Source organism: Tachysurus vachellii, chromosome 21, assembly GCF_030014155.1.
Source record: "Tachysurus vachellii isolate PV-2020 chromosome 21, HZAU_Pvac_v1, whole genome shotgun sequence".
Classification (NCBI taxonomy): Eukaryota; Metazoa; Chordata; class Actinopteri; order Siluriformes; family Bagridae; genus Tachysurus; species Tachysurus vachellii.
In genome coordinates, this window is record NC_083480.1 from 6,413,572 (window position 1) to 6,557,354 (window position 143,783).

Genomic DNA, 143,783 nt, shown 5'->3' on the forward strand with positions numbered 1-143,783 from the left:
TTCTCAGACATTTTGCAGACAAGGAACCTTCTCCTAAACCTTCTTATGATCATAACACAAACGTAAAGAATAAACATATTACAATTAGAGCTTTGTTATTGATATATACACACTACACAAACCCAACTTTCAGAACAAACGGTCTACATTAATATCATTATACTAAACCTAAACCTAGGAAAGATGAAGTGTTTAGACGTTTGAAAATATAACCAATATACGATGTACTTACAGTATTATATACTGAAGCTAAAAGCATGAGAAATATCTTGACACTGAGCAGACAATAAGTTAATCATTTGTTCTTCCCCTAATCTGTTAATCCCATGCTCTAGTACTGACTAGTCCTGAATAATCACAGATTGGACGGTTATGAATTCATTACAACAGTAATCAATAAGGATAACCAGAAAGTGGGTCATGGAAAGAAAATACTTTTTTTTTATGTTGTGTAACATATAAGTAAGATATTACCATTGGTCATCATTAAAATATTTGTTAAAGTTAACACCGTTTTTCACCGCTAAAAATTAATAAGAAACAAAATCACATATAGGCAGTTTAACTCTCATTGGTTATTAACTTTTTGGACACTAAAAAAAAAGTGTAGGTGTTTCTAATACAGCGTAGACACATAAACCGGCCAGAGACACACATCTTAAGGGTTTGATCTGGCGCTTGGGTTGCTAATTATGTAGGTGGGTATACTCCACGTTCTCCGGCTTACGCCCATCTCTCAAAAACGTGCTGGAAGATGGACTGATGTGTCTAAATGTGCCTCAGGTGTGAACAGTACAATGTACAGTACAAGTACCAAGTACCAGTACCATGTACCATCCCAGGCGTGTTCCTGCTTCACCGGGATAGTTTTCTTAATTCACTGCAACCCTAACCAGGATTCTTACTAAAAAGGAATGAGTGAGTGGATGGATGGATAGATGGATGGATGGATAGAGACTATAAACATTCTGAGCAATCCTGTCCAATCAGCAAGTTACTATATGAGCTTCTAAACCAATCACAGCACAGAAGGAGGGTTTAATTGGTCTTGATGTGAGTGAGTGAGTGAGTATGATTACCATGTGATATACCAAGTATATGGTTAGGAGACAAATGACTAGTGGTTCAGTGTTAGTTACACCTTTAGGTGAAGAGATAAACTGTTCTAGGTAAACAAGTAGGATCAAACATTATAATTTGCACCGTCAACCTGGGATTATTTACAAACTATCTTCCAGGTTAAAGAAAACATTACCAGCTGGTTATTGTCCTATTGACTAAACAGGTTAGCTAACACACCTGGTTTAGAACAAACCAACAAAGAGGAAAAATTACAACATGTCAACGCAAAGCAACACACAGAACTCCCGTGCAAAAGAAACTTGTTTACGTTTGTACTGTTACCTGTAACGCTACTTCTGTGTGGACTGTTGACAAGATGTCATTCCTCTTTGGCTTGTACGAGATCTCTACTGTTTTTCGGTCAGTTATCGCGAGATATTATGGGGCTCTACCGTAAAGTACCTAAAGAACGCTCATAATATTCATTTACCACAGCAAGACCAAATGAAGTGATTTTAACACCCATCGAAATGTGGCGCTTCTTTCTTTTGCAGAAATTGAGTTTAGAATATGATGAAGAATCCGTTTCACTTCAAGAGATCTTGTTGCAGTTTTGGAAATGAATCCAATGTCGATTTTTACTAGCTGTTACTATTAAGTACAGAAATTTTTACACTTCTTACACAAGGAAAATCATGGTTACGTTATCAGATGTAAGATCTTTCCATAGACACAAAATCATCTGTATAACCCAGTCTTTCACTTAACACTCATTCAGGAAGTTTGAGTTTTTGTTTTTGTGTTTTATTGTTTCCACTTTTGGGTTCAGGTTTTGGTTCCTTTGGGTTGTTTTTTCTTTTGGGTTCAGTACAATGAAGACCATTAAGCTTCAGAGTGTCTCTCATTCCATTGAGGCCTTGTTTTATTTTGACGCTCAATCTGATTGCTTTTAGTGTTATTCATGAAGCTTTGTAGGGTCTCTTGGTCTGCTCCTGCTTCATCATCATTGTCACCATCATCATTATCGTCATCTTCCTCTTCTTCTTCTTCTTCTTCTCATTATTATTACAATTAGTAGTAGTAATAGTAGTATTAGTGGCTGTTGTATTGTTAGTAAAGGTATTAGTGGGGTAGTTTTAGTAGTAGTAGCAGTATTAACAATAGTAATCGTAGTGGTTATAATGAAATTGTTACTGTAGTAATAGCAGTACTAACAGTACTAGAAGTAGTAGTAAGAGTAGTTGTTGTACTTATAGCAGTAGTGGCATTTGTGGTAGTCATATTAGTAATAATAATCATTGTTGATGATTATATAGTAGCAGTAGTTGTAGTAGTAGTAATATTTGTATTAATGTAATTGAAATAGTGGACGTTGCGTGAGTGAATCAGAGTGTGTGTGTGCCCTGCGATGGGTTGGCACTCCGTCCAGGGTGTATCCTGCCTTGATGCTCGATGACGCCTGAGGCTCCTCGTGACCCGAGGTAGTTCGGATAAGCGGTAGAAATGAATGAAATAGTGGACGTATTACTAGTAGTGTTACTAGTAGTGTTACTTGTAGTTATTATAGTAGCAGATGTTGCAGTAATAGCAGTAATGGTAGTTGTAGAAGTAGTAGTAGTTATAGCAGTAGTATTAGAGTACTTGTTGATTATTTAGTAGTGGAGTGGTGGTGGTATTAATCTTTGTATTATTAGAATGGTTGTTGCAGCAGTAGCAGTAGAGGTGTAGTAGTAATAGTAGTAATAGCAGCAGTAGTAGTTGTTATGTAACTTTTTTAAATCTTAATAAATAAATAAAAAGGTTTTCAGAATATAAGTCAGTGTTACAGAGCTATAAACACAAGAGCTAGTCATAAAGAAGTGCTCAAATACGAGCTACATTTTTAATTGACACTGTGAATAATCAACATAACATAACATAGAAGCATTTTGTGACAAGATCATTGCAGATAAATCATTTCACATGATCAAAAATCATCTGTACTTCCTCTGAGTAAAATTTCTTTTATAAATATATCGATTTTTAAGAGATTTTTAAGTCTTATATTGATTTTATAGTGATATCCCAATATACTCATAAACAAATGAAAACTCATTATAACACCATTGTCAGTTGAATTATCTCATTGAGTATAAGTACACATTTAGAAAGATTCAGAGCCACATCTTCCCAGAACTAAAACAACCAAACAACAGATAAGTCCAAGATTGTAGTTCATTACAGTATTACAATAAGACTTTAAACTTAGGTCCTTGAAAATCACACTGTTGTCTTGTTCTGCTTGTTAGGGTAATGGGGATGTTGTGTGGATGTGGAGTGGTAGCACATCAAAGCAGCAGGACACCAACATAACAAGATACCAAGTCAGTGTTTGGGGTCCTGACAGAGGTTGCAGTCTGGTCTCTGGTCTGATTGTTGCTCCAGCTGGATGGTGACAGAGTGGAAGCTGTATGTGGTGAAGCAGGACTGGGTCATCTCTCTGAGCACCAGCTGTGGCTCTGCAGCATCATCTGAGAAAACAATCATCATTACTTTAACTAATCCTTAATAATGTCAAATCATTATTAAATGTAAATGTAATGTAATGTAAATGTAACGTAATGTAAATGTACATAAATGTATTAATGTACATATATAGATGTTTGTGGACAGTTACAGTTTACTTAGATTCATACAAACCTCTTACATTTTAATTTGATTTGAAATCTGTTTTTCTCTATCATAAGCTGATAGAGAAATTGAATTAAATTCAAATTCTATGGTTTTTTTTTTTTTTTTGCAAAACATTGTTTTACATGTGGAAAATTATTCCCTTGTCTGATGAGGACACAAGAAAAATGTTATGTTAAACCTTAGACAGAAAACAGTGCTCCAGATAATAACACTACAAAATGCAAGGCAATTTATGAATACTGATAGTTCAGTAATGTCTTTGTCCAACAAATATTTAAAAGGAAATACCAAGGACATCACATGCTGAATATATTGTTTGGTTCTAATAAAGTAGAAACCCTAGTTTGAGTTTTCTCTATGTGTGTTTGACCTTGTGTTTATTGATAAAAAATTTAATGCTTCTGTGTAAATGTTCTACACACAATAAAAAAAAGTTATTACTCACCTATTGCCACATGGGCAGAGAGCACAGCCTGGTTCATGGTCAGAGCCCAGATGTGGAGGTTGTGCACAGCTTTTACACCCTTAATGGAGAGCAGCTTCTCTTTCACCTCCCTGTAGTCCACACCTGATGGTGTGCCTGTACAGTGAGTGATAAACACCAATAATCTAAATATCTGATGTCTCTTGGCATTGCTATTTGAGTAGTACAATACACTGAAAACTACATATTTCCTGTACAAAATCTTATACAGAACATGTGTCACAACCGGGAGGATATCTTCAAATAAATAGGTGTTAATAACATAAATACATTAAACAGGAATAAAAACAAAAACTAAACAGGACGATTAAATAGACGGTTAAATAGACATGATGATTAACAATAGGGAACAGTCACAGTACATAAACAGAAGCATATGGCACAAAGTCCAGGCTGAACCGTAACAACATGAAATTAAATTCCATTTGTGAGTTTATAATAAAGCTCTGATAGCCTCAGGTCATTAACATACCTTCCATTAAGACCACCAGAATGTCCTTCATGATGGTGATAGTGGTGCCCAGGACAAACAGAGAGAACAGGAAGGTGCAGATGGGATCTGCAATCTTGTACTCTGGCTGCAAGATAGAAGGTTATCAATCCATCACAAACACATTTCCTGTTATTAGGCCTTTTTAATAATGTGCTTTTTTAAAATTCAAGGCTGCATGGTGCAGGCTTAGAATATTTGTGAATACGCTTAGTATCACCTCTTACCCTGAAGAAGATGATGAGAGCACTAACAAGGACACTGACACTCTGCAGAAGGTCTCCGATCACATGCACAAAGGCAGCTCTCACACTGGCATTTCCCTGCATCTTCTTGCTGTTCCCTTGATCTTCTAGATTGTGGTAGTTAGCACTAGTATTGCTGTGATTTTTCTTTTTTCCATGGCTGTGGCCATGACCATGAGAGCTAAGTCCACCATGACTGTGACCATGCCCAGACTGGTACAAGGTGAGTGCCATTCTACATGGGATATAAGAAAGAGGATGGTTTATGGCCCAGTCATTCAACACAAATGAAAAAACAGTGTTGGGGTTAGTAGAGCGGGAGTGTACGTACATGATGTTGGCTGCCACCGCACAGCCAGAGGTAATGAGCATTACAGTACCCTCAATCTCATAGTCATTACTGATGAGACGTTCCACTGCCAGGTACACCAACACACCAGTCACCAACCAGATTGTGAAGACAGACACAAGAGCACCAAGGATCTCTGAGAATACACAAAATCTTCCATGATAAACACATTCAATCATGATGATGATGATGATGATGATGATGATGATGGTTGACTGACTGAGTGCTGGGTGTCCCAGGGCACAATCATGTCTGTGTTTCTGGCTCTCCGTTTTAGTAATGCTTTAGTGTTAATTTTGTCAGACGAGACGAGACGAAATATGTTCATCAACAACCTTTTTTTTTTCATGACTAAGACGAGACAATGACAAGACTGCACCACTGTCCAAAAACGCTGACTAAGACTAAATTAAAATGCATTATTGTTGACGAAAAAAGAAGAGACGGAAATGTTTTGTATAAAATAAAAACTAAGATAAAATCTCTCTTCATTTTCGTCTACAATTGTCTCTGCTTTTTCATCAGCTGTTACGCCTTTAAAATATTCACAACGAGTTTGCGGATTCGCGCTGTTTAGTGTGTGCGTAGAAACAATTCGTAGTAATAATCTCAGTAATATTGTGTTATTTTAAAAAAAGACTACAATTTTTTGACTAAAACTAGACTAAAATCAAAAGACTTTTAGTCGACTAAAACTTGAGTAACAAAAAAAGATATGTGAATGACTAAATATGACTAAAACTAACAAGGACATTTGGCACAAGACTAAGACTAAGACTAAATTAAAAATAGGTGACGAAATTAACACGATAATGCTCTCATAGCTGTCTTGCTGCAGTCCCTACTTGCACGTACACTGATCTCTCTCTCATTCTCTCTCAGGTTATACATTTTACTTCTCAGATACCAGTGTTCCTGAATCCTTCTGCTCTCCAGACCTGCCTCACTCAATCCTGATGCTTTTCTTCTGTTTAAAGTTCTCACTGCTACTGAGGGATGACCCAAATGGACAACTTAAGGATACATGAGATTGCTGTGGATGATACAATTGAAGATGATGATATTTCACTACAATTGCCTTTATAGCTTAAAGACTGCAATTGCCACAAACTGTTTTGCACTCAACTCTCCATCAGTGAACAGGTGATAACTTCCACAAAACAGACTTCATGATATAACTAAAATGAATTCTCTGGTTACACAGTTGAACTTTTTGACCATATAGTACATAGTTATAGATGGGAAGTGATTTATAATCGCATTGGTGTCACCCAGACTGATCTCTCTTGAATCTTGTTCCTCTCGTATCATTCTTCCTTATATTGTCTCATCGAGTTTTTCCGTGCTAACATCACTTCTGGTTTGCTAATAAATATTTATATATATTTACAATGTATATCCCTGAATTGATATTTCTGTAAATTGTCCATTGTTAAAAGTGTCATACAAATAAAATTGAAGTGATGATGACTTACCTGCACGATGCCAGCCGTAGTTGAGTGTTTGTGTAGCAGGCCTGGATGACAACCACAGAGAGCACAGGCTAATAATAAAACTAGTAAAATCCACCAGTAGGTGGGCAGCATCCGTCATCACTGCCAGACTGCCAGCGAAATATCCACCTGGGAACATAAAATGACAAGACTAAGGCAAAGGATACAGTGCATAGTGATGGGATACAGTACATAGGATACAGCAGGTTATCACGATTTTCTTCGTATCAAAAAACCCTAGACGTCTAACAGCCATACCTAAGATTTCTCCCACCATGAAGACCAGACAAACAGCTGAGACAATGTAGAGACGTTTCCTGGCCAGTTTTTTCTCCTGTTCCCGTTCCTCAATCGCACGGCTGCTGTCATGACAGTGCTTACTATCCTTTTCCCCACTGGACATACTAAAAATCACAGAGGAACAAACAATAGTTGTATACTATTAATGTCACACCGGGGAGGAGGAAGACAGACCCATACGCAGGATAGCTTCAAATAAATAGGTTTAATAACTAAAATACATAAAACAGGAGCAAAGATGAAAACTACACAGGACAAAGGACGAGGAAGAACAACATACACTGACAATGATTCCACGCTGCCAGAGGCATGGTTAAATAGACACGCCAATGAACACATAGGGAACAGGTGTGCAGAAACGGGGGGGGAGTAAACAAAGGCGGGGCAGACACGTGGCACAGAACATAAACAGAAGCACATGGCCAAAAGAGGTCCGAGGGACGTCCACAGCCGAGGAGAAGGGCCTAGCAACATCCACCGCAGAACAGAAGGGCCGAGCAACATCCACCGCCAAGCAGAAGGGCCAAGCGATGTCCACCGCCGAGCAGAAGGGTCGATTACTACCTCCAACACATCGCGGCCAGACCACCTCTTAAAAACCAGAATGGGAGGGAGGGAGGGCGGGCGGGCGGGCGGGAAATATCCTCCACCACGGGCCTGCAACACCCCCCGCGGAACAGAAGTGAGGCGACGTCCTCCATGAAAAACCAGGAAGTGAAGCGACATCCCCCACCGGAACAGGTGCGGGGCGATGCCGCAGGACACCAAAAAAAAAAAACGGGCTGGTGACATCCTCTGCGAAACAGAAGTGAGGCGACGTCCTCCTCGGGGAACTGGAAGTGGAGCGGCGTCCCTCACCGGATAAAATGCGGAGCGATGTCACCGAAAAAAGGAAAAAGTCCAGGGGAAAACAGGCAGACTGGAAGAACAATCCAGGAGGAGGAACAAAAAATATACTACCAATAAGCCGGTCCAGGCTGGAAGCTATCCTGGGTGGAATCATTCTGTCACACTGGGAGGAGGAAGACAGACCCAGATGCAGGATAGCTTCAAATAAATAGGTTTAATAACTTAACTACATAGAACAGGAACATAGACAAAAAGATGAGGGTACACTGACGATGATTCAGCCCTGAATTTAATGTGTCATAACTTTGGTTTTCTTCCACATATTTGCCTGAAATTACCAGGATTGTTCCAAATTATGAACTTTGCAAGCAAAATTAATTTTGTCTATTTTCGTTGAACTATGTGTTCAGAACAGTATATACTATGCGTTCGTGATCCTCTTGGGTTATTTTGACTCGGCCACATTTAGTGGGGCAATAGGTCACACACTTTTTCAGCGCAATGAACATACATACAGACACAAAAATGCACACGTAAAATGTCCACTAACACACGCACCCAAAACACACACTCACACCCCACACACACACACATGCACACATACAAACACACACACAAATTGGGCATTGCATTTCATTAGGCCTCCAGAAAGAAAAAAAAGGCAAATATTTGTAAATATTTCACACTTTTGATATGCCTTCGCCTAGCAGAGGGCAAAATATGATCTACCGAAATGATGCTACAAACACACGCATGCACACACACACACACACACACACAAGCATTGGGCATTGCAATTCATTAGGCCTCCAGAAAAAACAAAAGCTACTCATTTGTAAATATTTCACACTTGTCAGATGCATTTGTAGCTGGGGGCAAAATCTGATCTACCAAGAAGCTTCACACACACACACACACACACATTCAAACACTGTTCAAAGCATTGGACATTGCATTTCAGTTGGCCACTAGACAAAACAAAGGCTACGTATTTTTAAACATTTCACACACACGCACGCACACACGCACACGCACATACACACACATTCATATTTCTATAAAGAAGTTCAAAAATAAAATACTTTTTTTTTAAATCATATTTGTTTCCTCTCTCTTATTTATACATTTAGTTGCATCAGTAAGCTTTGGCCAAGAGATATGCTGAGTAATGTTTGACATTCATCAGTCAGTGGTTATCCAAAATAATTTTTAATAATTTCTGCTTATTTTACTCAAAACATGGCATAATTTTATAAGGTTTATCGTTCATAAATTAAGTGTAATAAAAAAACATAAGGAGTGTAAAAGAAGTTTTATTCACATGAAATTATGCCATGTTTTTGAGTGTGTGTGTGTGTGTGTGTGTGTGTGTGTGTATGTGTGTATCCTGTTGTTGGTTGATCAGATGACATCAGGTGGGTGAAATGCATATTACAAGTGTAAAATAGATATTACACACAGAATTGTGATAATTGTAGAATTTTTGATTTATAAGCATTCAAGTCAATTTGGCCTGGAAAAAAACAGGTTTTATTATTTGCTGACATTAAAAATGGTAAAAATGGTTTCAAAACAATCTCCTGCCATTGAAATATACCAGCCTGTAGTTGTGCATCAACTTTTGTGCCTCTATAGTGAAAATAATTAAAGATTTCTGTTTTTCTTTTACTAAAAAATTAGGCATTTTTGCATATTAATGAGGTTTATTATACCAAATATGACAATTTTTTTTTTTTTACAAAATATATGTTAATATGTTGCAAACAAGTTAGACTAAAAAGGTAAAAAAAAAAAAAAAAAAAAAAGGCTATCATATATAGTTCATTTTTTATAAGCAGTCAAAACAGACAAGGTCAAGTTGGCTCAGCGCTCCTAATTTGTATAGGAGGACAACACAAGGGTTAAATAGACGTGACAATGAACATATAGGGAACAGGTGTGCGTAAACACGGAACATAAACAGAAGCACCTGACCAAAAGTCCCGGCTGAACTGTAACAATTAAAATATCCTGTATAAATAGTCCAGGAATATTTGCTGAATTCAAAGTAAAGTTTGAAGAAAAATCACCAGAGGAGCCAAAGGTGCTCGAGTCAATAGAAAATAATCATGTTCCTTATTGAGTGTTATTGAAAGGATTAAGTTTTATTGAACAGAGAGTCAGATCCTACCTGTAAATAACAAATCTTTTTCTGAAATATTACATTGATTTGTGCATAAAGTATCGGAAAGTGTATCTTATGTTATCTTTATGCCATTAATTAAACCAGATCTACTTATTGACTTTGTTCATTTGGTTTAGTTTAGACTTGGCATTTGTATATTACTTACTTGATAAAAATTGTTTAGCCCAATTTACTTTGCAACTTCATCTGATCTCAGAAAGAATTAGTGAATTAGTCAAAGGATATTATATACATGGAAGTAAAAAAAAAAAGCAGCCAGTAATCTTATAAATCTTGAATAATAAGCTTAGGTCAATCTTTTGCCTGAATTTTATTGTATTTTAACCTAAAAATGTATTAGTGCTTATTTGTGTTTGTAGTAGCGATTGGGATGTTATTGAGCAATAGATGGTAGGATGGATCGAGGGAATGTGGGTGTGGAGCTTTACAGGGTTTGACTCACTTCCCTATTTCACCTAGCTGAAAAACAAGAATAAATTATCAGACATTTTGCCCTATTTTCAGATTAATCAGCACCACCATAACTATCCACATGAACTGCCCGACTTTCTGCCTGGAGAGGTGTGAAAATCTCTGAAAGAATAGGCCTTTGTGACACACAGCAGTTTTTAGTCACAAATTCGGATAATCTGTCTGCCTCAGTTGTGAAAGCTAAAAAGTTTGCTTGAGTCAAGGCTGGAAAACAGAGGCTACTGTCTCAGTAATGGAATGTGTAAATGTGCCACAAAGATCTTGCAAGGTTCTTTAACTTTAAGTTCTACAAGAACCAAACAAGGCCAAACTGTGCTGAATTTTCTAATCAAATAGAAATAAATTAACATCCTTTTCTCAAGTCACAAGTCAAGTACATGGATTTTAATTCATGGATTCAACTAAGGATATTCTTAGGAATCTGGCTCAAACATCCTCGCCAAAAAAAAACCAATATCAAAAGTCTGCACACCAGTTATATTAAAAGCCAAGATAAAATGGCGGAAAGGTTACACTAACCTGGTTGCAAAAGTGTGCACACCCTTTTATAATCAGGACTGTGACTGTGTTCAGATTAAACTAATCCCATTCAATCTCATGTTGAAGAATATTTATCATACAGCTATCATCAAAAAAAAAAATGATTCTGATTCTAAATAAAGGTCAGCTGTTTCTGTTGGATTTTCTTCACATCTTCTAGGATTTATCCAAATGTTGTGAAGCCACATTTCTTCAGCCAGATCTGAGGCTTTTATCAAGGTGGAAGGACTCATGAGTATCTGCAAGTTCCAGCTGATATTAGTTCAGCTAAAAGGTCTGCTACTATGCTGAAGATGAAAAGGAATTTCACTTTTTAGCATGACAATGCCCCAAAGCATACATCCAGATCAACAAAGAAATGGCTTAACCAAAAGATCAACATTTGTGAATGACCTAACCAGAGCTCAGACTCAGGATGACCTGAAGTGAACCTCACAAGGTTTTAGCAGGAAAGAGCGACAAGACAAAATGTGCAATGATCATAGACTCTGACTGTATTTTATTATTATTATTATTATTATTATTATTATTATTATTATTATTATTACTGTCAAATCAAATGGTGCTTCAACTAAGTATGAGTTCAGGGGCATTTATTTTCTTTCTTTCCCTGAAAGGTTTCTGATCATTTCCACATTGTGAGTGGAAAAATTTTGTCATGATTTATCTTTCTTTTTTTTAACCTCTCAAAAACCTGACATTTTAAAAGTTGTATAGATTTTATATTCGTTGTTATTGTGTCTTGTGTGTATAGACCTATTCTAGCACATGACTAGCTGCTTTCATTCATGCGCTTATGGGGCTTTTGGAATTTGCGCACAGCCAAAAAAAAGACTCGTGTGAAAAGCCCTGAAGCCACAAACCCTCCTCCCTAATTACTTTAAGCAATGCAATACTACTCTGAGATCATTCACAAGATAAACAAAAGAATCAGGGAACAAACTTAAACACACACGCACACACACACACACACACTAAAAACATTTTAATCATGCAATTCTTACCTTTCCCGAGTTACAGTGTACATCCTGGTAGAGCTGTCTGTGATTAACAGCTCGTTTTCTGGATCGTTCTTCTTGAACATGATTAAAAGTGATCTGATTATTACCACTTACTTAGATGTTAGAACCTTTCAGGAAAAGAAAACAAATCAAATTTATTTGATCAATCAGGAAAAAAGTTTCTGTCCGTTTGTTGTTGAGAAGAGCAACTGGAGTGTGTGTTCTGACTGCAGCATCCTCATATACAGGGAGTGTGTAGATGTTGTGTGAAGTCGTGTGACTCTGAACCGTGTGCAAATAATGAGGGTGCTCTCGGCACCACTGCAGTTACTGTGCGGGGTGAAAAACAGCCCGCAAACTACCCCATATGATCGGATCACAAGTGCGTGCGTGTGCACTGACACACACACACACAACCACCCCCACCCCCACACACACTCTCTCTCACACACACACACACACACGAAATCTTCGGCAAAAACCTAATCAAATTGTTAGTAATCTAAATAAGATTATTTGAAGGCAAGGCAGGGCAGGACAGGGCAGGGCAGGGCAGGGCACATTTTTAGGAGGCTTGGAATGACAGTAAACTTTCCAGTAGTGGTTCTTTGAGACCTGTTGGAATGAAGTGACTCTCAGAAATGGGTTTTAAGCCTTCAGTTTAATCACAAATACCCCAGACAATGATGATATAATGAAAGTGGGCCACATGGGAGCAGTGTTCTCACCATCATGAGGATGTATCTGGTTAGGAGGTTAAAAAGGAATAAACAATTAAATAACAAAAGATTTGGACTTTAATGTCTATGGGTTGCAACTATATCATGGCCAAGATTTTTTTTTTCTTCACATCATCCCAACCTTTCTTTATTTGGGTCAGGTATCCTTATTGGATTATTAACTTGTGATGATAAACAATTTTTTGATCCAGATGATAGTAACACATCTGTCCCACCCTTAGCAGAATACATTTTTGCTGCAAATACATCAGGCTTAAGGGTGATCGTAAATCTGCTCAGTGCTGTGTAACTGGAGTCATGTTGTTCACAGGATGAAATGAGCTCCAGTGTCTCCTCTCTTCTTCTCTGTACTGCTGTTGTACTCGTTCCTTGTTCTGTGGTAAACCATTAAACAATGTAAAAGCTCTTGTTCCCATTCAACATTGAACAATACAAGCAGAGTGACGGTGGGATGCTATAACAGTGTATATGAGAGGATTTGGATCCTCATGTCAATCCATATTCCTATTTTTATGCCCTGATGAACTTCAACACATCACTAGAAATTAAGTCTTATCTTTTAATATATTAATGCAACAGAGGAACCTGTTCTCAGGATCAGACCAGACAGAATATAAGCATGGATCAGAGTAGGATCTTGATACATGGTTCATGGATTTTGCTATTGTGTGTTATTAAGCTGACACTTTTAATATAACCTACACTGTCTGAGTGCTTCTCCCGGAGTGGTTTGTTGCTTTTTGTAAATACTACTACACTGTAAAATCAAATAGTATACTTCACTAGAAAAATGCTATTATATTTACTTAAATCTGACTAAAATTTTGAGTTTACTAAAAATAGTTAATTATTGGTAAAATGTTAAAATAAATATTTGAGATTACTAATAAAAATTAAGTAATATTACACGAAATGTTTGAGACATTTCATTGGGCATGCGCAATGAAGCACAACTCCCCTCCCCCACACTTTGCTGAAGCTCATGGACTGAAGACGGTTTGAGCATCCACCGTGTGATGTAAAATTAATTAAGGCATATTTTTGTTTATCTTGTTTGTTAGTTATAATCATTCAACACTTCAATTAATATTACTTTGCAGAACATGTTAGGAACGTTTAAACTTGTCTTTACATAAACATCTTTTGGACCGTTTGTAGCTTTGAACACCTCGTGTTGGAAACCAACATCTAAAATGTTATTTTGCACTTTAGATCTGTAAAATCGGATTGCCGGTAAATTATTTAAAAATGCTTTATTTTTGTTAATTTGATTACTTGGTCGTGACAATGCGGGACCTGGCAGTGTAACTTAACTCGTCTATAATTGCCATGCGTTATAAAATCTAGCCATTTTCATCGTGGTGTGGTGTGGAGCGGGGGGAGAGGAAAAAAACGGGATATGGGAGGCAAAAAAATCGAGAAGAAAAAAAACGGGACATGGGAGACAAAAAACTGTCTTAAACCGAGGGCGCAAGTTTTGACTGAATACACCGTCAAACTGTAACCACCGCGCGAAAATACAAAAGTAACGTTAATTACACAGCCGGTCTGAATATCGCCAACGCGTGCATCTTTTAAAAGACAGCGTTGTAGAAAGCGTTGAAGTGTAGGTTACTGAATAGTACAGATTAAAGCTGTGTGTTTTAAAGAAATAGTTCACCAAACATTATTCATTTGACTTGCATGATAATTTGATTTTTTCAATAGTATTGTTCATTGATAAAGTTGTGGATTAATTCATTTTATTGGTAAAAATTTAATGCTAAATGAGCATGTGAACTTCATTGCAAGTTACTCTGCCTTTACCTTGTCTTTAACTTAAGTAATTCATTTATTTTTTTTCTTTTTAGGTTTCCTGTTGATTGCCTTCTGCCATGCAGTGGAATTGTAAGTTTTGCTTCTTTACATCTGAGAAAAGGGCACAACTTCTTAAGCACTATCATAAACCATACTCAAATTGTTCCAATACCATGCCTCCACTAAGATTGCCCATGTACTTTTAAGTCATTTAATGCACTGAAAGTACATCTTTCAAAAATCCATCCCCCACAAAGAAGTGTGTTATCAGGGAGGTCTAGTAATGGTGTAGTATGTTACAAATGCCATGTTTGTGATTTAGTGGAGCTATGCAGTGAATCTAATTATTTTGCCCATTTGCGTACTCATTTGAGGAATAATGAAAAAGTGCAGTGTCCTTATAAAGACTGTTCATTTGAGACAAATGTTTATTCCACATTTAACGCCCATAAAAGTAAGGCACATCACCAACACCAATGTCCTGAACATTTGAATGTCTGAACCTTTTAAACTAAGCTGCTGTTTTTGCTTTTGACATATTACATGTTACAAAGACATGTTAAAATTCTTTCAGCATCAGAGGGATCAGTTTTTTTTTTTTTTTTAAAGAATTGTTATAACTAAACCTTTCAGCTAAATGTCTGTTTTAGACTTTTTGTCATTTTTATTTAAAGTTGAGAATTGGAATCTAAAGGGCTAGTTCAACCAAAAATGGAACTTCTGTAATCATTTACTGACCCTATTATTTTAAACGTGTGATTTTTTTTCTTTTGCAGAACATAAAAGATGAAAAAATAGAAGTAGCAAAAAAACTGCTGGCACTCTTTCACTTGTCATTTGGCAATAGAAGTCAGCGGGTGCCAGTGGTTCTTTGGTATACCAACATTCTTCAGAATATCTTTTGTGTTCTGCAGAAAAAAGTCTGGGTTTGAAATGACAAGAGAACGAGTATATTATGACAGAATTTTCATTTTGGGGTGACCTATCACTTGACTGTTTTTTTGGGGTGACCTATCACTTGACTGTTTTTTTGGGGTGACCTATCACTTGACTGTTTTTTTGGGGTGACCTATCACTTGACTGTTTTTTTGGGGTGACCTATCACTTGACTGTTTTTTTGGGGTGACCTATCACTTGACTGTTTTTTTGGGGTGACCTATCACTTGACTGTTTTTTTGGGGTGACCTATCACTTGACTGTTTTTTTGGGGTGACCTATCACTTGACTGTTTTTTTGGGGTGACCTATCACTTGACTGTTTTTTTGGGGTGACCTATCACTTGACTGTTTTTTTGGGGTGACCTATCACTTGACTGTTTTTTTGGGGTGACCTATCACTTGACTGTTTTTTTGGGGTGACCTATCACTTGACTGTTTTTTTGGGGTGACCTATCACTTGACTGTTTTTTTGGGGTGACCTATCACTTGACTGTTTTTTTGGGGTGACCTATCACTTGACTGTTTTTTTGGGGTGACCTATCACTTGACTGTTTTTTTGGGGTGACCTATCACTTGACTGCATGTTGCCTTTTTTGAAAGTGTTTTTGCAGTTATTTGATGTCAAGTGGCAGTTATTGATTAGGTCCCCATGCTATTTAAGTAGAAGTATATATTTATATTTTTTGTATTTCTTCTGTATTGTTCTTAAAACTCTGTTTATTAAAAAAATTCAGAGTTTTAGATTTGTGATGAGTGTCTTTTGTCTTTTCTGTTAGCAGTACTTAAAAAAAAAACGTTCACTTTACCTTAAAAAACTTTGGAAACTGATTGCACATAGTTTTTTATGTTGTCATTACTTAAACTGGAATATTAACTTAATATAGCAGGCTTACTTAATTTTTTTCTGTAATATTAATAAGTATTATATATTAAATATTAATAAACATTTAGAAGTATATTAACTTAAATTTACTTATTATACTTACTTGATATTAAATTTACTCAGAAATTTTAAATTCAGCTTACCTGTAGCTAATTATTAACCTAACTTAGATTTTTGCCTTAAGTTTGCTTTGAAAAAATAAGGCAATCGGTTTCCAAAGTTTTTTTAAGTAAACTGAACTAATTTGAATTTACAGTGTACTTGTAAATACTACTAATATTTGATTAATATTAGGTTAATATTTTAGTTCAAATAAAGGCATAGTCAGACTGGAACTGTAATATGTGCTCTCTGTGAATCCTTGTAGTGTGCATGAAAATAAAATGCATTAGCAATCACATTGAAATCGGATTGAAAAGCCTTCATATAAACACCTCAGTCGAGACAAATGAAATTTCAATCAGATTAAAAGTTGGGAATCTAAAACAGTTTAGTAAATAGGAAAAATTGGCATGTAGCCGAATATTTGAATCGGATCGCAATACAGAGTGTACATATAAAACTACTTCCCAGAATCTTCAATTGGACTGAATTCATTCATTTACATTTAGCAGACTTATTTATTCAATTTATACAATTGAGGGTTAAGGGTCAGGAGCCCAGCAGTGGCAGCTTGGTGGATCTGGGATTCAAACCCATGACCTTCTGATCAGTAGTCCAATACCGTAACCACTAGGCTACCACATCCCTATTCAGATTGATAAAAATGGGCGCATGTAAAAATGCCCACACATCTCTAAGACTCTGTTCGTTTCCCATTCTTTAACTTCTTCACAATTCTTTGCCCTGCTCTTTTACAGATCAGCTGTAACAGAAGCTTCCCCTTTGCTCCTAGATACCTAGATTTAATTATTGTGTGTACAAACATGATGATGGTCATGGTTATCATGGCTGTAGTATGAAGTTTTTAGGTTAGAGCTATACTCGTTTTTGTTCGCACATTTAAACCCTTTCATGCATTAGAAACTGAGATTTATTTTAAGGTTTAATTAGTCACCCTCACTCCATAATTAAGGTTTAATTAATCACCCTCACTCCATAATCTCTGTAGTCTCACCTGCATTAGCATGAGTGTTGGTCCAGTTTGTTGGTCTGGTTTCCACCAATGCACTTTTCTCTTTCACAGTGCTTCCTGTCTCAGTCATTTATTTCAGAGAACTGTTATAGTAAGAAGTACGGAGTTTGTAATTCCCAATTCCAGAGTGAACAAAATGCAATTCAGACATAGTCCATTTTAGTAAACAAAAAGAGACACATATGCCTGGGATGTATTATTTCTTCCCCTAAAGTTACATTAAAGTGACATTATCAATTCAGTAACATAATCACTAAAGGTGATACACTGGACATAGACATGAGAATCCTGCCCCATGGTTATACCCCTGCCCTATGTTTATGGTGGCTCTCGAACACAAAGCAACTCCCTCGCGTTATTTAAATGAGCTCTCCCACTTGCATTGTCATGGGTTGCCAGTAACAGAGAAAACATGAAGGGATTTGACTTTGGGATCAGACTGACCCAGGCAACAATGCATTAAGAAGCTGGCAGGAAATGCTGAGTCAGAAAGGCTTGTGTTTTATCTAAGGGGCAGGCAGCGGACGCACCGTAGAGAAAAGTTGGTGGGGCTTGTAGCTCTGATGGGTCTCTTGTGTGTAGAGTCGTGACCCACAAATGTACTGTGCAAACAGGCCCACTGAAAGATAGACAGGCAGAGACAGACAGACAGACAGGCAGACAGACAGTGTGGGGTTTGTTCTCAGAGCTATAGAGACAGGTTTGACTGTGTGCAGCATGTCCATGTTGTGCAAATGACTAGCATAGCTACACATCAAGGAGCAATTATACAGTAAACACACACACCAGATGAATGCTTGAGTCAACAAGCTCTTGGGAGAGAAACAAACTAAAAAATTAGAGCCATTTCCATTCAATCAAGAATCTTTGGGGAGTAAGAGAAAGCTGATAGCCCTATGTTTAACGATACTGAATGGAGATGAACAGTTAAGTTGTTCTTCATTTAATGAGCACTAATAAATGTAATCTAAGCAAAACAAAAGGAAAGAGGGACCTTCTGTAGACACATAAAAATGATTCCATGAGCTTTTCAGATGGCGATCACAGTACATCTTGATCACAGTAAAATGACTCGAACGGTTAAATAAGAAACCTAGTGCATGGTTGTCATGCATCATTAATGTAATAATGCTAAACTGAGCACTGAACCTAAAAATGCAAAGCTCCCCTTGCAGTATTTTAGGAGATCAACTACAGCACTTGGAAATATCTTAACTCGTTTAGACCTGGACACACAATATTTCAAAATGTCTATAATAAAATACTGCAGTCGATTAGAAGATACTGCAATGAAGATTTGTTTTTCAACATGCCATATCTACTCTCCAGTGAATTCACTAAAATTCACTACATATATACAAAAATAGTATCACAGCAAATCTCAAGCGCTAGTAGGCAGTTCTAGCAGTTGACGATTTAGAAAGCATTAGAGAAATCTACAGATCGTTTCAGAAGTAGCTTAAAACACGACTGAAAGTTGGATTAAATTAGTTTAAGCTAGTGGGGAATAGTGAACCAAACATGACTGACTGAAGGCTTTTTGTTTTGTTTTTAAACAACAGTGTTAACAACATATCCACCACAATGGAGAATTTCATATATATATGAAATAAAAATGACGTCAATACCAAACCGATGACATGATATTGAATCAAGTGGTTTTCTGTGCAAAGCCTCTACTCAAGGCTGAGAGATAGTGACGTACCAGTGAGCTTTTAAAACATGGCTTAACAAAATCCATGTTGAGTCAAGGCTTCAAAGAGGTTAAGCCACTCATTAAAACCTTATTTCTACTTCAGGACACTTAAATAAAGATTGACATGATGGGTAATAAACAACAAATTCAAGTGTCAGGAACAAGCTCATGATTAAGGTACAAGAAACAAACAAAAAAATAAAATAACAGGGCTCAGTGACAGTCCAGTTCAGTCAGAAGGGCTGTAGAGATCACCAGACGAGGGAAGGCGTACGTGGCCACCCGTTACGTTAGGAAGCCGAGAAAGATCTGGGAGGCTGTTGAGGCGAGAACGCAGTTCCTTTCGTACCTGGGTAACTTGTGCCAGCTTACGCTTGTATTCCTAAAATACAGACAACAAACACGATCGTTAGAAGCTATAGATGTAGCAGATATATATTGTGATTTATAGCAGACGAGATAGCAAGTGAAAATGTAAAATTGGAGAAAATTTATAAATGTTCCTCTTAGAATCAGTATATTTGTATATTAGTTTCAGATTTCTTCTGCATTACATCGAGCTTTGCAGACTCACATTTGTTTATTTCTAGAGCTTCACTTTCTCTAAACAACAAAACAAAAACCTTTCCAATGTGTTTACTGAAGCTGTTTTTGATTTAATGTTAAGGTATTCTGGTTATTTATTATTACTTATTATATAGTTTTTTTTTTTATGACAGCATGCATTCAGGCCACATGCACCTGCCTGTCAGTTTGGCAAATCTTTATCTATTTTATTTTTATTATTATTATTATTATTGAGTTTATTAATAACTTTTCTTTGTTTTTAAGTTCATTTATTTTTTAATTTAAGTATCAAAACACTTTACAAATATTAGCAGATTAATATCTGAATTTCTACCCTGGATTTTTGCCCATGAATGAACAAACAAACAAAAAAAAACTTACAAAATAATTTGATAAAATATACTTTATGTTGCCTATGAAAAGTTTTTACTGAAGTGAAAAATCTGATATTTTTTTAGTGAAGTCAAAAGATGCAAAAGCAAGCATCTGTCTTTGAGTTTAACTTATTAGGCAATATTTTACTATTAACTTCATCAGCATGTATATGTTAAAGGCAGCTGCAAAATGAAATGCATAAATAAACAGCACACTCCAAAACTGTGTATTAATTTTCATCTTTATTGGATCTGTAAGGATGAAGACAGAATATGCAGAGACCTGCTGAGACCTGCGGGCAAAGTGTGGAGAGTTAATATTAATACATCTCATTAATCTTTATTTAAACTTCTACTTACCACCTGAGTATAAAGTGGAATGTGCTAGATGGAGGGGTAAGAGGCTGCAGTGTCAATCAAATCTCACGGCATACAGAAAAAGGACTGAATTGTTATAAAATGTAAATTCTCACCCCAGCACACCGGCCCTGTGTCTGTGACTCCGGGGAGTGTTGACATGGGACATATCGACTGGGACAATGGACATCGAATTAACCTTAGAAACAGATTGCTATTTGTATCCATTTGGTAGATTTTAATTAATTCCCTTAGCTAGTGGTCATACACAAAGCACAAGCTACTGATCTCCCAACAAGTTTTTAAATTTTTCTATGTGTTTATACATGAGTCAGTGCTGCCCTCTAGTGGACATGAAAAATCCAAAGTTGTGGAAAAACAATTCGTAAAAACAAGGATGTGAATGTCTAACATTATAGAAAAGCAGAGTAGGAAAAATGGGGAGTTTTACGCACTTCTAGTTTCTGCTCATTCTTGGCCAGGCCATCTCGCTGGCTCTGCAGAAAAAGTGCAAGCAGCCGCGTGAGCTGGCGTCGGTCATCGATCTCGGCTGCCAGGCGTCCACTGTAATCTGCTAGAAGCATGCAGGCCTCCTCTACCAGTCTGGATAAACGTTCTCCTGACTCCTTATCTGAGGAGAACACAGACCGGGCTGAGCCAACTTATTAGGTGCAATCAGACAAAATGTACTTCACTTTTCTAGGGTGTGCAAAGAAGCAAGCACATGTCACAAAGTAGGGGTCAACATCTACAAAACTCAGAGGTGACAACAAAAAGAGCAAAAACAGAATTTAATACAAAACACCCTGTAGTATGTGTGAAAATGAATGGATCGTGTCCATGCTAATAATAGAAATGATGACATTTGCTTGAATTGATATTTAATCCGCAATAACGTTTGCATTCATAAGCAACCAGTTGATTGTGCATGCCATGAAAGGAAACCATTAAACAAATAACGAAAAAAATACTTAGCAAAAAGGGCATTTTTGACAGAATATTGTAGTATGTATGCTAAAAATCTTAAATTATACTAAGCAATTAACATTTTTTTTAATATTGAAAAGATGTTATCTGAAGGACATTACTGGACCCTCTGCAGTTTGCCTACAGGGCAAACAGGTCTGTGAATGATGCAGTCAATATGGGACTGCATTATGTTCTGCAGCATCTGGACAGACCAGGGACTTGTGAGGATCCTGTTTGTGACTTCAGCTCTCCATCACCATCATCCCATCACTCCTTCAGCCCAAATTAACCCAGCTCTCTGTGCCCTCCTCTGTCTGTCAGTAGATCACCAGCTTTCTCACAGACAGGCAGCAGCTAGTGCGACTGGAAAAACTCAAATCTAGCACCCGCACCATCAGCACTGGCGCCCCCCAGGGCTGTGTTCTCTCCCCACTGCTCTTCTCTCTGTACACGAATGACTGCACCTCTCATGACCCCTCTGTCAAGCTCCTGAAGTTTGCAGATGACACCACACTGATCAGCCTCATCCAGGACGGTGACGAGTCTGCTTACAGACTGGAGGTTGAACGGCTGGCTGTCTGGTGACTTCAGGAGAAATCCCCCTGCTCTCCCCCCACTCACCATCATGGACAGCATTGTCACAGCAGTGGAGTCATTCAGATTCCTGGGAACCACAATCTCCCAGGACCTGAAGTGGGACATTCACATTGACTCCATTGTGAAAAAGGCTCAGCAGAGGTTGTACTTCCTTCGCCAGCTGAGGAAGTTCAACCTGCCACAGGATCTGCTGAAACAGTTCTACACTGCTATCATCGAATCCATCCTCTGCAATTCAGTGACTGTTTGGTTCAGCTCAGCCACCCAATCCGACCTCAGGAGACTACAGAGGGTAGTCCGGACTGCTGATCGAATCATTGGCACAACTCTCCCCACTCTCCAAGACCTGTACTTCAAAAGGGTAAAGAAAATCACTCTGGACCCCTCACATCCAGCACACTTACTCTTTGAACTGTTGCCATCTGGCCGACGCTACAGAGCCCTGAGCACCAAAACGACCAGATATAGGAACAGTTTTTTCCCCTCAGGCAATCCATCTGATGAACATTTAACATACATCTGATGAACACCTAACATACACAGAACAAACCCTATTCTTACATTGTCTACAAGTACGCATTTATATTTTATTTTCCACACCTATATTTGAATTTGCACATCTTTACTTCAATTTGCACATACAACTGTCTATTATTTATGTGTTCATTTCTTACCATTGCTATATGTTTACACTGTGGAGCTCCTGTACTAGAAAAAAATTCCTCGTATGTGAAAACATACTTGGCAGTAAAGACCTTTCTGATTCTGATTCTGATGTGCCCCAAGTAAAAGTACTAATACTGTGAGGAAAAAGTTCATTTTTGTTCATTCTACTTCAGGAGCAGCTCTTCCATTTTTTTAACCAACAAGAGAGGCCACAGTCCAGCCCAAGTCAAAGCTAACCTAAATAAAATGTGAAAGTAACCACCATCAGAAGAAAATGCACGTTTCCTGCCGTGTGCCCTTTCCCCTTCAGTAAATTAAAAAAGATTTTGTGTTTGGTCTGAATGCAGCTCCCACTGTTATGGAGGGTCAGAAACCTTTAAAAAGTGTGTCAGGTGAGGTAACTCTGAAATGTATTAGCTTCAGCTCTCACACACACCTGTGATTCTGTGCAGCAGAGACGAGTCCTGCACCTCTGAGGGTAAAGCGGTGATCCTCTGTCGTAGGGCGGAGTCACTCGAGGCTGCGTTCTCCAGTTCCTGCAGCGCCCGGATCAAATCCGCTGTCTGAAACAGACAAGATGGGTACGAGCCATAATAAATAAGGTCAGCTGTTGTGCAATGTTAGGCTACAGTTGCACCACAATGTTAGGCTACAGTTGCACCACAATGTTAGGCTACAGTTGCACCACAATGTTAGGCTACAGTTGCACCACAATGTGGATAGTTTTCCATATAGTACCTGTGGTGGGTTTGCTGGAGAGCTCTGGGAGGCAAAGTCATCACCTGTCACTTTAATCTCCTCATAAGGTCGCTTCTTGGCCTTCTTCTCTCCATCTAGAATTTGTGTTTTCAAGAATTATATTATTTCAATAACAGAACACAGTCTAAATCTCCAAAAGACTGCCCTATTGTGCAGACATCGTTGCCCTATGACAGGTGTGTCAGCGTAATAAAATGCAGGTCCAGCAGTTATAGTTTGCCCAGTTGTCATTGTTATTGTAACTGACTGTTGCTAATATGAAGTGAAGGGAGATACTTCAGTATCTTTATCAGAATACACTAAACGGTAGCTAAATATACATTACGTTACGTTTACGGCATTTAACACACACCGTTATCCAGAGTTATTGGATATTCTGGCTGAGCAAGCACTTTCTTGTAAAATTGCATCATACAAATAAATAAGCTGTAACAGAAGTTTTGGCAGCATTTGTAGCCAAGAGGATCAAATCTCACAATCCATAAAATAACGACATTTTCTCTCATTTGATATCATCCCAAAATCTACACTGCAGTCTAAATAGATGGTTATTTCTGGATGAACCTTAGTACATTTACGGCATTTTAGCAGACACCCTTATCCAGAGTGACTTACAACTGAGCAACTGAGGGTTAAGGGCCTTGCTCAGGGGCCCAGCAGTGGCAGCCTGGTGGACCTGGGGTTCGAACCCATGACCTTCCGATCAGTAGCCCAACACCTTAACCACTGAGCTACCACATCCCGTAAGGACAAATGCAGCCTGCTACAGGGAAATGCCTCAAAAGGAAAGCATTTTTGAGGCATTTCCCTGTAGCAGGCTGCATTTGTCCTTACGGGATGCATAAAAGCGCAACTAAGACATTAAAACATTTTCAGACATACTTGCCACTTGTCCTTCAGTATTACATGCTTTAATATGTATTTAAATATTTCACTACTGGTGACTTAAAAGAGGCAGAACCTGTTGTTTTTTTTAACCTTTTTTAACCTTAAGAAAATTACAGTATGGTGAAATTATATAGAATAGAAACTGGATCAACTTTAACACCATATCTGTGATGTGTATTTTATATTAAGCCCTTAAATATTCAGCATCGATCAGCACCTCAACTACAACAGTACCTTTTCTGTTAGTGACTGAATAATCCGTAGCAACTATATATAATTTAATATGTTATAATTAAAGCATACTGGTTTTTAAGCCTAACATGTATAATAGGAAGGATTTGAGATGTACTTACGTAGCACTACAGTGAGTTTGTCCAGGAGGTCGTTCTCATACACGGCTCTCTCCTGCCAGATAGACAAAACCCGCTCCAGGTGCTTCTTACAGCCCTCCTCTCCTTCACTGTACACAGGGGAGAAGTAGGCAGGATCAGTGACTTGTTTGGTAGACACTTAATTCGAAAGTATTAGTAACAAAAAAAAAAAAAACAACTGGAACAGGAACCAAAAACTACATCTTCTTGCAAGAGGGCGGTAAACAGGGTGGTAAAACACGAGTGCTCACCTGGAAACATGTTTAAAGGCGTCGACAATAACTGGGGCAAAGTCCTGTGTGAACTCTGGTCCTTTTCTTTTGCTATTCTGGATGACATCGTTTGCAAGATAAAGGAAGGTCAGTTTTCGGGATACTTGGGCTGAAAAAATAGAGAGGGGGAAAAAAAGCAAAAAAAAAAAAAAAAAACATGTTTCTCGTCATTGATTTTCTCAAGATTCTCATCACTGTAAAAAAAAAAATATATATATATATATATTTGATAATCGCCTCTCATTTATAGTCATCTTAGTAACACCCAACATGTTCACGTTAACCTTCAGGCCTCGTGGTTGGAAACTTTAAAAGAACAGGCTGCTTGTGCTAAATATAGAGTAGAGGATTAGCAGAGAGTCTTCAGGTATTCTTTCAAAGGGAGTCTCATATTAAAGAGCCTCCTTGTTACAGAGGAGCTAGCATCCTTTGGGATTTAATTAACAAACAAAACACACATACACACACACACACACACACACACTAGAGTAACGATGTGTCTTGGAGACGGAGGTTCCATCAAACCAAACAGCATTCCACAATACAGTACAGATCCTACCTGACAAAAGGAATAGGCTACATTACTAATTTACATCTAAACTCATGTTAGTCCTGATTAATGAGGAATGAATATGAATTAGTTATAAAAATTCATATCAGTTTCTCGTGTGCTCATGTTTTTCTCACATCGCTAGCCTGAAGTCTTCTGAGAAACCTTCTAGCCAAATCATTAACCAAATCTTTTCTGTACCATTTTGTAGTATAAATAGAGTGAGTAGTACGTTCACACTGAAAATTGCACCACTTCAAGTACCTGGATGATGCGCTTATTCAAATGAAGAGGAAAAAAAACATGTGGAACTTTAGACACTTGATGCACTCGTTCACAGCTTAGCTTACATAGAGGAAGAGGGAAATCAGGCTACCAGGCGCTGGTGCTGGGTGTGAATGGATGGTGATTATGAGAAAAGGTTTCACGCCGTGTATTGTGTTCCACTGTGAAGAATTGTGCATAGAAATGTACATCCAAGATGACTCATGCTTCTAGATTAATAAACGCAAGACAGTTTTAACATTAGAACATCACATGATTACTTTAGCTACCATATTCTAGCTCATCAGTAATGGAAAAAGTTTTCTGAAATGTTGCAACCAAACCCTTCAAGTGTTCCCAAACTTTTGTTATTACCAGACTCAAAGCAGTATTTTCACAGAGCCTCACCTCAAGAAGCTTCATATCTGTTTCCCAGATTTTTGTGTTATGCTTCATAACAAAGATCATTTTGCCCTCCAATTTTCTGTCCTTATCCCACATCCCTGCCACCATCTGCCCTTACGCGGTGTGTAAAAAACGTGTCAAAGGAAAATAATAATCATAATAATAGTCATAACAGCATAGTGAGTGGTTTATGGATAACTCAAACACGCCTGGAATCCTACACAACGGATTTAACATTTGTCCACCTTTGCTTTTGTTTAACTAGCTCAACAGATTTAGAGATGGTGTCACTGATTCAGTTTGAGATGGTGTGTAAAAATGTTACTGAAACGCTTTCATTTTAATTAATGCTTCACTCCAAATGCTGAAATGTATCATGCAGGGTAGCAACCTACAAAATGTATGGAAAATTAGTTGTGACTAATTAGTCTAATTAGACTAATTAGTCATCTGCTTCGTGTCATTAATTTCAATTGCCACACACATACTGTCTCACACACGTGTAACACTTTCCCACCTGCAATTTTCATATCATGTAAAGTGCTGTCATGATCTAGTCAGTGTGATATACATCCATACTGTGTGAGGGGCCTGACAAAGAAAAATAACACTAGTTTATATTTAACACACTACAAGCACATGAACACTGAAGAGTAGAGAATACTGAACTGCTGATCATAATAGGAAATAAACTGGCTCACATCCTTGAGGTAACCGTGGACAATCAGCTGTCCTTTTCCCCACGTTACCAACGTGACACACTCATGTAGGTTTCTTCTCTACAACATTAGAAGGATTCTGTCATTTTTATCCAGCTTCAGGTGCTTGCTAATCTCTTGTCATCTTGAAAATGGACTTTTACATCTCACTGCTGGCAGGTCTACCTATGAACGCAATTCTCATTACCCACATCTCCCAACCAACGTGAAGACAATTTCTTTTTTTTTCCCCCTCACACAAAACAATGACAGAGTCATGTTTGACGGATACAACTTTTTTTTTTTTTTTTTACTAAACCAAGGAAAGGAACTCATGCACAGAAAGATACAAAACCAAACTGCTTGCTGCAATCAAGCAAGCTGCTACTGTAGAGCAAGACAGGGGCAGGACATATACCTTTATCTCTAAAGCATGTAACTGGATGAACACCAGACTAAAATGGGATAAATGAGTGGCAAGCTATAAAAAGTAATTAAAATGAGAATATCACCAAACCTAAAGGACAAATCCAAAAAGCTCTAAATCCAAAAAGCGTTTTGATTTCAGGAGCACTTTAACAGCAATAACTGAATCGAATGGAATTAGATAATAAAATGACCCGTTTAATACTAATTCCTCTATCGATTCCCAAATGAATCGGCTCCAAAGCATGAATCAAATACAAAGGCAAGTTACTTAAGTTAGACAGACGTATTATATGACGCTCAGTCTGTTTATTAACAGTTTAAACTACACTCTACACGGACTAGCAGGCTGACAATAACACAAAGACAAACCAGTATACGTTTAGTATATATATATCTCTAGTCTGAACTAGACGACTCTTGACTTTGCAAGAATCGGTTCATTTGACACTGAACACATTGTTTACTTCCAGAAACATTGAGCACGTCTAGCTGGTTAAGCTTGTAAACAACTTAAAATTAGGTATAGTTTTTTTTAAAAATGTGTGAAAAACGAGTTAGTGCTTTATTTATTTCATAATTTATTTATTATTATTTACAACCCAAAGAGTAATGAATGGCTGATGTTGTGTGCTAAGCTGCTAGCCAGCTGTGTTGTTATGGTGTGTAAAGTGCACAAAACACAAACTAACAGCTTCTCGTGTGAAATATTCGTGTGGTGTGTAAACACTGTGGTGTTCTTACCTTTTTTCAGCTCACTATACCACACTTTGACGATGGTTTTCGAGTGTTTTCTGTGATGGATTAACCATAGAGACAGAGTCTGTACACTCTGCTGCGAGTTGCTAAGTTCTGCCAATTTTTTCTCCAAAGCCGATTCGGAGAAAACTGACATTTTCTTCTTTAGGTTACCTTTTGTAGAATTACCGATTGGTAATAAAGAAATGCAGCTTTTTTTTTTTTAAATCCAAGCAATCAAAAAAAAACTGGGAAAACATGAGAATCTAACGTTTAACGTTGGAGGACCGACTACGCATGCGCATTACGCAGCGTAATCTTAAAGGCGCATGGTACTCTTGTTATAAATAACGATAGCTAGACGTTCTAACGGAAATGACGTAAGCACACGCGCTATATGGACAGAATATGGCAAGCCGTTTTAACATTTAATGGCTAGTCTGGATATGTATTATAGATATCCGTAATTCAGTTCTGCCTAGTCAAAATGAAAATTTCAGATATCCACAATAGCATTCCTCCTATCCACAATTGTCTTTTCAGATATCCACAACTTCATTCTTCCTAGGACGAATGATGTCACTTTTCCCATTCATGTCTATGGAGTTTCCCTTTACAGATATCTTTAATTCAGTTGTAGATATCCGCAATGTGAAATGTGGATATCTACAACTAAATTATGACTATCCATAATTCCGGTTAGAGATATCTACAATTTAATTCTGACTAGTCACAATTCCAGTTTCAGATATCCTCAACTCCAATCAATTAAAGATATCTATAATGTCTTTTAGAGATATCTTAAATTAAATTTTAACTAGTCAAAACTAGATTATAGATATCTTGAACTGGAATTGTGACTAGTCAGAATTAAATTGTAGATATCTCAAACCTGAATTATGGATAGTCATAATTTAGTTGTAGATATCTGTTATCAAGTTATAGATATCTTCAAATGAATTTTGATTAGAGATATCTCAAATCAGAGATATCTTTAACTTTCATTCTTCCTAGTCAAAATGTAATTACAGATATCTTGAAATAGAGTTTTGACTAGACAAAATTACGTTGCAGATATCTGTAATGATGTCACTGCAAGTAGGAGGAGGGTCTTGTTATCGGTGAGAGGAGCTTGTTATAGCGGTGATTGCTGTTAGCCCACAGGATAAACTCATTATAGACTGAATAGTAATCAAATAGTAATCAAAATAGCGTTCTATTTCATGGCATTTTCTAATTATTTTATCTACAACAGCAACCGCCATTTCTTCTGGTACTTGTAAATCGGCTCAAATGATTTGTTTGCTGGCTGAATATCCAATGGGAAGCCTTGCATTAGCAACGTCATGCACAACTATACCGACGAGTCAAAATGACGTTTGCGATATCTATAACTTTAATTCTGCCTCGGCAAAACTCAATTATAGATATCTGCAATTGTCATTAAGGATGTGTGACGAGTTGAATATCGTTTTCAGTGACGTCATTGCAGATATCCGTAACTCACTTCTGACTATTCGAATCTGAATTCCAGATATCTCTAACTTTCATTGTGACTATCTAAAATGGAATTAAAGATATCTCTAACTGTCATTTTGACTAGTCAGAATGCAGTTACAACTAGTTGAAAATATGTTGTTGATATCTGTAATGTTAATTCCGGATAGTCAATCTTAGCCATTAAATGTTAAAACGGCTTGCCATAGACAGATACGTATATGAGGGCGCATGGTTATGGTTCCCACGTGTTGGCCTTCTAATGACTAGAGCACAGAATGGAGCTAAAGGGCATGACAGTGCGCATCTGTACACCAAACGTGGTTCGTGAAGACGTATCTTTCAAGGATGAAGTAAAAGATCTCACAAGAACTCAATCCCAGTGAACACATTTACATCATTTACATTTCCAGCATTTGGCAGACACGCTTATACAGAGCGACTTACACAACCGAGGGTTGAGGGCCTTGCTCAGGGGCCCAACTGTGACAGTTTTGGTGGACCTGGGATTGAACCCACAACCTTCTGATTGGTGGCCCAACACCTTGACCACTCAAGTCAAGTCAGGTCAAGAAGCTTTTATTGTTGTTTCAACCATATATTGCGGTTGAGGTACACAGTGAGAACATTTTTCCAGGACCATGAAGCTACATAAAAGCAAAGACAGAGCTATAAGGACTTAGTAAGTTAGTCCTAGATACATAAAGTGCATCAGTGCAACCTGGTGCAAACAGTGCAGGACAAGACAGTGCAGGACAAAAGACAAGACAGTGCAGGACAAAAGACAAAAAGACAGTGCAGGACAAAAGACAAAAAGACAGTGCAGGACAAAAGACAAGACAGTGCAGGACAAAAGACAGTGCACACAAAAAAATCCAAGACAATACAAAAAAGACAATACACAATAGACAATAAACTAGAAACAGCACAGAGGTCTCTAAGATAACATAAAGGATTGTGCAAAACAGCAAACAAATGAAATGTGAGACAGCATGTGCAAAGTGCAAAAAGTGTGCAAAAACAGCATGTAAACAGGTTGTATATTGGAATGTGTATTGGTGTAGGTCTGTTCAACCTTTGGGATGAACATGGACTAACCAAGGAACCAACTAATCACATCAGTACCTAATCTCACTAACACTCTTGTTGCTGAATAAACACAAATCCTTACAGCCGTGCTCCAAAAACTAGTGGAGGTGTGTCATTTCACAATGTTAAATTTGCAAAACAACAACTGCAAATCACTAATTTACATCAGGTAATTGTTCTATTTTTCAATAAACAAAAAAAAGTATTATTATTATTTTTTTTTACAAAACTGCATAAATTTCCTGTTTATTTTAGCCTCATGAAATACTAAAATGTACATATATCTCATGTATCTTAAATCATATATATCTTAAATCTTTTTATGACGTTTGTAGTGGATAGACGGCATATTAAAAGAGCACATGGTTTAAAAGGTCTTATATAGAATTGTTTTTTAAGAAACAAATTTGACATATTTACATACATATATATCTTTTTTTACTAGAATTACTAGGTTTCTCCTGCAAAATGGAGGCAACTGTTCATGGAATTGTTTATGATTACAAACTGAAAGAGAAATACGTTTTTCTGCATGCAACATAACGACTCATACAGGCTGCATCAGTAAACCTATTAACATTTATTAAAGCATTTGTAATTCAGTATTTGGTAAACAATGTTCTAATGATCTTTTTTGAGGCATGATTCATTTGTACCATTTATTTTTCATCTGTTCTGAACCAGTTTGACTCGTACACAAATCTATGACTATGAATCAGTCTCATGAAAGACTGACTGATGAACTAAATGAATCTATTCATTAATTATAATTATTCTATCAGCAGTTTTATTATTTTAAGAAAGCTGATAACTGAGAAGGAAAAGCTTGAAAGGCTGTGGCTTTATATTTAATGGAAACAAAAATGCTTAATAAGCTTAATAAGTCTTGTTACTGTATATATGATAAAATTGATAACAATCCCAAAGATACTTTTGTAAATTCTTGCAAAAGAATTTTTTCTCTCTCATTTTGTACCATGATATACATGTGTTATTATGGAGAATGTATTATGCAGCAGCATTGTGGCGGTTTTTATACACATCAGCATCGTATCAATTACAGTATAAGGCTGAGCCAAGAGTTCTGCTGCTCACTTGGGATCAAAACGATAAGAGCTAAAAGGAAAAGAGATTAATATATGATCTGCTTATTGACACAAAACAATCCACAAAGAGAAAAAAAAAGAGGAAATAAAGAAGATTGAGGAAAAATGTGACGGTGCAGTCGTCGTAATTCTGGTCATTAGCACTTTAGGGTGAAAACAAAACAGTCCGTAGTTTGTGAAATATCTTATTCTTAATTAACTAAAATATTGTGCACTCTTTTGGAAAATTGATGATTCTACAAGTCTTAGTTTGTCAAAAGTAAAAATGATTTTTGTTTTTTGTAGTGTTCTCTCTAGTGTTTGCTATTAAGCACAGAAAACACACAATCAAGTGCAATTAATCTCCCTGCTAATGCATAACTTAAAAAAGCAAACAAGACATAATTTCCATCTCTTTAAGATCGAAATTTAATGAAAGGCAAACAGTCATGTAAAGGGATACAGTCCAACTTCAGTTTAATGCAAATATACAGTGCAAAGAGATCTAAAAAGCCAAACAACAGTTAAACACACAAACACAAAAATGAGAAAACAGGGCTGCGGCACATTAAAATTGAACATTATCTTCAAACTTCTTTAACTAGTCCAGTGTGCCAGCTCTCTTCATGCAAACTAAGGAAGGCGCGTGCAATTATAACATGTAATATTACATATTACATCCGAGACAAGATAGAGGATATGTTGTTAAATCACATCCAAGCCATGAATTAGCCATATAGTGAGCAGCATATTATGAAATTACTCATTTGTTTACTTTACAGAAGATTTTTATCACATCTTGGTCTTTAGTGTTAGTTGTATTACACACAATATAGTTTTCCACTCTGAAAAGATTGTACTTATTTATATTCAGTGGACAACACAAATGAGAGACTCTAATGTTAATAGAGACTGAGCAACAATTCTAGAATTCTATTTTTTTTATTCTATTTCTAGATTTTCTAGAAAGTGCTGATCTGGGAACACAGTTTGCCCTTGGTTATCCATGACAGGAGAGATAAGCTGGAAATGATCGTAAATATCTCACGTTACACCGACCTGTTGTAAAGAGGTTTGCATAACAAAGCCCTATAAGAAAAGCAAGCACACCATCCACAGTCCTGCAGACTACAGTAACCTGTAATAAATAGCTTATAAATAACAACACAGAAGCAACACTGTGGATTTACCCTCACTCTTCACAAGGAAATAAAACAATAATTCCAGTATACAAGCGTTTCATGCGAGTTAAAAAAAAAAGAACAAAGAAACACAAATGTGCCACATGAATAGAAAAGTAATTTCATATCCCAACAAAATAATGAAAATAAAATGAAAGTCATTGTATCAAATAATGCTAACGGAACTTTCGATTCTTACAGACGCCACAACTAAACCTTCCTTTATTTTGGAAAAAAAGAAAAAGAAACCAGTTTCATTTATCATTATGTATACATGTACATACACAGTTTATGTGGTAGTATGTGGTTAGTAACAATGAACTGTCTTGTGGAGTGCTCAATATGTGTTTGCATCTTAAAATGTGGTGTCACGTGTTTCTCCACGCTGCATCATTGCCATTCGTATGGACATGCTCTGATCCGAGTGGAGAAACTTCATAGAAATATTTACAGGTGTATAATAAGCAGGTATTAAAGGACAAATTTGAGTTCTTTTGTCTTTCTCGACCCTTTTAATTTACCATGCAGACTTTACCAGCACACGGACTGGTCAGAGTGAATAGAAAAAGAGACACAATGACGGATTGATCATTTGTTTCTAGACAATATATCAGTGCCCTCTCTGCCAACTTCCTGCGTTTCCTTCTCCCACTTAATGCAGTGCTAGCGTTATCAGGCAGAGTGCCAAGCTTGCCGGGTGTCAGGGTAAGAAAAATGTCTGCTCATGCTGTTTTAGATACGATTGGTGGGTCATACTACCTACACTGTACCTTTTCCAAATGCATATGAGCCATTTCAGGGACATAGCAAGCAGACATGATGGATTTTTTAATTAGATACATTTCATAAATATGCCCTTCCTTTGCTGTGATCCACGCCTGCTGGATGCATAGAGCTATTGGTCTGACCACCCTGTGTATCAGCTAAACTCGAGGGAATTATGGAACACACAATGGGAAACAAGAGGAGAGAATGAGTGCAATGTAATCACTGTGTGTTTGTGTGTGTGTGTACATGTGTTTTTTTGCTTATTCCCGGGAGCGGCCCACGATGGCAAGGAGATAAATGAAGATGTTAATGATGTCTGTGTATAGGTTCAGTGCAGCAAAGATGTACTCCTCTGGGCTCAGTGCCAGCTTCTTGTTGCCTAGAAGTAGCTGAGTGTCTACAGCCAGGAACTGAGGAAAAAACAAAGAAATGTTTGTTGCTGTGTTTACTCAAAAACATAAAGGATGCTAAAGATCACCATGAGATTACTGTGGATGGTCCCACAGAGATGCTATAAACATTTCTGTTGATGTTCTTCCTTGACTTAGGACCAGCATTGCTAAGAACAGTTTTGCATTCAAGTCACATTTAATAACAATGTCCGTTAGCAAAGTGACACTATAGCTGTTTATAGTTACATTCACTGTTGTGAAAAATCAGTGAGAAGTTCAGTAATGATGTAGCAGCTATAATAAACATAGCTTACATCTGCTAACAGAAATCTTTTCCACATCAATGATTATTTGGTTTTATTTATTAAAAAAAACATTATTATATTCATTTCATTATTAGCCTTGTGGCAACAATACATGTGAGTGGTATAAATAGTTGTTTTCTGCCTCTATATCTCTATATCTCTCTGCCTCTATATGAATCCTTCTGAATGTAGGACCTTTAAACGCCACGCCACCGTTTACTGTTATTGTTTCTATTTTCTCCTTTTTTATTTTTTATTATCCTACATTCCAGCATCCCTAAGTACACAATCCAAATCATGCCACATAAATTCTCCAATTAACATAACAAAGGCTATTTAATTATACACAATGTGTGTACTAAATAAATTGACCAAATTTATTTAGTTTAAGGGAAATGAAATTGCACAAGTAAATAGAAACGTGTACATCATTTATTTTAACAAATAACTCTTTTTAACCGCAATTAAAAAGGCCAAAAACCAACAACATTTAATCATATAGGATTCATGTAGTTTGTAGGATAAGACATACAACAGATAGTGCTACTTACACAGGTGAAAAGCAGAGCCCCTAGGGAGGCGTAGACAATGTGCAGGATCTTGTGACGGATAAAAATGCAGAGGATGGAGAAAAGAAGGAGAATGATGAGGCACACGAATAGCACACCCCGGCAGGAAGTGAAGTCATACTTGCTCTAGAAGAAAGGGGTGATCAGAGATGTGTCAGACATGTGTCTATAAAAATATCTATAAAATCAAACCAGGATTTAAATAAATGCAAGCTTTAAATAAAAGTACAGATACAGACAGACCCACACAAGAAAAGGAAAAGCTAAAAGGCAGCAGGCTGACCTGAAGGGAGAAGAGCACCACGGTGAAGCAGACCACTGCTGTGATCCCCACTGCCATAATAACCGTGTCTGTGTTATAGAAGCTGGCGATCATCCCCACCATGTAGGACAGGCTGAGAGTTAGAATAGACTGACAAAGAGAGACAGAGATTTTTATTTACAAATTTTAACCTAGCTCAGACAATTCAGATACAATTTTGATATAGTATGTACTGTAATCCAGTGAGTTTACACTCACTGAGCATATTTTTTCTCATTTTGATGTCTGATGTGATGTTTTTTTTAACTGACTGAGATTTGTCACTGTTTTCACACCTGTATATATCCTCGGTCTAGTGTGATCTAGTTTAAACTACGTAGAAGCATATCATTCCTACCAGTGCCACCAGATTCCAGGGGTGTTTGCGTCGGAATTCTCCACAGCAGCTGAGCACGATGAGAGAAACGAAAAAGACAGCATAGGACACGTAGTACGTCCATCGATTTTGTTGTACAAATCGCTTGACGTCTTCTGAAAAGGTGAAGATGGCGACGAAGGAGAACGTCACCATCAGCTGTACAGTTAAGACCAAGAACACCTAGGAATGATAATAAAGCACAAAAATATCAAGAATATCAAGAAACACTACAAAGCTTTTATGATTATCTGACTGCTAGGATTGCTGACTGCAGTTAGGATACACCTCTGAACAATCCCCCCTTTGGAATCTTACCTTCCTGATAAAGGCCTGCCGGATAGTCTTGTCCTCCCAGCCTGAGTTGGCAAACTCCTCATTGTCATAATATGAAGGAGGCCTATCTCCACTATGATAGCCCGGACTGCCCATGGCAGCTGCCACAGTAAAGAGTGAATAAAGATTACAAATTGTATGCCAACATTCCAAGAAAACACTGCAGTTGAATCTATGAGATGATTGTCTCAAAAAATGTAATAGTTTGTAATCGTATAAATGTAATGCAATATTAAAAGTCTTTTATTTCTGATTGTTTATCTAATTACCTGACTATATATATATATATATATATATATATATATATATATATATATATAAATATATATATATATATATATACACGTATATATATATATATACATATATACATATATATATATATATATATATATATATATATATATATATATATATATATACATATATATATATATATATATATATATATATATATATATATATATATATATATATATAGTGGTATAATATTGTACAGCTGATCTGGATGTAAACGTCTGTAAAATGTTTAATGCGGAAAGTCTGCATTTTGAGCTCAAATTCATACATTAATCGGCCTGACTGTAAATTGCTTGCACAAAAATGTTGATCAAAGAAACATATGTGAAAATTATTTATATGCTGTATAAACTTTAGATTTATGAAGAAAAAGTTTCTAGAACCTACTAATAAACAATGTGAAGCAACAAACCCAATGCAGTAAAAAGGAAAATAGTTATGAACACAATTTGTCATTCATCCACCATTGATCATCAGTGACAGATAGAACAGGCCTTTACTTTAGTGTCAAGTTATCATTTATTGTAGTCAGTTACTTGGCCAATCATTTAAGCAAAATGAGTATAATTGCCTTTGGTCAGATTGAGTTTTACTCTATTCTTATGATACAGCAAAATAACCAAACAGTAGTCCAACAGCTTAACCACTGCTTAACTACTGTCTTATAAAAAACTGGAAACTGTTTGTGCCAAGATGTTGGCTTGTCATGGTAATATTTATATCTATGATTACCTTTTCAGTGTTGCTTATTCTAGTAAACATGTATGCTGACAAATGTCATAGTGAAACTGTAGCAGTCTTACTAGTATGTAGGTAACACCTGTTGTTAGCAAACAATCAAAACAATCACTGTACACCCCTGTAAAACATTAATGACCATCAATCCTTAAGAAAATTCAAACTACTTCTATAGAACATTTTTGCAGAATAAAAGGAAAACCCAAAGCATGAACTGCATCTGAAATTTCCTACTAGACCATTTATGTACAACATACTCACCATTGGGATCTCCATCAAAAGCAGGCTGTCCTGGCCCAGGGTAGGGACCTTGAGGATATGGCCCCTGTGGACATGGCCCCTGTGGATATGGGCCTTGAGGGTATGGCATTTGTGGGAAGGGCATCTGAGGGTAGGGTCCAGGAGCGAACCCTGGTGCCCCCTGGGTAAAACCTGGTTGGCCACACGGTCCTGGTGCTGGGTAAGAGAATCCTCCTGGAGCCTGGCTGTAGTTAGGTGGAGGCATCCCAAATGCATCAGGCTGGGGTGGCCCGTAGACATTACTGTGAAGGGGTTTGTTCTCCCCCATTATAGGGTAGCCAGTTTTCTCCTGTGACATGTCTCGTTTCCTCACCCTGAAATTGCTGCATGAAAGGAACAACAAAAATATACAGAAAAGCCATTTTAATTAGCTAAACGAGTATAGCTAAGTCATAGCATTTTAAGCTCTGTCAGATAAACCGACTCAAGTAAAGAATCAGCAATGACTCAATTCTATAATTTCTGCTGACTTAAGAGCTCAGCATTCAATGATGGCATACATCCCAAGGTCCGTCAAAAATTACATGCTATTAGCTGTGCTTCTAGAGAATCCATAGTTAAGGCAAACAAGTAAATGACCTATGAGCTGCAATAACTACTGCTACTATTTATAAACAGAAATGAGGATTACATTGGCAGAGAAGCTACTTGAGGGTATTAGGTTAAGTTATATTAAGGAACATGTGCAATCTCCTTAAATGAGTATTCAACCCTGACTTAAGATGTACATAAAGCTCTATCTATCTATCTATCTATCTATCTATCTATCTATCTATCTATCTATCTATCTATCGTTCTATCTATCTATCTATCTATCTATCTATCTATCTATCTATCTATCTATCTATCTATCTATCTATCTATCTATCGTTCTATCTATCTATCTATCGTTCTTTCTGTCTTTCTTTCTGGCCAACAGTTTGTGGACACCAGAACTCGCATTTTGGCGCAAAGCACATATGTCAAACTCAGGTAATTATATTTGGCCCGTGAGATCATATCATAATGTGCATTACAGCTGGCTAGCTGCATGCTCCGCTAATACTACAAATCTCAGAATGCCTTGCCACTGTATTGACGTGTAGTCACGAACAGCAAGCGCCCCTCATTCTCTGTTGACAGTCGTTAACAACCATGCTACAGTCACATCGGGCAAGTTAACTCCACCCTCCACAAAAATGGCCAAACGAAAGATGGACAATAGGAGCTTTCAAGACAGGTGGAAGGCAGATTAAATGTTCACGAATATAAAGGACAGACCTGTTTGTCTTGTGTGCGGAGCTAACACGTCTGGAACGAAAGAATATAACATAAGAAGACACTATGAAACGAAACATTATGAGAAGTATAAGGGCTTGGACGGTTTTGAAAAAGATCCACTTCAAAAAGGAACTTAAAATGATACAGTGAGAGGCATAATTTATTTTATTTATTTAAATAAGAAATGAACAATACTGATGTGTCTTTTATTTCAAATTTAATTTCTTATGTGTTTGTCAGGGGGCACGGTGGCTTGTGTGTGTGGAGTTTGCATGTTCTCCCCGTGCCTCGGGGGTTTCCTCCGGGTACTCCGGTTTCCTCCCCCGGTCCAAAGACATGCATGGTAGGTTGATTGGCATCTCTGGAAAATTGTCCCTAGTGTGTGATTGCGTGAGTGAAGGAGAGTGTGTGTGTGTGTGCCCTGTGATGGGTTGGCACTCCGTCCAGGGTGTATCCTGCCTCAATGCCCGATGACGAGAATAGTTCGGATAAGCGGTAGAAAATGATTGAATGAATGTGTTTGTCATATCAAGCTCTGGTTGTTCCAAATCCTGTGTTCAAGCAAAACTAAAGTTTGTTTCCATATGAAAAAGGTTGAACATTACATTTCAGTTGCAGTTAATTTTTCAATAAATATTCAGTTTGGCCCGTGACTTTATCTCAGTTTTATATTTTGGCCCACTGTGCATTTAAGTGTGAAGCACTCAAAATGTCTTTCTATCTTGTAGCATGTAAACCACTCCACTGTAACTAAAAGGTCCAACCTGTTGCTTTTCCAAATCATAAAAAGCACTCACAAGCTAGTCCAGAAAAGGTTCAACATATTTAAAAAGCATTCAAAACTTCTCTGAAGCACTGCAAAGTGGTGAAGTTTCATTAAACCAATGGTGCTATAGTCAGACCGCAAGTCCGTTCACTCAATATTAATCATTTTAATGCAATCCTACCAGTGCTCGAATGAGGGTATAGTGATATTATGCAGGAATACCTATACCTCTAATCTATAACAAGAATTGCATGCAAGATTTTTGTTTGCATAAAATTCATGAACAAAATGAGACTCCTAAGTAAGGATTGGATCGCTAAGTTGGACAAAAATTGGACATGGAAAACTGCACACTGAAACTCTCTTGGTAGTTTCATAAACAAGTACCAGGCTATATTAATATATAACATTTAATAAACAAAATACAGAGATATAAATGCTATCGCAAGTAAATCTAGTGCAAAGATAAAACTTTCAGGATGGAGAAGTACACAAGAGATAAATAAAATCTAAAAAAAGGAACATCTAGTGTATATAAACATATTTGGGTAGTGTACATTCAAAATGTACATAATAAATTTAATGGGCAAAATTGGGTGTATAAACGATGTAAGTCACTATATATTGTTATATTGTTAAGTGTCTGATACCTTGGGTTAAGTATTTTTTAGTCTGTTTGTTCATCTCTGAACAAATAGCCTGCCGAATGGAAGCAGTCGTAAAATTAAGTGTCCAAAATGACTGCCTATGATCTTTTTGGCATCCTCAGGCACAGTTTCAAGTAATTGAGCTGTCGATAAGGTGGTTTCCTTCTGATGGTGAGATCAGCTAATTTCTTCATTCTTTGGTTGTCTCTGTGGTCACCAGAGAAACTGTGATGCAGCCACTGAGAATAGGAGAATGCTCTTAATGGTGCAATGATTTGAGAATGTCCAAGGGACATTCCAAACTGTCTCAGTTTCTGCAGGAAGGACAGACACGTGCAGGCTGTTCTCACCACAGTGTGAATGTGGGTGGACTGTTTTAAGTCATGGGAAATGTGAATGCCAAGGAATTTAAAGCTGTCTTCCACCTCCTAAAATGTTCCACCTCTATTCTACTGATGTGCAAAGGGCAGGTGCATGCTCAACAAAGTGACTCTTCCTTTCGTAAACAAATCATCTCCTTTGTTCTACTGATGTGCAGAGAGAGGTTGTTGTCTGAAGTAAATGCAGCCCGGGCTCTGACTGCTGTTTCATCTCCATCTGAGATCAGGCCTGCAATCGTGGTGTCTCCCCAAATTTAAAGAAGATACTTAAAGGATGCTGAGCTATACAGTCACATATAAACAGTTTGCACCGAAGAGGGCTGAGCATGTATCCTTGAGGAGCTCCTAAGCTTAAGTTGAGTGAAGAGCCGTCAGAAAGTTTGGGATCCTAGTGCACAGATGACTGTCCAGACCCAGGTCTTTTAGCTTTCTGACAAGCCCGGTGGGAATTTTGGTATTGAATGCTGAGCTTTAGTCAACAAACAACATTCTATTACACTATGTTCTTCCACTCCAGGCAGGAAAGGGCTCTGTGTAGTGACGGGATGGTGGTGTCATTGGTGGACCTGTTGGCATGGTATACAAACTTCAGGAGGTCTAATGAAGCAGGCAGGTAGGTAGGTAGGCACAAATGAAGATTTGGTCTATTAAATCGAACAGAACAAATGACATGCTGTATAAGTCTGTGAAAACCTTTGCTATCTGGTCAGTACATGATTTGAAGATGCTGTCATAAATGCTATAAAGGTGAGGCAAATCTGAATAGAAAAAAATCCTGTGAAACCTCAGTGGTGCTGATACCTTTTAAATCCATGGTGCCATGCTGTGACCTATCGAATCTAAACATAGCCAGAGTACAGCAACTAATCTATGACCTGCTGATTTCTTCAAGTGCAATATTAGACTGCTGATCAGCATCAACAACGAGCCTGTATACTAGCCTCAGAGACCACCAGAAAATTGCCACTAGCAGGGCAGTAGATCAAAATACTTATGTACGAGTATAGCTTTCTTAGAACCAAGGTTTCTGAGGATATTGGAGAGGGGAAAGAAGGTAGCCATGGACACTGTGAACTCAGAGACTGAATGCAGTGTGACACTTTGGCCCTCTGTACAAAATGGGAAAATTGCATGGATTAATTTTATGTTGGGTTTAGACAAAATCCAAACTGTCTTTGTTTTATTCAAAGGACAAATCACAGCTGTGTTTGGAGAAAATCAATTTATCATACATTCGGTGTCTCTAACTACATCACATTCTGTAAATGAAGAAAAGCAGTATTACGCGTCACTGCCCCAATTCCACTGAATGCCAAATCCCATGTGGATTACTTCACTTTCATCCAGAACTATGTGCATTGACTGGCTACATTCAGACTCCTGCTTTCTAATCTCTCTATTTAAATTCACATGACACACTGAAATTCCACTGAGATTCTCACATCCAAATACAATTTCACTTAGAGCTTTTGTGTGTTAACTGTATTTTGTTGGGTTAGGGGGTCCAATTCATGTTAAGAGAATCCGCAAACAGTAAAAATCTGATTTTGTTGATTAGTTTTCTTAAGTACCAGGCATCAAATTAATGAATTCCTGGTGTAGTCCTTACACCGTTGATAATGTGTTATATAATTTAGGCATAACGAGAAGCTGACTGGCCACCTTCATGCTCACTTACTTTTTCACATTCATGTCAAGAAAAGGAAAATTTCAGCTAGAATTTTGGTCCAGAAATATAGTTATTTTCAGAAATCTCAAGAAATCCTACTGTAATTAAAAGAATAATTAAGGTTATCCAAGCTTTCTACACCATTACCTTTCACCATCTTTCACCTGTCACACACTAACATACACACATACCTCAGCTAAGACTAGACATAAAATCTGATCTCAGATCTGATAATTATCTAATTATCCAAACATTCGCTAATATGCTACAGGATTGATATTTTGCCACACCGCAGCCAAGTCATCCTACAAATGCTCTCGCTGACTGACTGACTAACTTACTGACTGCTTATCCTGAAACACACATGTACAAGAGTATCTCATGACATCTGTATACAGATTGATGTATAGATGTGTACATCAGAATACACATCTATGCATTGCCATATTGTTTTAGAGACTTTTGTTGTGGTAGTTAACTGGAAGCTACATTACAAAAGTTATGTACACCTGACTGTTACACTTATAAGTGAGTTTTTCCTTTAATTGACACCGCCAAGTTGGAAGAACACAATTGTCTAGAATGTTTTCACATCACTGGAACTTAAAGGACCAAAACTGGTCCAGCATGACAATGCCCCTGTTCACAAAGTGAAGACATGATTTACCAAAGTAGGTGTGAAAGACCTAAACCCCGCTGTACACCTTTGTGATGAACTGGCACTCCGACTGCACCCCAGGCTTCGTCATACATCATCAGTGTCTGATTTTACTAATGTTCTTGCTGCTGAATGATCACAAATTACCACAGCCACACACCAGCACCTAATGCAAATCCTTCTCAGAAGGGTGGAGCTTCTTAAAACAGCAAAGGGAGGAATACATGTGGAAAGGTACGTTCAATAAATACATAAATGTATTTACGGTCAGGTGTCCACAAACATTTGTCTGTATAGTGTTCACCAAAAGAACGATGGGAAAAAACAAAGACAAAAGACAGTTACAAAAATCTGTCAAATCTGTAAAAGCTGAACAGATGATAAATGACATCTATTGAGATGATATCTAGATGTCAGGGGCTGAATAAAAGTAGTGAAATCCTCTTAGGAGTCACGTGGTGGACAAAGCTACAGCTAATGAAGCACCAAAAACAGAACTAAGAAGAAGGAAGTTTGTTGGTATGTTGGTCCATAGAAACAGCTTCTACATTAGGTACCAGTGGGCATTAATGGCAGCCATTAGTTCTGCACCATGATTACTGGTCGTGTTACTGTTTCTCTGTGGAAATGAGTAGTTCATAATAACTGGAAGTGAAGCCAGAAGTGAGCCAATCGTCTTCCAACTGTACAGAGACAGTAACTGGCTTGTATCTGAGATCAAATGGGCCTGCCTACTCCGGAAAGAGCACCACCTATCATTGATGTGTTTCTGAACAAAACAAAAGGCTGAGCACCACCATGAAGGGTGAAACCTTTGCCATATTATGTTCATCTAGTTACATCCATTCCAAACAGGCATGCATGGAAACATACAGCTGATGGAAACATGCAAAGCAATTGGCTGTGCCATGTGACCAAATTTTTTAAAATAATACTTGCATGATTTAGAAACACGCCACAGTGCATGCACTTCAGGCAATAATTTGTGTGCCATTAACAGCTGTTATAAACCTTTTTTAAAAAAAAAACTAAAGCATCTCTTTGTAAGATATGTTACGGGGCTTATGAATGATCAGTCCTCACACAACTTCCATTCATAAAATTTGTATAATAGCCAGGCTGTGTAATAACCAGCACACAGAAGTTCTCATCTTCAGCCGGTTACTGCAATTTACACCACAGAGCTGCTGAATTCTTTGTGCTGATTAGTCAGAAAGTATTCTTGCCCTTAAACGCAAACAATCTAATAACAATCTAGATGAAATGACTAACAGCATAGGCGCTATCTTACTAAATTAGAGGTTTTTAGAATTTTGTATGACAGACCACACACTCAGCAAACACAGTCTCTGCATCTGTACTAGTTTGCAATGTTGAGCACATCTGCTTCCAGTAACCACAGACTAGAATAGACTAGTCTGTAACACTGAGTATTTTCTGATACTGGTTTTCTAATATGACTATGATATTCTATACAAGGCTTATTAACAGTAATAATACAGGATTGTTTTTTTTTTATCTCTAAATTCACTGCATCTTTTGCATATGTGTGATTAATATGTGCTAGAATTGACACTGACATTGCTACCTGTACTGAGAAAAAAAAACAGTAGAAAACTCCAGGAAATCATCAGATGTTGAACACTGGAGATACAATAAAAAACAATTCCTAGGGTTCTATGGTAATCAAGCACAACAAAATGGAAACCGAAGCACTCCCATCTATTTGTCACTTTAAGTGATTCATTTTATCATGAATAAGATTTAGTCCTCATTTCAGAAGAAGCAGTCCAATCTTTTAAGGGATGAATTACACTAGACTCAGAGACAATAATTTAGATGTGGTAGATAAACACTAGTTTGACAAAATGCTGGTGTAATTCTTTAAATAATCCAGCAATAATGTGCCACTTCATACAAGAAGATGAAATGTTGAAAACAGTCTCTTAGTATTGAAATCTTCATGCACGCTATATGCACACATACACACAGCGACAACACCGCTAACACACCCACTCACACACCCCCACACCCATATAAATACATTAAGATAAATGACTTTCACTCTGAAGAAGAGAATCTAGGAGGATCACACTGATACCTCAAGCACTATTCCCATGTTCTTAGCTCACATTAAGAAAATGAACCAAGACAAACACAGATCTTGTTATAGTTCCTGGCAGAGCAAATGAACTTGAAGTATGATGCAGCAGAATGTAGCAGGATGTAGGGGACGATCCAACGTGCTGGCCAAAACGATGAGCAATGTATGTGATGGCGGTGTTGGTGGAAATCCTGACACGTATTTATTCACACAATTTCTGAACTATTTTAATACTTATTCAGCAGGACTGGCTGCAACCAAAGCCATATATGACCGTATATGCTGTTCTATTCTATTCCATTATATTATATTATATTATATTATATTATATTATATTATATTATATCATAATATATATATATATATATAAATTAACCAATGCCTGGGAGATTAATCCTTACTGGATGTCAACAGTATAGTTATTGTTATGTAGCTGTGTATTTGGACCTTTATATAAAGACACAATGTAGGTTTGAGCTGAAGTTACTGTATAATAAACACTGGGAGTCTGACCACTGCGTTTCTTTTCATTTCTAAGCTATGGGAAAATGGTCAAATGTCAATATGGCGGTTGTGGTGATGACCAAAGTAAATAATCTTCTAAAGCTGGCCTGCCTTAGCTCGAAACCCCAAATAGCCTCCACCTTCCTATACAGGCGCACTATGTATGCGCGTAAAACACGGCTTTTACGCATTTTTTTAGTGCACTACATATCCAGCATGGGGTCATTTACGATCATCATCTTCACCATCATCATCATCCCGCATCAGCTGATGCGGGATGATGATGATGATGATGGAGTAGATGAAGATCGTGGTGCGCGCGTTACGCAGGGGCTCGACATAACTGCGTGCCAACGCACCGTAACACGACGTTCATCCTCCCAAGTCTTCTGTAAGGTCTCTGTAAATATAGCGCACTCACAGCACTCGATAATAGAAATACTAACGTTGTTTCCCTTGTGACGCGTAACCCCTTCAGCCTTAAGCTCAAATGCACACTGATAAAGACTTACCTGATAAATGTTGGTGATGTTTTATTTGTAAAAAAAAAAAAAAAGAAGAAGCAAGTGCGTTGTTACTGTAGATATGAACCCTGGGCTCTGTATCTGATGTCGCTCTCTCTCTCTCTCTCTCTCTCTCTCTCACACACACACACACACCGCCCCCCCCCCCCCCGCTACTCCTCTTCCTCCCTCCCACAACTGTGATGACGCCAAAGCCTGTGACGTGATACCGATGGTCACGTGTCCATGGTCGTGCACACTTCTAGAACACATCCATAACACGTGTCAGAGCGTCACTGTTACCTTCATGAGCATGTGGTGAATAGCACAAATGTGTTACACTGTATGAGCTAAAATAACAGCTAAAAAAAAAAAGATGTGTCCTTCACCATTTCCAGTTGGTGGCTATTGTCCTGTTGTATGTTGGCCCGTACCAAATGGTGGAAATTGAGGGAAATTTGGGGGAAATCAAACAAACAAACATACAAACAAATCTAGATACATTTTGATTTTGTAGCCACAGGCAATAAAAGCATTTGAACTGAAATGTATCCTTAAAAGTACAACAATGAATTTTTTTGGCCCAGTTATATGTGTTATATCATATCGTATCATATCACATCATACATTTTTAAAGCTATACTACACCCGAGGTTGAAGGCGACAAGCCTTGTGATAATTAAAAGCCTTTGAACTGAACTTTAGTACCTTAAAGCATCCAGAGACTCAAACTGTTTACAAATTCCATTTATTGCAGCAGTTCACTTTTCTGTACAAGGTTCAATCTGACTAGTATTTCTACTCCTAGAGCAACATTTTAGTTTTCTAAAAGTCATATCCTTATCATCCATATGAAAATGTAACGACACTTTACATTATCCTACATGCATCAGTCACTTCAGATAGAGGTGTAAGTTTGTTTTCATATAAATGTATTTACATATTCAGTCTAATAGTCTATAGCTGTGGTTGACCCCTAAGCAGGTTGTTCAGCTCTGTTCTTTTGATGATTCCATAGGTCTAAGAGTAGCTGCCCAGTTTGGCTTGATGATCTCCTGCAGTAGAAACATTTGGGTTGTTTTGGAAGACCTTTTTGCTAAACCTGAGTGGAGATTTTGTAGTCCGAGTCTGAGTGGGGTAGCGCTCGTTCTGCACAGCCAGACAAGGAAAAAATATGAAGAGCATGTTTGACGACCAGATATTCACTCAGTACTAATTGCATAAACATAAATTGCATTTCTTGATAATTATTCAGTCTCCTATATTAAGGTTGTAGAATTTTAAGTATCCTGTTTGTCAATTTAAGTCCAACAAGGAATCAAAGAGACACCTTTTACATTATAGGGATAAATAATGAACAGGATAATGAGAACTAGTTGTAACCAATAACTGCACTAATAAAAGAGTATGAAAGCTTGAAACATTACAAATCACCCATTTTTATAAGGTCATAATGATTCTGTGTCAAACCCAGTAATAAACCCATAATTCCCCTTATATATTTAATCTAACTTACAAATTACCTGCTTAAAGAATATTCAATATTTATATGTTTCTACATTTGTAGTTTCTATAATTCAAGTATGTATATTTAAACTTTTGTATTACAAACATTACTGAATCTTGAGATAATTTTGTTATTCAAGAAGGTGAAGACTAGATAATACTAAAAAAATGAAACAAAACTGTATTGTACTGTATACTAACTTCATAAATCAGGAAATATAAAACTATCTACACAACTGAAAATACCCGTATCTACTGTTAAGGCATGACATTTAAAAGAAACCTGTGTGGAAGAGAATGCAATTATATTTTGGCCGCACATGGACGGCAAAGACCCAGACATTTGTTTACAACAAAGTGCTACAGTGATATGCTTTGGATTTGAGTTGTATGGACATAAGATAAAAAACAGAGCTTTTTGGTTGGATGGTTATACAAATAAACATAATCCTGTGATGAATCTGTGATGTTCTGATGATCTGTGAGAGTGATTTTAAATGTAAATCTGTCAATCTCTGCCAAGAAGATTACTTTCTCAAGGGTATTGTTTCTCTCAACTTAACCTGAAAAACCAAGGGTGCCAATAATTCCAGAGACATATGTGAAACACAACACCACAGCACCCATCACCCTCTCCAAGGACTGGGAGTATATGTACCAACAGCATCTAATACAATCAACAGTGAGACATAAACCAGTTACAGGCAGCTTCACCTAATCCAATACTGAACACTGTTATGCATCACATGTGTGAAAGCTTAGAGGCTTAAAGCCTGCACTGGTCTGAGGGATACAACATTAGAGGCAGGGAAGCCTTCTTCTGTCATGTCACGCATTTGTTAGGAGTCTCTGTGTTTCAGTGCTTTATTCATCTCTCTCAGAATTGGTTCCTTGGATGTAATGTACCAGACCTCTCTAATAACAGGGCCAGAAAGCCATCAGGCATGCTTAGCATTAATTCCTCACACCTGCTTTCTGCTATATTCTAGCATCTGTCTTCACGGGCGAAATATTGGACTATCAAAACATAATTTTAAGTCACAAAGAGAGTTTCTTGCCTAATAAAACCCACTCAGTAAAAGACAAATCCTTTTATCACTAATAACAATAATGCTGGAATACAAATTCACCACAAATTATTAGACGTTCAATATGCTAATGTTTATACATATTGTATAATAAGCTCATAAAGTATGCATTGTATAGTATAATGCATTAAATTTATGATATTGCATCTGTATCTGACATAAACATGATGCATTAAATTTATGAAATTGCATCTGTTTCTGACATAAACAGAAATACAACATAAGACACTGATTTGTAAAAGCTTGAAACAGGAGGCCACGTACCAGCCGTGCAGAGGTGACACACAGGCCTGATGTCAGGCCGGGTTCTTCCTTAAGAAACAGAGAGTTATTCTGTGGCTGTAACAGAGTGAGGGAGAAGGGGCGGGTGCCTCCCATAGGGGCTGAATGACCACGCTGCTGACTCTGCTCTACACCCTGTACAGAACAAAACAGTCCATAACCAAAGACCCAGCATCCACTCCTGAGTCAGAGATCAGGCATCAGCTCTCACCTTGTTAGATGCCTGTACAGGCAAGATGCTACTGCTGTCATTTTTCTGAGTCTGCTGCACCACCTTTCTGCCAAATCGGTTATGTTGTTGCTGAGCAGTCACTGAAGGATTACTGGATGGCCTGATCACATCATCTGATAAATCAAACATGCACCAATGTTATTATATTCACTAATAATACAGCGTTTAATATTTATAGGAAACTGAACTACCCCTGAGTCTGTGTAATTTGTGTATAAGCTGTACTGTAAAGCAGGACTTACAGGACACATGTGTGATCGGGTTGTAAGATGTCTTGTTCATGCACACGTTTGCAGCTGGACTGCTTTTCCCGACAGCAGGACGTGTTTGATCTTGAATGGAGACAGGTTTGGCAGTGACTGATCTTGCTTCAGTTTGGTCTTTGTTGTGTTGCAACAATTTCTTTTCTCTATCCCCTTGACCCAACATTCTCTCAGCCTTCTTACACTCTTTATCTCTTGCATTTGCGCCTTCCTGTTCATTTTCCCCAACCTCTTCCCCAGGCTTTTCCTCAGCTTTCTGCTTCAGAGGAGCTTTTCTTGCCATTTGGCGAGAGGCCCGTTTCTCCAGAATCATCTGTTCACATAAGATTAACAGATCAGAGCACTCTCTAAAATGGTCCTTTTTTCTTTTCCAGTGATGACACAGCACTTGCTATTATACCACATTTCACATCACTGCTTTCAGGTGAAAATGCATAACATAACAATATACCTCATAGACTTTGTTTCTGTATTGAGTCACAGACAGCTGTACATCATCATCTACAGGGAGAATAACTTCATAGTCCAGACTTGGTTCCCTGGATGGGTTATGAAACCTTTGGTAGAAGACATTTATATGAAGTAGAAAGGAGAAAAAAATCGAATTGCAAGCTTTTTAAGAACCCTAATGGAAATACTATGCATATTACTGTTATGTTATTATCAAATATTCAGAAATAAGCCAAATCCACACATCTTCACAGACTTCACATACTTGGCCACATAAGAGTGCTGGAGAGCATCCTCTGCAGTTAATCGTTTATCAGGATTAAAGACAAGCAGGCGCTGTAGCAGATCAAGAGCATCAGGTGGCACTGAAGGCTGCATTAAATCTCCTAATGGCATCTGTGGCCTAACAGTCACAAAAATCATGTGTTCATTGCTCTTAGATGACATGTGATGGGGCAGAGTCATAATAAAGACAAATGTTAGTGGCAATAGAAGAAAAAAGAACTACATTCAGCAATGTGTAACATCCACACACACACACACACGCATGCACAATATTACCTAAAGTTTGTGGTTACTGAACATTCAGATGTGCATGCTGAACATTCCTGAGATTGTGAAGTGTGGCTGTGGGAATTTGTGTTTATCCAATCACAAGCCAATTAGTAGGTTAAGATAATGATTAGTTGGGCAAGAAGGCCTGGTGCACAGCTGGATTCCAGTTCAGTGGTGTGGAGGTCACATCTCTGTTTTCCTACTCTGGCTAGGGCAAACCATATCTTCACGAAGCTTGCTTAGTGCATAGTAGCATTGTCGTGTTGGAAAAGGTTTGGGCATCATAGTTGCAGTGAAGGGAAATTGTAATTGTGCAGCATCCTATACAACTGTGTTCCAACTTTGAGGCAATAGTTTGCAGAAGAACAAAGTATGTTTGTGAGGCTCGGGTTTCAACAAACTATGTAATAAACATATAACGGTGTCCTCTTCAAATTCTTCAAAATAAAACAAATGCCTAGTAGCAAACATACATTTCACATCCAGCCTTTGTGTTCGGACACGTACCTAAGCAGCATTTTCTGAATTACAGATGCTCCATACTCTGACCTGATGGCCACAATGTCTACAATTGAAAAAAAAGATACAAAAATGAGTAACATCAAATCCTGTCTGAGTAATTATCCTTAAGTCTCAGGCGTATCTATCAATTGCTCTACTCATTCATGCTTAAATGTTTTGGAACTGAACTGAATCAATTCCTCAGTGCTCTCCCAGATTTGACTATGATTTATAACAGGACCAATTGGGTCATAAAGTAAACTCACCTTCCGGCATGGGATGTGGAATAATACTCATTATTCTCTCTATCTGATTCAATGTCGAGGTTCCAGGAAAAAGAGCTTTGCCCAGCAACATCTCGCCCAGAATGCAGCCCACGCTCCACATGTCCACCCCTTTTGTGTACCTATACAACAAAAAGCAGAGTGTAAACCTAAAAAGAAAAAGAGATCTGTAGAAAGATTAATATTACAGGTATATTCAAAAAGTGTCTGTATGGTACCTAGTGGAGCCAAGAAGAATTTCAGGAGCACGGTACCACCGTGTTGCCACATATTCTGTTAAGGCAGGATTCACAGCATCCTCTTGGATCTGGGAGAGGGAGCGCGCCAAGCCAAAATCACACAGCTTGACAAAGCAGTCAGCATCTAGTAGTATATTTGAGGGCTATAAGACACAGAGGAAAATGGTAGACAATAAACTACTACTACAACTTATCAAAGATTAGGTAGCCCTGCATTAGGACCTACATGCATGAGAACCTACCTTTTGATCCCTGTGGATAACGTTCCCTGAGTGTAAGTATTTGGTGGCTTTGAGAAGCTGGTACATGATATAGCGTTTATGAATGTCCTTCAAAAGGCTGCCTTTCTTAATAACAGCATGCAGGTCAGTATCTGAAGAGAAAAAGATCTGCTTCAATAGTCATAAAACAACATTTATAATGTCAATTTATTACTTCTTGTAAATGCAACAGTAACTGTAAGTCAGCTTGGGGTTCATAGGAAGCTTTCAATTCGCAGAAGCTATCAAAATGGGTTTTATAGTTTACCCCTTTCAGTTGTATGCTAATATTGCTGATATTAATGCAATACTAATGTAATATTAGTATTACATTAGATTACATTACAGTTCAGTACTCTTTATCATGTAAATATATTTTTGCATAATGGTACAAGACCTTTGGCTTTATTTAAAGACCGTCAAGTGTTATCCTGGTTTATAACAATTTCTGCACAATCATACATTTAGGCATCAACTCATATCACTGTTCTAGAGGCCAATTCCAGATTAGGAATTAGGCTCAAGTAACAATCTTAACAGTGCATGTATTATTTGCATATATATGATCTGTGATATGCAGAAATCGGTTTAATATTAGTAAACCAAATTTAATTTAACATGCTTGAGTTATAGCTAATTTGATCCTTCAGAGAAACTGATTGCAGTATCAAGAATAACTATTCGCAGTAACCAATCGTTTTCAAATGCAAATCTATTACATTTGAAAACTATCCTTTTGTAATTATACTTATAAGTGATACCTACCTGATTTGGTTATCTAAAGTGACCAATATTAGCTTAAAGTCCAAACTGGTCATAAAATAAAGCTAGGAGCCAAAAAAGCTTTTGAAGGCATCAGCAGCAAATCAAACAAGAGAGAACTGTCTGGCAAACATTTATATTATTAGCATAGTTTCCATTTATTTTACAGCCTGCTATCCTTACCCATGTACTCAAACACCAAGTAAATATCTTTATCGTTCTGGGCTCGAATGACGTTGAGCAACCGGATGATGTTGGGATGATCACCAAACTCCTGTAGGACAGAAAGAAAAGAGAGGAGCACCTAATTAGACATGTTAGCTCTAGCGATAGTGGTGACAGTGGAAATAATTTAGGTAATGCTAGTCTAGAAACACACAGCCAAGCATTAATGCAAGATGGCCTAATTTCTAAGTGCTTTATAACATTATTCAATGAAATACAATTATTTAAAACAAAAGTGTGACTATGTCTGTGATAGCAGCCAAAGATGACAAGCACATAGTTGTGAACACATAAATATTCAGTATGTCCAGGAGAAGAACAACCATTTGCTGTTGGTAATATATAATACAGACATATTACAACTATTGGATTATAGGATTTGGGTGCAAACTTGGGTGCAAAGTTCTTACCTGAAGAAACATGATTTCTCGGAATGTTCTCTACATGAAAAAAAAAAAAGCAGAATATCAGGTTGAAAATCTGGGGAATAAAACTACAGTAATATTGTGGTGGAAATTTCTAATCTTAAGATGTTCATAAGGCTTTGTCCTTCTATGCTTGTACCCTGTGTGCTTCATGACCAGAGACTGATATTGCCATCAGTAGGTTTTGTTAAGATTATGACAAGGGCAGTAGGGACTGGGGACGAGTTGTCCATAAACAATGACCAATAGGTCCTCTAGAACAGTGGTCCCCAACCTTTTTATCGCCGCAGACCGGTCAGTGTTTGATCCCGGTTAACCTCTCGTCCATGGAAAGTCGCAAAAAACCCGTTCCATGGACGAGAGGTTAACCGGGAGCTGAGAGACGTCTCCTAAAGCCGCACCAATACCGTGCATGTGTAAAATATCGGGGCGGTTTTAGGTGACGTCTGGAGCTGAGCGGCTGCAAGCGGCAGTGGCGTTGTAGCTTTGGTGGAGAGAAGGTGTGTATCGCTCTTCTCTCTGTTCACCGGTACTTTCTCATGTTTAACAGTGCTTGGTGTACGTGTATATTGTGTTTGCTCAAGTTTAACCCACAAATTAGCAAAAAGGAGTTCGAAATAGACGTCGTTAGAAAGTTAGAAACTCTGCCGGTGTTCTGGATTAAAGTCATGGCGGAATATTCTGAGATTGTTACCACAGCACTTAAATCCCTATTGCCATTTCCGACATCCTATCTGTGTGAAGCGGGGTTTTCTGCAGTGACAGCAACCAAAACAAAACAACGGAATAAACTGGACATAAGCAACACACTTCGGGTGTCATTGTCTCCTATTACCCCCAGATGGAACCGTCTCGTTGCAAAGAAACAAGCTCAGGGTTCTCATTGATTTAGCGTTCTATTGAGTTAAAATGTTGAATCACTTTATATTCATTTTTTTGTGTAACTGTATTTTATTTTGAAGGCATGTTTAAATACAATTAAATTTTAATTATTAAAACAATCTAAAATATAAACAATCAAAAAAAAAAAAGATCAAACGTTGACCGGTCCGTGGCGATAAAAAGGTTGGGGACCACTGCTCTAGAAGACCTTGGCCTGGTCAGATTAGCTTGGTCAGGAGATGCATGAGGTAATTTTGAGCCAATGATTGATGATGTTTTGCTTTTACATATCTTCTGTTTTCTTGAGTTCTGTCTAAAACCTTGATGTAATCAATGATCGTGGCCCTTCATCCCTCATGCTACATGTGGAGTGTTGGGTCCTGCTGCGCAGCTGAGCACAATAAATTGTGTAACCTTTTTACTCTTGTTCGTGTCTACCAGTGTTATACAGTGTGTCTCTCATAACTAATAATAACGTTATTATTAATAAAATACAACATGATGGGTCATGCTGGAATAAGAAAATAATCAATGACAGTGTGGTGTGATGCCGCTGAGTCGATTATATATCCAGAACTGTATATTTTTCCTCTTATAGAACAGACCAACATTAACTTTTTTTTTAATTAAAGCATGATGTTTGTTCTATTCATATATAGTTACATTTCATGTTGTCAAACATGCAGTGATGCCACTGGAGACTTATTTAATCATAAATAAACCACACCTTACAGAAAACCTCACCATAATCACCAATATATATCAAATGTGTAAGTTACTATAATTCTATTCTATAGTATACAAAAAAGTGTATACTTTATTATACTATATACGATACAATACTATAGTATATACAGTATTCTATTCTATACTATAGAAAATATATACCCTTATACCTATATTAACCAGAATTACTGTCAGAGATGCTACTATAGAAAACCAACACCTAGTGGCCAACCAGAATTTGGCAGTCCTGTGGTATAAGACGTAAAAATATTGTGCATTACTAAAATGATTGCTAATGATAACAACATAAAGTGTACCTGAGCATCAGTTCTATTTCTAAAAGCATCAAATATTTTTTTCACAGCCACTGTCTCTCCAGTCTTCCTGTCCACTGCTTTCCATACGATTCCATACGCCTGTCATAGAAGATGGAAATAACGCAGATATTAAATCAGCATAGTTAAATAATCAGCATGAAGAGCCTTGTTGCCATGCTATGCAATCTAAAGATACATTAAAAAAAAAATCCAATTACTGGGATGTCAAGTGGCAAGCTGAAGTAAATAAGCCTCAGCTTAGTGATGATGATGATAACAAGCAAAGGTCACTTCTCATTTTTATATTACTAATAATTATGACGTCTTTTAAGCTGGGTATAAAATAAGCAGTGCCCTAATGACCTTTCCACAGAATGGAGAGGATTCGAGTTAGAATTGAGGAGAAAGGATTTAAAGTCATCTCAGTTTTTTTAATGCTGAGATAATCTTTTTATTTATTCTATTTATCTTAATCTCAATCCACTGCATTTGTAGAGGAGACAACTAGCACAGACAATAATGGAATGAGAAAATAACAAAATATTTTTGGTTAAAATTCACTTAAAATAAAAGGCATTCAAATGCAAAAATCATCTTAATTGTTCTTATAAAGTACCCAGAGTTTAAATACAATAGAGTAAAATGTTATTACACAACTTCATATTGAGGCACTGAAATACATTTTATAAATAAGTGAATACAACATTTCAGCTAGAATTAATTCAATTCAATTCAATTCAATTCAATTGATTTATATAGCGCTTTTAACAATTTCCCATTGTCTCAAAGCAGCTTTAAGAAATATGGAAACAGAGAAAAAAGAGAGAGAAAAAAGAAATAAATATATAATAATAATAAGAAGAAAAAAATAAGGACAAAAATAAATAAATGAATATATACAATTAAAGTTTAAAATTAATTTAAAAAAGATTAGCTAAAATTTAATCTAAAATACCATATATCTATATATTTATTATATAAATTAATATATATATTAATTATATATCCCTATAATTAAAAAAACAGTTCAGTAATATCATGCACATAGTATGGCATAACAGAAGAATGTATTTTTAAGGGTTTATGTATATCTCTTTCACAAAATTGATGGTGTCTACTGTAAAGCAGTAAAGCAGAGGCTGTTATCTCTAGATCTGTGTGTAAAATGTAGGCAGGAGTTAACCTGTGTGTTACTACTTAACAATGGATGTACTGTTCATGTATATTATTGACTTCAGGCAGCTGATATAGAAAATAATACACTACAGTATAACGGCAAAAGTTTGTGGACACTGACGCAAACAACTGTATATGAAAATACAGTCTATAAAATAACTTACATTGGACTCAACCAACCGGTCTGCTCAGCTATTTACATTTACAGCATGTAGCATTTAGAGTGATTTATATTTCTTTTATTTAAATTTATACAGCTGAGCAATTAAGAGTCTTGATCAGGGGCCCAGCAGGGGCAGCTTGGTGGACCTGGGATTCAAACACATGGCCTTCCGATCAGTAATCCAACACCTTAACCACTAGGCTACCACTTCCCCAACAAGGTATTTCAGCCTGCAGTCTCTTGGATTTCACCCCATTCTGTGTAAACTCTAGAGACTCATCTGGTACCAAAAATACTCCGCAGTTAAAGTCACGGACGTCTCAGATGTTTGACGTGAACTGAAACTCTTGAGCTGTATCTGCATGGGTTTATGCATTCTGTCCTGCAACACGATTGGCAGATTAGATTACTGCGTATGTCGGGATGTCAACAGTAAAGCAAGTGTCTTCTCCACAGAGAAATGCTACAGACTGAAGGAGAAAGAAACACTTACATTTAGCAGACACCCTTATCCAGATTAACTTACAATTTATACACCTGAGCAATTAAGGGTTAAGGGCCTTGATCAGGGGCCCAGCAGTGGCAGCTTGGTGGACCTGGGATTCAAACCCATAACCTTCTGATCAGTAATCCAACACCTTAACCACTAGGCTACAACATCCCTATTTAATGCATTTAGTGCATGTTAATCACATGTCTTAAAGCAGTATTTCTCATCATGTCCTAAACATCTTCCATTTTATTTGTAGAAGTGAGAGATAATAAAATCGAGCATTACACCTTTAAATGACTTTCCTTACTTACCCCTTTCCCGAGTCTCCTCTTGATATCATACTTCACTGTGATGTGCTCTTCTACTTCAGTCAGGTTCATCCTGTCGCTTCTTTTTTGGGGTATGCTATTAAAATAAGTGTGCTTGTAGCATACACCCGTATCTAATGAACTACTGATGTCTCCTTTACCCTGTTCTTCCTGGATAAACAGAGAACTTTAGCTTTAGCTAGCTTTAGCTTTAGCTACCTTAAAAACGACTTTACAAACCTATTCCTGAGATATTATAGCTGTAGACTTCTGTCGACGTTCCAGGTATTAAAATCCCATTTAATTAATTCTTCCTACTGATGTTGTACATTTGGTTGATGTTGAAAATTAAATAAATCTCCAGCAGTTTGATTCTCCTTCACTTGTAGCTCAAGGAGTTGTTTTAGCCGTTACTAGGAGACGCGGGCAGCTGGAAAGGGACCGTTTCTTAAAGGAGCCGCAACACTATATAGTTCAAGATTAATATTCATTCATTAATATTAGATCTATTTAAATGAGTTTGTATTTATCCCCAAGTCTGAGGTGACTTTGGGGAGGAAAAACTCCCTTGAATGGTAAAGGAAGAAACCTTGAGAGTAACCAGACTCAAAGGGAACCTCATCTGTATCAGAATTAGAATCAGGTTTATTGGTTAAGCGTGTTGACACAGAAGAAATTTGGTTCCAGCTATTTGTGACTTTCAAAGTACAGACATCAATAACACTATACTATACATTTAGCTTGGACTAGACAAAACAAGACATTCATTCATCTTCTACCGCTTATCCGAACTACCTCGGGTCACGGGGAGCCTGTGCCTATCTCAGGCGTCATCGGGCATCAAGGCAGGATACACCCTGGACGGAGTGCCAACCCATCGCAGGGCACACACACACACTCTCATTTACTCACGCACTCACACACTAGGGACAATTTTTTCCAGAGATGCCAATCAACCTACCATGCATGTCTTTGGACCGGGGGAGGAAACCGGAGTACCCGGAGGAAACCCCCGAGGCACGGGGAGAACATGCAAACTCCACACACACAAGGTGGAGGCGGGAATCGAACCCCGACCCTGGAGGTGTGAGGCGAACGTGCTAACCACTAAGCCACCGTGCCCCCCAAAACAAGACAATACAGACATAACACTATACTACACATTTAGCTTGGACAAGACAAAACAAGACAATACAGACTACAAGACAATACAGACATAAATAACACTATACTATACATTTAGCTTGGACTAGACAAAACAAGATAATACAGACAAAACACGACAATACAGACAAAACAAGACAATACAGACTATACGAGACAATACAGACATAAATAACACTATACTATACATTTAGCTTGGACTAGACAAAACAAGACAATACAGACTACAAGACAATACAGACATAAATAACACTATACTATACATTTAGCTTGGACTAGACAAAACAAGATAATACAGACAAAACAAGACAATACAGACATAAATAACACTATACTATACATTTAGCGTGGACTAGACAAAACAAGACAATACGGACTATATGAGACAATACAGAAATAAATAACACTATACTATACATTTAGCTTGGATTAGACAAAACAAGACAATACGGACTATACGAGACAATGTAGTGGGGGAATATATTTATGGTGAGTTGTTAATCAGGGTGATTGCCTGGGGAAAGAAACTGTTCCTGTGACTGGCAGTTTTAGTAAGCAAAGTAAGCAAATCCTTATATAGGGGACACTGGAGGGTGTGATTATAAATATACAGTCTGATAAATGTTGTATTGATGAGGAGATTGTTGACCTCAAAGACCACATGGAGTTGGCATCTCCTCTTTAGTATAGCAGAGTCTAACTGGAGCTGGACCATCTCTAGATGTCTCAGGATCATTACAGAGTCGTATCCCTGTGAGCTCCATGAAGACATGGTTTGAGGTTGAAGTGGAAGATCTCTAGTGTCCTGCACTGAGCCCTGACTCTGAATCAATGCCACTGATCACGTTTGAGATGAACTGGAACACTCAATGACTCTTTAAAAGTCATTGATATTAAACTAAAGCGCTTCTGGCTAAATGAACATAAATCCCCACATTCACACTCTAATACCTAGTAAAAAGTCTTACCAGAAGTGTGGAGGCTTTTATAACAGCAATTGAACTAAATCTGGAATGTGCTGTTCAACAAGCATATACAGTATGGGTGTGATGATCAGATAAACAAACTGTGGACCTAGACTGCATTAAGAGTATCTTTGCCCAATATGGAATAACATCTCAGAACATGTTGTCCTCGCCCAAGAATGATACTTTATTAAATATGACAAAATAAGAATACAGCGAAACCAATTTTTCCAAAAGGAACATCATGAACCCATCATAAATTCAGAGAGGGATTAACAAATATTAGCAATAATAATAATAATAATAATAATAATAATAATAATAATGTGTTATGACAAACACTACACACAATACATTAAAGTTAAAACAATATATTTTTTATGAATTTTAACACTCTTTTTTCTATCAAGAGGTCGGTTACACAAATGATTACTGTTTTACTGCAAAATGTCAAATTATGATGACAGAAGGCAAGTACATTAAAAATCAAATTCCAATTTTTTAGTGATTGATAAAAATGTCCAACGTATGCTTATCCCATGAACTAACTAACCCATGAACTAACGTGTTGTGTTCTCAAAAACATGAATATACGAGGCTTCTGTCAAGAGGGTGCATGAAGCTCAAAGATAAGAAACAGGGCTATAAAGAAATAGTTGTTTGTTAAATTCAAGTTAGAAGTGAGAAGTAGGGAAAAGAGGTGAATTAAAATTAATAGACATATTCACTCTTCAGTATAAAGATATTCAACACCATATCTCAGTATGATCACAGGGAGTCACTATAGTTCCAAACACCGGCGTTCTGAATCACAAGAGAGAATTCTGGTTAAGAGCAATAAGGGAACTATTTTACAAAAAAGTGAGTTCTGGTAGAAGAACCGGTGTTTAGGATGAGTGTAAGAAGCGATTGAAGGCATTGTAGGCAGACTCCAGGTCAAAAAGCATCTGACGAACTTGTGAGTCGTCCAGCTCGTCAGAGGCAGACATGCTGCTCAGTGTAGTCAACCTGAAGAGAAAAAGGTCAGAGGAAAGACTCAACTAGAGACACATCTATATTGAAATTTCAGGATGTAGGACACTCCAGTTGTTAAAGGTGGTCTTCAGCTTCATAGCAAGGTTCTGTTTATCGTTACAGATTAAAGTGAGGCATACTATTTGTGATAATCAGCAAATCAGAGTGATTGTTTAAGGCACATGTTTAAAAAGAAAGATTTAACCGCTTAGCTCTAAGTGCTAAAGTAAAATCCAAGTCTTGTTTGAGCAAATAAACAAAATTGATTTATCTGTACTTCTCATAATAATTGAAATAAAAAAAATTTATGTTTACCAAAGATTGACTTTGTCTTTGGCCTCTGAATCTGGTGGCATGTTGCTCATTCTGTTCATCGTCTCCATCAGTTCCCGAAGGTCAGGCTGAATCTGAAATACACACCAGTAAGCAAAGATGTTCCTGAAAGTTTAACTGGAACTGCCTGTGTTTTTAAATTCTCTTGTATAAGCCACAAAGTGTAAAATACCTCATCCATGGCTCGAATCTCCAGCCTCAGTTTGTCCATGACGGTGATGAAAAGCTAGTAAATAATAATAATAAAAAAAATCATCAGAGTTGAAGCACTTATCCACACAATCATTATAAATAAAGTAAAAGGTCATCTGTCAGTAGACATGAATACATTACATCAAGAATAATAATGTGACTAATGATCGATTCCGAAGCTTCTGTTCAAGCAGGATGGACATAACTTAAAAAAATATCCAATAAATGGTTGAACAATTAACATCTGGAAAAATATTTTGAAGCAGAAGCCACAGAATATAAGTGGGCATCGAGAGTGGGATCATGTAATTTAATGAATTGTGGCTTGGCACAAAACAGTGTACAAAACGGAACTGCTGGAACTACTGAAAATCTCTAGGTCTACGGCATTTATCCAAGCAGAGGTACTGATATATAATAAATACAAAGCTGTAATAGGATTAAGGAAAAAAAAAAACACCCACAGATACAATGTCCGCAATGCAGCGATTCAGATTGCCCTTGTCGTCCTTGATAGTAATTGGTCTGTCTTCTTTTATTCTCTCCATTGCTAGTGGACAGTCGAGCTTTAACAGTAAGGAAGGATATTAGTTAGTTAGTTCACACCATATATATTTTATATCAATGTGAATTTTTTTGTGGATATTTCATATCAAATAAAAGAGTGGCACTACTTTTAAATCTGTTTATATCATGAATATAAATGCAGAAATGAGGATACAGTAATAAAGGAAACAACTGTTATCTTACAAAAACTGTGGTCATGAAAGAGCAAAGAATTACCCTGTATTTCCTACAAAAGTCATCGATTGAACCAACATCTGATGCTTGGACCTGTTTGAAGGCAGCTTTGTACTGCACAAGCAACCTGGAGCAGGCACCTGTGTATCTGAAAGAGGGAGACATTTATAAATGTAAATTAATAAAGTCTGAACAGTGTGACGTCAATCATTAAAAAAAAAAAAAAAGGAAGTACATAACATACTCATTAGGAGTCACGCAGTCCTTAATGTACGCTTTCTCTAAGGCTTGGAGTGTTTTTACCACAGCAAACAGCTCAGCCATGTTGTCATACCTTTAAACACAGTCCAAGACATTCATCATCAGACTCATTTAACACACTACACTCAAGCAGTCCATATTTAATTTTACAAACTTACAAAGCTTTATAACATACAAAAAAGCGTTAGTACTTACTTTTCCCGTTCCCTGGCATTTTTGTATAGCTTCACTTCCTACAAAACAGCAGTTAAATCAGGTTACAGGGTTAATCATGTAAAGTATTTTAATGGTTCCTTTTATAAATTTACGCTTACCTCGTATAATTCGGGCTTATTGGCTGGAGCTTGTCGAAATAAAATAAGAAAGTAAAATTAAATATTGGTAAGCATAAAAAAATGATCGACAACCACATTTTTGGTGGATGTTAGGTATTCTACAGAGAGCAGAAATCTTCTGTATGTTATTCTATTCCTTCTGCCTCTAGGTTTCATCTTCTGGTTAGGTGTGTAATAATGTGATGTGGTGCAATAGACTACTGTTTCACTTCTCTGTTCGCATATCTTTCTTTTTTCCTCATGTATTTTCTTTGATGGTTTTAGGCGTGGAAAACAACAACAACAACAACAACAATCCACGAAAGCCAGACATTCTGAAACGTCAAATGTTTCTTGTAGTTGAAATACAGTGATGATTGTAGTCTTAGTTAATACAAATGATCATTAAACTTACTTCCTCCCGACCCTCCTGAAGCAGGTATCCCATGAAACATGATGACAATCCCAAGTTTGTCCGCACCTTTAGTTAATTAACACCAAAATATTATTAACAGTTGTTCTGAAGAAAACTCCAGTGATTGTACACTTCTTATACTCATGATCTCTAAACACACAGGGCTTATAGTTTGTTTAACGAAGGACGTAAGTAATCATGTGAAACAAATGTGCTGTTAGATCTGAGATCTTTTCTGTCCATAAGCGATTAACACACATCTGGATTGCGGAAATACACAGTGACACAATCCGTTTACTCCGAACACGATAAAAGAAGACATTTAGACACTTTAGTATAGAATTATATGTCTCAAAATATATTCTTAAATTATATATTGTAGGTTATGAACGCAGTTTATCCCAATAATGTGTTCAACTGTATCAGATAGCATAGTATTAGCATAGCATAAAACAAGATAATATAGCAAATAGCTAACATGATTAGCTTCACGGTGCTTCACTTACCTGGATTTTAGACTTTATTAAAATATAAATTCAGCTACTTGATTAAACAGAATAACGTATTCTATTAAAGTCGAACTATTAGTGAAAAAATACAACTCGATTCAATCTTTGTTTACGTCCAAAGCCTACGGTTTCGTCGCTGAATTAGTACGTCACATCCTTTCTCGTGAACGGAGGGAAGTGTTTCTGGTTGCCAGTATTTCAATATTTCAGTAATTCAGTGTTTCGTTTTCCATCATTACAAAGTTCAGCTTTTCCCAAAGGCCACAGACTTTAGTCCTTGTGAACAACTTATTCACCTAAAACGTTTAAAGAGCTCATGTGCTCTCCATAAAGCAAACTCTCCATAGACTTCCTTACTGAGTTTTCTTTCCCTGTAATTTTTGTAATAAGTCTTCTATAATTCGACCAAATAATACACTGAACTTTTATTAAGTATTATATTAACTACTGGAATCTATGCTAGTTTAACCTGCAATCTTTAACAACTTTAAAAAGAAATTTTACCCCGAAAAGGAAATTAAGTTAGATTATTAGGAGTATTCGTGCGGTTTAATTATGAAACACCTGGCAACCCGTTTACTTCCATACAAATACTGGGCGCGAAAATAAACTGGCTGTTTGTAGAAACTCAGCACAAGGAGGTTGTTTACATGGCAAGACTAGTACTAGTATTACTACTGTTACTAGTACTACTACTCTTACTCTGTATTTAGGCAGATTAAGAGCCATTTTTGAGAAGGAGTAACACGGTTAAGAGAGAATATTCTTCTGTTAAAGTGCACAGTGTAGAATTGCTCACAGTGTAGAACTGCTGGGGTAGAATTGCTCACAGTGTAGAATTGCTGGGGTAGAATTGCTCACAGTGTAGAATTGCTGGGGTAGAATTGCTCACAGTGTAGAACTGCTGGGGTAGAATTGCTCACAGTGTAGAACTGCTGGGGTAGAATTGCTCACAGTGTAGAACTGCTGGGGTAGAATTGCTCACAGTGTAGAACTGCTGGGGTAGAATTGCTCACAGTGTAGAACTGCTGGGGTAGAATTGCTCACAGTGTAGAACTGCTGGGGTAGAATTGCTCACAGTGTAGAACTGCTGGGGTAGAATTGCTCACAGTGTAGAACTGCTGGGGTAGAATTGCTCACAGTGTAGAACTGCTGGGGTAGAATTGCTCACAGTGTAGAACTGGAATAGAATTGAAGATGAAAAGCTGTAAAAATAAGACCTCTAGATCCCCAGAGGAGGAGTGTGGAGTTTGGCTGGATGCTGCTGAATTAAGAGCAAAGAAACAGAGAGTAAGTTTTAATTTCACACTGATTTTAAACTCTATTTCTAACTCTATTTGATGCAAACACAAGTTGCTTGTTTTGTATCTTTAGTATGTATCTCATACCTGGGAAGGTGCATGCGGTTTAACTTTTCGATGACTTTTTAATCCAAAGATTTTTCTTTTACGTTAATTTATGGACCTTACATTTACCTTATAGTCAAACAGGCTGATAACTCTATTCTTATGTTTATTATGTATATTCTTTATTATATCAAATATTACAAAAATAAGTGCAATATATGTAAACGTGTTGGAAACAAGTTGACTAAAAAGGTGAAACTAAAACAATGGCTTTCAGATATACATCTTTTTTTTTTTATAAGCAGTCTAAACAGTCTGGGTCAATTCGAATGGGAGCTCATAAATTGCACAGTAAAACAGGAAAGACGATAGGTGGGGTAAAGAAAGTGTGCCAGTAGATCCTGAGCCAAGTTAAATTGTAGCACCTTTCATGTGAAACTTTTTTTAAAAGCTTTCTTTATGACAGAATCTGACACGACCGATATCCAAACTCCTGAATCCGCTGGCTCGGTCTGGAGGTTACAGCGTGGCAGTGGCTCTGAATTTTACCCAAACCAAGATGGAAATGCCTGTGACAAAACAGAGCAGAATCTCCTCATTCTTTCCACCACAGAGTAAAAAGGGAAGAGGTAAGTCAGATGAATATGGTGGCTTTATTTCACCTGTACCACCTTCATAAGAATGCTTATTGACAATAAAAGTAATGTCTTGCCCTTAGATGCAAAGGACTACAGCTCTCCATGGCCTTCAGGAATGTCTTCTACTCTCCTTCCTGAAGAACAAATGGGGACTAAACGAAAGCGTGAGATATTTGAATCGCCTTCCAAACTAGACGACTTATGCAGGCGTTCCTCTCTTAGACATACACAGGAACATGGGGAAGATATTAAGAGTTTGTCAGGCGAAGTCTGTAACTATGGTGATGATAAAGAGCAGCAGTTTTTACATTTGATTTGGGGATATAAGTCAGAAGAGAGTGAGCCAGAAGGAAAGAGGAGACCTTGTGAGAATATTAAAATTGATAATATAACAAATGCATCAGCAGGCAGCATCAAAGCCATGACGTGTGGTAACGGGAGTGACAACATCCCTGAACGTCTGCTTCACAGGGATCAGACACACCAATGTTCTCATGAGAGTATTGGCATTTGTGGAGAGATCAGCAATGATACTTTTCTCTCTACAGAAGATATGAATACTCAGGAACCGGTAAAAGGCCAAAGTGAGACAGAGACGAGAGATTCGTTTTTAACTCCAAGGTCAAGCACCAAGATCCAAAACACGATAAAACATCTCGTAAAGACTTACAAAGAGCCAGAACTATTCCAGCAGAAGAATCAGGGGTCACCTGTGAAAAGGGAGGATAAAGAAAATAGCAGACCGACATCATCGAGACACAGCACTGCACTTTCACCTTTTAAGTATCGCGTGTGCTCCAGCCCAACAAAACCTTCTTCAGATTTTAATAGAAAACTTTGTTTGACCCCTAAAAAGTCAATCAGAGAGGATCAAGAAAATGATGAAGACTCACTGGGCAGGTTGTTTACTCAGGACTCTGAAGGCTTTCGGGTGATCGCACATCGCAGCAAACTGTCTAGACTTCCACTGAAAGACCAAACTAATTCCCTTGAGGGCAGAGAGCATCCGAGCATCCCATCTGTTATACCACTGGAAATGGAAGAGAACTCCGATCCAGGGCCAGAGATGCTTTTCACACAGGACTCTCAGGGAAATATAGTCATTAAACATTAAACACCAAATGTGGTGTAGGACAACTTTAATTTTCATCCTTGCTGAAAGATGTTGAAAGAATTTTCATTAAACCAGTTCAATGCCCTCTATGTAGATATACTGTATATGTGGAGATATGTGGTGGTGATTGGGCCCCTGAACAACAGCCTTATATAACACCACTGTAAATGTGACTTTTGTTTACAGCTAATGTACAGCAATTTTCTTTGTTGTTTCTTTGTCAAATTATATAATTTGTATATTCTTATTTTCTGCATTAATGTGTATTGTTTTATTGTCCATGCTCTGCTTTTAATGTTAATCTTTTTTGTCCACCAGATGGCACAAGTGGTTTCTAAAAATCATGGATGAATTGTGTTTTATCCAGAGCGACTGCATCTTACTTTATCTGTATATTAAAAATAGAATAAGAGTGTAAAGCTTTTAATGATTTACTAATAAGGATAAGGAAACACAAATATGCTCTTTTATTACTGCATATTCTTTTAGAAATGACAGTGAACAACCTTGGATCTAAATAAAATGGAGATTATTAAAAGGGGAATGATTTCAATTAAACCTTCAACATGAAATGTCAGCATTTATGCAATTACAAGCTGCACACGTTGTTTTATCCTTAAACAAACTCATATTTTTAAAGCAGTATCCAAACAATAAACAGACCATTTGCTGTGTCATGATATTTGATGTATGCAGAATGTCTGTAAGTTTGCACAAATTTATTAAAAAAATTTTTTGTGGACCCAAAATAAGTTGTGAGGAAACACTCAGAGATTCATAATGTTTTATTTGTAGGACTAGTGTGGAAACATGCTGTCTTCTTTCTCTTAAAACAGTGTTGATTAGAGTGGTGTGCAGAACATTGAACATTTTTCAGATTAGTTCTTATTCCTAATAATAGTTACCTTGGTTTTAACAAACGGTTATATACATTTAGCTTTTTTAATGCAGAGCAGCTAAAGTTCTACAAGTTCTCCAGGCCTAAAAGAACGCTTCATTCATACTGGTGAAGTCGGTCTACAAAATGCTTTCCTGTACTTTTCCTGTGTGTGTGTGTGTGTGTGTATATATATATATATATATATATATATATATATATATATATATATTATATATGTATATATTGGGTGAATTTATGTGATCTGTTATACACCATATCATCTTGTGCAAAGAACACGGTGAAAACAGTCCCTTTAAATATACTGACCGTAGAGGATTTCACAAACAGTACAACACAAAGGTAGAATGGCCCCTATTCACAACGAGGAACAATATAACAAAAATTCTGTGGCTTCAGATGATGCATTTAAGATTTTACTTAATAGCCATATTAAGGACATAAGAGATTCTGAACCTCTCCTGTGTGAAATTAAGAGGTAAAATGATTAAAGTGACTCTTGACTCTGACCCTCACTATGAGTTCAAATCCCAGATGGTAAGAGATCCTCTGTTGTGTCTTTATATGTCAGCTCTGTGTGTGGATTGTATACGTCAGCTTGGATTGAAGTGTCACCAAAGAAATAAACTCTAGAGAAATCTTAAATACTGTTGATATACTTGAAACAGCAAGATAGAGTGGTTACAATATGCAGATGATATCATCAAGAGATAAATATCTGTGATGAGCTGAGGTGTGTGTGTGTGTGTGTGTGTGTTAATGTTATTTCAGTGTATGTCCATGATGGCACAGGTTGACTGTACATTATTGCGTAAACCATTTTATGAAACACACTGTGGCTGATACCAAAAAAAATAAGCAAATTACCTGGTAGACTAGACATAATTGCTAAATTAAAAAAAAAAAAAAAAAAAAAGATAAAAAAGTTATCCTTGAGGCACACATTTGTACACATCTACAAGTTTATATTAAATTTCTTTCGCTAGTTTGTATCTAGTCCTGTTCTTAATCTGAGTCTAAAAACAAAAGTCTAATGTCTTGCTAAAACATGATTTAAAATCTCAAGCTTCTTATTACTTAAAACCAAAAACAAGTTTTGAAATACATGTAACAAAAAAACACATAACGGATAGAACTGATTCATGAGATTTAAAAGTGCCTTAAAAAAAGTAGTTTTCGTCATTATCACCAGTGATCTTAGTGCTTGACTAATTTGAATAGATTTTGGCTTTTAGTCGGGGGTTAACATCCTGAACTAGGGCAGATTTAATGCAACTAATAAATACATATTCCTGAAATTGGTAAAAGGAAAAAAACAATAAAAAAAATTTTATTATTGTGGTTAAATCTGAACCTTCATCATAAATTTCTAGCATGGAGACTAGCTCTATTACACTAAATTGTCAATAGCTATAATTCAGGCATATAAAAGGTTGTGTGCTGAGAGTACAGTGATAGATACAGGTAATGGAGGCTACCAGCAGAGATATAGAAGTGAAAATGAATGTCAATCAGCCTGCAATCTCAGTCGGCTCTGTCACCAGCTTGGACCCGTCCCAAACGGTCTTAAACTGCTCCGGCACAGGAAACTCTCTCTGTTAATACAGAAAGTAGAACCGGTATTTCATTCCAAAGCTGTTTAGCTGATCCATTCCAAACATGCCAATGAAGCGAAAAAGTGAAACTGAATAGTAAATAGTTCACTCACATAATCATCATCTTCCTGAGGAACCAGAATGTTCATTTCTGAGCTCTTGGCACTGATAATCTCACAGTTTAGAGACTCCTTATTCAGGTAGACGTGGCATCCCTCTGTCTTATTGATGGAAATGGTGGGCACTTTGCCCAATACCTAAGTGAAATACATTCACATTTTGCATTCCGATAAGTCAAAATATTCAGGAAGTATTCAGGCATTTTCCCCTTTCTCATTTTGTTATGTTACAATCTGACATTGTTCTTTTTTATAATCCATCTGCAAAAAATAATCCATAATACAAGGCCTAATCATATTTAAATATACATAGATATACACACACACAGGTGCATCTCAATAAATTATGTTGTGAAAAAGTTCATTTATTTCAGTAATTTGACTCAAATTATGAAACTCGTATTATATACATTCAGTACACACAGACTGAAGTAGTTTAAGTCTTTGGTTCTTTTAATTGTGATGATTTTGGCTCACATTTAACAAAAACCCACCAATTCACAAAAAATCATAAAAATTGGAATACTTCATAAGACCATTAAAATTTTTTTTTTAATAGTTCTTCTGGAAAGTGTGTTCATTTACTGTACATGTACTCAATACTTGGTTGGGGGTCCTTTTGCTTTAATTACTGCCTCGATTCGGCATGGCACGGAGGTGATCAGTCTGTGGCACTGCTGAGGTGGTATGGTAACCCAAGTTTGTTTCTTTGACAGTGGCCTTCAGCTCGTCTGCATTTTTTGGTCTCTTGATTCTCATTTTCCATTTGACAATACCCTATAGATTCTCTATGGGGTTCAGGTCTGGTGAGTTTGCTGCCCAGTCAATCACACCAACACCATTGGTCATTGAACCAACTTTTGGTGCTTTTGGCAGTGTGGGCAGGTGCCAAATTCTGCTTCGAAAATGAAATCAGCATCTTTAAAAAGCTGTTCAGCAGAAGGAAGCATAAATTGCTCTAAAATTTCTTTGTAAACGGGTGCAGTGACTTGGTTTTCAAAATACACAGTGACAAACACCAGCAGATGACATTGCACCCCAAATCATCACAGACTGTGGAGACTTAACACTGGACTTCAAGTAACTTGGGCTATAAGCTTCTCCACCCTTCCTCCAGACTCTAGGACCTTGGTTTCCAAATGAAATACAAAACTTGCTCTCATCTGAAAAGAGGACTTTGAGCCACTGGGCAACAGTCCAGTTCTTCTTCTCCTTAGCCCAGCTAAGACGCCTCTGACGTTGTCTGTGGTTCAGGAGTGGCTTAACAAGAGGAGCACAACAGCTGTAGCCAAATTCCTTGACACGTCTGTGTGTGGTGGGTCTTGATGCATTGACTCCAGCCTTAGTCCATTCCTTGTGAAGGTCACCCAAATTCTTGAATAGATTTTGCTTGACAAGCCTCTCAAGGCTGTGGTTCTCTCGGATGGTTGTGCACCTTTTTCTTCCACACTTTTTCATCCACTCAACTTTCTGTTAACATGCTTGGATACAGCACATGGTGAAAAGCCAGCTTCCTTGGCAATGAATGTTTGTGGCTTAACCTCCTTGTGAAGGGTGTCAATGATTGTCTTCTGCACAGCTGTCAGCTCAGCAGTCTTCCCCATGACCGTGTAGCTTAGTGAACCAAATTGAGAGACCATTTTTATGGCTCAGGAAACCTTTGCAGGTGTTTTGAGTTGATTAGCTGATTGACATGTCACCATATTCAAATTTTTTGAAATCACAATTACAAGTACCAAAGAGTCTGTGTGTACTGAATTTATATAATACACAAGTTTCACTATTTCAACGCATCTCAAAAACAATGAGATACACCTTACTGAGCAAACTGAGGAAACAGGGTGAAGGGCTTTATTCAGGAAGGTGACCAAGAACCTGACAATCACTCTGACAGGAATGTAGAGTTCTTTATTGGGGATGAAGAACCTGCTAGATCACTGCCTCATTTAACTAGTCAGGCCTTTATGGAAGAGTAGCTAAATTGAAGCCACTCTGCACAAAGCAAATAATGGACTATATGACTAAATGCTAGACTTCTTAGTATTTAGTCATTAAATGAGGAAGAAAAGAGGCTGGAAAGAGTTCTACAATTAGTGGTACAGAAATCTTCCCCATCAGCCTGACAGAGCTTGAACTGTTCTGAATGTAAGAAGACTGTAATTGCTTTTAAAGTTGCTGCAACAAAGAACTGAGGTTTGAATATGAACAAAATATTAAGAAAATCTGTTTTTAATTATGGAGTACTTTTTATGCAGATGTTTTTTTTTTCTTTTTTTTTTAAAGAGTTCAGATTTTACAAAATGAGAAAAATGAAGGGATCTAAATATTTTCTGAATACAGAGTAGTATACATAGAGCTGTAAAGACTATCTGAAGTGTTAAGCATCATACTTAAAGTCTTATTCTGCTTATTCTGACCTGGAGCCGGATGTCTCTGGAGTTGATGATTTCAAAAATGCCAACCACATTCTCAAACACAAGGCCAAGCTTCTTGCAGTTGTCTACACAACCAGAAATAAATAAATCATCAAAAATCATCACAAAAATATACACATCATCACTCAGGGAAACGCGAGTTACTCAACGGGAGTAACTAGAAGGGAGTAATGTAAATATAATGTATGTTTGACTCACCCACTATGATGGAGTTGACTTTGCCTTTAATCTGAAGCGTGGAGTTGTTGCAGCTGAAGACATAAACCACCTGTTTCAGCTCTGTTTCATCTATTACCAGATCATGCACCTGTTCCTGATGCTCCTGAAGGCCAATCACATTCAAAAACATCCAAACCTCTGTATAAGAACATTAATGACTGAATAAAATATTCATTTACAATCACAGATACCATCTATTTGCTCGCCCTGTTCTGCAGCCTCCACTCAAACAGTACACCTTACAAATATTTCTGCCATTTATAAAATGTCTAAAAAAATGAAATGCAAACCGTACTCACCACTCTCCACTTCTTTCCCTCCAGTTCCAGGACTGGAGATGTTTTCTTAGCTGGTGTAGGAGTAGAGGAGCTGGGAGCTGTGCCTTTTGAAGAAGAATCCTTGCTTGTCCCACCATGAGAGCGAAGAGCAGGGTTCTTATGGGTCTTCTGCTCATCACACACATGCTTCAATCCTAAAAGACAACACAACTCCATCAAAAGACATTTTGATCAGTATATATCCTTACAGTCCACTTCATTAGGAATATATGCACATTCATAAAGTTATCTAATCAGCCAACATGTTGTAGCAGAATGCAAAAAAAAAAAGATATAGAGCTAGATATAGTAACTTATACAATCACTGTTTACTGATGCTCCTGCACTGCCACATGATTAGCAGTATGTTTTCTAAATTCCAGGCCTGTTACTGTGCTGTAAATGTGAGCTGTCAATATGGTCCAGCTTCATCTTAGCTGACACGACAATATAAATATCATATATATATATATATATATATATATATATATATATACACACACACAAGATTTTGCTCTTGAATTTGAACTCATTTTCACATATTAAAATATTAGCTTTATACCAAGCAATATTAAGATTAAAGGGATAAGGGATCATGTAGGATAAATGGAAGCACACACAGTATTTGGAATGAAAGACTTCCATTACTGATAAATTAGTATGTATACTAAAACATAACACTTAACAACACAACAAAAAGGTCTTCTCCTGCACACCTTTAGTAATGTTCTCTCCCTGGTTAAGCTGGGCGAACAGAGCTGAACGCTGAGCCGCACCGTGGTCAGCCTTTGGACCATCGTCTGTGATCGCAGGTGGAGGCGGAGGTGGAGGTGGAGGGCAGGGAGTAGCAGGTTCAGCCATGAGCATGGACGATGGAGCTACAGGACCCTGTCAAAACAATGCAATTTACTACTTTTCTTTATATTGTAACTTGTATTCCAATCAATAAGATGCCTCAGTCAAGGATTCTAAACTGTTTGTGGTTGCTGAAACAGTGAAGCACATGGTGAAACCTCATGGTTGTAGAAATCACTCTGACACAAAAGATGAACCTGCTACATGTTGGACGTCCTGTAGGTGGCGTATAGGCCAGCACTTTCGATTGTACCTCTGACCTACATGTGAAACTCAGGCAAAGCCTGTTGTAATAATTCATAAGTAATACTACTACCAGTGATATACTGGTAGTTTTTTCTTCTAAATTTACTTTTAAATTTTATAAAACTAGATATTTACACTTCAATTTGCATCATATGTAGACTTTTATTGGAATCTATCCATCCATCCATCCATCCATCCATCCATCTATCTATCATATATATATATATATAGATAGATAGATAGATAGATAGATAGATAGATAGATAGATAGATAGATAGATAGATAGATATAGATAAATATATAAAATACGTAAGTAGCAACAACAATCCTGTTTGCTCTATTCTAAGCAAATTTTGAATAACCAGAGACTCAATAATCGTGTTTCGATTATTCCTACACTATACAAGGCAGATTTGTAAAGTCTTGAACATTTAAAGACATTTATTTATGCCTTGTTATATAGACTCTAGTAACCAAGGTTTTAAATCTGTTGTCTTTACATATTTCCTTGTTTTCTGCATTAATCTCTAATCATAATGATAGAAAATAATCTTTGAAAACTGAACACACAAAAAAAACCTACAGTAATTCAGAAGTGCACATTGCACATCAACTTCACACACTCACCCCAGATCAGGATCAAATCCAGAGCATTGGTGCTGTGAGACAGCAATGTTACCTTCTGTCCAATTACACCTGAACACTTTAATCACCTTAATTAACACTATAGTAACTCCTGACTATTAGAGATTATCTTATATCACAGATTACTTAAATTACATTAATCATGCTCGCTCTACATACTAGCAATAGCAATTGATCAAAAATGAAACATCTGGAACCAAGAAAATATAAATCTGGCACATTATGTATTTTACCTTTAACCTACAGACAGAAGCTTTAACAGCATGTCTGTAGAAACAGACAAACGTGAAGCAGTTGGTTACCATGTTCAATGAGGCACACTTAAGCCTCTTTCCTGTGTCAGCACAGCTGCCATTGACAGTTACACACAATCCTCTCTTCAATGCTCACACCACAACAACTGCTACGTTTTTTCTTTTCCAACATAAACAAGCTCACACGCTGCTGTCACTCCAGATAGTTGTGCTGATGTGCAGGTTCAGCACGGGTTCATCACTTGAACCTTAACCTATGATGCCAAAAGGTCAATACTTAACATTATGAACGTTAAAAAAAAAGAAGTAAATCCATGAGTACAGAAAGAATGAAAAGTTGATGTTAATGCACTGTAGCCTGCCAACATACAGTACGCTGGCAGCTGATATTGATCTAGAGGTATAGTGTTGATTATATGAGAGGAGAGTTTAAATTACCCAAGGCGTATGTATGCGAACAGGTGGGTGATCTAAACACACACTGGGCTTTTGTTGGAGGTATTTCTTTGGTAAAACCCTTTCAAAGGGACCCTGAGAGCCACCTGTCCGCAGCACACACTCCATCACACTCTAACCCTTCACAGCAAGAGGGACAGCTGACATACACAGCTACTGTGAGATCTCAGGTTTCCAACACACATACACACATACACACACACACACACACATAAACTTATTCACCCCCCCAAGACACATGCACACTTTCTTCAAATCTCATCACAGATGACAACCAGAAATAAAAACTAAAAAGGCCCTGTTCAGACTTGGTATTAACACTCGGCCCGGGTGATCTAATCACGCACGGTCAGCTGAGACGGGTAGCTGTTCATTTGTGGTAGTTTCATGTGCCTCGGGTACACATGTCTTCATTGACCACTTGTGATCTTATTTTGTCAGTAGCATGGTTGCCAAATCTTCCAAAAGCAACATGATGTCACTTCAACAGCAGATCCAACAACACTCTCAATTCCAAAACCCTATATATTTAGTCAGATGACATTTTCTAAACCTGAACCAGCGTATTTTGTGCAGCTTTTGCTCAGCTAAACACTCTAAATATGTACACAACTATCCTGCTGCTAAAAGGAACAAAAAAATCTGAAATAAATGTGAAATGTATTAAGTCAGTGTATAGCAGGACAGCAGCTGCACATTGTCAGTGTTTGGGGATTTTTGGAAAAATCTCTCTCTCTCTCTCTCTCTCTCTCTCTCTCTCTCTCTCACACACACACACACACACACACACACACACATACACACACACTATAAGGCTTTAAAATCAAGTATAACAGTGTCTCATTATTGTACATTCACATTTTGAGATTCTGGAATTCTATGTCCAGCATATATCAGTTGTAAGCTCATGTCTGAAGATTTATTAGCTCTGTGCTTTCTGACCATTTAAGACAGTATTTAAAATAAACACACATGCAAACATAAAATGAGCCATAGTCTGCTCAAATGTTTTCTGCAGCCTTTTTAGGGCAAACTCTGAATTAGCAGAGTAGCTAATAAAACCGGATCCACCTTAATAGTCTTTCATTTAAAAACACTGAAGTTCAGAGAACACACAAAAACTGGAAGACAGAAAAGGAAAGGGAGGTGAAATAAAACCCCCTGGAAAGAAGCATTACCAGATGTGGGCATCCCTTTGGAAGAGATCCCTATGCCCGGATAGTTATCAGAGCTTAGATAAGTGCTTTGTTCATTGAAGCAGTCTCTTCTTGACTAAAAATGGAAAAATGTCCTTTCCTGTATTTCAAGGTTTTGATTAATCCTCATATAAAGCACCCTGATACATGATTAAAAATAAAGATCAACACAACGATCATCTGGCAAAGACTTGTATTGAATCATTTTTATGCAGCTGCCTTGTCGACTGTATGTGATGAATGTGAGCCACTCCATTCCTCATTTAAACAGTAATGAAAATGCCTGAGTGATGTGCTTTAAAGAAATTGTGTCAGTTTGAAAGTAAACGTCCTACTCACGGTCTTGCTCCAGACGAGTCCAGTGGTGTGGTGCTGCTTAATAAAAGCCTGCAGTTCAGTCCAGATACTCAGGTAGGAGCGAACCCAATCCACATGGCAAGGGTCACTACCACCAAACCAAGAGACATGCAGATTATTTTTACAAATCAGTTCTTCTTTGTTTCTTTACTGCATTAATACTTTTAGTTTATTGCATGTATTTAAGACAGTAAGCAATACAGGTGACATAAGTGCTGACATCATTATATGATTATTCTTTATGGCACATTTACAGCATTTGGCAGACGTTCTTATGCAGGACGACTTACATCGTCTCATTTTTTTTATACAACTGAGCGTTAATGTCCTTGCTCAGGGGACCAGTGGCAGCCTGGTGGACCTGGGATCGAATTCTCAACCTTCCGATTGGTATCGCAACACCTTAACCACTAGACTACCACACACCATGTGGAAGCTCTGCAGCCAGCAGTGTCCTTATGAAGAAGACTTACATGTCTTTGTAGTCTTTCAGGACTCTGTTGGTGTAGAATATAGCGGCATCGTTCATCTCCTTCACGTAGGGCCCCGGTTTCTGATTCTAACAAATAAGAAGTGGAGCAATGATAGCATTGTTATTTGCTTCAAAGTTGTTAAAATAAATGTACTGAAAACTAAATAAATATCAGTAATATATATCCCAGCTCACACACAGAAGACTGTTTACAATGAGGTGAAAGTTTAAAAGGTTTACATCACTGGCACAGCTACGGATTAGTGTAAACTATATCATGAAGACATAAGAAGTTTTGATTAGGTAATATACACATATACGGGAAAGGGGTATAGCAACAGATGGACTTGACAGAATCCAGATCATACACAGCACAATGAGTCAGTGACAAGGTTAATGTGAAATAAAATAGAATAGTCAGAAGAGAAACCAAGCACAATTATTTCAGTCTTCTGTAAATATTGATCAATAGCCTTGTCACTTCAGCAGGGACACTGAACACTGAGGTGGACGTGGAAAAATACCCTTTTTTGTAATTCAGAAATGTAGGCCTTATAAGGAAAGAATAAATCATATGAGCAAAGATTAGATGACTAGACCATGACTAGTTTTAAAGCTACAGCAATTATAAAGCTATTATTTTCATTCCAGCAAAAAAAATCTGCTATAATCTTCCATAAGAATCTATAAAAAATGCGAAACAAGCTGCCACTGTTCAAATGATCATCTACTAACCATTATAACAGCATCCAGTTTAGACAAAACAATTAAATAAATCTTATCTAATCAGCGGGGGGCACGGTGGCTTAGTGGTTAGCACGTTCGCCTCACACCTCCAGGGTCGGGGTTCGATTCCCGCCTCCACCTTGTGTGTGTGGAGTGTGGAAACCCCGTGTGGAGTTTGCATGTTCTCCCCGTGCCTCGGGGGTTTCCTCCAGGTACTCCGGTTTCCTCCCCCGGTCCAAAGACATGCATGGTAGGTTGATTGGCATCTCTGGAAAATTGTCCCTAGTGTGTGATTGTGTGAGTGAATGAGAGTGTGTGTGTGTGCCCGGCGATGGGTTGGCACTCCGTCCAGGGTGTATCCTGCCTTGATGCCCGATGACGCCTGAGATAGGCACAGGCTCCCCGTGACCCGAGGTTGTTCGGATAAGCGGTAGAAGATGAATGAATGAATGAATGAATTATCTAATCACCAAGACTCTAACTCCAGGCTGAGGAAAAACAAATTATTCTAATTATCAGTCTAATTATAATGTATATGTGACAAATAAAAGCTTCTTCTTCTTCCATAAAATCTAAATAAAAGTTTGAGGTCTCATGTTAAAAAAAGGAATACTAGTGATTTTGGTCTTTGGATATGTACTGTAGGTGAATTCCAGTAATATTGGAACGATTTTTTTTGCTCCTTGTGCCCACCCACATTCTCATCCATGGAGGCAAAGCTCAATTACAGTTAACATTAGCAAGGCCTATATCCCGGGATATCATGATATCCCGTTCAAGTAACGTAGAAGGCTGTTTATTTATTAAGGACATTGCCTTACTTCGTTATTTATATGTGGGCTATATTGAGTATTTGGGCCTCCTGAAGACAATATCAGACCGCTTTTGTTATAGGCTGATACGCAAGATTGAAGTATCCACATATAAAATAAACATAAGATTATTAAGCTTAGTGCTTGATAATATTATTGGATAACGGTGAAAATGAAAATGATCTACCAGTAGAAGACAAAATCTAATCTAGATGTTGAGAAAATGTATATTTGATATATAATATTCTCATATTGAGAAATGGGGGGCACAGTGGCTTAGTGGTTAGCACGTTTGCCTCACACCTCCAGGGTCAGGGTTCGATTCCCGCCTCCGCCTTGTGTGTGTGGAGTTTGCATGTTCTCCCCGTGCCTCGGGGTTTCCTCCGGGTACTCCGGTTTCCTCCCCCGGTCCAAAGACATGCATGGTAGGTTGATTGGCATCTCTGGAAAATTGTCCGTAGTGTGTGATTGTGTGAGTGAATGGGTGTGTGTGTGTGCCCTGCAATGGGTTGGCACTCCGTCCAGGGTGTATCCTGCCTTGATGCCCGATGACGCCTGAGATAGGCACAGGCTCCCCGTGACCCGAGATAGTTTGGATAAACGGTAGAAAATGAATGAATGAATATTGAGAAATATTGCCTGAACTTTCAGTTATTCAAGATTTCATTCAATTCTTGCTAAGTCTGCTAAGTGTGTGTAAAGGGTGGTATTTATGCCTGGACTAGTTGCACAATGTACTTTATAATATACAGTATGCACACTGGTCATCACTATTTAGTGTACTTTGTGTTTTTGTCTTGTAGTGTTTTGTATTGTCTGTTTGCACCGTCCTTGTCTCACACTGTTGCACACGATGCGCTTTATGTGGCTAGGACTTACGTCCTTAGCTCTGTGTTGTTTTATGTAGCTTTATATCAGTTACGTAGCTCAGTGGTCCCAGAGAAACGTTGTTTCATTCACTATGTACTGTGTCAGCTATATATGGTTAAAATGACAATAAAAAGCTTCTTGACACTTCACTTGACTTGACTATGCAACAAGTTCAAGGGCTCCAATAACTGTCCAGGTTCAGGGTGGGAGTGTTCAACTGTCAGCATATGTTAGCATTTTCCTTGCCAGATTAGCCTTGGCCATGTAATGTTCAACTAATGACTAGGAAGTGAAAATGACTAATTAAGAAGGATAACAGGGAAAAAATACAAACTAAGGTCAAAGGTTGATTCCTTTCACACTGATGCAACAAAGAATCTAATATTCTGCCTGAAATGGGTCTAATTTAACATACTCGTGTATAGTAATCACACTGAACATATGAGATTCCCAATAAATATTACTCTTACAGCATTAAGACTTTCAGATATAATATAAAGAACATGTTTCCATTGATACCCACCACTGCCACCCATCCCAGGGCAGGAATGCTCTCGCTGACAGCAGACAAGTGGTTAAACAGACGACTGCCGCGGTTCTTCTCTCTGAAGTTCTGGATCTGCTCAATCTGCTCTGAGATGGGCCTGAGGAGATCTGCCAGCTCTGTCTGATTATAGAACACACACACAACCAGCTGCTAAAACTTGCATGTGAAGAAATGAAGAAAACTATGCACCATAACAAGCCACAATTTGGTACACTCTTAAACATTTTACAGCATTACGCTTCCTTTGCCAAAACAAATACAGAATAATGAAACATAACTAATAGATCCTGAATGAGCTTCAGAAATCTAGGGATTACTTTTCCAGTGTATCGTAAAGGCAGCAGCAGTTCCCTCATAGCCGGCATTCCAGCTGTGCATAGGGAGATCCCACTAGCCATGTAAGGCATTGTACAGCCCCAATGTTTAGAGTCTACCACAGGAGCAGAGAGAATGACAACACACAGTGTTTTCTATTATATCCCTGTGCTGTACTGTGTATTTCTGGGTGTGTTTGGGTTGTTGCTATGTGTACCATTTTTTTTTTTCAGTTACATTTTCACTTGATTCCATAATGCTGTCTTTTTAGGGGAAAAAATGAGCTGATCTTCTTTTAACTAAAAGTATTGCACTCATTTTTAGTCCCACTGGCTGCAAAGTGTTATTTATATTAATTCTTCTTTAAAATGATAAAATCAGTTTATTTGTTCTTGATGCATCCTGTATGTGTGAGTAAACATATTGCAACATCAATAAGCATGAATAAATATGACACTGGTGCTCCCAAGGGCAAATACTATACTAATACGTATCCTATATTATAACTATATTACTATATTACTACTGTACTATATTTATATTTATACTATACTATACTATAATATACTATATTTATATTTATACTATACTTATTTTTTCAATTCAATTCAATTCAAATTTATTTGTATAGTGCTTCTAACAATGGACACTGTCTCCAAGCAGCTTTACATAAAAATATTGCAAAAAGTACAAAAAGGTTAACATTATACAAAGATTTACTGTATACAAAGATTCAAGATTAATATTAAATTATATTTAAATGTGTTTGTATTAATCCAACAATGAGCAAGCTTGAGGTCACTCCCTTAGATGGAAGAGGAAGAAACCTTGAGATGAACCAGACTCAAAGGGAACCTCATCGTCATTTGGATGACACAAGCGTACTATAGGATAATAGAGACTGTACTGTACTATCCTATACTGTACTATACTATACTAGCTTTTGTAGTAATCATTCAAAATAAACAAGACATATTTTCCAATGTGAAGAACTTTTCAGAATATCAAAGAGTTGTAACTTCGAGAGACCAAAGGGAAAGCTCCAGTAGGGCGTAATCGATAATTTGAGCAAGACTGAGTCATTAGTCATTATCTCGTGTTGCATCAGTGTGGACTTTCCCTATCATACCAGTTTCAGAGGAAAGGAAACAGGACAGAAACACTCTGCTTATTTCTAGACAGTAACTTTTTGTTCCACATTATACACAGCACATTTGTTAGACTTTTGTGGTAACTTTAGTGAGGCAATGTTTATTTAGCTTTTTTTGGAAGGAGTCTCCAATGTCAGTGCTTTGTAAAAGTCAGTGTTAAAGCTGTAGTGAAGCTTTCTAACAGAAAGCTTTCTAACAGGCTGCTATTTGTTGCATTATTACCTTAAAAAAGAGAACAAATAATTTACAGTGATATAATTTAATAGAACCAACTTGTTTTATGGATGTTCCAAATTATTTGAAAGTTTATTTAGAGGTTTATTTCCAGAAAAAACAATATCAAAAAAGAATAAGTATAAAATGAGGAAACTAGGCAGATTATTGAATGTCAGCAGAACCAGGAGATTTTCTAATGACAACATTAAGAATTCCAGTTTTTCTAAGATTCGCTTTTACAGATTTCAAACTGTATATGAAACAACAGAAATGACCTTGATGTTGACTTAAATCTGAACTCCTTGCTTGGGGTTTGAGATCATATCAGTCCCATTAGGAAGTCTGTGAGGGAATTATACAGAGTAACAGCTGTGCTCACTAAAATGTAGTCCATACAAACACTCTTCAGCATCCACTGACAGACCCGTCACTTGACCAAGGCCATAGACACAGAGGCTCAAATATAGAACATGACCATAAAAAGCCACAGAATGCAACCTCAGACCCACACACAAACACACACACACACTCTCTCTCACACACACACTCTCTCTCTCTCACACACACAAACACATACACACACACACTGAGAGAGAGATAGAGACTGTGTGTGTGTGTGTGTGTGTGTGTGTGTGTGTGTGTGTGTGTGTGTGTGTGTGTGTGTGAGAGAGAGATAGAGAGAGAGAGAGAGAGAGAGAGAGAGAGAGAGAGAGCGAGAGAGAAGCCAGAAGCTTAGTGCTTTCCAGCAGACTGACAGTTTCCATGATTTGAAGTGTGTGGGTGTGGGTGAATAGATACTATTTGAATTTATGCACCAGGGCAGTAAAAAAACAAAACAAAACAGCAGAACAGAAATGTGTGTTTGTGTGTGTGTGTATGTGGGTGTGTACAGGGCTTTGTGTATTCTAGGGAGCACAGGTCATTCCAGAGAGTCTTTTCTAAGCATATCAAATTCAAAGTCATTTTTTCCCCATTCTTGTTTGTGGGAATCAGTATTTAAAATGATCTTTGTTGCCCCCAGTCACTGGTTATGTGCTTTCTAATTTTAGTAGCAAGTCACTAGCCAAAACATCACTACCCCAAATATATTATTTCTAGAAGGACACTGTGTGTGTCTGTGAGTGCACCATTCAGTCTTGCTTAACAAACTGGATGCTATTTAACCACAAGTAAGCTACATTCAAATCTACAGAAATAGCCTTGAAACATTTGCCACCTTTTTTGCTTATGCCTTTTCATTTCCTTCTTCTAACTCAATTTGTGTGTACCTATTGCTCACTTTTTTGACCTCATCCTGTCAGGATTGCATATAGTATATAGTACAGCATATATTTTAGTCTCTATGATACACATTTTTGTTAAACTATCGGTTTACCTGCTGAAGTGGTAAAAACCACCTGAAAGAGTTAGACCTAGACTAAAAGTCCTAGATAACGTTACAGATCAACCATGCATTCTTCAGTAACAGCCTTATCTTGGTCAGGATTGCAGTGGAGTCCATCCAGAGATTGCACAGCACCATGCTCACACTCACACACTAATTCACACTTTGGAGCAATACAGCAGTGATAGTAATCCACCTTCCAGCATGTTTTTGGAGGAAACCCACACAGCCACAGGGAGAGAACATGCAACGAGACAGCAATGATACCCACTCTGGGACAGTTATCCCTTGCATTCCCATAATGGAAGTATAAGTCTGGGAACAGTGAGTGAACGGCTGTTGTATGTAACTATCAATACAAATGCTAATCTTGAGTATACATTGGATTATAATTCTGCTGTACAGTCAAAGGTGACTTCCATTTTTTCTTTTGCAATCCTTTGTATATAGTTTTAAGACTCCTACTCGGTGTAACATTGCCTCACTATTTATATGGGATGCAAAGTTTGACGATGAGCACTTGGGACAAATGATCCGCCTCAATTATTGGTAAAGTCAAGTACCTTTCAGATGGAAGTCTTTTAAAAGAGCCAACATCTCATCTTTCTCCAGTGAGCCATGATTCTAATGCTTGAACACTTCTCAACAGCCCATTTATTTATTAGATTAGTGAATTCCTGCTCCTCCTTTTCGTCCACTGGCCTACACGCTCTGAGCTAATCACTTCCTGTTGGGCCCACGGACAACACAAACCAAAGTCCGATAGAATGACATCAGACCGGCCACCAGACTTCCCCTAGAGTCTGCCGTCTGAAGCATTGGGAATGTGATGCATTGGCGTTCTTTTAAACAGAGGACGTAATCCCTATGTGCACAGAGAGACCAGTGTCGCATGGATGACCACATAAGCTCCAAACCATATGGAGAAGAAGAGGAAGAGATCTATGTAACAGGATAAACCAGGACTAAACCTCACTCACAGGGATCTTAACCATCAATGTCCAGATCGGTATCTTTATAGGATTGAAGAATGTGTGTAATGTATGTGCACAACTGATTACGTAACTTTTGAGTGGCATTACTGATAAGTGTGCCTGATAATTGCAATCACAGTGAAAGGGTCCAGGTAAAATAAATACTCATGATCAATCAACAGTGAGATTAAAAGAAGTCAATACAATTTTCATCTATTTCTTACTAATGTATCTTACAGTTTTGGTCTTACAGACAAATGAATATTATTATTTATCTTGCTTTTCAGTGTGTCTTTATCAGTTCCTTAGTTTTTATTTATGTATTTATCTGTATTTCTTACAGCCATCTCCCAGTTCAATCCTCAGCCTGGGTTACTGCCTTTGTGAAATGATCTTTTAATGTACTTGTAGGTTTCCTCTGGGTTCTCTGGTTTCCTCATATATCCTAATAACATACCAGTAGGTGCACTTGTTGCTCTACACTGTCATTAGTTATGAACGAGTGTGTGAGAATGTATATATGTCTCCTATTCCATGTATAAATTTCTCCCATTCAAGTTTTATTCTTGCCTCATGTCCAGGGTTGAGTTCTTGTGTAAATGCCGGATCAAACACAACTCTGTCCGGGATAAATCATTTACTGATGCATTTACTTTGCATTTCATACAGATAAATTAATTTAGTTTCTATACACTTATGTACTCTAAGGCACACTTAGCTTAGGACAACCACCTAGTGTGGTCAACCGTCTCCCAAATACTATTTGTGTATCTGTCTATCTTACCTAAATATAAACAGGGCCAATGAAATCAAATATTTTATAGTCATAAATTATATAGTCTAAATTGAAGTATAAGTTGTTGTTTTTTATTTTTTTATTTTATTAGTGGATAGCTGCTGTGAGAGTGTACATTAAAGCTATTATTAAAAAAACAGGCACATTTTCATCTTTCACTACTCAATCACTTTCTTCCTTTCTTCCTGATAGCCACTATTAAACTACAAATAATTTTTTTTAAGAGTATTTTTTTTTTGTTGTTGGAATTTTACTTCTTTCGTTTCATGTTCATGTCTAGTTTCACATGTAATTCTCTCAATAAGTCTTACTGAGTTCATACAACAACATTTATCTTTAAGCTTACCTGTGAAGGCTCCTGGTGTGTGGTGACCAGTTTGAGGAAAGTCTTCTGTGCCAGTAGGGCACCGTGTACCATCTCAGCCTGTTGAATAAAAACACAAAACTCACATTGAAATACAACAAAGCTACAGACTACAAAGTGATGTACCATATAATCTGTAAGTGTAGCAGAAGTGTGACCTGTAAATCTAATGTTGATTCACACAGTCTTGGAAAACATGTCTTACAGAAATATGCAATGTTAATTTAAATAAAACATCAGCCACGTTTCTGTATACATTCAAAGCTGCACTACCTAGGAAGATCTCAACTGCTACACACGCACACACACACACACACACACACACACACACATACACACTGGGAGCTGGGAGAAATCCAAAGATGCATGTTTGAGAAAATGGAGTGGTGAAACCCAGACGCCTGTTTCACCGTAAAAGGAGATGACTATACAGGATAAAAACAAACTCCCACCCGAATGATTTAGCACTGATCTGAGGGCAGAATTAGCAAATGTCACCTTTGTGGAAAAGGAATAGGGTCAAAGCATCAGAGACAAAAAACAGTCTATTGTAATTTCATGTTCAAAAGTTCCTGAATAATTCCAGGTGTTTTAAGGTTTTATTGCTGGAATTCAGCAACTGCCTTCCATTATAGAAGTTTACAATCCACAGATTGTACTTTCTGTTCTCCAAACAGAAAACCATGGCTACATTCTGATTCATTCCATATACATAATACATATGTAATGGATAAAAAAAGTGCAAAAATATAAGCACTAATGCAGACATACAACATACATATAGATACATATATTGTTGTATAGGGTGGTTTTTTTTTGTTATTTTTGTAAATTTTTGTTCGTGTCCTGTCCTGGTTGCTATATGAAGCTCTTTTAATCTATTTTATAATAATTGTAAATGAATATGTAAATTGAATACAAATTGATGTATATATATACACAGTGGTGTGAAAAAGTGTTGGCCCCCTACCTGATTTTTTATTTTTTTGCACGTTTGTCACACTTTAATGTTTTAGATCAAAATATTTGTCAAAGATAACACAAGTAAACACAACATGCAGTTTTTGAATGTAGGTTTATATTATTAAGGGAAAACAAAATCCAAACCTACATGGCCCTGTGTGACAAAGTGCTTGCCCACTAAACCTAATAACTGGTTGGTCCACCCTTAGCAGCAAGAACTGCAATCAAGCATTTGTGATAACTTGCAGCGTTTGTTACAGAGTCTGTTACAGCGCTGTGGAGGAATTTTGGTTCACATTAGAGGGTTTTTTGCGCATGAACCACCCTTTTAAGGTCATGCCACAGCATCTCAATAGGATTCAGGTAAGGACTTTGACTAGGCCACTACAAAGTCTTCATTTTGTTTTTCTTCAGCCATTCAGAGGTGGACTTGCTGCTGTTTTTTGAATCATTGTCCTGCTGCAGAACCCAAGTTCGCTTCAGCTTGAGTCCACGAACAGAAGGCCGCACATTGTCCTTCAGGATTTTTTGGTAGACAGCAGAATTCATGGTTCCGTTTATCACAGCAAGTCTTCCAGGTCCTGAAGCAGCAAAACAGCCCCGGACCATAACATGACGACCACCATATTTTTCTGTTGCTGTGATGTTCTTTTTCTGAAATGTGGTGTTACTTTTACACCAGATGTAATGGGACACACACCTTCCAAAAAGTTCAACTTTTGTCTCATCAGTCCACAGAGTATTTTCCCAAAAGTCTTGGGGATCATCAAGATGTTTTCTGGCAAATCTGAGACGAAGCTTTATGTTCTTTTTTTTATGGTCTCTTTCTTATGGTGGAGTCATGAACACTGACCTTAACTGACCTTATGTGGGTTTGGATTTTGTTTTCCTTTAATAATAAAAACCTTCATTTAAAAACTGCATGTTGTGTTTACTTGTGTTATCTTTGACGAATATTAAATTTGTTTGATGATCTGAAACATTAAAGTGTGACAAACATGCATGACTTTTTCTTTGTCGTTTTAAAAATTAGATGTTTTTAAAAAACATCTAATTAAAAATCAGGATTAGATGTTAATATAACAACAAAGATTGGCTAAATGTGGAATAAAACCCACAAGCACATATGGGTGTGATGCCCTGGTGTCAACAAACTGTTGGCCAAATGTAATCTTTCTATCACAGACAAAACTCCTGTACATACATGTTTTGCCACATCTCCTCCAATAGTCCGGCTATTCTTCAAGTATTCCGACAGAGGCCCTCTCAGTAAATTGTCAAATACATCCGTGCACTGGGATTCACCTTAAAGAGAGACAACTATTACTACAGCAGACAAATTAATATAAACTGCCACAGCTAATCTAGTAAATACATCAGAATATATTATTTTAAAAAAGCACAGTGTTTTCTCACTGTGGTTTTGCTTGTCTGAGAAAGCGTTTCCCATGAAAGTACAAATTTCTGAATAACAAACAATGCCTGACAACCATAATTTAAACAATTAACTTCCAGTGAATTCAGCAGAGTCTTTACTATTTATTGTCCACGGCTCACAGAGTTTAAATGACATCATTTATATTCTAGTGACTTGATAACCTGAACACAATTTGTAGGAAGCGAAAGCACACTTTTTTTGTGACTTTCCTGAAAAAAAAAAACACTTTTGTATAAGGCTACCAACTAGCATTATATTGTGCAATTAAATATAGTAAACATAATGTAGGCTCATTATTTTACCATGATATCCGTTCACCTCGCCATTGGACAAGCTCCCAGAGCAACCCTGAAGTTTGTCTGAAACCACCTCGAGCCGATTCACAGCCTTTTCCAGACGATCGACTAGTACTTCCATAGCAAGCGAAGAGCCTGTAAAAAGACCAAACCGAAAATGTTAGCTCGATTCAATCATTCTGTGATCACTCTCCATGTATGAGTGTAACTGTAACTGTAATAGCATCAAATGATAATTGTTAAAGTTACACCAAATAAGCACAGCAAATACTACTACATACTGTAGCAACAAGAAGTTTAGGTGTTTGAGTGTTTATGTGATATGTGTGTCACAGGGAACATTGGAAAAAACATATTCACGATAAATATAAAACTATTACTAAACTTTGCTATCTTTAAAGCAATATACAAAGAAAGAGAGCAAAGTGAAATAGTTTACTGGCTATCTTCCACACAGCCACACTGTCACTGGCCAGAAAGAATGTAACAGGCAAATCAATAAATGGTTAAAAAAAAAAAAAGGAGGCCAATACAAACAGAGAGCAGAACAACAATGTCTGTGCTATGTAAATCTTTGACTCTGTATGACACTGTGATCTGATTTACAGCATTTTTAACAAAAAAATGACAAGGTTTTCAAAGCGAGCTTCAGTGATGCAAAAACAACAAAATGGAGTCAGTGGACCATGTTAAGTGCCAAAAAAGCGTCCAGATTTTCTAATATTTCTATCTTGTATAACTCCACAGATGTCCTCTAACTACCAGTTACTGTACGTACTGTATATACTGTACATGCTTCAAGATGTATAAAAGTGCAGCAGGACATTCCAGACTTTCTAGAATTATTGCTAAGTCATCCCAAAATGTTGCAAGAGCTCATTGGCCTTCTAATGAATCATCAATACAAATATGTGAACCTTTGTTCTCTCCATTCAAAACTCTCGAGTGCTATCAGAAAACTGCCCATCTTTAACCCATAACTCTTATTTAACCCTTAACTCACTGTTAACCCTTAACCCAACTTTTAATAAGGTCTGGAAATTGTTTGAACAAAGTTTCACTGAAGACGAATGTTGACTGTCTGTACTGTATGTGCTCTTTTGATTTGCCTGGTTATTTATATATATAGTATAAAAGTGAATTTGCCTTTTTTATGTTTAACAAACTATTTAATTAACATAAATTTTTATATCGAAACAAACCAATACTGAGAAGGCTACAAGGGCAAGCTGTTTGTGTTTCCCTAAGAAACGCACTCATGTAACCCAACCTGGTGAAGTCATTAAGAGATGACCTCATACAGTATACTGAACCATTTGCATGATTACAATCTATCCTTCAGTACTAAGCCAGAAGACAATTAATCTCTACCTGACCCCTTATCTGCTAAATCAATGCACCGTCACATCCATTTAAATACAATGAAACTTTTCTGTACAGAAACTCTTATATGTGGTAAAATGCAGAAAGCCATGTATGAGGCCCAAAAGCTTACAATGAATAAAATTCAGATACTGTACTATTTCTAAAAAAAAAAAAAAATCTAATACAGAATTCATGTTTAGCTATACTGAACTAATTTAACTAGCTTTGGCTAATTGTACTCCAAAAAACCCACATTATAGTGGGAACCCCATGGGGTCTGAGAAACAGCCATGTGGTCAGCCATGAGTTTTGTTAAAGAAATAGAAATGACAAACCATCCTTTTTATTTATTTATTTAATTTTTTTTTTTTTTTTTAATCTATTTAAATAGCTGCTTGAAATACATGGAATTAACATCAATAACTAAAATAACTAGGCTTATAAATAATGTAAATAACTGAAAATAAAACACAAATATGAATACAATGTGTTCTGTGACATATAACTATTATTAATGCACAATAATAATAATAACTATTATTAATGCACACGTGAACAATAATCCTAATACACAACTAGACGGATAAACCAGCACTGATGGGATCAGTATATTTTTTGTCAGTTAATAGGGTCTGAGAAACTGTGGTCTAAAATATTCAGCACTCCAATATGTCTCTTGCTCTCAGAGATTCGTCAGCAGTAATTAATAGTGACCCAGTGTGGAAATGCACACGTCATGTTGTAAAGTCTCTGGAGAATTCACTCTGACATGACAAATGCCTGACCTAGGTCTCAGGAACTATTTCAGACCAATCACACAGCTCCAAGTTCAAGAACATGAGGCCCCGAGCCTTACAACTTAATACTAATTTCATTAGTTAATTTAAAATTCAGTAAACTGAACATATGAGACACACAAGGATGCAAGCTGCCGTTCCTAACCATGGCACTGGATACAGTTTAAAAGTTAAAGGAAAGGTTTGGTGTCTAACATTGTGTTTGATGAAGTACATAAAAAAGCGACATATGCTTATGACCATCAATTATTTTATGCAAAATACAACCCGAAGTGACACACATCTTAAACTGGGTCAAAATAACTACAGTAATGGAAAGATTAAGCATAGTACACAAAGTTTCCAGAGAAATAGTTTATTGCACATTTTAAATACATATGCTTTGTGCTACTTTATGAAACTGATCATGTACAAATTTGGTTTGAGAAGTGTGTGAAGTGTTCAGTGTGTAGTTTATGTAATGCTGGTTATTGGTCATAAGCTCATATTAATTGCTAATTATATTAGCCTTACAATTGCAGGAAAAAATACCTGGAACCTGGAGTTAATGTACTGTATTTGTAAACAGTTTAATATTGTTTTTCTTAAATGAAAATTTCTGTAATATATTGAAGATCCAAGCAGTCACTATTCAGAGAGGTTGCTGTTTGAAAATGTGCTTTCTGCTCATTCATCAAATATGAATACATCTCAGGGGGCATACAGAGACTGTCTAAAAGGCACTGCATGGTTCTATCCGTTCTGATTTGCATTTTTTGTTCATTTCTTCATATTTCAGCCTGTGACACTGTAAATTGTTTGTGATTGCTTTGTAATTTGTGAGGTTTCACTGAATCGGTGATAACACTTCACACACAAACTAATTCACAAACAAAATGACACCATACTCAATTACAGTACCTATCTAGGTAACAGTGACAGATAGAGCGTTAAGAGTTGTTGTGTGCAGGTATTAACACAATATACACACTATATACTATATACGATAGATAGATAGATAGATAGTGCAAAGAGTAGCAAATAGACAAGTGCAGATAAATAATGTATGTAGCAAATATGCAGCAGGTAATATATATATATATATATATATATATATATATATATATATATATATATATATATATAGGTATATATGTAAACATATGTACAGTGAATAAATATAAAGGCTATAGCAGAGCAGAGATGTGTGGACAATGTTGAAAAGTACAAGTAAATGGTTCTAGTTCTATGGCATTGAAAAAAATGTGCAGACACTGTTGTAAAGGAACAACAAGTACAATGTTATAAGGTTATGGCATTAAAAACATGTGCAAGCTGAATAAGCAAGAATACATATTTAAAATCTAAGTTACAGGCACCAGCAACCGATTCACTATAAACAGTGAGATATATATATATAAAAGATAGGCACCTTACTACCTTACTAGGTATATATATATATATATATATATATATATATATATATATATATATATATATATATATATATATATATACACATACATAGGACATTTAAGAGGTCCACCATCAGAACACACAGTTACACTATAAAGTATATTTAATTATAGCACACGTTATTCACCCGACTGTCCACAACACAGAGACACTGACAATAGCAGGTCCTTATGTTTTGAGCAATGCATGAAAACACAAATCTGAACACAAAACGTTAACAAACACACATTATAGAATTACTGACAGCTCGCTGCTGTATTCTAACCAAAACCCGGAGTGAAAGCTGGAGCGCGTCTTGCGCCTCCTCCCCTCTGCCCAGTCAAGCTCCCCGGTCTAGTCCTGCTCTCTTCACTATCTAATGCACAATCTAATGTGTTAACGAAATACCTTTACCTTTAGCTGGATCTCCTTTAAATTGGCTGCTCCCGAATCTCTTATTCGGCTCCTGTCCGAATTGCGCTACAGCTCCCAGCCTCCCTGTGGCCCAATTGCGCAGCAGTCTTTACACTTCCGGGATCTCCTAATAAAGCGACATCAGTGATGGTGGATCTGTCCAAAATACGCATACTGCAGCACTGAACACCGAGTCCACAGCACACAGTGGTGCCATCATTATTTGGTTTCTACTGCATACAGAAAAATGGAGTTTATGTAGTTTATGAAATGCTTAAATAATAAAAATGCTTTATAAACACACACCCAAATGAATTGCATACAATTATGCAGATGCAGTTGTAGAATTTCAGTTAATGTGCGCATCAAACATCAGACAGAAATTTAAACATGACATGGTTTTTGGTATTTAATCATTTTGGGAATTTCCTGGGGTTTAAATAAAAAGTAAAAAAAAAAAAAAAAAAACAGTGAGTGATAGATCTGTGTATTGAAATCCCTTGTTGATAAGAGGTCAGAGGAAAATTATTTGAGCCCACAAGAAGGATATAGTAAAGCGTATAATGACCTTTTCACCACAATCATGGTGAGAGAAAAAAAATCTGAGCATGCACAAAACCTTTAAGGTTGAGATGGATGAACCATAACAGCAGAAGATCACATCAAGCTCCATTGCCATCAGCTAAGAAACAGAATTCTGAGTCTATCATGTGCACAGACTGACAGAAACTGGACAACTGAAGATCACCTGGTCTTCCTTCAGTCAGTATCTACTTCTAGATATAAATGCTGCAAAAACTTTTCTGCTGCAAATTGTACCGGGTGCAATTATAAAAGACTTGACTGGCTGAGATGTCATACTGAAGATGAAAGAGCTTTCTAAGGTTATCAAGGACAATATTATTAGACACCACTCAAATGGGGAAAGAACTCTAGACATTTTAAAGCTGCACTGACTTTGGTATTAATATTGGTCACGTGTGTACATTGTTTATGCTTATAAATAAATACGTTTTGTTTATATTTATAATTACAAAGTAAAAAAATTAAGTTTATAAATCTATAGTAGAGAAAGTTCTTATTTGAAATAACAAGAACTGAAGAACAAGTACTGTCAAAATGCATCACGGTAAATAAAGGCACCCAGTGAATCAGGTTTTCCATTCAGACAAGAAAAGAATCTGCTTTTAAACCATATTCTTATCTTATATCTCTCATCTTTACAAACTCGTAAGTGCTGCATGAAAGAAATCACCACTAAAAATTCTTCATCAAGTTGCTAAAGAAAAAAAACAATTTTTTTTTCTTTTATTGAGTAATAAGGATCTTTGATGTTTTTTTTTATTTAATTTTTTTCATTTAATTTTACACTTTACAATTTTTATTCTGTTTCTATGCTTCTGTAAAGCTTAGATTTGGTAATTGAGCAATTGGTAAAAGAGCTTTACAAATGAATTGAATTCAACTGAAATATAATTGTTGTGCCAATATTACTGACTCTTATAGAGCTGCAGCCTGCAGCCATACAGGACTTGTAGAGAGTTGTTCCATATTCTGGAAACGGAACTAAATGAGTTTTATTAGGTCACTATTAGTCTAGAAGCATATCTTGTACAGAGCTGTAGACATTGCATCATCATCGTCATCGTCATCATCATCATCATCATCATCATCATCATCATCATCATCATGCTGCTTTGATGAAGAGCATGCAATATAGCTCCTGAATAATCACTTTCAGTTGAATCATGTCTATCACCAATTTGCCTAGAAATTGTTTTCTGGACCTTTTATATTTCTCACCCCCTGATGTGGCCGCTTGCTGTTAGTAAGCTTGACAAGTTGTGGTGTTTGGATCAGAATTGTCTCTTAATAAAGGTATAAATCACTGCTTTTTCAGGCAGTGCAGGGGAGGTCCAAGCTAATCTAACTCTCTTTAAGATGTTCAATGCAGAGACATATAGTTCCTATATTGTTTCCTTCTTCCAAATCAAAGGATTCATACATATGTTTCACGAGTGGAAGTTTTGACACTGTAGATATCACAACGGTGAACCCATTGTAGTTAGAAGAAAGGGTTATGAATGGTAGGAAAACTCCAACTCCAATATTGCTTATGAAGCAAGATCAGAAGTGAACAGTGATGGTTATACAAGGAAAAACTACTTAGACTGTGGTGTGTGTCGAATACTAACAGGGAGAACCCAATGTACAATTAGGGCCATAATAAAAAAATGTCTGGGAGGTGCCAGGTATGTGTTTATTAAACATATTGTATTAAATATGACAAGGAGTTCTGTAAGGATGTAGTGCAGATATAATCATTCATAGCAAACTGTTGAATTAAACGGATCCTTTGTTAATTTTAAATGAATAAAATACTTTTCTGTACACAGTACAATCATCATTTTTAGGTAATAATTAGGTACGTATTGTATTTATAATTCCTTAGGCATATCATGGAACAAGAAACAACTTATCATGATCTGGTGAATGAAAACATTTTCCAGCAGCCATGTTTAATCCTGAATGGTGACGGTGAGACAGTTTTTATCTCTGCTGTGTCACAGGGGGACACATATGGCTATGTGTCAGGTTACAGGGCAAACAGAAATAGAACATGCTGGAGAATGGGGTGCCAAAAGGAGCAAACAGCATTTCTTATTTATTGGAGAGGACTTGAATTATTCAGAGCTTTAACAGGAGTCCATTTTACAGTACCCTGTTGATAGCTGTAGGTTTTTAAACACAGGTAATACATTGGTTATGCCTTGTGAAATCTGTATAGGAATATTATTACGAGCAAAATCTGCTTCCATATATCAAAATATATAGATAATGAATATACACTTATATACCGGGATATTTTATTATCACCTGAGTTGTTCTGACATATTGGGTTGACAGTGGAATGGAGATCAGTATCGTTGTAATTTGGGTATATCATTTGCCAGCATGGTTTATCCAACTGTTCTACAATACAGACAGGAGATGCCTTCTGTTAAAGCCTCTACAACTACAGAGAGAGATCAGGGTTTCTTTCACAAAGCATACCGAACAGGATCAAGTAAAACACATTATTATTGATTCTGGATATGAGGAGATGGGTTGTTATGCCTGCCATATTGACTCATCTGTTGCACAACATGAAACTATTTTGCTTTGTCACTGTAGTAGGACAGCTCCATGAAACATTAGCCCAAAAGAACGGGTTGTACTTGCTGCTTTTAATAGTATATGGATATCACAAGAAATCTAGGAATGAGGGTTTGTAAACAAGCCCTTTTACTTCACCAGAAGTTAGCTTATCTGTGCTGAATACTCTCCTGAACGGTCATTACGGAGGTCATGATATTTTTAAGAGCAGTTAACTCTAATGAATCAGATAGTTATTTTCTTTGTTGCCCAAAATCATGTGCTTTGTGTACTCATGTTGAACAGATACGCTACATTACAATAAGTATGTGGACACCTAACCAGTACACTCATATGTGGTTCTTCCACAAAGTTGTATAGGATGTCTTTGTTTGCTATAGCATAACAATTTCCCTTCACTGGAACTACAGTATGAGACTCAAACTCGCACCAGCATGACAATGCCCCAGTGCACAAAGCACAGAACTCCATGTGAAGGTAAGAGCGGAAGAACTGAGCCCTGACTCTGACTCAGCATATGAGGGTTGGGATGAACTGATACGCCAACTGTGTGTCTGACCTCATTAATACTCTTTGAGTTGAATGACGACAAAATCCTCACAGCCGTGCTCCACTATCTAGTGGAAATCCTTTCTTGAAGACTGCAAGTTATTATAACAGTAAAGATTAGCTGAATATACAGTGATATGTTTGAAAAGCACACGTGGGAATGACAGGATTTTATGAAACTTTTGGTCATATAGTGTATATGAATAGAAAGTGAGACGTTCTTTTTTGAGTAGGTCCGGCAGTAGGTTAGTATTCAAGAGCACCGATCCAGTGGAAAGGGGAGTTCCACCCATTGTTCAGAATTTCAGCATGAGTCACATTTGAGATGCAAAGTAATGCAGAGTGATATGAGGAAAAAAACATTTTACAGAATTTTCCTGACTGGGGCCACAGTACTTCTCTTCCTTATCCGGCTCGATGTGAAGCTATGAGACAATGAGACATTACTCTGTATGTTTCCTTCAGCTAGGGGACACATGGTTTCAGAGTACAGCATTAACAAACTACACCAGCAAAGTTCTATTCTTCAGAGATCTTGATTTAGTGATCAGACCAAGCACAGAACTGACCATGAGGTCCCTCAAATGATGATCATAGTTTCCAAGCAATTATATATGGAGATGGAAAAAGAATTGCAAGACTGTAGGATTGATGTTGGCCCCACGGTCATCATCTCAGTCTCCACCTTGATTAATGGTCCTTGAATCCTTTTCGTTATGAATTGCTAATCATGGAAACTCTGATATTTAGTTTCAGCTGGCATTTGAAGCACTGGCGATGTACTTTCATTCTTTGCTCCAATCTCTTTTTCACTTATTACTAATATTGAACAGTGATATGACTAACATTGGAGAAACATTCTTAACACATCAACAGTCTTAAATATGTATAAATAATGGCTATAAATGTGAACTGAAAACGTAAAAGTATGTGGACTTGTATATGCACATATAAATCACACTGAATTAATCATAGAATTCTATTTTATACAAAATGTGTTTAAAAGTCTTTTCACAAATATGATAAAAATGGTCTCTAAGGAATAAGTAAGCATAATGTGTAACAACTCTCTGCTTAGTTCTTAAAATCTCTTGTTCCCAAAACTGGACAAAGTTTTCTGATTAAACTTTTACATTTTGTAGGTTTGTATATTAATACATACAATGTTTCATCCAAACAATTTGAATAACAGTTCAGATTTGTTCATAATCAGGTTTTTCTGAAGCAGTATCGTTATGCGAGCTGAAAAGTCACAAGGAAAAAAAAGTTACGTCATTTAATTTTTTAATAAAGTCAGTTTAAAAAAAAAAACAACGTACAAGCACAATAACAAGCACGCAAAGACACACACAGCAGTTAAGGTTGAAATATAGAACCTTTTATTTTCTTTTTGAGTAAATAGTGTTGAAAATCTGTAATACGGTTTAAATTAAGTTTACTGAGACAACCTTTGGATTTACATTAAATAGTAAATAACACCTTACATGCCCAAATCCAGTGACAATGAAATGCTTCCTTAAAAGTTTTTTTTTGTTATTGCTTTTCATATTTTCCCTTGTTCATGTTCAAGTATAAAAATTCCCGACAGTGTAAAACAGCCCATCTGATGTATATTAAAAGCAGTAGAAGCACAGATATTGAACCTTGACAAGGACTATACATTCTAATGTATGAAGCAGCATTTTGCTTAGTTTTTACAAGGAGCTTTTCTCTTTTTAAAAAAAATTCTACAGTTCTAGACAAAAAAAAAAAAAAAAAAAAAAGGATTCTGCCTGCAAATAGGCCTGCATTAAATAAACATCTTACAAGAGGCATTAACCTAGCAGATATTTAATGAAATGCTCTAAAAATTCATAAGGCATAGAAAAAAAAAGTACAGTGCACATACAGAATTGTATCTTAAATAAATCAACATTTTTGGTTGAGTATGTTAATGATACTATAACTAAATCTACTCAATAACTTATAATATGCCATGAGATGAATACATTATTATTATTATTATTATTATTATTATTATTATTAATACAGTACCGCCACTAAGTCTATGTCCTTAGAGCGCAGCATAACTCTCAGAATAAATAAATAGCAGTTCTCTTTTTCTCTTTAAATAGCATTACAGTTGTAAGGCACTGTGAACTATCATATCATACTTGAGTTTGAGCGCTCAGCTTTAGTCCTGCTTTCTAGTATAACGATATGACATCAGGTTTTCTGAGAGAACAGAGAATGGATTCATCTCTCACTAGGAAAGACATGCTGGTGCACAGACATTTCTCTAGACAAACACACATACAAAAAAAAGAACATTATTTTCATTGATAGAGTTTGGTTGACTGATGGAAGTTCATTGGTACATTGTTGAAGTCTGTTTCTCATTCTCTCATTCGTTCATTCCATAGAGGAGCTGCTTGTGAGCGAGAGATGTGGTGGCTGGTGCTGAGGTTGATGCTAGAAGAGGATCGGCGGAGTGCAGCCTGCGCTTCAGCCTTCAGTCCATCTCACTAGGACAGAGGTGGAACTGCTGACAAAGCTGAAGGGGGACGTGTTCCCAGGCGGGCCCAGGGATTAAAATGTGACAGCTCAACAAACGAGCACAAGTGATGCGTTCTTTCCAGAGAAATGTATGTGTGTGTGTGTGTGTGTGTGTGTGTCTGTCCCCACACTGCAGCTGTTGCCTGCTTCTCACTCACAAGTCTTCAGCTCTGACCTTTTTTGTCAATTCGTACTCATCATACCATGCGAGTGCATGAATAATTGTACGTATTCAATAACGTGTAGAGGAGTTTGCACAGAGTTAACATTTTGCCCCAGTGTTAAAGAAATTAGTGTCTGTATGTGTGCATGTGTGTGAGAAGACAAATAATACTATGTAATGTCCTTTCATCGTGCTCCGAAATTGTTCGTTGTCCTTCAAAGGAGAGTGGCAGGAAATCTCTGCGGTTTGTTTTGTCTCCTGGTGACGGTTTTCACTTTGCATAGTTCAAGAATTCAAAATGGAAATCAGAGTAGAGGGACATTCAGCATCAGGAAGATTAAAAGGTAATCCTGAACATGCCAGACAAAGTTACAATTACACTTTCATTCACTTCATTTCTCCACAGATGTGTATTACTCCCTGATTGGCAGAGTTTGTTTGTCTTTACTAATTTGTTGGATAAATGCTCCATTTCCCTGATAATCAGAAAACAAAACCTTGCAATGCACATTAGACGACAGAACAGAAAAATCCCTCAAAAATGAGAATAAATATGTAAGTTAGAGGGCTTTCAGAAACAAAACACTGTTCGGACATCTAACGTCCTTCGTGAAGAAAAGTCTTCTAATTTAATGACAGCATCTGGACTCAAGGCTTTGTCTACACCTCCAAGCCACAGTGATTAGTCATTGCGTTCTCCTTTAGCAATAAATACACTACATCAATATTAAGCATAAAGGTAACAATAACAGTATCAATAATGGTAAAAAGTTAAATCTCTGACTTTCGGCCTTCTATGATTTTTTTTTTTCACATTTTTTTTTGGTTTAATCACAGCAAGTTGGAAAGCGATGGAGATCCCACCTCATTTAAACACCTCCATCAATCCTCATTATCATCATCCTCATCACATTATCCTCCCTCTCTTGAGACACCTCTACGAAGCCAATGAGCAGTCACTGGGCATCAGCTTCCCCCCCCCAATCACTGCTCCATGCCATTAGCTGCTATTGCATGCGCTCGGCCTGCAGTTGCTGGGGCTGGTATTGACCGAACGCTGCGGCTGCGGCAGCTGCTGCCGAGCCTGGAGTGGCAGCGGCCAGTGGCTGCTGCATAGCGTAGCCATAGCCGGCTGTTGTGACGTAGCCAGCTGCAGCAGGCGAGGCGGCATATGGGTACTGCTCATATGCAGCAGCTGCAGCAGCAGCGGTGGCAGCACTGGCATACTGTGCGTATGCAGCTCCAGTGTAGTCGATGTAGGGCGAGGAGGCAGTGGCGGTGGCAGCGGATGCAGTGCCCGGCTGCACGTGAGGGATCACCACACTGGGCTGCATGAATGCCTGTGGGTATACGTAGTGAGCGGGGATCCTGTGACACACAAACATACAACAGTATATTAGTCATAAGATAGAGCTGCAAACTGCACATGGTTTTAACTGCAGAAACACAACCACAGGGCACAACCCACACCGTGGCCAAACACGCCATTTCCACAATCAAAAAAAAATAAATAAACCACACACCATATTTCCCATCAACACCAAGGAAATGCCTTGTAGTGGTTATGAGAGTTCTAGGGTTGCCAAAATAGACAATTCACTAAAAAGAGTCATTAAAAAAATAAAACCTCAAATTGACTCTTACACTGGATTTTTATTTCAACCTGGGAAAAAGCAGCTGCAGAAATTAAAGAGAGCAAATTTTCAACATTATTACAAGCATGCTGTAAGTCACATGGTTTGTTTTGGAGCTCAGTAGAGGGGGAAATTGGAGAGTTGATGAGGTGAGCATTGTGAATGTGTCACTGTGACTTTGACAGCTGGACAGTTTTCTAAAAAGAGACACTGCTGGCCATTTCCCCCTCCGCTTTTAGACAATGAGCTTCGTGCTGGATGGCACACACAAAGGGAGTTTTGATTAAATAAGCAATCAGGAACAATAAGCACATTCTGCCTCTCATTATGTACCCCAATGCATTTTGAGAAGATTTTTCCACAGAACATCTTTGCCATTAGGGTTTACTATGCAAAGAGGAGATATAATTAGATCTCAAATAATTCTTTTTAAATTTTTTTTTTTTTAAGAACGGCAAAAGAAAGAACAAAAAAAGTCAAAATGTTAATGATATAACAAGGGTTTAGACCTAAAATGTGACTTAAAATAATCACATAAGCATGTCAGAACAACGTTCAAGCCCTTCAGGCTAATATCCAATGTCCCAAAGATAAAACTGGGGTTATAAAATATGCTATCATGGCAACCCTATTTTCAGCACACCAACATACAATCCAACCCACCAGCAATCTGAAAATCACAGCCCCAAATGAAGCAAGTGAAAAAACCAAACCAAACCAAAAAACAACAACCGAAAAAAATAAATAAATCATTTTCACCATCACAAATTTTGTCACACAAAGCACAAAATGAAGACTAAAACAAAAGCAATCTCTAGCATTCGTCTCACTCAGGTCAAAAGGCAAAGCTCTTTCTGTAAAATCCTGCACTGAGGCTTTGCCAGCCTGACATGATAGTATTGCTTTATGGCAAAAATAAATAAAAACACAGCACACACACAATATAAAGGATACGGGTTACAAAACACAATGCTAGAGAGACCTAAGCACAAAAGTCAATTCTCACACAAAACACAGTTAAGAGTAAAAAAAACACACCGTTCCAGAAGTAGAAGAATTATTGCACACACAAACATCACAAGTATCAACAAAGAAACACACACACACAAACGGACGGGGGGGGACACAAACGGACAGGGACACACACACACAGACCACCACACACAAACGGATACGGATACACACAAATGGACCCTCAAACACAGACGAACACACACACAGATGGGGACCCACACCCGGACACACACACACAAACGGGGACCCACACCCACACGAACAAACGGGGACCCACACCCACACGAACAAACGGGGACCCACACCCACACACACACAGGAACCCACACACACAAACAAAACAGACACACACACACACACAAACAAAACAGACACACACAAACAAAACAGACACACACACAAACAAAAGACACACACACAAACAAAAGACACACACACAAATAAAACAGAGACACACAAACAAGACACACACAAGACACACATACACACACACACAAACAAAACAGACATACACACACACAAAAACACACACACACAAACAGAACAGACATACACACACACACACACACACAAACAAAAGACACACACACAAACAAAAGACACACACACAAATAAAACAGAGACACACAAACAAGACACACACAAGACACACATACACACACACACAAACAAAACAGACATACACACACACAAAAACACACACACACAAACAGAACAGACATACACACACACACACACACACAAACAAAACAGACACACACACACACACACACACACAAACCAGACACACACAAACAAAACAGGGATACACACACACACACAAACAAAACAGGGATACACACACACACACACACACAAACAAAACAGGGATACACACACACACAAACAAAACAGACACACACACACACAAACAAAACAGACACACACACACACACACACACACACACACACACACACACAAACAAAACAGGGATACACACACACACACACACACACACACACACACACAAAACAGGGACACACACACAAACAAAAACAGGGATACACACACACACACACAAACAAAAACAGGGATACACACACACACAAACAAAAACAGGGATACACACACACACAAACAAAAACAGGGATACACACACACACACACAAACAAAAACAGGGATACACACACACACACAAACAAAACAGGGCTACACACACACACACAAACAAAACAGGGCTACACACACACACACAAACAAAACAGGGCTACACACACACACAAACAAAACAGGGCTACACACACACACAAACAAAACAGGGCTACACACACACACACAAACAAAACAGGGCTACACACACACACACACAAACAAAACAGGGCTACACACACACACACAAACAAAACAGGGCTACACACACACACACAAACAAAACAGGGCTACACACACACACACAAACAAAACAGGGCTACACACACACACACAAACAAAACAGGGATACACACACACACAAACAAAACAGGGATACACACACACACAAACAAAACAGGGATACACACACACACAAACAAAACAGGGATACACACACACACACAAACAAAACAGGGATACACACACACACAAACAAAACAGGGATACACACACACACACAAACAAAACAGGGATACACACACACACAAACAAAACAGGGATACACACACACACACAAACAAAACAGGGATACACACACACACACAAACAAAACAGGGATACACACACACACACACACAAACAAAACAGGGATACACACACACACACACAAACAAAACAGGGATACACACACACAAAAACAAGACACAAACAAAACAGACACACAAGCACACAAACAAAACAGACACACACAAACAAGACACACACACAAACAAAACAGACACACACACAAACAAAACAGACACACACACAAACAAAACAGACACACACACAAACAAAACAGACACACACACAAACAAAACAGACACACACACAAACAAAACAGACACACACACACACACACACACACACACACACACACAAAACAGACATACACACACAAAACAGACATACACACACAAAACAGACATACACACACAAAACAGACATACACACACAAAACAGACATACACACACACACAAACAAAACAGGGATGCACACACACACACACAAACAAAACAGGGATATACACACACAAACAAAACAGGGATACACACACACAAACAGACAGAAACAAACAGGGACATATACACACACACAAACAAAACAGGGATACACTGTACACACACAGAGACAGAAACAAACAGGGACGGACACACACAAACCTACAGAATTACACCACACATTACTGTGGGCAAAGTAGCAGAGCATGTTGCTCTAAATTAAGAGTGGACAGCTGAGAATAGCCGACATAGTTGGGCACTTTCTCTTCACCATGGATACACAGTGAGTCACCACCAGTTTAATCATCATTATTAGAGTTTGAGTCTTTGGTTCACCAGACTTGAAACTTGAATACCTGTAACTGGCTCAAGGTTCTTCAGACAGTTATTATGTAAACTAAACACTAAATTTAAGTAAAGCAATTCCAATAAAATTGAATCTCATTTGTTTAAATGACAGGAGGATCTGGACTCATCGTTTTATCGCGTTAATTTCATCTCCAACCGCAGCTGTTGTGACACGCTCAAAAGCTACAAGGTACACATGACGTCTGAAATCACTCCAAGCTCCTCTTCTTCTTCTCGCATTGTCCTCTTCCTTTCTCTATCACAGCTAGCTTTCAAAAGAACTGCAGCACAGAGATCCAATAATGGCTCTAAAATAAACTAATGTTCTCAAACATGTTGAACAGGAATCATTTAAGCGGATATTATTCCTGAGCTTTCCAACTACAGAACAGAAGGTCCAAGTATGTCCAAGTTTAAATAGATTTATAGTGCTATTGTTTTTGAGGTTTGGACTCATCAAATAGTTAATCAAATCATGTTGTTAATGGTAAGTCATGGTGAGGTGATGCTAAAGTGACCCCAACTAACAACTAACTGAGGACTAACATTAAATTGGTATGAATGTAAATATGGTTGGACTGAGCCACATATAGTGTAGAAACTCAGCACTTGTCTTGCTGGTTCTGCATCAAGGGTTTAATGACAAGGAAATAAAAACTTGCCAAGACAAAAGGACAAAAATCATCCAAATAATCATTTTAACTAGTAGAAAAATAATTCTACCTTAAAGATAGCTCTGAGGATATATGATTTTTTTTTTTTACACATACCTAATGTTATCTTCATTCTAACCTCTAATATTCTATTAAAAATGTTTATTATTTGTTCAATCTTCAATGTTCATATCAAACAAACTGGTGGCATTATTCACTTAACATACTAACTGTCTCTATTTCTCTTGTTTAAGTGCCTTGACCACAAACTGGTGGCATGGTGTGCAATGAAGGACTATTTATCCTACAGCCACCAACAGCCCAGGGCATGTAAAGAGAACATACCTAGACCAATGGGACTCAGGAGTCCGTTTCTTCCATGGGCACTGGTTAAAAATATCTCTGTTACCAAGTGGCATGCCAGACCCCAACATTTTTTTCTCCTTCTGACAGGACTGTTTGGGACAGTCATATTAATGTTCATTTCTATATTAAGGTTTGAGATCAAATGCCATGGAGGAAGTGTCCATCACATTTAGCTCCAGGCAGCACACCTGTTGGAATCCGTTGAAAGCAGAGTGCTTTTCTAAAAGGCCAGTGTAACACAGGCATTAAGACTATTAATGACTGGACTACATTATTTGTCTCCAGTTTAAATCCTAGCTATTCACGAAAGGAAGAACCAGCTCTGAACATTCAACACTTTATACTTTTGACAATACCAGTTCCAATACCCGAGCCGAAGAAAAGGTCACTTTATATGAGGCACAGAATAAGAGTATCATATATAGCACATTAGTCACATTAATATATAGAATAAAATAAAACTCTCCAGATACAGAGCCGTACAAGGACTTCAGCCTAGTGAACCGCCATCCCAATGTGACACGATCCAACATGAGCCAACTGCTCCGAGGTCAGAAACATCAGGTTCCCTCTCTGCTGCCCTACACAGCAGTGTTGTTATGTGAGAGATTCCTTTGAGGTGACACTGCTTTATAGTGGGCCTGTTTTCCAGAGTGGATCTCATCACTGTATGTGAGATGCAGGCAAGCTCCCAAAGCCAGAGGGAGATAGAGACAGAGAGAGCAGGCCTCATGCGAATGCACTGTCAGCACTATGGCCTTTGTGTGGCACAATGGAGAAGCTTGTTTTCCTTAACGCCACACGGGCCCATGTGATAAAGGCTCGTTCAGAGGCCTGTGCCTGTGTCACATTGAGGTGCTTCAACACTGCAAACACATGCAGACACACACGCACACGTACACACTCACGCTCAAACGTGATAAAATAATACAAAAGCTAAAATCCCTTCTTAATAAATTCCCCAACGTATAAAAAAAGTTCAGGTTGATAAGAGCTGTGAGTCAATTTCCATTGTGTACAACCACATATCAATAATTGACTGCAGATCTCCAGGGACTCTGGATTTACTGCATGATTCTTTATAGGGTGGGTGGGTGAGAGAGAGAGAGAGAGAGAGAGAGAGAGAGAGAGAGAGAGAGAGAACAGATTGATAAAAGTTTGCATAAAATAGAGTAAGAGGAAAAAGAAGACCTGTAAATCCATCATGGCCATGACAGATGTCAGTGGGGAAAGAAAAACAGCAAAATGCAAGCAATTTGTTGGGTTGTTTGGATGAGGTTGGGTGGAGGAAGGTTTGTTGTTGTTTTTTTATAACAATTTCACACAAAAAAGATTGCACTCACTCCAAAAACAAGACACCAAAAAACAAGCTAAAGCAAAAAAAATAATAAAACAAATAAAAGCACCAAAGGAAAGCCCCACTTTGCTGCCGTGGCAAAGTTATCACACCTCCACAATCCTGAAAATCAACACCCCCAAACCAATTTTCCCCAGTAAATAAAAGAGCACACAGTTTTAGCTTTTAACACCACTTCATGACGGTAAAAAAAAAGGCACACGCAGCTCTATGCACTATTAAAATAAAAAGTCCAAACCAAAATAAAAACCAACATACATGCATATGTAATCACCATTTTGAGCTTGTTTGTGTGTGATTGAGTCTACAGGTATGGTAGCTATTGATGAGCTATTGAGCTATTCCTCAAACCATCAGTTAGCTTAACCCATATCGAGCCTGTCGGACCAGAGAAAGACAACATTGAGTCAAGCTACAATGTCTATTAATCAATAAAAAAAACAAAACAAAACAAAAAAAAAAAAAAAACATCACACACACACATACATACATACAAACACTCTTAAAAAAAGAGACACGCATTCTTAACGCTATCAAATATTCAAAAGTGATAACACTGTGGTTAGCCATTAATGAGCATAATAATTAAAGATTAACAGCTGTATTTACTGTATAAGTCTGCTGACAGCATTTTACAAAAAGGTCTGGGGTCAGATCCATTGGTAAAATATGACTTTGTATGATTTGGATATAACATATATTATTATTATTATTATTATTAATATTATAACATAACTATTGGCTGTTTAAATCTCTCTCACCAGAATACAGTCGACATCGTATACTGTTGCTACTCACCCATAAGGTCTCTGGATGAAAGCCGGATGAATCTGGGGCACACCGAACGTGAAACCTATGTAGAAATATAAATGGCAGACATTTCTGGTTAAGATACCCGCTGTGTGATTCAAATGTTCTCTATAAAAAGGTAAGAGTTGCATGATGTTAAAGCTAGCAGGATGTATATGAATACATCATCATGTTTATCGCATGATAACGGCTACGCCTGTCGCAGCACGTTTTCTAAAGGTGACAAAACCCTCACCTGGTTGCATCACCCGCGGCTTGGCTCCCAGGTAAGCCAGGTTCACGTTGGCCTTCCTGCCGTCAATGATAGGGTTGGGGTCCTTACAAGCTCTGTCTGCTGCAGAGCGGTCTGCCATTGTCACCTGATTAACAACAAAAAAAAGAAAACAACGTGTCAAATGAAGTGATGCTTACCTTTACAGGACATTAACGAAATGAAATAGAATTAACACAAATTGTCATCTTGACACTTGTTTTCCTATAGGCCTGACACTCATATCTCTCTGAGGCACTTTACATGGCAACTGGAGCACAAACTGTGATTGACAACCTTTCCATAACAGTTTGACTGATAAGTTTGGTAATTAAAGAAAATTTTAATTCTAAGCCAGTAGTGCCAACCAATTCCAAGCCAGTGTTCGTTGACTTTCTATCCAAAATGATTTGACATTAATGAGCTCTTATTTATAAGCCTTAGCCAACTCGAGTTGTAACTGTAATGCAGCCAAATATTTATTTTTATCACGAGGATATTTTGAAACTGATTCACAAACGCACGAGTGGAAACATTGTACCTTTAACCTTCAATAACTCACAAACTATTAGCAACAAGATTATTTAAAAAAAAAAAATTAATTTAAATTTTAATTTTTAATTTAATTACAACCTATTATGTGTTAGTGTGCATTGTGTTTTTGTCCTCAAGAGAGAAAACCCTTCACACAACAAACACCACACAACCTCAACACCAGCTTACAAATTCTATTTAATTGTCGCAACAAATTTCATCAGAATTCTATTCAGAATTTCTGAATTTTGTATAGTGAAAATTTGAAGTGAATGCTCGGCTGTGTTCATAGTTCAAAACAAACACCAAGAAGGAGCTTCTGACTTTCAGGTTAACCAGAACATGTGATGATGAAGATGAAGATGATGATGAAGATGATGAAGATAAAAATAAATAAATAAATAAATAAATAAATATTTAAAAAACTTCAGATGAATAAAATAATGCATGGAACATTTAGACAGGGGAAAATAAATAAATAAATAAACAATACTTACAAAACCATAGCCCCTGGACTTCCCTGTCTGTCTGTCGGTAATCACGACAGCTTCCTCGATTTCCCCAAACACCTCAAAGTATTTCCTTAGGCTGGAATCCGTGGTGTGATAAGGCAGACCTCCGACAAATATCTTGGTGTAGGTCGTGTCCTTTTGGGTAGTATGCATCCTCAATCAACGCTCAAGTGCAATTAGGAGCAGAAATCAACACAAACTAGTGCAATGTTTTAGTCTAAATCTCTTTAAAACACCAGGAGTTACGAAGGAAACAGGGTTCAAGCGACACACTTTGTTACTCGAGGTAGATTTAGTGTTGTAAGTAAGCAGGTTGTACCGGAGATCATCAGGTGGTTTGAACTCCGCTTCGTAACTGACGTGCTTTCTAAAAAAGTGCGTGTGACCCATTCCTAAATGCGCTTGTGTAAACCCCGCCCACATCACAGAGTGGGCGGGGTGATGGGTTAGACCACGCCCACCGCGCTCGCCCACCGCACGAACAGCTGGAGAATGGACAACGGGGTAGTTGTTCTCGCCCCCGTCTACAAACACTTGTTGCTTTGATAAGTGTGTGTATGTGTGTGTGTAAGTGTAAAAAAGAGAAAGACATAAATTCTGGGGCCTGTGTGTGTGTGTGTGTGTGTGTGTGTGTGTGTGTGTGTGTGTGTGTGTGTGTGTAAAAAAGAGAAACATAAATTCTGGGTCCTGTGTATGTGTGTGTGTGTAAAAAAGAGAAACATAAATTCTGGGGCCTGCGCGCGTATGTGTGTGTGTGTTTGTGTGTGTAAGTGTAAAAAAGAGAAAGACAAATTCTGTGTGGTGTGTGTGTGTGTGTGTGTGTGTGTGTGTGTGTGTGTGTGTGTGTGTGTGTGTGTGTAAAAAAGAGAAACAGAAATTCTGGGGCCTGCGCGCGTATGTGTGTGTGTTTGTGTGTGTAAGTGTAAGTGTAAAAAAGAGAAAGACAAATTCTGTGTGGTGTGTGTGTGTGTGTGTGTGTGAAAGAGAAAGACATAAATTCTGGGGCCTACATTATTTACATTATTTCAGTAAATCATTGGGGGAAAAAGACCACCAGAGACCAGATATTATTTGGGTGCTGGACCATTTACATTTTTTGATTTGGTATTGGTCATAATGGTAGTTATTATCACCTCTCTGTTGCTGCACTATTGAGAATTTCACACCAAAATATTCAGCTAAGAGTGACCCTGTGATCAGAAACCAACACAGACGAAGGACTTAAGGACTTGATGAGTTAAAGGATGTGTCTATCAGTTCCTGGCTTTTGCTCTGCAGATAGCATTTCTGAATCTTATAATGTTAATATTAATGTTAAAATTAAAATAATGTTTAATGTTAAAATGTCTCTCAGTGTGAATGGGTTCATGTATGTGTGTGTGTGTTTGTGTGTGTGTGTGTGTGTGTGTGTGTGTGTGTTTCCAACTAGACCAACACGATAAAATGTACACACTATTTAATTATGTGTATCATGTGTAATGGTGACATCAACCTTTTTCATTGGTTGATAGAGTATACAGTGTGCATACATTCAGTAGCTTCTTACCTACAAAATGCAACTGTATGGTACCCAAAAAAATGTCCAGTCATGTCCATACATGGTAGGTCTACAGACAAAATGTAGCCGCTGAGTGTATCTTTATGACATGAATGTCCTGATGAAGACCTTCCAATTCCTCTAAATGCTGAACTATGTTAGAAGAGACCCACCAACTGGTCAGCATGTCCTCTGTGACAGCATAAGCTGGATAAAGATCCAGACAAAGTCTGAGCCAGAGACAGCATGGCGGTGAGACAGGTGCATACTGTAGGACTGATGCTCTTCAGATAATGTTACACTAAGAGCATAGAGTCACCAATGTGCCAACTGCCTTGATTCGTGTGTGTAAAATATTGTGTGTAGCATTTCCATTATATACTGCTGCAGTCATTATATGCAAACACCACTGCTCTATTAGCAGTTGGCAAATGCAGTGCAGGGACACTACGGTTGTCACTATGTCACTGTGTTTGCAGTCTGAACTGAACAGAAATTTATCTATATAACATTTCATTATAAATGCACACCTTAATTGTACACCTTTATTTTTATCTTTGTCACAAGTGTGTCACTAGGCTTGCACAAACTAGTCACAATTATATGTGACGTCAATCTCACTGTGAGTTGCACAAACAGAAAGAGCAGCTCATTTTATAGTCCTGGTGGTAATTCAAACCAGGTAACGTGATGCGACTTGCGTTGAATTATTAATACAGCCTCTCATTTAGCCTGCAAACTTCCATATCGTTCGGCTGATGTGGGTTTTGTTGAGTGCAACCCGAGAGGAGGTCGCTTTGCTGAGGCCCACCACGCTTCACCTGCTTTCTGACGCCCAGTGCTTTGCAATACAGAACTGAGGCTTTATAGAACTGAACTGAGAACAGAACTGAGGCTTTATAGATTAAAAAAAAAAAAAAGCAAAGAAAAGACATGACAGCCATGACTTGGGCCTAACATAGAACAGTTTCAGTGTGTGTGCTAATTTATTAATGCACCCATTAAGCCAATGTAATAGAGACTGGTCCGGATTTCAAGAAGATTACAATGGGATGCTATCTTATTGCATTCTCTTGTACTCATGTGCCTTTAATTTACTTGATTTTGTTCAAACACAATTAGTATACGCCAACTGTGAATGACTTTTATTTTAACTTGATGGAATTAACACATACAAATTGAATTATCTTTCACACCCTTTTATGTCAGAGATTATTTGTCAATCCAAAAAAATCCACATATATATATATATATATATATATATATATGCGACTTGTTATATATATATATATATATATATATATATATATATATATATATATATATATATATTAGTCTGGAAGAAGTTTGTATGTCTGTTTTATATACTGCAAAGTATCAGTTACTATAGATAACTGCCTTTCCAAGAGACTGAATCTTAAACTAATCCATGCTGCACTGACCTCAGGTCACATGTCAAACCTCAGCAGACATAAAACTCCAACAGATGTGGTTACGGTTGGGACTTTCACTGAAGTGTAAAAGACAAATTATCAGCAGCTGCAACTAACCATTGTTCAAATACACTTTTCTAGACGCATACACAAAAACACGAGCACAATCAAATACAAAATATAAGATCTACACATATATGGAACAGATAACATTTTAATGAGATTTACTCCACCTGTGTTAATTCAAAAGAGGTACATTTACATACAATAGAAAAATCTGCTTGGCAGCTTGGCAAATCATGTACAGTTGAACACACAGTGCCACCTTGTGGACTAAACAGCCCTGTACAACCCTATTCCAGAGTATAGATTCATAATGCATTAGAAACCACCTATGCTTACATATTTGCCTGATTATATTATATTAGGTTCTTTGTTATATAAGGCAAATAAAGATCTGTTTAAGTATATATAATTTTCAGAAGAGAGAGATATAACATATAGCCAGTAAGGCAAGTAGTGGGAATTAGTAGGTGCAAAAACATTCTTGGCAACTGCTATGACGTTTATTTACTTTCAGATAACTAATGTCATTCCTACCTATTCATCTATTTGGCTCCATTTTGAAAAGTAGTATATTATAATATACCATTTAAAGTAAAGAGAGTAAATAATATACGTCAAATTTACGTTTAAAAGAATATCACCCTAAATCGGCTGTTGTATATTACAGTGAATAAGAATTTAAATAAATTTCCCTGAACTCAAAAAACAACAAAATGTCTGCTTACTAGAAACTTATTTAGAATAGAGGACCGTGTGCAGTTTAACATTACAGTTTAACAGTAAACGTCTTGGGACGAAACAGGTCTATTTGCAATTTTTTTTGGTTTCTTTCCAGAACTGAGCCTCAGTGACATCTGACTGTATTTGTGGCCACACTTATTTGTTTTATATCAGTTCCTTGACTGCCTTAACAACTGCCCTAAGACTTATTTATTTCTGAATTCTGATCAAACAGGAAGTGTTTTCTTTTCTTGTTACAGGGAATCATGTTGAGAATATCATCTGTGGTAATCTCACATACACTACATGTGATGAGAAAGAGAGAGAACAACAACGTGGAGAATTCCTTTAAGCTCGGTACTTAATGGCAACTGACAAAACACATGTATATGTCTATTTGTTTTGTGTGTTGAATTGACCCATGCCCAGTGTTAAATACTAACTAGAGTATTATAAAGTGCAAGTGCAAAACTGTATGTTTGGTTAAATCCCAGTTTATACCGTATGTATACTTAATTTATACGGCTCTATCGTACTAAATAAAATCTGGATAGGAATAAGTTGTGCTGGTCCAGCATTAGAGTAGTGGCCCAGACAGAGGGTGGATAAGGCCCAGGTTAAAGGATGAAGTCATTCGCTTGCACATTCGCCTGCTTCTTCTCCACTGCTGTCCATGTCATGATCTTTGGCTGTGGTTGGGATATGTGAAGACGGAGGAGAAGACAAGACAGCTCCATGAGGACGTGCAGATTTAGCCCTCAATCTGTTTTTCAGCTCTTCCTCCCGTATCTGCAATAATACATTTCAAGTGCTATAAATTTAATACATTGGCTGATTATTCCATTAACAGACATTACATTATGCCAAAGCTGGATTCTCAATTCTGATTGGTCAGATACAAATGGTGCATCAGTGAGACTTGGACAGTAGTTCCTGCTGCATGTGCTTGTTCTAATACGTTAGCATTTCAATAGTGACAACTAGAATTTTCAGAAGGAATCACCTTTCTAACGGTTTAATGGTTTCTTTAAGATTTTCAACAGTTCTTGGTAAACTGACAAGCTGCACCTTTGAGAGCGAGAGAAAAAAGTCTGGTGAAGAAAAAGGGTGCTATAATGTTATCGACAATATACAGCTGCTAAAAGAACTGAAAAATCATGAACCAAAAATCTTTTGTTCCAGAACTTTAAGCATTACCACAGCCTTATAAAATATTTGATGTCATACTTTGATAACCAAAAATGTGTTAGTACTGGAAAATTTGCTGTGGTATAAGAGGAATAAAACTTGCTATAGGAAATGCAATGCTGTTATTGGATGCTTTGCATTGGGCTACATTTCACCATATTATAAATAAATTTAGCAGGCTTGATTTAATCATAGGGGGCACGGTGGCTTGGTGGTTAGCACGTTCGCCTCACACCTCCAGGGTTGGGGGTTCGATTCCCGCCTCCACCTTGTGTGTGCGGAGTTTGCATGTTCTCCCCGTGCCTCAGAGGTTTCCTCCGGGTACTCCGGTTTCCTCCCCCGGTCCAAAGACATGCATGGTAGGTTGATTGGTAGGTATCTCTGGAAAATTGTCCGTAGTGTGTGATTGCGTGAGTGAATGAGAGTGTGTGTGCCCTGTGATGGGTTGGCACTCCGTCCAGGGTGTATCCTGCCTTGATGCCCGATGACGCCTGAGATAGGCACAGGCTCCCCGTGACCCGAGGTAGTTCGGATAAGCGGTAGAAGATGAGTGAGTGAGTGAGTGATTTGATCATTTATTAATTATAGAAGTATTCAGCAATGTTAAAATGATCCATGCATTTTTGACACAGTAAAAAAGCATGATTACCTTTAAATTTTTTAAACCTTTATCTTATTTTAAAATTCTTTTTTTTATTAGTTGAATTTTATTTTCACTAATTTTGTGTATTTGTGATAAAAAAAAAGCTTTATGGATTTTGTATGTGTTGTACCTTCCTTCTTTCCTCTACTTGTCTCATCTTCTCATCAATGTCTTCCTTTCTAGTGACCTCTTGTTCTTTACGGATCTTCAGTGACTCTAGGCGAGGTGGCGGCCTCTTCCTCTGTACCTCTCCGTCAGCCAGCTGCATGACACATTAAACCAAGATCTGACTAAAGACTTCAACAGACAGTAACTAGATGCTGTGTTTGCACCATGACATACTGACCATGATGTTGTATGCTTCTCCATTGCTTGCCACTTTGCTTTGAGCAGGAATGATGCCCTGACTCAGCAGTTGCTCCAGAATCACACTTGACTCTACTCTCTGGCTCTCATGAGACTGCCTTGGACTTTGAGCTGAAATAGTCACAGATATTAGGTTATGAAGATGGTACTATGAACAAGGTCTAAGTATGTGGAAACGTAGAAGGTCAACTTGTTAAGCCAGATGTTCATGGGGTGCTGAATTTTTCCTTATTCCCAAACAGCTCACTCAGTTGAACCATCATTTTTTCTTTCTGTAATTGTCTCAGTGTTAAAAAGTGCAAACAGTTTTTTTCCCCTTTTTTTCCTCATACCTTGCAGTGGTGGGAGAATCCTAGGAACCGTCTTGGGAGGAACAGTGATCTCTGCTGTATCCAGATCAACTCCACTGTCTGTTGTGTTTTTAGAGATAGCTGAATCGCCACGAGGACTCCCATGCACCGTTTCAATCTATGGATTCATATGAAAATAATCTTCAAGAAACTAATTCATACACTCACTTCAGGAGTACCTGGTTCTGTGGAATCCTGTGAAGCTGGGGAGATGTCATACCTCCAAAAATAAAACCATCCCATAAAAGACTCTTGTGTTTACAATGAAACTCTAAACATGTGCTTTCCACATTCCAGCATTTCTTCAACCTATTCTTAAACCACCACATCTGCATACATCTGCATTAATAGTGAATTTAAAAATGTTTTTCTGTATTGTGAAAAAAATCGGAAAGCTGTTGAGGTTGTTCTATACAACTTCCTATAGATTATAGACAAGTTTGAGTAAAACAGGCTTTCTGTTCTTTTCTCAGTAAAAGGAAATGTGCTGAAATTGTTATCAGTGGTAAGATGTTTAAAACACTAGAAAAGATATTTTTTTAAAATGATGCCTTTTTCAAATCAAATCTCTGTCTCCATCTGTATCATCTATGTGACTATAATAGATAATAATTTCAATGCTTATCCCTGGACAGGGATATAATGTTTAATGTTTTTAGCTTGTTAAATGTTTTAAGTTTATTTATTTATATTTTGTTAGCACTTTATTCTAGTCAGGATCTGAAATTGATTATGGCAACACAAGCCAGAAGGAAAACTTCCTGGATAAGAATAATTAATAAGGAAAATTTAAAGAACACTTAATTTAATAGATGACTTTAGAATCAAATGTATAAATAAATAAACTCCTATATCTTGTATATAAAATGATATTAAGTAGGCTATTAAACCTTGCACGTGTTGTGGAGATGAACACTGGTAAAACATTAGATCATCACACAATGTACAGTAATTGGGGAACACAAATATTCATATATTACAAGAGTAGACCATCATACACAGCAAACTTGTTCTCATACATGTTGCCGGACATAACTATCTAATTAATGATTGATGTTGTAATGTTATTAAAGCTAGGAAATTTAATGGAAAAACCGACTCTACCTCATTTGTGGTGTTGAGGCTTCCCGTTTTTGTAGGTTCCACCACTATAATTCTTGAGCTCCCGCAACCCATGGTCAGTTTTTAACACGACTTCAGCTATTATTACCAACACGTTCCTCAGAGATGATGAGGAAATGTTGCATACCTGTACACAAGCTTACGTCCTGCCTCTGATGTCGCCATGGACTCCAATGGTCGCTAGGGCTCGTTGCTACAATAAATCTGACCCTGTGTTTCAGAGGTCACGTTGAAGTTTCTGGTGCCAGACTGCTGCCTCGTGTGCTGAGTGCACACGCACGCACACACGCACACACACACACACACACACACACACACACACACACACACACACACACACACACACACTGCACTCCGCTGCCAAGGGACTAAAAAGAGAACCATCACAGCAACCATCTATAGTTTTGTTTTGTTTTTGTTTTTTTCCAAAACTGAACCGGTTGCTTCAGCTGCTTCAAAAGGCCAGCTAACTCTCATTCTCCCGAGATTAATTGTGGCGTTACTCTAAATGGAAAAAAACTGTTTTAATGTCAACAGTTAGCTCCCAAAGTCTCTCAGCTCCAGTATGTACAGTATGTTTGTGTAGCATCAGTACTGTTTATGCATCCTAAAGATTCTTTGTGAATCTGTCTTGATACGAACGACCAACCTGATCGACTGTATAATTCTAGCCAGAAAACATGTAATCGGTGAGAATCATTGAGGATATCTTGCTGAATGTTAGAGCTCTCTGCTGTTAAGCTAATGGATAAGAGCAGAGGTGAAAATAGTTTGGAAATTTAACCAAGCTCAGTTTGGTTTCATTTATTCTTATCTGTAATTCATTTAATTTTTGTTAATAAAATGTTGAAACAGTCCATGCAGGTCCAAAAGATTATTTCTAATTGAAAATAAAAATGCAGCAGAAGACTGACATAATGAATGTTTGAGATAGTCTTTCTCCGGGGACACAATGTATGAAATCGGATAACAAGTGGTCACTGGAGACACGCTCATAATGCCAGGTGTGAACAGCTATGCATCTCGTCTGACCATCTGTGATCCGATCACCAAGGACGCATGTTAATGCCTGGAACAAGACCTAAGAGGAAATAGAAAATGAATTATACAAAATAAACTCATGATTGTAGATCATGATCTGTACAATTAAATTGGTAAGTGTGATGCCCTTGTTCATTTCAGGTGCATGACAGACAATGTTAGGAGCAATGATGACATCAAAGGGCTATTTAATTATTTAATGCACAAACTACGATAAACAATCAATAAAGACACAATCCTAAGACTACATTGCAAAAGTAGACCATTAGTTTATTGATTTTTCAATGTATACTGTATTTCCCTGTACTTTCCATCCCCCTTGTGTGCTTCATTAGTAAGCCCCTAGATTATAAAGTGATCGCTGAAATCCACACAGATTAGCACAGATTAGATTTGGTATATAAATAACAACATGAAAATATTAAAGACCAGATATTTACAAACAGTCATTAACATTTGACTAATTATATAATAATATTATGGCAGCAGTGAGATACTGAGATATTGTGGTAATATCTGTGGCTTTGTGCGTCCAGGTAAACCAAACAATCATGTGGTAATATTCATTATCAACATGCTGTGCTGTGTGTACACCACAGGTGGTAGTACGAAACATTATACACCAGCTACGTACCATACACTTTCTTGCTACCACCTGTAGTATATACACAATTACTTGTAGATAATAAACACCAGATATTTCCTCATACCCACACGTGATAAAATTTTAGTTCACTCAGATTTAGAGAAGAAGTCTGAGTCATGCAGCTGCTACTGTACATCTGAGCTTATATCAAGGACAAGAGTGCCAAAAGAACCACACAGACTCAAATAGCAAAGCTCCTCAAAGTTTAATGTGACAGACAGGGAGTAGTTATACAAACAAAGATAAGGTGCATCAAAGAATGTCACACTGCACACTGGACCATCCCACAACCACAAAGATCTATCACTCATCACACAACTGCCGCTGTGGTGGTGAAGGGACAGTGCTGCTTCAGCATCATCGTGTGTAAAGTCTCTTAAGGACGAACACTAATGCTGGTGTCTGTTTCTTTCTCTCTCCCTGTGACTCCCTGTGAGGCTGTTAATGACTCTGCCCTCCCTCCGCTCCAGAGAGATCCTTCACTCCACACTGACACCATCAGCACTTCACTCAAATTGCATAACACTTCATGGAATCCTTCACTGCCTGCAATATTTTAAAAGACTTTGTAAATAAAGCACCATTTCACCTTCCTTTTTGCATCCATGTGACTCTGTGTGAAGCCCCACAAAGCATGCACTCACCCTGAGTGTGTAGAGTGTAGAGGCTCATAGGGCACAGTGTAAAAGAGGTAAGTTCTCTTAGGGACAAAGTCTAATGCTGGTATATGTGTCTTTCTCTCTCCAGAGTCCCTGTAAGGGCTTTGACAGCACTACCCTCTTCAGCCGTGCCAAGGAGGGGAAATCTTAATTCTACAGCTTACATCTTATACAGCTTTGTGCCAACAGTGTGGTGAAGAATCCCATATGAGTGTGATGGTCAAGGGTCCACATACATTTAAACACATAGTGAAGGTTTTATTTCCTACATAAAAATATAGTATTAAACAAACAAACAAATAAAAACAAACAAACAAATAAATAATAGTATTATAAATAAACGTCTTTACACATGTAAACAGAATATATTTAATTTAATTTAATTTAATTTAATTTAATTTAATTTAATTTAATTTAATTTAATTTAATTTAATTTAATTATTTTATTCAATGCAGCACCACTGAGCTCCACCAATCAGAACGCGCGTTACAATCGAGGAAGTGATATCAGCCAATAGCAATCGCCCAACTATAAAACTTTACCATTCCAAAAACTTCAACACGGGAAGCGACATTTCTGATTCTTCAGCAGTTCCATTTGTCGTCACTTTTTGTTGTTACCATGACATCTTCACCGGGCTCTCGGACTCTCAGTAAAGACGACGTCCATTACAAGCTTCATTTCCGGATGATAAACGAGCAACAAGTGGAGGATATCACTTTAGAGTTCTTCTACAAGCCGCACACCATCACGTTACTGACGTTCACCATTATCAGCATTATGTACTTTGCCTTCACCAGGTAGGTTGTGTGAGGAAACCTGACCATCACACACACGTGTGCGTCTTTAACACATCAGTTATAGTCCAAAAACCATGTCTGAGTTTAGGTCTGGGGTTCAGTCTGTGTTCAGTGGGGTTGAGTCAGAGTGAGGAGGTCTGGGGTTCAGTCAGTGTTCAGTGGGGTTGAGTCAGAGTGAGAGTGAGGAGGTCTGGGGTTCAGTCAGTGTTCAGTGGGGTTGAGTCAAAGTGAGAGTGAGGAAGTCTTGGGTTCAGTCAGTGTTCAGTGGGGTTGAGTCAGAGTGACAGTGAGGAGGTCTGGGGTTCAGTCAGTGTTCAGTGGGGTTGAGTCAAAGTGAGAGTGAGGAAGTCTTGGGTTCAGTCAGTGTTCAGTGGGGTTGAGTCAGAGTGAGAGTGAGGAAGTCTGGGGTTCAGTCAGTGTTCAGTGGGGTTGAGTCAGAGTGAGAGTGAGGAGGTCTGGGGTTCAGTCTGTGTTCAGTGGGGTTGAGTCAGAGTGAGAGTGAGGAGGTCTGGGGTTCAGTCTGTGTTCAGTGGGGTTGAGTCAGAGTGAGAGTGAGGAGGTCTGGGGTTCAGTCTGTGTTCAGTGGGGTTGAGTCAGAGTGAGAGTGAGGAGGTCTGGGGTTCAGTCTGTGTTCAGTGGGGTTGAGTCAGAGTGAGAGTGAGGAGGTCTGGGGTTCAGTCTGTGTTCCAGTTCATCCCAAAGGTGTTCAGTGGGGTTGAGTCAGAGTCAGGGTTCAGTGCAGGACAATCGAGTTCTTCCACTCCACCCTTTTAGACCATGTCTACATGGAGCTCTGTGCTTTGGAGGTTTGAGCGTCTAAGTGAAGGGAAATTGTAATGCTGCAGCATACAAAGGCATTTTATAATTTTGTGTACTTCCAGCATTGTTGCAACAGTTTGGGGCAGAACAACATGTGAGTATTGTGGTTAGGGGTCCACAAATATTTGGCTATATAACGTATTACACCGTACTAAAGTAAGGTGTAAATTGATCACCAATGGACGCTGGCATCGATGTAAAGTGACTCAGTGAATGTTGTATTTGCGGGTTTGGTTAATCTTTGTTAAAATGTTTGTTCTTGACGCAGGCTAGTGTACTATTAGACATTCAATCATGATCAATGCCCATGGTTATAACTAAAAAAGTTCATTTAAATGCACAACGCAGTGACTGGCAGCGTAGTCACTGTTTGTTGTGTTTATGCTCCTCTTAAACCCAGTGTAATGCTTGCAGTGACGGTTGCTTACTCTGAAACACAGATAGAAATCTTAAAAATTAGCAAAGCAATTAGTCTTTAGTCTCTTCCTATTAACCACCGAGAAAATGACTTCTGCATGTATTAGTTGATTATTTTAAGTCTAGTGTATAAGACGTTTATATGATTTATTAGATGGACTAAATAGATGGAATAATTTAATTTAATTTTTTTTGTAAAAACAGACATCACTGAAATGTGAGTTCCTCTGAGGTGGAATAGGACAATCTTTATGTCTTGGGTTAGATCTTTATTTTCTTGAGTTGAATCATAAGTTGGATGAATGTAGACAAGAAAATCTTTTAAAAAAAAAAAAAAAAAAGAGTAAACACGACTGTAATTTCATCACAAGGCCGTATGTAATCAGCCTTGCCTTAATCTCGTCTGATTGTAAAGTCAAAGTCAGAAGAACACTCAAACAGAACAGGGGCTGAAAGCAGCACAGCGTAATATCACGTTGATGTGAGAAATTATGTCACAATATATTTTTCTGAGATGTAGCAGTTGAGCTAAGATATAAGCTTTTCCAAAAAAATAATAACAAAATCTGACTAGCAATTAACTCATTTTATTTATTTATTTATTTTCAGTTTAAACCCTGTAGACTGGACGGTTTTGCAGAGACCTGTTTATCGTGACGTATGTTGTGTTTCTTAGACATGTCTTTAAGTATTTTTGGTACGAACAGAAATGAGGTCTGACATTTGCATATTTTATGGAAGATCAGCCCTAAAAGCATGTGAGATTTCTTTGACCTGTTCTGCTTCTTATCATTCAAGTTTGGACAAAAACAGTGTTATGGGCTGAGGATAGATTTGAAACTCATTCAACACTTTAAAGCAGCCTATTACAAAATAGTCATATTATATTGTTCCGGAATTGAGAGTTATGGTTCAATGCTTCAAAATTTACAATGCTGAAGATTCTGACATCTCACTTTTTTTTCATGTTTTTTATTTTTTACAGAAATGATTCCGATCCTGACAATAACCTCCGGGTGGGAATTGCACTTGTTGTCTCGTTTTTCCTTGTTATCAGTCTCCTGGCTTTCCCCAACGGTACTGGCAAGAGTTATTTTCACTTAGTTTCACTTTTTTCTACTGTACAGTATTCATACCATCTTTCTGCACTATGACTAGGTTTTATATTGTAAAAATCTATGGTGTAAAAATCAGTCACTGAGTCTGTGAACTTCATTCATTCATTCATCTTCTACCGCTTATCCGAACTACCTCGGGTCACGGGGAGCCTCAGGCGTCATCAGGCATCAAGGCAGGATACACCCTGGACGGAGTGCCAACCCATCTCAGGGCACACACACTCTCATTCACTCACGCAATCACACACTACGGACAATTTTCCAGAGATGCCAATCAACCTACCATGCATGTCTTTGGACCGGGGGAGGAAACCGGAGTACCCGGAGGAAACCCCCGAGGCACGGGGAGAACATGCAAACTCCACACACACAAGGCGGAGGCGGGAATCGAACCCCCAACCCTGGAGGTGTGAGGCGAACGTGCTAACCACTAAGCCACCGTGCCCCCAGTCTGTGAACTTGTTTGCTGTTATTCATAGGTGTTAAATACTCTTGGGTTAATGTTATATTATGTGTTTAAAGTCATTGGAATTCCTTTGGTTAATCATTAACGTGAACGGTGAATGGCTGGAATCTTGTTTCAGGTCCGTTTACCAGGCCGCACCCAGCTATATGGCGCATGGTTTTTGGTGAGTGGACTTGCTGTCACACTGATGACTCACTTACTAGGAGCATTGTTTGAACGGGATTCTTGAGCCATTAAATATTGGCACCCTTTTGCAGGTCTCAGTGTCCTCTACTTCCTTTTTTTGGTGTTTCTCATCTTCCTGAACTTGGACCAAGTGAAGCTCTTGATGTACTGGCTGGACCCCAACCTGCGTTATGCAACACGGGAGGCAGATGTTATGGTGAGTGATTAGGCAACAATGTCATCAGTAATAGCTGTTTGGTGGTGCAGTATTAACCTGTTGAGCAATTGAGAAGTCGGGGAGTCGTAGCCAGTCACATGACAGACGAATTCTTTTTTTTTTTTCTCTCCTTTTTAAGGTTGAATGTTGTCATCTCTGTAGTGTTAAAGTGATGACTGTCGTATAAGTGATGCAAGAGACTGAGACAATGTTGAAAGGAAATTGACACCCACAGTTGTAAAGGTCAACTCCTAAAGTAATAGATAATCAATAACTAAGCTTTTCTCTGTACTCATTTGTGAATCCTAGACTGTAGCACTCACATACAGACAGTTGCGACTGCACAGTAGCAACACATTTAAATGTGTTGACCCGTTTTTATAGACGTTTCTTGAGACACCAGCAGCTAGAACAATCACATTACACACTCACATCAGGGTGACAAAAAAAAAAACACTTGTGTTTTATAATATTTTGGTCCACCATGGACCACTAGTCTGTGGAACTATATTAGAGGACAGGACACTATTTATTCCAATAACATTCCTTCAAATAGTGATGATGGATAATTAACACTCCCATTAGTAAATTACTCAGACTATGGCAGCCAAATTTCCCTTTTTTCTATTCCTATTTTGTGAGTGAGTGTGTCTCTGAGAGTGCATGCGTGCGGGCAAGTGCGTGCATGCGAGTGAGTGTGTCTCTGAGAGTGCGTGCGTGCGTGTGAGTGTGTCTGAGAGTGCGTGCGTGCGTGTGAGTGTGTCTGAGAGTGCGTGCGTGTGAGTGTGTCTGAGAGTGCGTGCGTGCGTGTGAGTGTGTGTGTCTCTGAGAGTGCATGCGTGCGTGCGAGTGAGTGTGACTCTGAGAGTGCGTGCGTGCGTATGAGTGTGTGTCTGAGAGTGCATGCGTGCGTATGAGTGTGTGTCTGAGAGTGCATGCGTGCGTGCGTGTGAGTGAGTGAATGAGTGTCTGAGAGTGTGTGTGTGTGTGTGTGTGTGTTTGCATATAATATTGTATGTATGTATTCTTTTGTATCCTCTTTTTATTATCTACACTTCACTGTCCCTCCTGCTGTCTCCTCTTTTTTACCCTGCAGGAATATGCAGTAAATTGTCACATGATCACATGGGAGCGCATCCTCAGTCACTTTGACATTTTTGCATTTGGACATTTTTGGGGCTGGGCCATGAAAGCTCTGCTCATCCGCAGCTACGGACTCTGCTGGACCATCAGCATAACGTGGGAGCTCACAGAGGTACGGCTGAAAACACTGCACTACAAGTCTATGCAATAATTAGACTCCAAAGGGAGCGGATTTTACAGTGAACTTAATTAGTTTTGGAGGACAGTGTTATGAGTTGCCTTTATTGAGCACTATGTTTGCCTTATTTGTATGCTTTTTTTTTGATCAATTCATAGTTGCAGATACCTGCTTGAAAGAGCTAATATCAATAACATGTCCATAAAACATTCCTTAAATTTATTGTGTAGATATTTTTCTCTTTTTCTTATGCCGAGGCTTTCAAAGAGTCTTAAAATATAGCCTGCTTTGTAAAACACAGCGTTTTCATCACATACACAATACTACATTTACATACACAGTTGAAATTTCACAAGCAGCTGTGCAGGTATTTAGTTCAGCCACATGATTTCCCTGACTGTGTAGCAGAGCTCATTAGTCAAATCAGGTGATGACCTACATGAGCACCTCAGTGTACACAAGATTCAAATACACTTAAAAAATTTGCATAGCCTTAGGACAAAACGAAGAAATGTATTTGTACCACAAACCAATTCATGTGTTTGGTATCATAGGTCTTTCTTCATTATCATTAAAGGTGGGGTCTCCGTTGTTCGAAAGCCAATGTCAACATTTGAAATCACCAAAACAAACACGCCCCTAACCCAAATAGGTCCCACCCCTGTATTGATAGCTCCGCCCACACATACATACGTAACCCAGGCAACTAATGGAAAAAAAATGTGTCTTTATCATAGCTGAAGGGAAGAACAATACGATTGCAGATAAACAAACAAGCAAAAATGACACACAAGCATAATCATGCAAAGGACGGCATATATTAGTTCTGTGTAACAAAGCAAAACCAACGTTACTCACCTATCGAGAAGGAAAAAAGCAACCTTGGCGTCCCATCGCAGGCCTTCCTGCTCCTTCAGTTCTCTCCAGCACTGGAAAGCTGATCCTATATTAACACGGTCCTACTTCTTGCCTTATCGTAAACCTTTCTTCGCTTTCTTTCTTTGTTTTTATCCTCCATGTCAATGCTAAAACCGCTTTCTGCTAATGTCACACATGCGCACTGAACACTTATATTGCACCGCATATTGACATGACACGCTTATATTGACTTACACCGCATATTGACATGACACGCCCCTTCCTGCTCATTGGCTACACGTTAGTTTTGTTTTTGTTTTGTTTGGCGGGCCAACGCAGTTTTCTGAAGCATTTCTCAAACAACGGAGACCCCACCTTTAATTGTTAAAAGTTAACAGAAATAATAATATATTTATGTTTGGTAAAATAATACAAGGGGTATAAAAAAGATTTCTGTTTACGTTTTCAAACATTTGGTAACCAGAGACAACTTTATCTCTAAAATAAATTCCATACCTCAGATTTATTTCCTGAATACTATTTAAAAAGGTTTTCAATGCCAGAATACAGGAAATTGATTTGATTGATTTATTGATGGGGCACGGTAGCTTAGTGGTTAGCACGTCGCCTCACACCTCCAGGTTTGGGGGTTCGATTCCCGCCTCCACCTTGTGTGTGTGGAGTTTGCATGTTCTCCCCGTGCCTCGGGGGTTTCCTCCGGGTACTCCGGTTTCCTCCCCCGGTCCAAAGACATGCATGGTAGGTTGATTGGCATCTCTGGAAAAATTGTCCATAGTGTGTGATTGCGTGAGTGAATGAGAGTGTGTGTGCCCTGCGATGGGTTGGCACTCCGTCCAGGGTGTATCCTGCCTTGATGCCCGATGACGCCTGAGATAGGCACAGGCTCCCCGTGACCCGAGGTAGTTCGGATAAGCGGTAGAAAATGAATGAATGAATGAATGAATGAATGATTGATTGATTGATTGATTTGATTGATTTGTTTTCCGGTTCTTGAGGTTTTGATTTCACAAGTTTAATTCTGTTGAATTAAATGTCTTGAATTAAATGTCTGAACAAACCTAATTATATTTCTAGTAAAATTGATTAATGATATATTGGGATTTCCACCTATGTGAAAAATCATGAACCCTCTGGCAACGCTTGTGGGGTTGCAAAATATTATTTGGACATGGTTACAAACTCCCAAAATAACGTGTCTTCAATAGGTCTAAATGTTTGGGGTGAGGTCATTTGAGTGAAAGATGAAGGGCTGTATGTCATGTTTTTATTTTATTTTGGACATGTTCTTCATTCATTCGCTCATTCGTTCACTCTCTCTTTCAGTTATTTTTCATGCACTTACTGCCCAACTTTGCTGAGTGCTGGTGGGACCAGGTCATTCTTGACATCCTGCTGTGCAATGGAGGTGGTATCTGGCTCGGCATGACTGTGTGCTGTTTTTTGGAGATGCGCACTTATCGCTGGGCAAGCATCAAGTGAGTCTTATGCTCTTGTACAAGTGTTTTTTTTATGTGTGTGTCTTATAAGTTTGGAAAGGAACAGTGCCACTTTTATTTTTTATTAAACACATGTTGTTTAGTCGAACAGCTCCACAGACCTGGACAGAGAAGTCAGGGTAGAGTGAGGTGGGATGGGGTTTTATGACAGGAATTACAGATCACTCCCACTAGCTAACCCTCCCCATCATGACAGTAACCACCTGAGGAGAGTGAAAGCTAACATGCACTTTCACTGACGTGAAAACTGATGCACACATCTTTTTTTTAAACTGGTCATGCTGTGCTACAGAGCAGTGACCTGCACGTTTTCCCATACGTGAGCTCACATACACACGATTGTCTTGTTTTGCTAATATTTAAACTGACATTTTGTTACCATGTTAACATGCACTACTTCACTACTTGTTATTTTTGTTACTTGTCAAGTGATTTTTCTTACTTAAAAAAGCACACTCCATGTGTTATTGCTCTAATTTAAATTCAACTGTATTATCCTGTCCTTAATAATGGTTATTTCAGTAATTATGGTTATTTAATTTCAGACAGAACTCAGAAAAAGGGAATTTCCACACGCCTTCAGCAGTTTAGATTGTTAGGTGTAAATGAACCCTTAAGAAAATCAGAACTCATGATCTGCACCAAAACAGGTTTTTCAACTGTATCATGTTTCACATGATTTAGGTGATTTGGGGCAGATTTTAGGAGAAGCCAACTATAATGTTAGCTAAACTGCTTTAGTGTCTATATATCTCTGAACACTACTTAAATTGTGACATCAACACGTGTGAAATAATGAGGTTATAACAGCAACAAGATATTATTTTTCTGCCCTTTCTCTGTGCGCGCCGCCTCCTGCCCTGTGCTGCGCGCGCCGCCTCCTGCCCTGTGCTGCGCGCGCCGCCTCCTGCCCTGTGCTGCGCGCGCCGCCTCCTGCCCTGTGCTGCGCGCGCCGCCTCCTGCCCTGTGCTGCGCGCGCCGCCTCCTGCCCTGTGCTGCGCGCGCCGCCTCCTGCCCTGTGCTGCGCGCGCCGCCTCCTGCCCTGTGCTGCGCGCGCCGCCTCCTGCCCTGTGCTGCGCGCGCCGCCTCCTGCCCTGTGCTGCGCGCGCCGCCTCCTGCCCTGTGCTGCGCGCGCCGCCTCCTGCCCTGTGCTGCGCGCGCCGCCTCCTGCCCTGTGCTGCGCGCGCCGCCTCCTGCCCGGTCGTGCGCGCGCCGCCGCCTGCCGTGTGCGGCGCGCGCCGCCGCCCGCCCCGTGCTGCGCGCGCCGCCTCCAGCCCTGTGCTGCGCGCGCCGCCTCCTGCCCTGTGCTGCGCGCGCCGCCTCCTGCCCTGTGCTGCGCGCGCCGCCTCCTGCCCTGTGCTGCGCGCGCCGCCTCCTGCCCTGTGCTGCGCGCCCCGCCTCCTGCCCTGTGCTGCGCGCGCCGCCCTGTGTGTACCCGTCACCATGTGTGCCTCTTTGTGTTTGTTAATATAGATTGTTCCCATGTTTTTCCATGTGCTCAGGGACATTCACAGCGCTACGGGGAAGCTAAAGCGTGCTGTGCTGCAGTTTACACCAGCTAGTTGGACCTATGTGCGCTGGTTTGACCCCAAATCTTCTTTCCAGAGAGTGGCAGGGATTTATCTCTTCATGATCATCTGGCAGGTATGTGAGAGCGTGGGGCTGTTTTTTTTTTTTTTTTTTTTTTTTTTTTTTTTTTTTCCTCTCTCTACAGACAAACAACATTCACATCAGATTTTCTGGTGTTTTATTTCCTCTGCAGCTGTTTTTTGAAATGCTTGCGCATCTTCAATCTTGTCCACAGCTCACAGAACTGAACACTTTCTTCCTGAAGCACATCTTCGTGTTCCAGGCATCTCATCCCCTGAGCTGGTGTCGAATCCTCTTTATCGGGATCATCACTGCCCCGACTGTGCGGTACAGTGTCCTTGATGATTCATTGAAAATGCTCAGTAGAGTCTCAATGATTTTACCAAACTGTAGAATCAGTGTACATTGTGAGTCTTCATTACAAGTCAGAGAAAACATTCTTTAATGCTGAAGGATGGATAAGAATGTGCACCATCCAGTATCTTCACATATCTTCAGAGATAAGTTCACAAATCCAAAAGTGAAGCTTAAACTAATCCCTGTTTAAAACCTGTTAATTAATCATTTTAACTGTTGCTAGCACAAGCTTCTTTTCAAACATTTCAAAACCTTCTTTGTGTAAATGCTCCACCGAACGATTTTTCAATCAGTTCATTTATCCAGCTTAGATTAGACCCACTATTTAAAGTGTTTAATGTGTCTCAGTGCTTCTTTTCACTTTTTCTTCATTAACGAGGCATCAAAGTCCTCCATGGCCCTGTATTTTTATTATTATTATTATTATTATTATTATTTACAAAAATATACGTAAGGTAATTGACCCTATTCACACAAAGATTTATTAATGTGTCTGCACCTCCAGGTGATATCAGACATATGGACAACAGTTTTATTTAAAGAGTCAGAAAATGTATGAGATTTCATTTGAATAGTTTCAGCTAGAAGCCATTTTGGTCACTGTTTTTAATTCTGCTTTTTTATTTGTCATGCTATTTTAATATACTATTTTAACTGTTGTTTTGGTTCAGGCAGTACTACGCTTACCTTACGGACACTCAGTGTAAACGTGTTGGAACTCAGTGTTGGGTGTTCGGGTGAGTTACATTGCCCATGATGGTGAAATACAACAGCACACCGTTGATAAACTGAGGACCATTATCATTGTTTTTTTTTAGTATCAACATATCCTGTTTTTTTTATTCCACAATGATATGCCACAAACTACTACTAACTTTTATATATAAAATGTTAAATAAACAAAAGCAAAATCATAGCAATCTGTTTATGTAAGACATCCATCATACGAGTCCCTATGGAAGTGATTAGTATAGAAATGATAAAATATTAGATCCAGTTAGTATTTAAATAGGTGGTTTAGATGAGGTTTTTTCCCCCCCGTCAGGGCCATTGCTTTCCTGGAAGCGCTGGCGTGTATTAAGTTTGGCCAGGATCTGTTCTCCAAAACACAGGTCATGTATGTGGTCCTTTGGCTTGTGTGTGTGGTAAGTAGTTACAGATTCTGGATTATGTTTATGTGTAAAACCTGTAATAAATATCCTGTAATTACAAATCCAGCTTTTATTCAGCTGAGCATCATTGCAGTTACTAATGAAGATCTCTCTCTCTCTTTCTCTCTCTCTCTCTCTCTCTCTCTCTCTCTCTCTCTCTCTGTCTCACCCACTTTTCTGTCTCTATCCCTTCCTCTTTTCTACCCTCCCTCCCTCCTTTACTCCTGCCTCTCCTTCTCTTTTCTACTTCACCTCTCTCTCTCTCTCATATCTCCCTGTCTTTATATCTGTTGTTTTCTCTTTTCTACTTCACCTCTCTCTCTCTCTCTCTCTCATATCTCCCTGTCTTTATATCTGTTGTTTTCTCTTTTCTACCTCACCCCCCCATCTCCCTGTCTCTCTTTTTTTTACCTCATCTCCCTCTCTCTCATAGGCATTCATTACCTCTGTCTGCCTATATGGGATGGTGTGGCATGAGCAGAAATACGGCGTGAGGCTGAAGGTGTGTGTTTGTGTATCACAGACACTAAGTTAAAGTCCCGCTGCTCAGCTGTTAAAAACCAGATTAGACCAAATCTCTTATTGTATCCTGCTGCCACTCAGCTATAATCTTAATCAGTGTAAAGTGTAGAGTACAATCATTCCTAGCTGATAGCTTTTAACAAAGACTTTTCATTCCTACAGGATCGTAATGGAGACCTTTAAATAACCGTTTCTAACCTTGTGTATCTCTTCATGATGGTGTTATTGTCTGCTTCAGAGCACGTCAGATTGTGACGATAGCAGTTTCATTGACTCCTGTGGTTACGTTCCTGACACCATTAAAGGTAACAGAAGTCTCCAGTTGGAGGGGATTATAGCAATCATTGTGCATTTACATGATATTTATATCTTTTTAGATTTAGATTTCCTTATGTTTTTGTTGCTTAAGAAAACTTAATCCTTTTATAAAGGCTTTATTTGACAGATTGCATATTGCTTCTGATAATGTCTGTGTATAATTTTCCAGCTCCTGTATTTTAAATGACTTTCTCCTCAAGGTGAAAGAAACTCCAGCAACCCCCAGATGTTACGTCAGAGAAGAGGAGGAGCAGAGAATAACAAAGCTAACGGCACAAGCAGGAAACAGTAGTTGCGTTGATGTTAGTGTCGACTCAACACACGGACCTTACACAGTATACGGTATTTAGAAATCGTGAAGAAAGCTTTATTTAGAAAGCGTGACCACAGGATTGCGCTGTTTCCTCATTATGGCACTAATTCTGCTTTATTCTTTACGCACGTTCACTTATTGCTGTTTATCACCGTTTCTAATTGGACAGTTTTGTAGTTTTGAAGAAGGACTTACAAATGAAGGAAAAGCAAATGAACATATTTAGTCATATCCACATAGTCCTTAACTTTAAATATAGTGAAGAACATTTTTGGGGTCCCTTTTATATATGATGGACTTTCTCAGCTACATTCCTACCAAACAGCCTTTAACGCCACACATGAACAGTATGGCTGAATATAAATTAGGATATTTTAATGTAAGACAAAACCAACACTTGTTATATGCACTATATGTAACCTTACAAATCCAAAGGATGTTTTCTGTTCAGTCACTGTTCAGAAGGTACAATATGGTCCCCATTGCAATACTGCTTTTTCTTTTTTGTTAACAATACCCATAACAATACCAATGAAATCCTGATACTGATATTCATCTGATATCTTTTCTTTAAATCATCTTTTGAAATGATAAATAAAAAAATCAAAATATAAAAAATCTAAAACTGTAATAGTTTAGTGCAGGGCTTCTCTAACATTTGGTATCTGGAGAATCCTTTACCTGTAAAAGGAAAAACCTACTGCATTCTCGACACACACATTTATTTATTTTCAGATGTAATCTCAAATCTTAGGCACATGCAGTAATTTTTTGCTTTTTTATCAGAACTATAGACCTTTTGAGTTGTAATTTTCACTACTGTGCCAAACATTTTACAATCTTGAAGATGGCTTTAAAAGATTTTTATGTCATTCGTCCTACTTAGAGTTTAGCGTTTTTCTTTAGTTACAAAGTAACTTGTGTGTATGTGTGTGTACTACGTAAACAAAATGTTTTTTCACAAAAAAGTGCTATGTTCTTTTTGAAGGTTATGCCAAAAAAATCAACGATTATAAAGGGTGTTTTCCTACTTAATAAGTATGGTTAAGGTGTTTTGTAAAATATAACAAAGGTGCTATAGGGTTTAATAATTCATTTGTATTGAGTACTTATTGTTTTTAAAGTCACTGTGAAAAATGAGTAAACTGATTGTCTGGACTAACAAAGCAGGATGTTTAACGTGCTCTCGTTTCTCAAGTCCAGTTAGTGGTACTGCTTCACCTTTTCCAGTTCAGTGCCTTAGTGAAGCATCTGGAAAAATTACAGTAAAAGAAATTCCATGTTAGTGCCACTTCATGGGCTGTAGATGGTCCAGTGATTTAGAGGTTTTCCCTTTAATGAGTGACCACTATTCCTGGGAGTTAGAGGTAAAAAATACAATCTTTTGGTACTATTATTATTATTATTATTATTATTATTATTTTTCTACCTTGGGGAAATTTCATCCTTATTTTTCTGTGTGTGTCATTTGATATGTTGTTTGTTTTTTTTATTATTTAACTTGTGGAAAAGGGTTTAAAACGCTTTTTGTTTAAGACGACAGTGTTATTTTTTTAAATGATGATTATAACCTGACTGTTATAAAATACTTATAATAAACACAAAAAAAAAAACTGTGACTGAACCAAGTGCTGCAGCTTTCTAATGTCTTTATTGTGTGAAGAAAACGAGTTCAAATCAAACTGGTGCCTGTATGTACTTCCTGTGAACGATTAGTATCCTCGTTAAACTTGGCCTATAGAATATACACAGAGTCACAGAGTTATTTCCATCAGTGCTTACATCGGTTTTAAACCGGTTTTAAAAATGTTTTAAATTTGTTATTAAAACCACAAAACAATCCTTCATTTCTTTTTGGCCACATGGTGGCACAGCTGCCTCACAGCTCCAGAGTCCAAGGTTTTCTCAGGAGGGAAACTGATGAAGATAATAATGCTCACAGAAAAACAATTTTTTTCACAATGTTAAAACTAGTTCATGGACGCTGTACACAACAGTTACAACCTGCAGGTGGAAATGGACAAGCTGCACATGCAGAAAAATGAACTTTTACATCAGAAAACAAACACTGGTTTGGAATCCTTGCGAGAAATGGAAAGGATGAAGGTCAAACCAAGACCTGCAAAAAATTTGAGTAAGGAGAAAACCTTTGTTCCATTGTGATTCAAAGTGTTCAGAAATATTCATTTCTCTATATAGCTTATATATGTTGGTATGGATTGTTTTCTCCTGGACTGTTGTGGAAAGTGTAACAGTACATAAGACTACATAAAGTGCAAGTACACAATAATGTGAGATGAGTGCAGGACAGCAATAAATAGAGCAGTGAAACGGATGTAGGCAGGGCCTTCGCCAGAACATACAGAACTGGGGGGCATTTCATTTTCATAGGGGGAAACTTTTTTATGATCTGAGAACCAGACATTCACCTGTATTTATTAAAATTGAAACAGACCAGCGTTCAATATTTAAACAAAATGCCAAAACACCAGACCATCATGTTCTATTCAATGATTCAATTACTTTTCCATATGATCAACTTCTAGGTTCATTGGCATCTCTGGAAAATTGTCCCTAGTGTGTGAGTGCGTGAGTGAATGAGAGTGTGTGTGTGCCCTGCGATGGGTTGGCACTCCATCCAGGGTGTATCCTGCCTTGATGCCCAATGACGCCTGAGATGGGCACAGGCTCCCCGTGACCCGAGGTAGTTCGGATAAGCGGTAGAAGATGAATGAATGAATGAATGAATGAATGAATGAATGAATGAATGATCAACTTCTCTGATTCATATTTCTGAAGATAATGTTCGATGTGTTTCTGGAGAAGTGTTACTATATTGTAAAGATAACTGTTTCTGTGAGCTAACTACTGAATTTCATTAAGTTATATTCAGTCTCTCAGAATAGTAGTTAAAAAGAGCATCTACCATGTGGTTAAGTGAAATGTGTTCATTGGGCATATGATGAGTTGTTTGGGGTGGCACGCCGAGTCAGTTGGGAGGGCACTGCCACCTAATTCCCCCACCTTGGCGACCAGCCTGGATGTAGGATATTACTGATCCGAAGGATGGGGTTCAAGGGCCTTCACTACCCATCGTCCACTGTTAGAGCCTGGACCAAGTCTCTCTTCAACTGTACTGCATCATCAAAGTGGTCTTTTCTCCCTGCTGCTATTAGACTTTACAATCAAAGCTGCTCCCAGTGAACCAGTCACATAAATAACACACTGGATTACTGTTTAACTGCAATAATAACAATAACAATGTATTTAAACAACACATGCAAGAACAGAAATTTTGAAAAACGTGCAATATTACCTGTGTGCAATATGTCTGTTAGCGTAATTACGTGCTCGTGGTCTCTTTTTTTCTTCTCTGTGTTTATACATCGTGTAACATTTACACGTTGTGTATATAATGTATATTATATTAAGTCTCTATTCTTTTATATATTTGATATTTCTCTTTGCTGCTGTAACAGAGAAATTTCCCCATTGTGGGACGAATAAAGGTATATCTTATCTCATCTTATCTTGAATAGAATTTAAGAATGAATAAAATTCTATTACAACAGGGTTTAAGAATGAGACTGAGTTGGGGAAAGTATTTTTATTTCATTTGAGTTGACACAACAGGTAACTCTCATATATATATATACACACACACACACACACACACACACACACACACACACACACACACCCACCCCATCTGCACTTGATAATGTTAGAAATGTCCATTATAGCAAGAAGAACTCAAATTCCCAGGATTCCCAGCTTCCTTAATTTTTCCCCCCCTCTCCTGCGCGATGGCTGACGGTATATTGGAGGTTGTTTGCTGTGAGCTGTTGACAGGAGGACGGCGCTCTCCGGCGCAGTGAAGTAACAGTGCGTGCTTTAGCCATGGCGGCCACAGGAGGAGGGAAAATCAGAACGAGACGATATCACATCGTGTCTAAACCTTACGGCAAGGCTAAACAGGTCAGTAAGAACACGCACTTTCTGTTCACGGTTCGGTTCTTTGTGTTGTCTTAAACTTTAATTTTTTTTGTGTGTTTTCTCTCTCGCCGAAGCCATTTTGCGGCCTACTCTTTATTTTTGCGGCCTGAGCAACTCTGGTCGTTAGTGAGGTTTTTCACTCGGCTTCTCTGTCACCGTTTTGTAAAAGGTTATCTATAGAAATATAAAGCTGAACAAAAAGAACTGACCTGACTAAATATACCTTAACGCTCTCGGATAGAGAAATGTGTACGTTAGGTCGCTAGCTAGGCTAACGGCTAGGCTAACAGCTAAGCTAACGGCTAGGCTAACGGCTCCGCACGCTAACCGCTAGCGCTGAAGTTTCTGATCGAGCCTCAGCGGTTTTGTTTTAAAACAAATTGAAATACGCTTTGTTGTTATGGTTACTGTCACGGTATTTACCCGGCTAGGACCGAAGTTAAAGAGCAAAGCTCAGGTATTAGCCGTCGTGGTCCTGTATTGAGCTTAGCCGCTTTATTGCCCCAGTTTGGAAGGCGGCCAGGCCGGACACATGGGCACCCGAGCCGCTCAAACACGGAGCGTTAGCGTTAGCCTGCTAGTTAGCACTTTGTGCTCTCACACACTCCCGCGTCTTTACTTTGGGGGAAAAGACAACTGGAAGCTTTGTTCAAGGGATAATCGAGTAATTTGACAATTCGCTGTTTTTTTTTTTTTTGGTTTCTTTTTTTTAAAGAGAGAGAAGGAAAGGTAAAATGACGTGTTTGCGTGTTGTAGCGGCTTGCTTTTGTACACACGCACACATGTATAGAGATACGTGGAGATGGACGTACACGTTCTCTTCTGCTCCACCGTCTTACCGACTCTGTTCAGGTAAAAGTAGCTAAAGCACGTACCAAAAGTCCACTACCTACCAAGTATGCAGACAAAAACCTTTAGATCCCAGCGAAGACCAGTGATCTGGTTTACTGTAAAACAACAATGATCCGTGATTGTTGTGAAACAGGAATTAATGACTGTTTCACTGTGAAACACATGTGGGATCGTTACAGGGACCCTTGGGGTCGGGGATCGTTACAGGGACCCTTGGGGTCGGGGATCGTTACAGGGACCCTTGGGGTCGGGGATCGTTACAGGGACCCTTGGGGTCGGGGATCGTTACAGGGACCCTTGGGGTCGGGGATCGTTACAGGGACCCTTGGGGTCGGGGATCGTTACAGGGACCCTTGGGGTCGGGGATCGTTACAGGGACCCTTGGGGTCGGGGATCGTTACAGGGACCCTTGGGGTCGGGGATCGTTACAGGGACCCTTGGGGTCGGGGATCGTTACAGGGACCCTTGGGGTCGGGGATCGTTACAGGGACCCTTGGGGTCGGGGATCGTTACAGGGACCCTTGGGGTCGGGGATCGTTACAGGGACCCTTGGGGTCGGGGATCGTTACAGGGACCCTTGGGGTCGGGGATCGTTACAGGGACCCTTGGGGTCGGGGATCGTCGCTGTGAAACACTTGGGGTCGGGGATCGTTACAGGGACCCTTGGGGTCGGGGATCGTTACAGGGACCCTTGGGGTCGGGGACCGTCGCTGTGAAACACTTGGGGTCGGGGACCGTCGCTGTGAAACACTTGGGGTCGGGGATCGTTACAGGGACCCTTGGGGTCGGGGATCGTTACAGGGACCCTTGGGGTCGGGGACCGTCGCTGTGAAACACTTGGGGTCGGGGACCGTCGCTGTGAAACACTTGGGGTCGGGGACCGTCGCTGTGAAACACTTGGGGTCGGGGACCGTTACAGGGACCCTTGGGGTCGGGGACCGTCACTGTGAAACCCTTGGGGTCGGGGACCGTCACTGTGAAACCCTTGGGGTCGGGGACCGTCACTCTGAAACCCTTGGGGTTCGGGGACCGTCGCTGTGAAACCCTTGGGGTTCGGGGACCGTCGCTGTGGAACCCTTGGGGTCGGGGGCCGTCGCTGTGGAACCCTTGGGCTCGGGGACCGTCGCTGTGAAACACTTGGGCTCGGGGACCGTCGCTGTGAAACACTTGGGCTCGGGGACCGTCGCTGTGAAACACTTGGGCTCGGGGACCGTTACAGGGACCCTTGGGGTCGGGGACCGTCACTGTGAAACCCTTGGGGTCGGGGACCGTCACTGTGAAACCCTTGGGGTTCGGGGACCGTCGCTGTGAAACACTTGGGCTCGGGGACCGTCGCTGTGAAACACTTGGGCTCGGGGACCGTTACAGGGACCCTTGGGGTCGGGGACCGTCACTGTGAAACCCTTGGGGTCGGGGACCGTCACTGTGAAACCCTTGGGGTCGGGGACCGTCACTGTGAAACCCTTGGGGTCGGGGACCGTCACTGTGAAACCCTTGGGGTTCGGGGACCGTCACTGTGAAACCCTTGGGGTTCGGGGACCGTCACTGTGAAACCCTTGGGGTTCGGGGACCGTCACTGTGAAACCCTTGGGGTTCGGGGACCGTCACTGTGAAACCCTTGGGGTTCGGGGACCGTCACTGTGAAACCCTTGGGGTTCGGGGACCGTCACTGTGAAACCCTTGTTTTTTTTACATTCTGTATGTGCAATTTCTTGTTCTCATCTTGTTGTCTCTGTGCTCCAAAAGCGTATGGCACTAAAACAAATTCCTTGTATGCTTACTTGGGAAAGCATACTTGGGAATAAAGCTCATTCTGATTCTGATTCTAATTATAAAAACAGCGGTGATCTGTGATTTGTTTTGTGCTCAGCGCTGATCACCGTTGTTCAAAACAACCAGTCAGCTTGAATTAGTCACAAAAGGAGTTTAAAATGTTGCTGCATTAGGACGAGGAGTCTTTAGTACACTGAAATAAAGACTAAGTTTGGATGGTGCTGCAGGGATGAAGTCATTGCCTTTACTTGTCAGTAATATGCAAAGAGCTATTGTGTTGGTACACCTAGCCTGATTTGTTTACACAAACATGCTCATGTGGTGTTTTCTGTGTTTTAATAATAACCGTTACAGCCTCGGTCAAGCTGTTTATAAGCGCTCATAAATATTTAACTGCTTCACACATACTTGTGAATTATTTTCAGGCTGATTTTCACCTCCAAATCACTCCCATTACTTTAAAATAAACCAATTATTTTTTTCTTAGTTTTTATGGCTCTGGTCTACAAACTGTCCAGACTAAATATGAAATTAAATTTTATTCTTATTTTATTCAAAAGTGACAATTTTTTTTACCACTAAAATCAGCAAAATCATGCAACAGTACCATACTATATAAAATATTTATGAGAAGAATATTGCTAGATTTTACACAATTTTTAATTGAACTGAATTATTATTTTTTTTTTTTAATGAACACAAAAGTTCAGGTTTAGTTTAGTCACTTTTGCTTAACGCCCGGTTTTCCTATGGACCAAATGATATGTAGGAAAAAGTACAAATTCCTGACAATCAATTGTAGGTAAAGACCTTCTACCTTTTTTCTTTTTTAAATAAATATCATTTATGCGTGAAAGTGCCCATGTTTTAATAATCATAAACAAGGTAGGTAGGATTCTTTCACATTTCTATCATGTCATGAAACTTGTTTAACAGCGAAACTACCGTTATTACTTGCAGTTTGTCTGCAAAGAAGTCTTTGATAGTGTAATACTTAGATACTTGAATATCTCTTGATTATTAAATAAAATATTTAATAAATAAATAAATAAAAAAAAAAAACGAGCATCCTTTGAAAAGGAGTACATTTTATATCTGGAATCTCCAGCAGAAGATAAAATAACATCATATCAACGGATCCGTCCAGTTGTTTTGTAATTTAAAATAAAATCAGGGTTCATAGTATTTCAGAAAAGAATGTAGTGACAATTTTATCATGATATTGATGTGTTATTTTAGTTAATACTACTTTATTTGGACTCTGCGAGGTGTTGGTTCAATATCGTGTAAGATGTTGTGCAACAGTAGTTCCTATTTTTGTGCAGTTTTGTTCTAGACACTCTGAGGTTCAGACATAAATAATAGTAAATTTAAGTAGTCTTCAAAAAAAAAACTCATTTGAGATGCCTCATCTTTCAAATATGGATTAAAAAGTCTTTTTATTTACAATTACAGATTTTGGCAGATGCCCTTATCCAGAGCGAGTTGTATTCTGCTTTTTCTTTCTCCCCCAATCGAGCAATTAAGGATTAAGGGCCTTGCTCAGGGGCCAAACAGTGGCAGTTTGGTGTACCTGGGATCAAACCCACAACCTTCCGATTGGTAGCCCAACACCTTAACCACCACCCTTTTTTATTTTATAAGCTTCCACTTGACCTGTGGGATAGTTGGTTTGTTTTGTCCACCTGTACTTCTTACAGGAACTAAATTAGGTCACGGCCCTCAGCTGGGGCTCAAGTGTGTGTAAACAGTTTAATTTCCTGCCATTAATTTATACCTGCAGCTCATGATGACTGAAAATTAAGTAACTTTTCAGCCATTTGAAAAATACCTCTTATCCGCTCTGTCTCAGTTTTTATCAGCTGATTTATTTTTCCTTTAATGTGATCCTGTTTAATCTAGGTAGCAAGGTTCAATCTGTCTGTCATGATTCAGTTAAAGAGAGATTTACTATTTATTTACTTGCTTCATAGTTTCACACTTAGCCATGATAATACACCCCACTACAGCTGGTACAGACAGTACTGTACTGCTACATGTACAGCAGCAACAATTATAATGTGAGATTGCTGCTTTTCAAAATAAGATTTAAACAATTTAAATTAAGTATTTAGGTAGAGCAATCTCTAACCACGCATTTTATAACTAAATAAAAATAACTAAACCCATTTTGTCTTTTTTTTTTTTTAATAAATCCTCTGCTACTTAAGTTTGTCCATGTGTCTGTCCATACAGATCTTGTCTCAGACTCCTAACGTGATTTTTTTTTATTTTATTTTTTAAGGACGAGACGTTGAATGTCTGATTTCTATGGACTTAAACCTGTAACCAGCGGTTAAACTGTGATTCAGAGTTTTGAATTGTAACGTCACAGAAAGGTCAACAGGAAAATTGTAGTGCCGGTGCATCCTGGCCTGTGGAGAACAAAAGGCCTCAAAAGCTTTCATGGTGATTCTGTTCTGTGGCCTCTTTCAGTAAAGAACTGCTGCCTGCTTATTTCTGAATAACCACAGCCTCATCCCGTGTGTGTACACGGCGCTCTGTGTTAAGTGCTTAGTCGGCAATGTGGGCCGTTATCAAGTAGGATGACATCACTTGGTTTCTAGATATGCTACTAGCTAGACACTTGATGGATAAGCAGGAGTTAAGTGAACCATGTGGTTATCAGGAAATCCCTTGTTATGTTATGTTCATTTATTTATTTTTGAAGTGAGTGTGAGCTGCTTGTTATCTTTATGCTATTTACTTATCCTATATACTACTAAATAGGATCAGAAAATGGCACTACTTGGATCCATTGTTTAAAATATTTTCTTCAGTTTTTTTTTCCCTCAAGGGTGCATATGGTATGAGCTGTTGATATTTAAGTCTGGAAACGTTATGCATCACGATGACCCTTTTAATCACAAGAGTTTAAGTAACTGTTGGAGCTTCTTGCTGTGGTAAATGACAGGTTTTATTTCTCACAGCAGCCTGGACTGATCAGTCGAGTAACAGACACCGTGAAGAGCATAGTCCCCTCTTGGCTGCAGAAGTACTTCAATAATGGAGAGGTAGCTGAAGGAGGAGAGACCCATGTGCAAGTTGAGCAGAACAACGTACCTACTCCTCCCAATGGCAATCAGGAACCTGCGCCGCTCCCCGATGGACGCGACTCCCCAGAACCCAGCACCAGTTATGCAGGTAGTGTCGCACCCATCTTTTAAAAAGATTCTGATGGACTACATGGGTTTGATTGACTATTTTTGCCTTTTTATTCACCTAATCCTTATTTATGCTGTTTTTATTTTCTTCCCCCTCCCAGAACCCTCTACAAGCCGAGCGTCTTTGAACTTCCAGGACGTTCTCTCCAGACCTCCGCTCAACCGCTCCCACCTTCATTTCCCTTCTCACGATGGATCCCCAGCACTCGGGGGCCCTCTCTTCTCCCAACCTTCCACATCTACAGCTCCCTTTCCTGCAAGCCCCTTTGCCGTAAGCTCGAGCTTCTCTCTAGTGAAGGAGATCAAGGACTCTAGCTCTCAGCACGAGGACGACAATATCTCCACCACGAGTGGCTTTTCATCAAGAGCGTCTGATAAAGGTAGGGCAGAGTTTCAGGAGGCACTGTGAAGCCTACAAACAATTTGTGACTATACAACTTGCAACTCATTTTGCATAATATTATTGGGTCTTGGATCGATTATGGACAAGATGTACGTCAGATTACGTTCTCCAGGGTTTAGTACTGTGATGTAGTCCTAGACTGTCTATAGAGCACTTTAATCTTCTTACAGATGTACCCACGTCAAAGACGGCACCACTCCTCTGGTCCCCCGAGATGGATCGCACACATACCGGATCACAGTCGGCTCATGCTGGTCTCAAGAGACCAGCTTTCAATCTGTCAGTCTTTGGCACTTCCTCATCAGTAAGTGGGCTGCGTTTTTATTAGACTTTTTATTTATTTTATATATTAAGAGGCAAATGGGTGCTGCTTATAGACAAGCGGTCATAGCCAGTGTTGGCTATGTAGAATAGTTCATAATAACCCTATTTGAATGCTAAGGACGGTGGTGGTGGGAGTGACTGTTACTGTTAAACACCATATTGGCATGTTATTGGCTCAGAAATAAGAACTTATTCGTGTGTTCAGTATGTATGTTTTTACCAAAGGTGCTATATACCCTGGGTGGCCAGTAGTTCCATCACACACACACACACTTTCTTTCCCACAAATTTTAAATCGAAAATTGTCTAGAATGTTGTTGAATGCTGTAGCTTATTGACTCACGCTGGTTCCAGCATGCCAGTTCCCCTGTGCACAAAGTGAGATTTAAGTAGACATGCTTTGCCATAGTTTGTTGTTGGGAAAAACTTGTGGCTTGTGGGCTGTCATCAATGCTCTTATGACTGGATAAACACACATCTTCATGGCCAGGCTTCAAAATCTAGTGGAAAGTCTTACCAGAGTCATGGGATGTAAACAAGTACACAGTAAATTTTATACAGTTAATGCACGTGGTGTTGAATGGATAAGCTGTAGAGTAAATTAACCCTGAGACCGCTAGCAGCCTTAAACTTTACAGTGCTATACAGGGGTTGAGAAAGTTGCATATTGTATTCATATTTCTTTGCTTTTTCAGTCGGTGATGAACAGTTCAGTGCTGAACTCCACTCAGCTGGGAGATTCTCCCTTCTATCCAGGGAAGACAACCTATGGCGGCGCTTCAGCTGCCAAGACTGCTCGTTCACGGCCGGGCACACCTTATCAGGTCAGTATAGTGAGATCTTTCATACCGAAGTCGGTCTGCTAGTACAGATCGAACCCTGGCAAGATTAATGTCGTGCTGATCCCTTAACTGGGGTAAGCGAGAGATTCGCTCTCAGCCAGCTTCTATCACTGGGTCAGTTTGCAGTAGAATTAATTAAATGTGAACCCTACACTCTAGTGCCTTCCTAGTGTGTCTTTTTAAGAATCTCACTGCTTCACATTTGCTATTTTTAATGAACACTTGACCTTGTGAGATTAGAAATATCCTGTATGGACTCATTCATGTTCCTCAGGCTCCTGTGAGGAGACAGATCAAGGCCAAACCGGCAGGAGCTCAGCCGTGCGGAGTGACCAGTGCCACAGCCAGACGCATCCTGCAGTCACTAGAGCGCATGTCTAGCCCTCTTGCTGTGAGTGGTTCAACCGTGTCTAAATGCCTTCTGCTGAAATCAACATGCATAACACACACACTTCTTAATGCTGGAAAGTACATGTATTACTACTCATGGTAGCTGTTCAGAAGCATCGCATTAATACAAACAGTGTCATTAAAATCAACTTCTTTGCTCGTTTCATTTCAGGATGCGAAAAGAATTCCATCAGCAGTTTCCTCTCCTTTATCAGCAGTAAGTTAGACATTTTATATAATTGTGTAAAATCTGTTCTTATGTCTGACCTCTTAAAGAATTTTTTTCTCTTTTTTTTTCTCTCTCCTAGTCAATGAATCGCACAGATCTAGATGTTCATTTCCAGTCTAAGAGGAAAAAGGTGTGTAAATTTGTCAGCTGTCATCAAATGTTGTGAGCCGCTTTAGCCGGCTGCTGCAAAGCTGTTAAGTGTTTTCTAAGCTTCGTGTCTGTCCCCTACACACGAAAATACACATTGCCTGTTACAGACAGCTGTGGCAGCTGCTCACTGCTTCCCAACAGTAGTTAATTCAGCCATTATAACTAAAAGCCAATAATGTCTGACGGAGATGTTTATAGTCCAGAATAATATGAATACTTCTAACTAAACTAAATGGGACAGAAAAGTTTTCTGTGAGTTTTTTTTAAATGATGAGTATGTAATTCGTTAGCAGAACATACGTACTTGTTCTTTATCCTCAACCACAGCTGGCATAATGTGTTTTAGATGTTAGTAATTTAACCCAATATTTAGCATGCATCTTTTTTTTCTGACTTGCTGCTTCAGTTTCTGATTCACGATTGTCTATGGTTTATTAGCTGGAACCGGCTGTCCCGCCTGTGCAGAAACTGGTGATCCCAGCTGCTGCAGCTGTGTCTGGTAACCGCTCCGTGTCTTTCCGCCCTTCGCTAACTCCTGGATCTGTTAGCAGAATGGTGGAAAAGGGCAGCAAGGAGACGGTCAGTACTTAAAACAGCTCTGTGTCAACCATGTTTAAGCCGGACTTGCATTTTATTCTGTTTAACACACCCTAACTCTGACAATCCAACGAGCCACTTTTAGGACTAGACGAGATTTAACTTGTTTTAAAAAAAAAAAAAAGAAAAAATGTTGACTCTTGACCAACACCCCCCCCCCCCCCTTTTTTTTATATATTTAGCCTGTTCGACGGTCCCCTCATATCCCAGATGCAATTCCAGCTGCCACACCAAGGTGAAACTTATTTTATTCTTGATATTTTGTAGTTAATTGGGTGACCCTTCATGTACAGTATGAGGTTTGTTTTTAAGCATTCAAACTAGTTTAAATATGCATAAATACAGAATTTGTTACTTTTACAAAAAGTGATTTTGTGCCTTAAAGCCTGTTTTTCTATATTCTTTATAGTTGTTTAGACCTTTTTGTCCGATAAACCATTACTGCTTCAGCGATCTCTTCCCAGCGATTTTCTCATATATGTTGCATTTTCAAACACGTCTCTTTGCTGTTTCTGGCTGTTGTGTGCTTCCGATGTTTACTGGCTTTTGGTACGCTCTCTTGGTTGTTAAACAGGTTCATGATGTTTCCTCCTCAAGCCAGTCGTGTCATTTTAATATTCTAGCAAACTTTCCAGCAGGTCCATATAACGGATGTTAAATATAGGTACCGGTATTCTTGTGTTGTCAGCCATGATGTCGTGTTGTCAAGCAAAACATGGAGGAAACATAAGCCAAGGACCCACATACTCACTGTTCTTGTTATGTTTTGAGTGTCAGGGAGTGCAGGAACTGTACTACTAAATAGAGTTTAGTTTATACAAGAAAACCTGTCATATCCTCATATGAAAATCATCTACGCACGTTTACTTGTATTCATATATTTATTTTTCTTGCCTCAGCACAAGCAGCCTGTCGTACCCGTTGTCCAGTACACCTGCTATCAGCATCACGGGTGCCGGTGGCGGCAAGATGAAGCGAGAAAGGAGCATCCGCCCTTCCACCAAAAGACCTGATGATGAGGTTAGCAACTCTATTTGAATTTCTGCTTAAACCAGGACTTTAGTTCTGAAACTGAGGTTAACTGAGTTTTGTTTCTTGACCAGGTTGCTGAAGTGCCGAATCTGCCTGCTGTCTCTCTGCCGATCAGTAACTTCAAGCTGCCTACTTTCAGTTTCTCATCCCCACCCCCTTCATCGACCCTCACCCCAAGCACCAGGGCAATGCCACTGGTCTCTGAGCAAGCAGCCAACAGCAAGGTTAGGACCGACAGCCATCTAATCACACCTGCTGTGTAACTCCCTGTACTAAAGTTAATATTCAGGCAAACCATTCTGAGATAATGTGCCTTTTTTTTTGGACTTTGTTTGATGCAGTGAACCCAACAGTCTCTTTTGGATTATAAGGTACTAGCAGAGTTGAGTGTTCATGTTCTAATGATGGTTTTGTTTAATTCAGGGGACAAATGCTGTGTCTACACCCGTTTCTTTTACCTTTTCTTCACCCATTGTCAAGGCAACAGCTGGCAGTCCAATGTCCTTTTCTCCATCAGTAGGTTTTCTAGTTCTTGTCTTTTTTTCTTACATTCTGCGTGTGTGGAAAAACAAACCAACACACTTTCTTTCCTATTCTACAGTCTGAATTTACCTTCAGCGCACCTACTATGAAAACTGCAACTTCCATGTCAAATGGCAAACTTGCTCCAGCAGTATCTGCATGTAAGTGACTTGTAAGTGAATGTCTGTTTTTTAAGGTCAGGGATGTTCAACGTCTTAGCATCCTCTTGTGTTTCGCAGTAAAAACAACCAGCGAACATAGCGAGGAGTTTGATGGGCCTTTCAAACCCGCGAAGACTTTGAAGCAGGGTAGTGTTCTGGATATCCTTAAAGGACCCGGTAAGACCACTTTATTAGTTTTAAAAAATAGCTATTTTTTGATCTGTGAGTATACGAGTGTCATAACTACAGGCACTACACCACAGAAAACTGCACTGATATATGCAGGTCTTGAATCAGGCCTTATTTATTTATTAATGTTTTAATTTTATGGAGAAGCTGGATGTATTATAAGTTGTGAACTTGGGGTCAGCCGTGTTCAAAATTGACGCACAAATCAGTATCATCTGCATTCTTGTGAAATCAGCTTTGCCACCATATATTTGAATTTCTACAAGTTCTAACAATACCACACCCCACCTCTAGGTTTTGCTTCTCCAGCCCAGACCTCCTCTGAAACAGAACCCACAAAGTCGACACGCAGCACATCTGTACATACACCCTTGACTTCTCTCTCTGGGTTCGGA

At 38.3% G+C, this 143,783-nt stretch overlaps 11 protein-coding genes across 21 annotated transcripts in view; 3 read left to right on the plus strand and 8 right to left on the minus strand.

Annotated features, from left to right (window-relative positions):
• Positions 1–1,505, minus strand: part of med30 (mediator complex subunit 30) — a 51,441-nt gene extending 49,936 nt beyond the window's left edge. For all 5 annotated transcript variants that reach the window (XR_009650157.1, XM_060896889.1, XM_060896887.1 and 2 more), the window contains exon 1: positions 1,405–1,505. The gene's annotated coding sequence lies outside the window, so the exon portion shown is untranslated. The remainder of the gene's footprint in view (positions 1–1,404) is intronic.
• A 1,479-nt stretch (positions 1,506–2,984) lies between these two features.
• slc30a8 (solute carrier family 30 member 8) lies at positions 2,985–28,556 on the minus strand. 5 transcript variants are annotated; one of them, XM_060897250.1, is made up of 14 exons: positions 28,239–28,556; positions 25,131–25,260; positions 24,862–24,968; positions 23,600–23,694; positions 23,298–23,424; positions 21,085–21,260; positions 19,563–19,713; positions 7,055–7,201; positions 6,779–6,925; positions 5,286–5,439; positions 4,937–5,189; positions 4,692–4,797; positions 4,181–4,315; positions 3,087–3,572 (listed from the first exon to the last, which is right to left on the minus strand). In XM_060897250.1, the coding sequence occupies exons 1-14, from the start codon at positions 28,387–28,389 to the stop codon at positions 3,427–3,429; spliced, it is 2,025 nt and encodes a 674-aa protein (XP_060753233.1). In that variant the 5' UTR covers positions 28,390–28,556; the 3' UTR covers positions 3,087–3,426. The 5 variants fall into 5 exon arrangements, with proteins under 5 accessions (XP_060753228.1, XP_060753233.1, XP_060753231.1 ...); XM_060897245.1 differs by lacking the exons at positions 19,563–19,713; positions 21,085–21,260; positions 23,298–23,424; ... (2 more) ...; positions 25,131–25,260; positions 28,239–28,556 and adding an exon at positions 12,146–12,374 and having other exon boundaries at positions 2,985–3,572; positions 7,055–7,200; XM_060897248.1 differs by lacking the exons at positions 3,087–3,572; positions 4,181–4,315; positions 4,692–4,797; ... (3 more) ...; positions 7,055–7,201; positions 28,239–28,556 and adding an exon at positions 26,078–26,297 and having other exon boundaries at positions 18,563–19,713.
• A 3,752-nt stretch (positions 28,557–32,308) lies between these two features.
• Positions 32,309–46,096, minus strand: grinaa (glutamate receptor, ionotropic, N-methyl D-aspartate-associated protein 1a (glutamate binding)). The gene is made up of 7 exons (XM_060857243.1): positions 45,970–46,096; positions 37,431–37,792; positions 36,114–36,232; positions 35,778–35,978; positions 35,402–35,530; positions 35,101–35,244; positions 32,309–34,262 (listed from the first exon to the last, which is right to left on the minus strand). The coding sequence occupies exons 2-7, from the start codon at positions 37,765–37,767 to the stop codon at positions 34,113–34,115; spliced, it is 1,080 nt and encodes a 359-aa protein (XP_060713226.1). The 5' UTR covers positions 37,768–37,792; positions 45,970–46,096; the 3' UTR covers positions 32,309–34,112.
• Positions 46,097–46,723: 627 nt separating this feature from the next.
• Positions 46,724–57,516, minus strand: mapk15 (mitogen-activated protein kinase 15). The gene is made up of 14 exons (XM_060897385.1): positions 57,101–57,516; positions 54,958–55,056; positions 53,018–53,047; positions 52,566–52,656; positions 51,603–51,733; positions 51,340–51,503; positions 51,104–51,243; positions 50,844–50,901; positions 50,047–50,184; positions 49,783–49,888; positions 49,311–49,644; positions 49,048–49,181; positions 48,819–48,971; positions 46,724–47,109 (listed from the first exon to the last, which is right to left on the minus strand). The coding sequence occupies exons 1-14, from the start codon at positions 57,167–57,169 to the stop codon at positions 46,981–46,983; spliced, it is 1,776 nt and encodes a 591-aa protein (XP_060753368.1). The 5' UTR covers positions 57,170–57,516; the 3' UTR covers positions 46,724–46,980.
• A 1,873-nt stretch (positions 57,517–59,389) lies between these two features.
• On the minus strand, positions 59,390–63,159 carry vps28 (VPS28 subunit of ESCRT-I). The gene is made up of 10 exons (XM_060857120.1): positions 63,002–63,159; positions 62,497–62,562; positions 62,082–62,110; positions 61,963–62,000; positions 61,751–61,840; positions 61,549–61,654; positions 61,230–61,331; positions 60,746–60,799; positions 60,556–60,647; positions 59,390–60,234 (listed from the first exon to the last, which is right to left on the minus strand). Exons 2-10 carry the CDS (start codon positions 62,534–62,536, stop codon positions 60,114–60,116), a joined length of 672 nt encoding a protein of 223 aa, XP_060713103.1. The 5' UTR covers positions 62,537–62,562; positions 63,002–63,159; the 3' UTR covers positions 59,390–60,113.
• Positions 63,160–63,589: 430 nt separating this feature from the next.
• On the plus strand, positions 63,590–66,790 carry LOC132864219 (aurora kinase A- and ninein-interacting protein). Its single transcript, XM_060897534.1, has 4 exons — positions 63,590–63,870; positions 64,192–64,295; positions 64,818–64,980; positions 65,070–66,790. The coding sequence occupies exons 2-4, from the start codon at positions 64,203–64,205 to the stop codon at positions 66,101–66,103; spliced, it is 1,290 nt and encodes a 429-aa protein (XP_060753517.1). The 5' UTR covers positions 63,590–63,870; positions 64,192–64,202; the 3' UTR covers positions 66,104–66,790.
• An 80-nt stretch (positions 66,791–66,870) lies between these two features.
• Positions 66,871–91,196, minus strand: cap2 (cyclase associated actin cytoskeleton regulatory protein 2). Its single transcript, XM_060897533.1, has 13 exons — positions 91,031–91,196; positions 87,027–87,155; positions 86,491–86,591; positions 84,306–84,383; positions 79,100–79,243; positions 76,170–76,255; positions 75,679–75,784; positions 72,403–72,574; positions 71,669–71,841; positions 71,349–71,472; positions 71,133–71,215; positions 68,710–68,853; positions 66,871–68,596 (listed from the first exon to the last, which is right to left on the minus strand). The coding sequence occupies exons 2-13, from the start codon at positions 87,139–87,141 to the stop codon at positions 68,513–68,515; spliced, it is 1,410 nt and encodes a 469-aa protein (XP_060753516.1). The 5' UTR covers positions 87,142–87,155; positions 91,031–91,196; the 3' UTR covers positions 66,871–68,512.
• A 4,895-nt stretch (positions 91,197–96,091) lies between these two features.
• On the minus strand, positions 96,092–107,434 carry rbm24a (RNA binding motif protein 24a). Its single transcript, XM_060897547.1, has 4 exons — positions 107,050–107,434; positions 106,004–106,127; positions 105,757–105,811; positions 96,092–98,801 (listed from the first exon to the last, which is right to left on the minus strand). Exons 1-4 carry the CDS (start codon positions 107,215–107,217, stop codon positions 98,441–98,443), a joined length of 708 nt encoding a protein of 235 aa, XP_060753530.1. The 5' UTR covers positions 107,218–107,434; the 3' UTR covers positions 96,092–98,440.
• A 3,080-nt stretch (positions 107,435–110,514) lies between these two features.
• Positions 110,515–114,594, minus strand: stmnd1 (stathmin domain containing 1). The gene is made up of 5 exons (XM_060897513.1): positions 114,472–114,594; positions 113,350–113,485; positions 112,998–113,128; positions 112,782–112,913; positions 110,515–111,609 (listed from the first exon to the last, which is right to left on the minus strand). Exons 1-5 carry the CDS (start codon positions 114,541–114,543, stop codon positions 111,451–111,453), a joined length of 630 nt encoding a protein of 209 aa, XP_060753496.1. The 5' UTR covers positions 114,544–114,594; the 3' UTR covers positions 110,515–111,450.
• A 2,797-nt stretch (positions 114,595–117,391) lies between these two features.
• On the plus strand, positions 117,392–130,210 carry ptdss1b (phosphatidylserine synthase 1b). 2 transcript variants are annotated; one of them, XM_060897000.1, is made up of 13 exons: positions 117,392–117,636; positions 119,858–119,949; positions 120,575–120,619; positions 120,714–120,838; positions 121,935–122,093; positions 124,302–124,453; positions 125,977–126,118; positions 126,279–126,391; positions 127,093–127,158; positions 127,467–127,566; positions 128,006–128,074; positions 128,333–128,399; positions 128,613–130,210. In XM_060897000.1, exons 1-13 carry the CDS (start codon positions 117,458–117,460, stop codon positions 128,702–128,704), a joined length of 1,401 nt encoding a protein of 466 aa, XP_060752983.1. In that variant the 5' UTR covers positions 117,392–117,457; the 3' UTR covers positions 128,705–130,210. The 2 variants fall into 2 exon arrangements, with proteins under 2 accessions (XP_060752983.1, XP_060752984.1); XM_060897001.1 differs by having other exon boundaries at positions 128,582–128,711.
• Positions 130,211–132,543: 2,333 nt separating this feature from the next.
• The window catches only part of nup153 (nucleoporin 153), a 17,751-nt gene continuing 6,511 nt past the window's right edge, over positions 132,544–143,783 (plus strand). The window contains exons 1-16 of one of the 2 annotated variants that reach the window (XM_060857217.1): positions 132,544–132,703; positions 138,316–138,529; positions 138,651–138,929; positions 139,123–139,256; positions 139,972–140,100; positions 140,393–140,509; positions 140,681–140,725; positions 140,817–140,867; positions 141,326–141,466; positions 141,667–141,719; positions 142,384–142,504; positions 142,588–142,740; positions 142,940–143,032; positions 143,118–143,199; positions 143,278–143,376; positions 143,683–143,783. The exon at positions 143,683–143,783 is cut by the window's right edge and continues 493 nt beyond it. In XM_060857217.1, coding sequence (XP_060713200.1) covers positions 132,626–132,703; positions 138,316–138,529; positions 138,651–138,929; positions 139,123–139,256; positions 139,972–140,100; positions 140,393–140,509; positions 140,681–140,725; positions 140,817–140,867; positions 141,326–141,466; positions 141,667–141,719; positions 142,384–142,504; positions 142,588–142,740; positions 142,940–143,032; positions 143,118–143,199; positions 143,278–143,376; positions 143,683–143,783 — 1,890 coding nt within the window. In that variant the 5' untranslated portion in view covers positions 132,544–132,625. The remainder of the gene's footprint in view (positions 132,704–138,315; positions 138,530–138,650; positions 138,930–139,122; positions 139,257–139,971; positions 140,101–140,392; positions 140,510–140,680; positions 140,726–140,816; positions 140,868–141,325; positions 141,467–141,666; positions 141,720–142,383; positions 142,505–142,587; positions 142,741–142,939; positions 143,033–143,117; positions 143,200–143,277; positions 143,377–143,682) is intronic. The other variant, XM_060857218.1, reaches the window with a different exon arrangement.

Excerpts from the sequence above, each read along its gene's own strand:
- stmnd1 (XM_060897513.1), bottom strand. The coding sequence starts at position 114,543 with ATGGGTTGCGGGAGCTCAAGAATTATAGTGGTGGAACCTACAAAAACG. Across the intron at positions 113,486-114,471 it reads GCCTCAACACCACAAATGAG|ATTGAAACGGTGCATGGGAG; the intron begins GTAGAGTCGGTT and ends ATGAATCCATAG. Across the intron at positions 111,610-112,781 it reads AAGTAGAGGAAAGAAGGAAG|ATACGGGAGGAAGAGCTGAA; the intron begins GTACAACACATA and ends GTATTATTGCAG.
- slc30a8 (XM_060897250.1), bottom strand. The coding sequence starts at position 28,389 with ATGTCAGTTTTCTCCGAATCGGCTTTGGAGAAAAAATTGGCAGAACTT. Across the intron at positions 25,261-28,238 it reads GTATAGTGAGCTGAAAAAAG|CCCAAGTATCCCGAAAACTG; the intron begins GTAAGAACACCA and ends CTATTTTTTCAG. Across the intron at positions 4,316-4,691 it reads TCTGGTGGTCTTAATGGAAG|GCACACCATCAGGTGTGGAC; the intron begins GTATGTTAATGA and ends CTCACTGTACAG.
- rbm24a (XM_060897547.1), bottom strand. The coding sequence starts at position 107,217 with ATGCATACTACCCAAAAGGACACGACCTACACCAAGATATTTGTCGGA. Across the intron at positions 106,128-107,049 it reads AGTCCAGGGGCTATGGTTTT|GTGACAATGGCAGACCGCTC; the intron begins GTAAGTATTGTT and ends GTTGTTAATCAG. Across the intron at positions 105,812-106,003 it reads GCCGCGGGTGATGCAACCAG|GTTTCACGTTCGGTGTGCCC; the intron begins GTGAGGGTTTTG and ends ATTTCTACATAG.
- mapk15 (XM_060897385.1), bottom strand. The coding sequence starts at position 57,169 with ATGAACCTGACTGAAGTAGAAGAGCACATCACAGTGAAGTATGATATC. Across the intron at positions 49,889-50,046 it reads CAGCACTCTTATGTGGCCAA|GTTTCATAACCCATCCAGGG; the intron begins GTATGTGAAGTC and ends CTTCTACCAAAG. Across the intron at positions 49,645-49,782 it reads ACAGAAACAAAGTCTATGAG|ATGATTCTGGAGAAACGGGC; the intron begins GTATATTGTTAT and ends TTATGTGAACAG.
- LOC132864219 (XM_060897534.1), top strand. The coding sequence starts at position 64,203 with ATGAAAAGCTGTAAAAATAAGACCTCTAGATCCCCAGAGGAGGAGTGT. Across the intron at positions 64,296-64,817 it reads TAAGAGCAAAGAAACAGAGA|AATCTGACACGACCGATATC; the intron begins GTAAGTTTTAAT and ends TCTTTATGACAG. Across the intron at positions 64,981-65,069 it reads ACAGAGTAAAAAGGGAAGAG|ATGCAAAGGACTACAGCTCT; the intron begins GTAAGTCAGATG and ends TCTTGCCCTTAG.
- grinaa (XM_060857243.1), bottom strand. The coding sequence starts at position 37,767 with ATGTCACAGGAGAAAACTGGCTACCCTATAATGGGGGAGAACAAACCC. Across the intron at positions 35,531-35,777 it reads CCTGGAATCTGGTGGCACTG|TCTATTCTAACTCTCAGCCT; the intron begins GTAGGAATGATA and ends TCTCTTTGTCAG. Across the intron at positions 35,245-35,401 it reads TGGTGCTCTTCTCCCTTCAG|AGCAAGTATGACTTCACTTC; the intron begins GTCAGCCTGCTG and ends CCTTTCTTCTAG.
- vps28 (XM_060857120.1), bottom strand. The coding sequence starts at position 62,536 with ATGTTTCATGGGATACCTGCTTCAGGAGGGTCGGGAGGAA. Across the intron at positions 61,332-61,548 it reads ACTTTTGTAGGAAATACAGG|CTCGACTGTCCACTAGCAAT; the intron begins GTAATTCTTTGC and ends TTACTGTTAAAG. Across the intron at positions 60,800-61,229 it reads GCATTGCGGACATTGTATCT|CTTTTCATCACCGTCATGGA; the intron begins GTGGGTGTTTTT and ends ATTATTTACTAG.
- cap2 (XM_060897533.1), bottom strand. The coding sequence starts at position 87,141 with ATGGAAGTACTAGTCGATCGTCTGGAAAAGGCTGTGAATCGGCTCGAG. Across the intron at positions 86,592-87,026 it reads CGAGGTGAACGGATATCATG|GTGAATCCCAGTGCACGGAT; the intron begins GTAAAATAATGA and ends TCTCTCTTTAAG. Across the intron at positions 76,256-79,099 it reads CCCTGGGATGGGTGGCAGTG|AATCAGAAACCGGGGCCCTA; the intron begins GTGGGTATCAAT and ends CTTATTTGTTAG.
- ptdss1b (XM_060897000.1), top strand. The coding sequence starts at position 117,458 with ATGACATCTTCACCGGGCTCTCGGACTCTCAGTAAAGACGACGTCCAT. Across the intron at positions 122,094-124,301 it reads TAACGTGGGAGCTCACAGAG|TTATTTTTCATGCACTTACT; the intron begins GTACGGCTGAAA and ends TCTCTCTTTCAG. Across the intron at positions 126,119-126,278 it reads TCTTCATGATCATCTGGCAG|CTCACAGAACTGAACACTTT; the intron begins GTATGTGAGAGC and ends TCTTGTCCACAG.